The sequence below is a fragment of the Halichoeres trimaculatus genome, unplaced genomic scaffold (genome assembly GCF_033239565.1).
Source record: "Halichoeres trimaculatus isolate MK-OKI-2021-1 unplaced genomic scaffold, fHalTri1.1 fHalTri1_scaffold_23, whole genome shotgun sequence".
In the NCBI taxonomy this organism is placed as follows: domain Eukaryota; kingdom Metazoa; phylum Chordata; class Actinopteri; order Labriformes; family Labridae; genus Halichoeres; species Halichoeres trimaculatus.
This window is the reverse complement of record NW_027437201.1, coordinates 22,557,879-22,662,402: the sequence shown is the minus strand read 5'-3', so window position 1 is coordinate 22,662,402 and position 104,524 is coordinate 22,557,879. Positions and strand designations below refer to the sequence as shown.

The 104,524-nt window shown below is 39.8% G+C and overlaps 7 protein-coding genes across 8 annotated transcripts; 5 read left to right on the top strand and 2 right to left on the bottom strand.

Moving 5' to 3' along the window:
• Positions 1-4,812: 4,812 nt before the first annotated feature.
• LOC141785486 (somatostatin receptor type 2) lies at positions 4,813-5,849 on the top strand. Its single transcript, XM_074663826.1, has one exon. The coding sequence runs from the start codon at positions 4,813-4,815 to the stop codon at positions 5,815-5,817; it is 1,005 nt and encodes a 334-aa protein (XP_074519927.1). The 3' UTR covers positions 5,818-5,849.
• Positions 5,850-12,762: 6,913 nt separating this feature from the next.
• On the top strand, positions 12,763-19,658 carry LOC141785194 (somatostatin receptor type 2-like). The gene is made up of 3 exons (XM_074663360.1): positions 12,763-13,295; positions 13,381-13,706; positions 16,375-19,658. The coding sequence occupies exons 1-3, from the start codon at positions 12,908-12,910 to the stop codon at positions 16,804-16,806; spliced, it is 1,146 nt and encodes a 381-aa protein (XP_074519461.1). The 5' UTR covers positions 12,763-12,907; the 3' UTR covers positions 16,807-19,658.
• Positions 19,659-19,706: 48 nt separating this feature from the next.
• Positions 19,707-24,286, bottom strand: nt5m (5',3'-nucleotidase, mitochondrial). The gene is made up of 5 exons (XM_074663361.1): positions 23,620-24,286; positions 22,149-22,249; positions 21,713-21,773; positions 21,514-21,628; positions 19,707-20,677 (listed from the first exon to the last, which is right to left on the bottom strand). Exons 1-5 carry the CDS (start codon positions 23,890-23,892, stop codon positions 20,538-20,540), a joined length of 690 nt encoding a protein of 229 aa, XP_074519462.1. The 5' UTR covers positions 23,893-24,286; the 3' UTR covers positions 19,707-20,537.
• Positions 24,287-25,595: 1,309 nt separating this feature from the next.
• On the top strand, positions 25,596-29,878 carry cops3 (COP9 signalosome subunit 3). 2 transcript variants are annotated; one of them, XM_074664111.1, is made up of 12 exons: positions 25,596-25,736; positions 26,426-26,510; positions 26,612-26,724; positions 26,958-27,007; positions 27,106-27,198; positions 27,302-27,481; positions 27,608-27,748; positions 27,862-28,035; positions 28,484-28,570; positions 28,690-28,803; positions 28,929-29,009; positions 29,093-29,878. In XM_074664111.1, exons 1-12 carry the CDS (start codon positions 25,718-25,720, stop codon positions 29,144-29,146), a joined length of 1,191 nt encoding a protein of 396 aa, XP_074520212.1. In that variant the 5' UTR covers positions 25,596-25,717; the 3' UTR covers positions 29,147-29,878. The 2 variants fall into 2 exon arrangements, with proteins under 2 accessions (XP_074520212.1, XP_074520211.1); XM_074664110.1 differs by having other exon boundaries at positions 25,597-25,772; positions 26,381-26,510.
• Positions 29,879-30,910: 1,032 nt separating this feature from the next.
• Positions 30,911-49,801, bottom strand: cpn1 (carboxypeptidase N, polypeptide 1). The gene is made up of 9 exons (XM_074663107.1): positions 49,057-49,801; positions 43,742-43,938; positions 41,960-42,115; positions 36,300-36,476; positions 35,278-35,389; positions 34,070-34,209; positions 33,502-33,601; positions 31,409-31,527; positions 30,911-31,320 (listed from the first exon to the last, which is right to left on the bottom strand). Exons 1-9 carry the CDS (start codon positions 49,298-49,300, stop codon positions 31,210-31,212), a joined length of 1,356 nt encoding a protein of 451 aa, XP_074519208.1. The 5' UTR covers positions 49,301-49,801; the 3' UTR covers positions 30,911-31,209.
• A 3,148-nt stretch (positions 49,802-52,949) lies between these two features.
• On the top strand, positions 52,950-86,589 carry LOC141785033 (integrin beta-3-like). Its single transcript, XM_074663106.1, has 15 exons — positions 52,950-53,042; positions 53,758-53,843; positions 55,679-55,874; positions 55,952-56,204; positions 58,778-58,940; positions 59,020-59,181; positions 59,277-59,372; positions 62,195-62,284; positions 62,584-62,718; positions 64,928-65,372; positions 72,060-72,282; positions 72,354-72,454; positions 72,530-72,649; positions 85,441-85,607; positions 86,022-86,589. The coding sequence occupies exons 1-15, from the start codon at positions 52,985-52,987 to the stop codon at positions 86,088-86,090; spliced, it is 2,364 nt and encodes a 787-aa protein (XP_074519207.1). The 5' UTR covers positions 52,950-52,984; the 3' UTR covers positions 86,091-86,589.
• A 2,732-nt stretch (positions 86,590-89,321) lies between these two features.
• On the top strand, positions 89,322-104,205 carry LOC141785206 (serine/threonine-protein kinase tousled-like 2). The gene is made up of 21 exons (XM_074663380.1): positions 89,322-89,835; positions 92,119-92,213; positions 95,220-95,291; positions 95,391-95,463; positions 95,543-95,580; positions 95,763-95,855; positions 96,205-96,312; positions 97,166-97,258; positions 97,602-97,712; positions 98,856-98,992; positions 99,083-99,235; positions 99,335-99,401; positions 99,488-99,585; positions 99,662-99,743; positions 99,819-99,910; positions 100,046-100,135; positions 100,218-100,387; positions 100,476-100,614; positions 100,703-100,814; positions 103,092-103,199; positions 103,281-104,205. Exons 2-21 carry the CDS (start codon positions 92,121-92,123, stop codon positions 103,455-103,457), a joined length of 2,106 nt encoding a protein of 701 aa, XP_074519481.1. The 5' UTR covers positions 89,322-89,835; positions 92,119-92,120; the 3' UTR covers positions 103,458-104,205.
• The last annotated feature ends 319 nt before the right edge of the window (positions 104,206-104,524 follow it).

The following is a 104,524-nucleotide window of genomic DNA, read 5'->3' as shown; positions in this document are numbered from 1 at the left end:
AAAAATATATATAATATAAATGTAAATAATAAAATAATAAAGGTATAAATGATATAATATTAAAAAAATCAAATAAAAAAAATACATATAAATATTCAAAAAGTAAGAATAAGATAAACAACCAAAATAGTTTATGGTTGTTAAATTTAAGGGCTGATACGTCACTATTTTCCACGGTTTTCTTGATAATAACTAAAATCACAGAGGTTTTTACAATGATAGCTATAGCGTTGTACTTTCAAAATTGGAGCTTCTCCATTTTTCTCCATTTGGAGTTTGATGATGTTCCACAGGTTTTCACTTGGATTAAGATCTGGTGATTGAGCTGGACAAGGCAGGGTTTGAATGTCCAGGTTTTAACCAACCTTGTCGAGAGGCAGGGAAAAATCCAGTCCTTTGAGTCAGGAACGAGTTTTCCTGCTCAGAGCTGCCCCATCACCTGGGTCCTTAAATATCCAGTTAGTGCTCCAAAGACTATCATTTAGAGAAAAAGTGTCCCCTCTAGGCGTCGGTCTAACTTGTTTCTGTGCTGGTTTTATCAGTTTTACTCCAGGTCTGTTTTCAGCCATTAGCTGGAGATGAGGCCTCTTAAAAGCCAGAGTAGGTTGATTCCAGTGGGAATGACAGATACAAACTAACCCTATTCACTTTTCTCTGACTCTAACAAAAAATACAAACTGGTACGAAGACAAATGCATCATATATCAGAAAAGTGTCCAACCAAACTGAAGAGGGAATGAGGGATGGTTACAAGATCAACCAGGGTTTGGAAACAGAGAGAGAGAGGAGAAAGTTTGATGTGTGTGTTCGTTTATCAGTGTGTACAGTGTGCCCGTGTGTCCCCTGCACTAAGTGATAAAGCCGCTCTTCAGAAACTCTCCAATCAGGATTAGATTCACTGTCAATGCTCACACTTCAGTGATGGTGTACGGAGCACAGAGGTGTAAAAATGTGCCGTGCTGCTCACGTTAACCTCCACATTGACCTCTCTGCAGTAACTCCTCGGTATGCCGACCTTTGACCTGTGGATCAATCACGAAGTATTCAACTTTTCCACTCAGCCACGAATTTCCTCTTTTAAACTGTTTCATAATCTCAAAGCCAAAAAGTTTCCTACTCATAACATTTTAATACTGATAACCATATGTTTTTATAATATTATTATCGTCATCATGCAAATATTACTTTGCTAGAATTACTCATACTTTTCTGAGAGGTTTTTTAAAAATTATTACCTGTACTTCTGTATTCTGTAGGGAATATTTTAATGTTGCACTGCAATAATAATGATTAAAACAAACAAACAGTGAATTAAAAAGACGGTTTGAGCAAGGTGACTGTCTGACGTCCACAGTCTGGTGATCAGGAGTGATCAGGAGAGGAGGTAGGCGAGGAGAGGGTCACATCACAATGAATGTGTTCCTTCATTGTCCTTTCAAGGTCAATATCCTGTCACAGTAAAGTGAGTCGCAAGATATAAGCTGATAGTTTGCAGCAGAAAAGCTCACGGTGTTCTGAAAGTGTCACAAAAAAAAGAGAAGCAATGAGAATATTATTTTTTTGTTTGTTTGTTTAAAGTTTTTTTGGGGGCTTGTTATGCTTTTAATTGGAGTAGACAGGACAGACTGGATAGAGCAGGAAACTGGCATTCAGCATTTTAAACCTTAATAGGTTGTTTTAAAGCTGCTGTGAGGAGGATGTGTTTTACTGTGACTGCAGCGCCACCTTCTGTCCCGGAGTCTCACACACACTGTCATAAAGATATGACTTTTAACCAGGCGTGTGTTCGTTTTAAAACAAATTTTCTTTGTTCAAGTCAACTCTTTACCAAATACAACGCCACGAGGTAAGGTGTTGTTTGAAACATGACATCAAGCAAACGTTGTGTTTTTTACTGTACATCAGTAGCTGGCTACATGTAGTGCTATCGGCAGCCCAGTGCTATGACCATAGACTGTGTAAAACATGGACGCAGTCACCCTGACATCACCCGTCTGTTTCTGAAACGGAAAATAAAGCTATCACGGCCATATTGGTAGTCCAAAGCCCTTGGGCTTTGAGTACAGCTATAGCGCGGCTGTCGGTCATGTGACCCTGAGCTGTGCCTCTGATTGGGTGAGCTGGTGAGATCAATATCCTCTGAACTTCCGAGTAAGAAAAAATTCACCCTCCATACAGTGTGTGCCGATAGCAGAGTCCTGCTTGGGTCCAATTTTCAAGATCCACCCGCCCCGATACACAAACCCGTGTATCAGCCCGATTAGTACCGCAACCCGATCCGACCCGTTGAAACACAACCCGCAGCCCGACCCTTAACCTTATTCAAAGTAATCATTTTGGGTCATATTGTCAGAAAATTGAACGGTATATCGCCATAGTTCAGGTGCCAGTGAGTAAACAACGCACCAGAATGAAGCAACTCTTCCAATAAAAGCCTGACTTCAGCTCCATCATCAACCGTCTGTGATCTTCTCACATACAACTGTAAAATCACTCGTTTTTTACCTTTAATGCTTTTAAACTTTTAATCTCTTAAAGGACCTTTACATGTGTAATAGTAGACTTACTTTCAGTCCAGACTTAAGCGACGGTCAGCAGGTACGAGCCGTGATCGTGTCACAACCATGGACGTATTATAAGAACTGGATAGCGTGGCAGGGCGCTGCCATTGTGCAGCCAGTAGAGAATCTGGGCCATAATCTGGATGCAGCTGTCCGGATTATTTATATTAATTTTGCTGTGTCAAACTAAAACCTGCGACCTGACCCACGTTATTTTTTCCACCCAGATCCGAACTCAGGGAAAAAAAAAAAAAAAATGTAAACCAATAGCAAATCAGCTGTTTTTGCGGGTACCCGACCCAGTGCAGGACTATAGTGATAGTGAAATTAGCAACTCAGACTGGAGACGTGTTTGTGACTTCAGGTACTTCCGGAGCCAGCCCCCAAGTGGACACTCAGAGAAACAGCAGATTTTAGCACTTCAGCATTGTCTCATATTCTTAGACCGGAACTTGCCGCTTGGCTAGAACGTATCCGTAGGCTAACGTGACAACAAGCTAGCTGTCAGTTTGTACAGTAGTTTAGTAGCCGTCCATATGTAGCGCTATCGGCAGCCCCGTGGTGTAATTTTATGACCTGCCAGTCATCTTCCAATCAGAGCTAACGTAACCTCACTCTTCATTTTATTCATAAATAAACAGATTAGCCCTTTTATCCTTTAGCTCGTGCTCTATCTCTCTCCTGTTTCTCTTTCTTCTGCTCTTCTGTCCACCATCACTACTAAATTAATCACAGAAATCAAAAAGAAATCGAAACTTCATCAGCCAAAAAGGTGTCAATCCAGTCGGGAAGCTGAGAATGAGTAGGATTTCAAAATAACCTTTAATATTGGTGCTGATGATCTCATTTTAAAGTGTGGATTCACATACATACTTTCAAACAACATACCACAGTTAAGTGTCCAGAAGAAATACCTGAGGACTAATGAAACCACGGTTAGTGGAGGAATCTCTTTATTATCACAGAGGAGTGAGTGTGTGGGATGGAGAGGATTAAGAGCCGAGAACAGACCTGTTTAAGCCTGAAGCGTATGAAAACCTGTTTAACCTTGAGTGTCGCTGTGTAAAGGATGAATATCTCTTCTCTTCTAGAAAGCTTTTTCTGTTATGCGTTGCAGGATGTAACTGTGGGTGTGTTTTTCCCAACGCCACGGTGAAATACTGCCCGTGAAATATGAGGCCGTCACAAAGTAACGCGTCTTTAGTTCTGTTTTTACTGGGGGCTCAGTGTGGAAAGATTCACTTTATCATCCAAAGTGTCAGGCTCCAGGAGGGCGTTGAGGAGTTTGGGTTAAAAAGGCATTTTATCCATCCGTCTCAGAAAGAAATCCAAGCAGGATCATCCGACAGAGGAGGAAAAATAAGCAACTGTGACACAATGAGCGGACAATCACTCAGGATGAGCTGTGCCTGTGTTGTTGATGGATGGAGGGAGGCATGCTGGGAGTTCCTGGGGTATTCCAGCAATGCGTGTCCAAGCTCATTCAGGGGCTTTCATCTTCCCTGACCCCTTCCCCCTCTTTCCAATCAACCTGATTTTTTCCCCCTTAACAAATCTCTTCTTGCTCATCAAAACAAAACAAAAAACAAAAGATGAAGATGAGTGAAGGAGGTGAAGATGCCAAACAAAAAGGTGTCGGAGTAAAAAGGAAGTGTGCTGCTCTTCTCTTGCGGTTGGGTCGTAAAAGTGGGTGGTCCACGAGAGGAGATAGTGGTTTTGTGTGTGTTCATGTATGACCCCCATTGGAGTGTGTGGACTCACAGGGAGTAAACAGAGGGAGGAGAAGGAGAAGCCCGAGGGAGAAGTTATAAAAACAGTATCGTAGCAGATGGGACCGGCGTTTACCTTGGCACTGGAACGCTAAGGGGGCGTTAAGGGGGGCGCTGAGCAAAGATGGAGATGATCTAAATCTCTGGAGACCAACAAAGTCAGAGTGTTATGTGGAGGGGAGGTGCACAGGCAGCCGCGGACGACTCCTCAGGACTCAGAGGTGATATAAAGGAGGAGCGAGCAGGAGCAGGAGCGTCTTTCTGACACCGCCGGGTTTGTTTACGCCTGAGAGAAGACTCTTTTCCCAACTTTAGGTCGTTTTCTCTCGAGATAAAACGGAGCTACAGCTGAAGAGGGAAGCTGGAGCCTGGAAATGCTGATTGAGCTGAAGTTTCTCGCTGACTTCTTGACCCCTCTCCTCTTGAAAAGCTTGAGGAGGAATCTGAACGAGGTAGAGACTCTTTCCTCCTGACTCAGCAGCATGGCGTTTTTATCAGACGCTGAATTCAACCAGACCGAGCATTTCTCCTCAGGAGACGCCACCAGCTGCTTTAAAGTCTCCATGGTCCTCCTCTACCTGGCGGTGTGCACCCTGGGATTGGCGGGGAACTCCCTCGTCATCGTTGCTATCTTAAAGTTGGATAAAATGTCGACTTCCACCACGGTGTACATCCTGAATTTAGCGGTAGCAGACGGTCTCTTCATGGTTGGTCTCCCCTTCATCGCGAGCCAGAACTTCCAGAACCGCTGGATGTTTGGAGACGCGGCGTGCAAAGTCGTGATGGTGCTGGACGGCATCAACCAGTTCACCAGCGTCTTCTGCCTTACCGTGATGAGCGTCGATCGTTTCATGGCTCTGGTTGATCCGCTTCGGTTCGCTCGTTGGAGGACGCCACGCCGCGCCAAGGTCGTCTCAGGGATCCTGTGGCTGTGCTCGCTCGTAACCATCCTCCCGATGGCGCTCCACTTCACGGCGGAGCAAGGCCTCTGCATGCCCATCCCCGCGTCGGACTCCTGGTGGCTCGGGATCCTCTCCTACACCTTCGTCTTGGGGTTTGCTTTGCCTTTCATGATCATGAGCGCAGCCTACACGGCTCTGCTGCTGACGCTGAAGTCCAAACAGCTCCGAGCCGCCGCGCCGCACAAAGAGAGCCAGCGTCTGGAGCGGCAGGTCACCAAGATGGTGGTGGCGGTCGTGGTGGTGTTTGGGGTGTGCTGGCTGCCGTTCTACACCTTAAACTTCTGCTCGCTGTATCAGGACGGGCTGGGTTTGAGCTTCGCCAGAGCTTTTGAGTTTGCCGTTCTGGTTTCTTACTCATGGAGCTGCGCTAACCCCATCCTGTACGCCTGCTTCTCTGAAACCTTTAAAGGGCACTTCCGTAACCTCCTTTGCCCGGCCGATAAATTATCTCCAAGTGTGCAAAACAACAGCGGACAATACGACCTAAACTCCACAGGTGTGCTGGATGTGACAGTTTTAGCATAGAGAAAAGAAACTGACTCTGTTTGTTATCACTGCATGACGCTTTAACTTCACCATTTTCATCTTATTTACCTCATTAATGGTTCGTTAATTTACGATCAATCCATATTTAATCTCCCTAAACTTATTCAGAGCGCTTTTCTCAGTCCATACTGAATTTTGTGTTCAAAAGGTTTTTGTTGTTGTTGACATTTTCTACTGAAAATAAGACAAAAATACCTGATAACACTTCATTTTCCCAGTGCAGCCATGTTTAAGTAGTAGTGAGTTGATTTTAGGCTTTGGATCGAAACATAAGACTGAGAATCACTTCCTGTTAAATCATATTCTGTTATTTTCTTATGCACAGTTTCTGCAGACTGTAAATTAAAACATTCATTTTTCTAGTTATTTGTTGTTGTGTTAAATCCTTGGTTCCCTACAGGGCATCAGAGGGGCCAAAAATAAGAGTTTTCCTAAGGTTTTGCTTGATGAATGACTTGTTTTTCTGCATGTTTCTTTAATATTTGACAAAAAAACCTTCTATTACCTGTCCAAAAATGAAGAAAAATGTGAGATATACATTGTGAAATATGAATGAAGTTGCATTAAAGTTAGCTGTACCATCCAGGAGCGTTGTTATGGGTGGGCCCAAAGGTCCCAGGCCCCTTTCCAACAGGCCTATCTTAAACTTTTCTTTGAAAGATTTTGTTGTTTTTTAAAATTATCTTTCTGAAAGTGGTATAATTTTGTCACTTCACAATTGTTTAGTTACCAGTTACCTTAAAAAAAAAAAACGAAGTAATGAAATAAGCTAATTCAACTCAACATCTTAAGTAGTTACAAGTAGTAGAAAATCATTCTACTGAATGTCTTTGATAAAACCAACCTGATGCTTATTTTTTACAAATTAAAATATTCAGTAATGTTAAAAAAATGTTGCATATCACTGTAAAAGATAATAAGTTGACCTTACTCAAAACTGAAAAATGTGACATCAAAAAATTTGCCTTTTGAGTTAGATAAATGTAATAATAAAAAATTGAAGCAGATCTGAAAAACTAAATCAAATAATGTTTCAAAGTTCAGCTGGGTCTCATATCCACAGCGTTCCCTCCTCACTCACGGTTACAAACGCAGTCACAACAAAAATCAGCTCTAATTTCATAACTTTAGAAACCGTGAGTGAGGAGGGAAAGCAATAGATATGAGACCCTGCTGTAAATTGAAACATTGTTTTCCAGGGGGCACAGGTTGTCTGTGCACCACGGCACTGACTGGTGGTCTGTGCTCCATGGCACAGGATCTGGTACCTACTGACTTTGCAGTGTGCTCCTAATGGTTAATACAATGATAAATGAAATTTTTGATTGGACTATCACCAGAGGAGGATTAAGGTAGTCCCCTAGGGGCTCCTAGGCTATTCTTATTGTGGGCCCTCCTCTTTATAGTTCAATCTATCCTACAGACACACGCTCCAGGTAATGCTGCCATATCTCAGGATAGAAATCAGCAACCAGCTCACATTGTGTAAACATCAGACCCCTTGGTAACAGTATAAATATTTATTTTTGTTTGCAGTAAATTGTCAGTAAACATCGTCAACATGAGAACATTGAAAAACACATTTTTAAAACTTTGAGTGAAAAAAAAAACACATACGCATCATGCATGAATAACAGAAAATCTACAATAAAAAGTTTTTATGACAAATTTAAATGACATATTTTTTCTTTAATTAAAAAAATTGATAAAATAGAAATAAGTAAAATAATTAAATTGAATAAAGGATGATAAATGTTTCTTGTTGTTTTGAAGAGCTGAGAGAATCAGGCGGGGATCAATTCGGATACAAATTAAGCCCCTGAAGCCTTGGGGCCCTGCATAAGTGGGGCCCCTAGGCGAGCCTGTGCATTGATCCGCCCCTGACTATCATGTTATTTAGGCCAGTTTTGAAATTAGGTGTAAAAAGATGTATTAAAAAAAAAATTATGCAGACAGTCCACGCCACGTAGAGTACAGACAGCTGATTGATGCCATGTTGGGCACAGACAGCTGGTCCGTGCTGTGGTGCACAGACAACCTGTGCCACAGCTGAACGTTTAGAAGTACAGCAGGGTCTTATATCCACTGCGTCCCCTCCTCACTCACGTTTTCAAAACAGTCACGAACTAAAAATTTTAAGTCGTACTAACTTAAACAGTAACAAAAGTTAAATCTACTCAGAAATCATCAGTTTAACCCTGAAACTCAGACATTTGAGTAAATCGAACTTACTAAAAATGTAAGTTTTCACAGCTTAGTCCAATGGAGAAATTTGAACTTTGGGGTTTGCAGAGTGTAGATTTTAAACTTTTATTTAACTGTGGTTAATGTCGCTGCACTGGTCGACTAAAATGCTACTCTTTGGTCAGTACCATGGAGAGCAATCGTAGGTAGATCCGTCTGATTAAATGCAATAAAAAACAATTAAATAATGATAATAATTAAGGAGGAAAATAAACAATCACAAATAGAAAAAGTAGTATATCAGTCTTTTTATCATTTTGAATAATGACTGACTAACTTTTGTAATGTAAAGCCCACATAAAAATGAAATCCTGTTTCTGCCTTGGTACCATCTTTCTGTTGTAATAAACCAGAAAAAGAAAAAACGCAAACTAACACGCATGACTCAAAATCAGCCACTGGCAGGAGACCAGCGCGCAGGTTGACGCACTCCCCCCTCTCTCTCTCTGTGTCGTGCGTCCTGCTGCTCTGAGTCTGGTCCCTGTCACTGGTTCCCCGTCAGTCTGAGCCGTTCCGCCCTGCGCTCTGAGCCACAGACACATCGACATTTAACGTGTCGCTCCGAACCTTCTGGAGGGAAACTGATGACCTGACAGACGCGCAGCGACCACCTCCAGTCACGGTGGGCGAGTGTGCCGTGCGTAACGTCCACCCTCTGAGAGCTGCAGCTGCTGCTGCTGGATGGATGGATGGAGAGCTGGCGAGATGCAGCTTTCCGGCTGGTTAGCACCGTTTTGGCACGCCTGGAGCCTGTTCCACGGGGGACACTTGAGCACGTTGGAGTTTATATGAGGATGACTTTAACTGATTAAATGTAAGTAATGTTTTAGGTAAAATACACATTAATGGATGTGTTTTGTTTGTTTTTTATTTGGTCTGTTGCTCTTCATCTTTGTCTCAGCTCTCTGGCACATCTGTGTGATCTCTCTGCGCGTAAATCCCCAACCTCAATCTCAACATAGATGTTTCTCTATTATGTTTAATTAAAAAATATGGAATATAGATTTTTTTTTTTGCTGATTTTGCACCAAAATCACCGAATATTTTTGAAGCTCTTAATGGAATAAATCCTTTTTACGCTTCGTAAAAACACCACCCCTCTTCTCTTCAGACTGCAATCACCCAGACTGTTAATTTTGGACAAATCTTCACAGATTTTCAAATCATCCATGTCATATTAGTGAGATCCCTTTTAGGAGTAACTCAACCTTTGCTCTGTTACTCACTAAAACACACACAGACATGCGCAGCTTTGTGTAACTGAGCTTTAACCTGTTTGCAGAGATCAGTGATGGTCTTTTTCAGCATGTGAGCTTTGGAATCACTAATCTGTTATGTTCTGAAATTCTTGCATTATCTAATTTTTTAATCATATATATATATATATATATATATATATATATATATATATATATATATATATATATATATATATATATATATATATATATATATGTTCTGATTTTTTCTGCAATCACTGATCATTTATAGTACGAATGAAAACCAGAAGATATGTCGTATTACTATACAGCAGTAGATATGCAGCAAATAACTTGGAAAAGAGTGAAACAATCAAAAAAAAATCTTTTTTTTCCTTTTTTAAAAAAGTTGAGGCCAAATGAGGTTTGTGACTCTCAGATTTTTTTTATATATTTTTTAATTTTTTATTTTATTAAAATCAGCAAATCATGCTATGACAGGTTACTTTGCAAGATGAGAGCAGAGATGAGAAAACTGTCTGACCTCCATGTTATATGGGAGATGGCTCATTAACAAAGACATTAAATTGGACACCAGTGCACTGTAAAAAATAATTTGTTGATTCAACGTAACTCACTTAAGTTAACTTGTTGTTTTGACTGAGTTAAGTTGATTTAACATGAAGTTTTAAAAAGTTTGAACTAGAAAAAAAAAAGGTCTGAAGAACTAAAAAAAGATGTTGGTTGAATTTAATTCATCAACTTTTTACAGCAAAGTCGTTTTTGCTGTGATGGTGTTTTGTAACCGTGCGTGAGGAGCAATCACAGAGGATATAAAAATACTGTACATTGAGATGTTACACTAAGGTACAGACTGTCTGTGCTCCACATGGCACAGACCAGCTTTTTATGCTCCATGGCAACATCCTGCTGTCTTTTCTGTCCCCACATACCCAGGTATCTTGGAAACTGCACATATTTTTGTTCATCTGAATGAAACCACAGCTTTATGTCGCTAAAAACGATGCTTTCTGAAAACTTCAACCGGAGTGAAGATTTTATTAAAAACTATAGTTTGATGTAGATGCCAGAAAACTGAGTTTTTGGTTCTCAAACTTAACAGATGTCCGTTATGGTTGGCTGCCACGGGTTTTATATCTAGAAAACAAGGACAAATATGGGTTTGTCAAAGTGGCGACCCCACAGCGCAATGTGACGTTAAAATGACGTATATTCAGCGTAATTTTTGACGTCCAAATCAGGTCTTCTGAAGGCGCAGGATAAAAGTTATTATTACGTCTTTGTCAGACGCCGTACGGAGGTCAGGTCAACGTCTAAGAAAAGGTCTACAAATGACGTCTGAAAGTCTGGATCCATTTTGAACATCTCATTTACGTCTAGATTTGGTCTCTAAGGACGCGGTCACACTGGCCAATCGTGCCGTGCCTAAGCACGCTTCAGCCATAAAGCACGTTTGGAAAGGCCAGTGTGACCGCAACTGTACCGTGCTCAAGCACGATTCCCTTCCGTGCTTCGGCACGCTTCGAAGAGGTGGGCTTCGGCACGGTTTACTTCATGCTCGAGCACAAGCACGCGGACAGCGTGTGCGACCCATTACGTATAATCACCGCGAGCGCATCTCTCGACAATCATTTCAAACAAAGCGGGGGTGTTAGAGGGCTGTGTCGGGCGAAAACAACTTAATATAAGTCCAAAAGTCTCTAAAGTTGTAGCAGTGCTCTCTGTGTCTCATTGTGCTGACTCTAATGAGATCGCGCTTCATGTAAACAAATGCTTCACGATGACGTAGTCGGGCTGTGCACGTCTGTGGTCCCCGCGTAACTCTGGTTCATATTGGGGTATTGTGACCGTCGGCCGTACTCTCCAGCTGGGGAACAGCGCTGCAGGGAGGCAATCATGCTTATGCACGGTACGTTTTGGATGGCCAGTGTGACCGCGTCCTAAATGACGTCCAAAAGCTGACATCATTACAACACAAAAAAAAGTCAGATTTAGACGTCAAAATTTATATCCATTTTGGACGTTGCTCTGACGTCTAGATATGGTCTTTGACGGACTGACATGATCTGCATGTCTCTCCGACGTCCAATGTTTGGTGGGACTTATCAACAGGTTTGGACCACTTAGTGTGGACGAAAGTATTTTCAAAAACCAATAAGGGGGGGGGGGCATTTGTTTTTGAAAATACCCGGCTACTTGTGTACAAAATGCACTGTGAAAATCTCTGAGTACATGGGCCCATGCTGTGTGGAGCACAGATAGCTGTCTGTGCAGTAGAGCACAGATCACCTGTAGTCCGTGCAGTGTAACATATCATTGTAGAGCAGGATGTGTTTCCTCCTCACTCACGGTTACCAAACACCATCAAAACCAAACGTTTTTTTGATGTCAAACAACAGTAAGGTACTAGCAGCAGGTTTTCCAGTATTTAACTGTTATGTTACGGTGTAATATTTTACAGTGCTGTTTTTAAACCTAACAGAAAAGTGATGGCGTAGGTGTTTTTTATTCCCACTCCCATTCAAATATCTTCATTGTCAGGTTGACTTGCATTTCTGATTCATGTGGACATAGATTTTATCCTTAAAAATATATATTTTGTTGTTGAGATGATGCCAACTTATAATTATGTGTTTTTCACAACAACTTCAGTAATCTTTGTCATACTGTCTTACAACAATATGTTGAGATGATTAATGTGCAAAGTCACTTTTTACAGTGTGCTGGTTATTGAATCAGTGATAAATGTGATAAAGGATTGTCTTAGTTAATAGTTCTTTGACAAATGGACGGATAAAGTTTTAACAGTCGTACTGACAAACTTCAGCTCTGGTTAAATGAAAAGTTGACGATCGCTGAGCAGACTCCAGGAGCAGATCGAGTGATCCTGCCACAGTGCACAGGCTGTTTGTCACCTGGATCAATTGAATAAACATTTGCCGTCAGTGGCGCAGTGCCCTTGTTGTTCTCCAGCTCAGGCACTTTTTTTTTTTTTTTGCATGAATGCAGGCATGAAAAACACACACACACGCACACACACACGGGCTCATGTATGCACAGTCCTGACCCACACCACAGGGGTCAGGGGAACATTTGGAGGACCCAGAGCGTACAATCAGATAAGATATCTCTGAAACGAAAACAGAAATAGTTCTTAAGTGGAGATCCTAATGAGAAGATCCAGCTTCATTAATTTTGATATCTGTCTCAGGATTTTGGGATCTTTCTCAGACAATTTTAGGGACGATGGAAAAATGTTATATTTAAAAAGCTATCAATATACTTGTCAACTGAATGTTTGCTGTGAGAAAAAAAGATTTAGGTAAAAATAAAGCAAGAAAAAACATGTATAGAGTGTTATAACCACTGTCTTCACTGTCTCACTTTTTCCACAGATCATCTTGCTCTCAGTCACGACTTTTGTTGTTCCACATTGGAGGAAATTCCCAGATTTCCCAGTTCTCTTTTCCCAGTCCAAAATTTGAAGTTCAAAGTACAAAGACCCATTTTGAATTGGATCATTTAGATTCAGTCACAGTCGTTGGACTCTTCCATGACGGTACGTTCAGCCCTCAGCCCATCTTAGCGCTTGGAGTACCCTAATCATGGCCTTGGACCAGTGGTCTTTCCTTCTGCCGCCCCCTAACCTCTCCCTCCCTGAGCCCCTCCTGTACGACAGCCTCACCAAGGAGAACGAGTCCGACCTGGGCCCGAATGTAACCGAGGCCAAGGAGCCCACCCAGGACAAGACCAGCTCGGTGGTCATGACCTTCATCTACTTCACCGTGTGCGCGGTCGGCCTGTGCGGCAACTCCTTGGTGATATACGTCATCTTGCGGTACGCCAAAATGAAGACGGTGACCAACATCTACATCCTGAACCTGGCCGTGGCAGACGTTCTGTGCATGATGAGCCTGCCGTTCATCGCCCTGCAGCTGGCGCTGGTGCACTGGCCGTTCGGAGAGGTGCTGTGCAAGGTCATCTGGCCTATAGGTGGGTATGGGACTGAGGTATCTCAGAAGCATTGGACGTTTCTGTGACTCTTCTACATCCTCACCACGCTGTTCCCTTTTTCCAGACTCCCTCAGCCAGTTCACCAGCATCTTCTGCCTCATGGTGATGAGCATCGATCGCTACCTGGCCGTGGTCCACCCCATTAAGTCCACAAAGTGGCGGAAGCCTCGAGTAGCCAAGTTGATCAACCTGACAGTTTGGGTCGTGTCGCTGTTGGTCAACCTGCCGACGATGATCTTCAGCGGCCTGAACCAGCTCCCTGTGTGTGGGATCATGTGGCCGGAGCCCCAGGACGTCTACTACAAAACCTTCATGTTCTACACATTCTTAGTGGGGTTCCTTCTGCCTCTGACCGTCATATGCATGTGTTACCTGCTCATCATAGTCAAGGTGAGGGCGTCCACCATGTCACACCATTCTGTAATATTATAGTTCATCAATGTTCAATATTTCCTGCGTACATGAGAAGAAAACTGAGCAAATATTCAACTGAAGCGGTAGCATAATGTTGAGTTTTAGGCTACATTGTTCATTTTTCAAAAATACATCATATCATAACCACATTACTGATAAATAACCAGGTCTTGTTGAGTGTCCAAACCATAAACCGTATAAAACATAGACGTAGTCTCCTCAAAGTGATTTGTCTGTTCCTGGTACCATGAAATGAAGCCAATGCTTTGACGCAGCCACATTGGTTATGACGCCACCTTTGGGCTTCCAGGCGCCCGCAACATGAGCTGAGCCATGACGATTCCAATATCTTCTAAACCGCCATGTTAGAAAATAAGTTAACCCCCGTACAGTGTGTGCCAAATATATCTTTAATGTTGTAAAAGTCTGTTTTTCTGGCTGGGATTTTCAATCAACAGCAACTTTTAGCATTTCTGTATAGGCTTCTCTTTTCTAAACCAGATGTTGCTCCTTGGTCTGAACCAAACTTCCCTTAAAAACTTTATTTTTTTCAGTTGTTACATTCAAATGTTGAAACAGGGAAATTTACATGTTTTGAAAAAGGGGTTAGCATAGCCTCAGGAAAACAGGGTCACACAAACCCCCTCCGTCACGTCAAGGTGAGAGGGTTTGTGTGTACAGAGTGTTTTTATATGATGTAATCAACTCAAGGTCAGCCATGTTGGAGGCACTATCACAACAGAACAGAATTGAGTTTACAGGTATACAGGACTACTGTCGCACAAAATGTTGAATTATCGCTACATGTTTTTGCTGCACTAATCGGTTGGACAGAGAAAAACATGTCATTTGTTTTTGAGCACAAAAAAATTACTGTAAATCTGGATGAGGAGAGCAAAAAATTGCCCAAATAACGGAGAACACTTAGGTTAGCTAAACTCCATCTGGATTTCCAAGGCAATAATCTGTTTTTAATCTCAACATTCAAGTCTGTTCACAGCATTTCCTGTCAGGTAGGTCATGTTCTCATCTCAAAACCATACTTTACACTGCAAAAAACTGATACCTTATCAAGTGTTTTTGTCTTATTTTCAGTAGAAAATGTCTTTTGAGACTTAAGATGAGCCAAATTCACCTGACTAGTCCAGAAAAATGTCTGATTCCAAGTTATTCAAAGACAAAATGAGGTCTTAATTGCTGTATCAAGTTGAAAAATAAAAAATATTTTTCCAGAAATTTTCTCTGGTTCCATTGGTAGATTTTTTTCACTTGCAACAAGCAACTCGGACCTCATTTTCTGGCTCATATCGAGTATAACAAGACAATTTTTACTTAAAATAAGACAAAAACACTTGATAAGATTTCAATTTTTTTTGCAGTGTACTTAAAGTGAATACATTATGATAAAGTATAACTTTGATTTAGAGGTTATAAATAGTTCACAAGTTAAACTCAGCGTCTTTTAGGGCCTTTTTCAATATGTGCATCTCCCAGAAAATGTCATTAATTTCATGGACCCCCTCTTCAGTGAAAGTTAAAGCAGTAACATCTAGGTTTTTGTACCTTTGGGTAGATAATGGATGCTAATTACCCGTACGGGTCTCTTTGGCGTACTTTGTCAAAACCTCTCTTTGTTTTTAGTGTGCTCTGTGCGTTTCTCCCAAAGTCTGTAAAAAAGAAAAATGGATGTCATCTTGCTTGGCTCGAGGTGAGTTCGCCTCAAAAACTGCTCCCCCTGGTGGCTGGCTGCAGTACAGCTCAAAAATTCCATCTCCCCAGTCATTACAGATGGGCTGTGGTCAAACTTTAAAAAATTAATACACCTGGTAAAATGTTTCTCACGTGGTTTGAAGATATTATTTGGCTGCCTTGTATTCAGGTCCATTTTTTTTGAAGAGTTTTGTTTTCATTAGTTAAAAGTAGGGATGCACCAATCACAATTTTCTGGCCAATCAAGGATCTTTAAAAAGCCTGACCTGCCGATGCTGATTTTTATTTTTTATTCTTTATAACAGATAGCATATGTCTTCAGTGTTCCAATCTTATTTTATTGAAAATCATTAAAAAATACCTGTGAAACAATGAAATCTTTGCGTTTTAACTTAAACAACCAATAAAGTGTGTTTCTACCGTCTATTCAGTACGTATGTCCATGAACCTCCAACGTGGCCGCACATCCGGGTGATAACAAGGATAGTGACGTCAGTGCAAACACTCTGTTGGATTTTTGAAATTGAAACTTAAGTCTCTCAACGATGAATTGGCAAAAAATAATCTGGAAATTCCTCTGTTGACTGAAGAGGCGAGGGACGGTCCAGCTTCTTATCAGGACAGTTCAAAAGTCCGTATCCTCAGTGGTACGTGAGGGCAGAGCAGCACGTCTCATTATGATAGACGTTCATTCAGTTGGAGATAAACTACAGCACAACTTACTTGGTAAAAGAGCAAGGCACTGTGTCAGGAGTCTGCTGCGTATGTTGAACGTACTTTAACAGAGATTACAAACTCTTCAGCCGCTGTGATCCAGCCGCTGCTGTCACTGAGTAAACCTTACGTAAGAAAAGTTTCCCAACAGTTACTGGCTGAACCCTGTGCTGAAAGAAGAGGTCGTACTTCCTACTCACCGTCAGTTTTTTTTCCACAGGTGAAGTCATCAGGTCTGCGAGTGGGTTCGTCCAAACGTAAGCACTCTGAGCGTAAGGTCACACGAATGGTTTCCATCGTGGTCGTGGTGTTCGTCCTCTGCTGGCTGCCTTTCTACGTCTTCAACGTCGCCTCGGTCACCAGCTGCATCAGCCCCACCTCCGCCCTGAAGAGCACCTTCGACTTTGTGGTCGTGCTCGGCTACACCAACAGCTGCGCCAACCCCATCCTCTACGCCTTCCTGTCGGACAACTTCAAGAAGAGCTTCCAGAACGTGCTGTCCCTGAAGAAGGTGGCGGGCCTGGATGAAATCGAGCGCAGCGACAGCAGAGCGGACCGGAGCAGGGTGGTGAATGACGCGGCGGTCCTCAACGCCAACATGGAGGCTCACAATGCTGCTCTGCTCAACGGGGAGCTACAGACCAGCATCTGAGGGGGGATCGAACCGACAGTGAGGCTGAGGGCGTCCAGACTCAGTGCCGGAGCTGGTGACCTGTGTGAGGTGTGTGCTCGAGGATGAACAAAGCTACATCCAGAGAGGCACACGGATGTTTAAGTTATTGAGCCGACTTGAACTTGTGCGTCCAAGAGAAAAGCGTCACGTCTGAAGTGAAACTAAAACTGTACATACACTACTTTTAAAGTTTATATCGTGTTGTTGGAAGTGCAGATTTCTTTCGTCTTGTGCAACGTGGCACAGCTCTCCAACAGGTCATCAAGTCTCTTCTCAAGCGAGCGTCTCTGCAAAGAGCACCTGAATGGATTTTTAAATTCCTTAATTACATCAAGAATATTGATCAAGTGACTGGATACTAACGCAACCGTCACTGCTCTCCATCTCAAGCAGCTCACTTAACAATTTACATTTTTAAAGATCGATCTTCTGTCAGTCTCTGGAGCAGAGTCCGCCGCTCGAGTCCTGACTAAAAGCCTCTTTAAATGATCGACCGATGTGGGTCTTTTCAAACCGTGAAGCTCCAAGGACGGCTCTGAAACAGCGTCTGGGGAACTCCAGTTATGAGCTCTGTTGGTTCGGTTTACCAGAGGCGCCGTTAAGTGTAGTGTGATGTGCTGTAAAGATGTAAAGTTCACGTTTGTGTTCCGCTTCATTGAAGTGGCAGAACAAAACACACAAAGACCAAAGCTTGAGCTGTGATGTGTGTATCATACAATCGATGTATAACGTTGAATTTCAGTAAACACGTCATGTTTTTTTCATGTTAACCCTTCGATGTTCCATAAAATTTAGGCGAAAGAGATATTTTTGAAGCTAGATATCCCACGTTTGATTCTGGTATCAACTCATTAGCTGCCCCATCTTTCAAGACCCACAGATTATTGTGCTTTAAGACTCCTTTTATCAGGGAAAAAATAGTCTCTTTCTACCTTTTTCCATTCTTTATTCAGCAGGAGAAGGATATAGAATAATTTCACTAAAAACACCTTTTTATTTTAACCAAAAACTAAAGAAAATGAGCTTTTTTTAGTTATTAGCGCATGTCTCCAAAGCTACTTCGTCTTCGTTGTCCTTTCTCGCGATGGCAACAAAAAATCTGTTCAGGTGTGAGCTGCCTGTTTTGCCATTATCTTCCCATCATCTCATGTCTTCTTCTCATAATTTATGTTAATCTCTCATTCGAAGAGAGCACCACTGCCACCTATAGGAGTCACTTCGTTACTACTCTAGCTAACAAGCCCGATGGACAATCTCCGCCAGGCTGTCCCAATGAAAAACTGAATTGACATCAATGGCAGCCAATGAGTTAACTCAAACTGGTTAGCATCTTTAATCTGGTTTTCCTTGTCATGCGTGCGCTCCAAAATACACGTACATGAGGCCATGTCCACACGTAGCCAGGTATCTGGGAAACCACAGATATTTTATACGTTACTTCACCAAAAACAATGTTCTCTGAAAACTCTGGGCAAAGTGAAGATTTTTGAAACCTCTGGGATGAATGATGGGGTTCATTCTGATTGGCTGCCACAGGTTTTAGGCGACAGATATGGGTTTAGCAAGCCTTGAGCCCAGGGATGGGTACGGTTCACATAAGAAATGATACGGTACAGATGCCTGGTACCTGGCAATTGGTACCAATTTTCAGTGTACTTTTGTGTGGTTTTATGTAGAGATAGACCGATATGGATTTTTCTGGGCTGATACTGATATTCGAAGCTGATATTAATTTGCAGTCAAAGTGAAAATATTGAACAATACAAACTCCAACACTTAACTTCATTCAAATCCTTTTAAGCATGAGTTTATTAAACAGCTCCCAGGCTCAGCAGCATGTTTTATAAAGTCAAATTGAAACTTAAAAAAAAAACAAATAGTTAAAGTTTTCTACAGTAAATAAAGTTTTCCAAAATTTTAATGTAACTGCAATAACTGAAATAACTGCACTGCTGATTGGCTGTTTCCCAAGCCATGGCTCTGCTTGTAACCAATCAGATAGTGCTGTGGGAGGGACAGAGATTGAGTAGTGACTGCAGACAGAGGAGCTGCAACAACACAGTTTTACATTTGTTTCTTATCGGCGGTTGGATTAAGTAAAAAGGCCGATATGCTTCAAAAAACCAAATATCGGCCTGATAATCAGTCTATCCCTAGTTTTATGTGGTGTTAAATGTCAATTCGTGTAATAACAAATTCTCAATGTTTTTCAATTTAATATATTTATGTCTCAAGATATAACCTTATAATGCTATGTTTATGTCCAGCGTGGAAAATCTCCTTCTCTTCCACTCCCTCACAGTTACAAGGATGTGTTTAGGGACCTAAACATGGTACCTTTTGATTTTACGTGAATCGATACTCGGTACTACAGACAAAATTCAGTTTGTACCTAGAAAAAGAACCTAATTTGAAAAGTATTAAAAACTAATGAGGGGTTGTTTTTTTAAATATGCTCGGTCACGTGTGGACAAGGCCTGAGACTCTTTGAGGAAAGAAAGAAAGAAAATCCTTTTAATTTTAATTTACTTTAGCGCAAGCTGAACCAATCCCGCTTACATGATTGTGATGTATTTGTCATGATCATTTTTTTAATATTTCAACATTTGAAAGAGAGCTCCTGCTGATTGATGCATTAACTGTGAATCTGATTAATCTAAAACAGATATTTTCATCAAGTTTGAGGGAAAAAATGTGCATTAAAAGCGCTCCCTATGATAAAATCACTCAGCACCACTTACAATATAGATGTAAACCCTGTGTGTTGTATCTAAAATGTTAAGCAGTGAATTTATGACAAATGAGTCCGATATTGAAATGTTTTCAGGTCTGAGATCTATTTAAACTTCTTTGAATCAGAGGACAGTAAAGGAGATGTTTGAGCTGTGGTTCGGCCGTTTATTCACACATATTTGTGCTTTTTGTTTTTATTTCTTAAAAGTTTCAGCAGAAGATGAATAATGAATCTGCAGTCAGCTGCTCTACGTCAACCGAAGCACCGTTTTTATCACATAAGAACTTTAAAACCTTTCTGTATCACATGCAAGTCCACGTTTTCATCACAGTGACACGTTGTGAACACGTTGTGAACATGTTGTGAACACGTTTAGAGACATGGTTAACAGTACAGGTAGAATAATGTTTGACTTTACTGTCACAGTGTTTGTTGTGCGCGTCACTCCTCCGTGTGCCCAGTGTTCACAGGTGGAGGAGGCTGTTTTTGTACACGTTAGTGTGTTGTGGAGTGCCATGCTGTTGTAAATGAAATACAGTTCACTGAATAATTAATACTGTCCAATGTGTCTTTAGTGAAGAGGAGCACATACGTGACTCCATGAGTTTCACATGGATCTCTAAGACGTACAGTACTCAGAGACATATGAGCCATCGAGGTCAACTCCTAAACCGGAGCAAATCTGAAACCATCTTCTCCTTGAGGTCAACTGTTTGAGTGAAATGCTGAAGTTTCGACTTCACTTTAAGTCATAAAGTGCTCCCTTGACACGCTTCCTTGCAGAGTCCATTAAAAGTTTTGTGTTTGTGTGAAATATCTCTCCTCTAGAGAACTTTTATGTTTCTGTTCATTTCTTCCCGAGCGTTCAGACTCGCATCTCTTTGGAAATGAATTCAGGTATTGCATCTGTGAGATAATTGTCCCTCTGAGCCGTGACGCTCCCTGGTGTCGCCGAGCTTGTGGTTGAAAGAGTTTCTCACTTCCTTTTGCTGTTGAGGATCGACCTCCAGTCGTCGTGCCAAGACAGGAGTCGTCTCTGCGAGGAGCTGGTGGCGTGATGCTTGTTGTGGCAGGCGGTGAAGAGGACGTGTTCCCAGGTTGGTTTGGGCTCCACTCCTGATCAGGAGACGAATTCAGTTCAAATTCAAAATAAGTTTGATTTGAATTAAATATATAAAATAGGTTTATTAGCATTAAATCTAAAAAATAAGTTTAATAAGCATAAAATTAAAAAGATAAGTTTTTTTAGTATAAAATTAAAAAATAAGTTTTATTAGCATCAAATAAAGAAAAAAATATCAGCATTGGATATAAAAAAATAGGTTTCAGTAGCATTAAATATAAAAAATTATCAGCAATAAATATAAAAAATAAGTCTTATCAGCAATAAATTTAAAATTTAAGATAAAGTTTGTTTAGCATTAAATATAAAGAATCAGTTAAATTAGCATTAAATAAAAAAAACAAATTTTATAAGGACTAAATTTTTAAAATAAGTTTTATTAGCATAAAGTAAAATATACATTTATTAGCATTAAAAATAAAATTAAAAATAACTATTCTCAGTATTACATTAAAAAAATAAGTTTTATTAGCATTAAATTTTGAAACAAAATTATTAGCATTAAATATCAAAAATAAGTTTTATTAGCATTTAATTTAAAATATGAGTTTTATAAGCATTACATTTAATAAGTTTGATATGCATTAAATTTAAAAATAAGTTTTATTAGCATTAAATTAAAAAATATGTTCTATTAGCATTTAATTAAAATAAATAAATAAATAAATTTGCCAAAGCCAATGTTCAAATAAAAGGATTGAAAAAATATTAACAAGCAAACACATATTAAGAGCAAAACATTGATAATATCGATTAAAAAATTACATAAAATAAAATAAATAAACTAAACTCAAAATCAAAAATCTTTATTTTTAATAAAATCCCTCACCCAGAATGTCAGGCTTGTCATCTATCAGGATGTCTCCAGAGATCAACGTCTTGTCTCGAGTCAGGATCACCTGCTCCAGGAAGTCGTGTCCCAAATGCTTCTCTACCCAGGCGTACTGGAAGCAAACACAGACACACAGGCATAATATGGATCCAAATGAAAGCGTTATACTAATAGTAGTTGATCAGCAGCATTTTACCTTCTCATACGGGCAGTGTTTGTAATGTTTTATTGGGCTTGTACATATAAAGACATCTGTACTGTGAAGAAACAGAGACATAACGTGAAGCATTGTAAAAATCAAAACAGCAGCTTACACCTGACTGACGCACTGGCTCTTTCTAATCACAGTGAATGACTGTGTAGGAGAATCAGGGGTGGTTTTTGAGAGCAAGAAGAAGAGAGATGACTAATACTGAATCATAAATCCTGGCAAGAATCCCTGGTGAGAAAACTGGTTCAACAGGTGCTAAAAAAAAAAAGGTTTGTGTAGGATACGGGCAAAGCACTAGGTGAACCGTAGACTTCCATTTATAAACAGATAAATGGAATAAATAGGAACAAGCATTCATCTGTCAGATCAGCAGATGATGCATCAACCTGCCAAACAGATGGAGGAGCTGCATCAGACTTACTTCTCCATCTTGGCCATCTCCTTAACGGCCTCCACTCCTCCTGGGAGCGGGTCCAGCTCGATGAAGAAGTCCTTGGACTCCCAGATACTGATGGCTTTTTCCTGGAGTTAGTGAAAGAGTACAAAAACTTCATTGTTGCTTTGATAGACTCGTAACCTCAGTTTGAAAAGTAAAGACACAACATAGATAAGGTTATATCACTGCAAAAACTGAAATTTAATCACGTTTTTCTGTCTTGCTTAAAGTAAAAACTGTATTATCCTTGATATGAGCCACGTTCAACTGGTAAGTCCAGAAAAATGTCTTTTTCAAAGTTATTTAAAGACAAAATTTCTGCCAATTGAAAAAAATATTCGTTAAAAAATTTGCTTGCAACTAGAATAATATCTTAATACAATAATTTTTGGCCTCAAACAACTTGAAATAAGACATTTTTCCGGACTGGTCAGGTGAATGTGGCTCATATTTAGTCTAAAAAGACATTTGATAAGACTAAAGTTTTTACCGGTGTGTAATCTTTCGGATACTAGAGCTGAAAGTTGGAAATTTTACATAAATTTTTCTCAAATGTAGTGTGGTAATGTTGCTTTTGTTTGTTTCATGGATTTGCCCTTAAAAAAATAAAAAAGTAAAAAAAACAAGTTATAAATTAACAAATAAATAAATAGATAAAAAAATATTAATTAGAAAAAATATAAATAAAATAAAAAATTCCTTAGCATATATCAGGGGTCTGCAACCTGCGGCTCTCTGACACCTTTCCTGTGGCTCCCTGAAGATTTGTAAATTGTTTTTAATGAAATAAATATTTTTTATTTAAATTTTATTATTAAGAAATTATTGTTTTTATTATTTATTTATTTTTTAAACGTTTTGTAATTTTTTTAAAATTATTTTTTCGTTAACTTTTTGCAAATTTAGAAATAAAAATTCCAATTTTTTTTAAGATTTTGCAAATTTTTAGATTTTTTTTTTTAAATTTCTGCATTTTCCCCCAAATTTTTGAAATAATTTAAAATTGAGCAAGTTTGTGAAAAAAACATTTATTTTTTTTTTTTAATGTATGAAATTTAAAAACAGTTTTAACGTTTAAAATATTTTGCATTTTCAGCCATTTTGTGTATTATTTTTTTTAATCATAAACTTACTGAAATATCTTATTATCTATTTATGAACTTTATGATATTACATAGTTTTCTAAATTTTTGATATTTGCAAATTTGTTGAAAATAAAAAACTGAGACATAGCATGTACAATTTTATAAACACAAAATCTTCTCGTTCAGCTAATTATTCACTAGATTTTTAATATGTTTCAAATTCATACACTTTTTGTCTTTATTTTGGAGATAAAGTAGATTTTGTGGCTCCTGAATAACTTTTATCCAGGTGAGCTGAGGAAAAATGGCTCCTTTAAAAGTAAAGGTTGCAGACCCCTGGCTTATATGAAACCAATGCATTGCTCACTCACACAGAGGTCACTCCTCAGCTGCCCGTACTGCGTTGACACCCAGAACCCCCTCCTGTCATCCAGGGTGATGTAGGGCTCGTCCGGGTACCTGGTCCGGTATTTCTTCAAGAACCCTCCCTCGAAATCCGCCAGAACCCCGTCCATGTCCACCAACACCCTCACTTTCTTACTTGAAGCAGATGAGGACATTTTCAGACAAATCCTCTTGATGGGTTGACGGAGCGAAGTTTCACCTCTTCCGATTTGTCGTGAAGCGCTGTACAGTAAAAACATTATCGACTGTTTCCTTCAGCGCTGTGGAAACAAAAACTAAGTTTTAGAGTGTGTAATCTGTGCAGCTGTGGCTTTCTGTTATGAGACCTGTTCTCATAGTTAGCTCCTGTTTGACAGTAGAAGTTGAGTTAACGGCTGGTAGCAAACTTTAGGTCAGACTAGCCGTGCAGATGCTAGCAGCAGGTCAGATGCGAAAGGCCCTAAACCTCAGAGTCCTGGAGGTGTTTGCACCGTTTATTTGGTATCATTAGCTCGACAATGATCCACGGCTTTTCCAGAAAACACTGGATCAGTTTCAGGGGATTTTTGTAGCAGCCACGACTGAGACCACTTCGATGTTTTACCAAAGTACAGCAGGACCTTCTTAGAAAATAAGTACAGTCTGTACTGAGAGCATGTCCGCAACAAAGATGTTATATGTACACAAGATGTTTCACTCCGCCAATATTTTTAAATTTAGTTTGTAACCGTGTCTTGAATTCTTAAGTTATTTTCGTAGATCATAGTCAAAAATAACAGTACTGTTATTATTAAATATAAAAGGGATTATGGTCGTACTTCATTTACTAAAATCAATCAAAATACATTTTGACTAGCATAGCTAGCTACTGCAATGGTGCAATTACGATACATCATAGCATGAATACATTTACAACATAACAGTTTAAGTTTTGAATGAAAAAAAAAAGGAAATGACATTTTTTTCCTAAAACAAAGAGATAAATTACATTTGTGTGATTCCTCAACAGTGACCCTAAAAGTGGCAACAATGCTGCATCTGAAGAAGCATTGAAACCATTGTTAAGCAATCCATGATTGTAAAACAGAGCATATAACCCTCAAGAGAGCACAGCCTTAGGTGGTATAATCATAGACTGTGTCATATGATTTTTTTTTAAAATATATATTGTTATTTCTAATCTATGTGGTGAGCCATAAGCGTGCAATGTGGCTCAAGTCCCTGGACTCTGTAGAGACTTTTAAAATGCATTTAAAGACTTTCTTTTTTAAGCAGGCTTTCAGAGCCAGTAGTATTGATGTTAATTTCTATTGTATTTAAATCAAATTGTTTTTAATGTGAAGCACTTTGTGACGCTTGTCTGTGAAAAATTTCACAGAAATAAGTGCTATACAAATAAAGGTTACTTACTTACTTACTAAGAAATAAATGTATAAACGCAGTACTTAAATAATACGCCCAAACAAAAAGTTGATACTTATAATGTAAGTCAGTGACACTACGTGAAAATGATATCTAACTGCATTATGTTATTATTGTTAAGCTGTAGTCAATTAGCAAAAACTACAGGAAAACAACAATTAGATTAACAAAAGAAATAAGAAAGAAAGAAAGAAAGAAAGAAAGAAAGAAAGAAAGAAAGAAAGAAAGAAAGAAAGAAAGAAAGAAAGAAATAGACAGGAGCTCTTACAACTGCCAACATCTTTGTTGAGCACTAACGTCAGTTCCTGTTTACATCTTAAAGGCAAAATGCCAACACATCAGTATGGGAAAAGACAACCACCGTGGTTTATGATAAAATAAAAACACAATTGGTGTGAAAATATCCTGTCCCCGCTAAAGAAAAACAGTTTCGTATCTTTATAAGTTAGTCTCCAAATATTTTCATCCAACCGTGTGTCTGTCTCTTTAAGAACCTCATGGTTGGTTTGTAAATCTCGTTGCAGTTTTCTCTTGTATTATAATCTCGCGGTAGTTTCCCATCAGTGGCGGCTGTGTGGCCCCCTGTCTCTGTCCGGACTGAGTTGCTGGTGACGTTTGAATGAAAAACAGTGTAAATTACCCGCTCTCCGGAACCGAGAAATAATGGCTTCAGCCCTGGAGCAGTTTGTCAACAATGTGCGGCAGCTCTCCGCTCAAGGTAAGGCTGCTCCACACTCTGGGAGGGGAGGACTTAGCTCGTTAGCTATCATATGCTATCCAGCAGCCACACAGAGCCTTCTTTTTGCTTTATCATGTAAACACACCGCAAGAGATGACTGTTTGTTGATAGAATTCTAGAAAGTACCATCGAAAGAAACGCCATTACTTGTTAACACCGAGGATGACTGGCTAGCGCAACAGATATTTGGTTAGATTAAAATACTTTTTGTTTTTGAAGTAGGAAAATAAATTCTAGGGACTGACTGCCGATAGTTCCGCCTTGGCCTCCTGTGATTGGCTGGAGGGCTGAGAGCGAGGGTCTGATTGGTTGGAGTCATCTGTCAGTCTTAGTTGCATTTCCTCCATCAGAAGGCCTCAAAAGGAGCAGTTGACCGGCCGAGTCGCATTTCTCTGCTTTTTCAGAGTGCTAGAAGTTAAACATTTAGGAACTGTAGTCTTTTTCTTAACGTGTAATAAAATAGCTGTTGGTTGCCGTAAACAATAAGATATTTAGCTTTGTTAATTTAATGATTTTACCTTTATGTTCAGACACATACACCACCACTTTACTATTTAATGTTTTGCCTTTGCCCCTGAACCCCTCAGGTCAGATGACTCAGCTGTGCGAGTTGATCAACAAGAGTGGGGAGCTGCTTGCCAAAAACCTTTCCCACCTGGACACAGTGCTGGGGGCACTGGACATCCAGGAGCACTCTCTGGGAGTGCTGGCTGTGCTGTGAGTACCTTTTCCAACCTGATTGTTTGTCAAATCATTCAGCATTAGGTAGTCTGAACATTGAACTCCCTGTATTTGACTTTATTTCCCTTCTTCTTCAGATTTGTGAAGTTCTCCATGCCAAACATCCCTGACTTTGAGACGCTCTTCTCCCAAGTTCAGCTCTTCATCAGTACTTGCAATGGGGAGCATATTAGATATGCAACAGACACTTGTAAGTTCAGATTTTTAACAATCTTCAAATGTGCGGGAGGCTTTTTTCTTTTCTTCTTGTTATTGTACAAGTTTCTGGTTTGGTAGTGTTGTCTAAATCAGAAGGGAATGTTCCCAGAGTTATACTATTCATGATCTGTGGGATAGACGCTTTACATTTAAACTTAGCTCTAAATGAGACATTCATCATTTTGTTTTTAAAACCCTTACCTTCTCTGTGATCCCCTCCCACAGTTGCTGGGCTCTGTCACCAGCTGACAAATGCCCTTGTGGAGCGTAAACAGGTAAGACCGCTGATGCTAACTCCTGTGTGCTGACAGTTAAAATGTTTTCTCTGAAGCAGCGGCTGAAGATTCACTGTGTTTATTTCCTTTTCTTACAGCCATTGAGGGGCGTCGTTGTCCTAAAACAGGCAATAGACAAAATGCAGATGAACACAAACCAACTTACCTCAGTTCATGCAGACCTGTGTCAGGTTTGTGACACTAAACAACTCTGTTAAAGCTTTGATGAGTGATTAAAACCCTGTGTTATCAGCCTGTAAGTTGTTTTCACATCATACCTTTTTGTCCTTGCAGCTTTGCTTGTTAGCAAAGTGCTTTAAACCTGTCCTGCCGTTCCTGGAACTGGACATGATGGACATCTGCAAAGAGAACGGAGCCTACGACGCAAAGCACTTTTTATGTTACTACTACTACGGTGGAATGATCTACACAGGACTCAAAAACTTCGAAAGAGCACTGTATTTTTATGAACAGGTACTTTCCTGTGCTCACACACACGTAGAAGAGTTTCAGACTTTCTTTGAGAGTTGGTCGCATGTTTGACTGATAAAGGATTTGTTGTATTTCATAATCCGCTTCTTGTTATTTCTTTTCTGTCAGGCAATAACTACTCCAGCCATGGCTGTGAGCCACATCATGTTGGAAGCCTACAAGAAATACATCTTGGTGTCTCTCATTCTCCACGGCAAAGTGCAGCCTCTGCCCAAATACACCTCACAAATTGTAGGGAGGTTCATCAAGGTATGGATCAAGACTGACAGAGCCTCACAGCAGCTTTAAACCAGCAAATCATCATTTATTGACCATTTGTTTTTGTTTTTATTCCTCTTTGTTTTCTCTTTCTACTGCTTTAGCCCCTGAGCAACCCGTACCACGAGTTAGCTCAGGTTTACACCACCAACAACCCGGCTGAGCTGCGTAACCTGGTCAATAAACACAGCGAGACCTACACGCGAGACAACAACACAGGCCTAGTCAAACAATGCCTCTCCTCCCTGTACAAGAAAAACATCCAGAGGCTAACAAAAGTGGGTTTTTGAGTGTCTGTTTCTTTAAATTTACCATTTCAGTCTAGTGATTCTTCTTTTTTGAACAATATTTGTATTAGTTTTCAAGTTTTATAAACCAAAGGTGAATAAATAAAGTAAATTATATTACATACAAACAATGTACATCAAAATACAGACATCCATACTCACCCAAAATATATATCCACTTGTATGTGATGTGAATGTGATGTCTCTATGTTCCAGGAGTTATAATGTACACAAACGGTTTCCATAATAGTACAATTTCCTCCAGTTTTCCTTTGGTGTTGTAAATCAGTCTTTCCAATCTGATGAGGCTTGTGACTCTAAAGAAACTGTTTGCATGACTTGTTTCTTAAGTAATTGTATAGTGTTTTTAAATTATCATCCAAGGATCTTGATTGAAAAATGTTATATTTATGATGCAATTTCCACCTGACTCTTGCAGACATTTCTGACGCTGTCTTTGCAAGACATGGCGAGTCGAGTGCAGCTTTCAGGCCCCCAAGAAGCCGAGAAGTACGTCTTACATATGGTGAGTAGATTCAGAAAAAAGAAGGTGTGATATACTTGGTTGAGTTGATTTAATGGATATGGAGACATAATGTGACAAACATCATGCTACATTTGTCTCCTCATGTTGCTTCTGCACAGATTGAAGATGGCGAGATTTATGCCAGTATTAACCAAAAGGACGGCATGGTCTGCTTCCACGACAACCCCGAAAAATACAACAACCCAGCAATGCTCCACAAAATAGACCAAGAGGTAGGAAGTTTTCTTTTCTGTGCTGCCTTTCTTAACTTTAGAGCTGAATTTACTCATCTTCATTTGATGCAAAATTTTGATAAATGTGCTTTACTTTGTGTACGATTCGTGTCATTCTCTTGTAGATGCTGAAATGTATAGAGCTGGATGAGAAACTTAAGTCTATGGATCAAGAAATCACAGTAAACCCTCAATTTGTGCAAAAGGTAAGCTAATAGAAACAAGATGTCAAATGAGCAATTATCCATGTTACAGAGGATTGTTCAGTGATGGCTCTTTCTCCTTTCAGAGTATGGGATCACAGGAGGATGATGTTGGTAGCAAAACATCCAGTTATTCCTGAAGGGCCTTGAGCAGGGACAGAACGTCGCAGCCATCCACCGCGTTCTTCCCAGGATGAGTAGGATTTTTTTTAAAGAGGAAAAAACATTCTATTGCAAAAGGACATTGGTCAAGGAAAAGCTTTGTATGGAATGATCACACTTTTGTTTCATCCTTCTTCACAGTGTTGAAAGGAGAACAAAAGATCCTTGCAGAAAAGGAAAATAAGATAAACAATTTTCTGTGTTTTATTTATCAATGTTCAGGTTGGAGCGCCACTGCTACGTTAACACAAAATTTCAAAATAAAAGCTGTACTTATTCGTTCCAATCATTTGTGTGGAGATGCTCACTGTTTGTTTTGGTTCTGCTGCATGATGGCAATAAAAAGTGGGCATTACACCAGAAAAAATGACTGGCAAGGAAAAAAAACATTCACAATAGTTTCCCCTCTCACACCTTTTGGTTAAAATGTAGATAACATTAGAGAATCTGTACTAATCTGTCTGTGGACCCGCCCCCGATCAATCACAACACAGTGGAGGAGTAGCTGCAAACTGGTGCACTGTTTTGTTTTTTCCTTTTTTCTTCAGTTCTTTTTCTTTTTGTTTGTTTTAGGAAAGATCCGCTTGAGGCTTCTGGAGCATTGTATGAAACGTACTGATAGAAACAGATAGAACCAAACTGTCATGTCAAATGGGAGCTTAAGCTTTTCAACTGTGGATCTGTTTGTTAATAAATTGTTTACCAATATAGTTGTGGGTCTTTGTGAACGATTACTCGAGTTTGAGACAGAAAAAAAAACTGTTGCCTGGTCAGATGAGCAGCAGATGTTTGCAGGGAAATTTGCACCCAGGATACAGGAGATTGAAGTGATGAGTTCCACATGGTGGGAAGGTAAAGTTGGTAATGACACTAAATCAAATCCTGCGTTAACATTTAGTTGAACTAAATCTTCATCCCATCTGTCAATAAAGCCTGCCACCGCTCTACTTCACCTCCTACAACATCAACAGCCCACCAACTTTCCATGCACCTGTGGCTAACCTCAAGTTTTACAGCCCTGGGAAGATAACTACATCTACAAAAAGACTCATCTGGAAGAAAATACAGATTTTAATTCTGTGTGGATGGATTCATTGAACTGACAACGTGCCGGTTTAATATACATGCTTGATATGTGGCAAGACATAAGCAAACAACATAAAATGATGAGTTAAGCAATATTTTCAATATATGAAATCAATTTAGAGTATGTTTTCAAAACTTTTAAAATTTTTGCTATGTGTTATTTTTTCCTTTTTTTTATTATTTTAAATTTCCATTTTTGGGGGATTTTTTTTTTTTAATTTAATTAATTATTTATTTTCTATTTTTTATTTTTTTTTTTGGGGGGGGGGGGGGGGGGTTCTAATTTTTTGGGGGGAATTTTTGAAAATATATTTAAAAAAAAGAAAACAAATACATCACATGTACAGTTTCATCCAATTAAAAAACTTAGGGTGCAGATGGCCTTGTGGTTTAGATTGCCTCCCGTGAAGTTCGCCCTGAAGCATGTGGTCTGCATCACACGTGTCCTCCCCAGTCTCGCCACCTTTCCTACTCTATCCACTGTCTTATCCTCTCGGGTTAAAGACAAAACAAGATCCCCATTAATATTCTGAAGAGAAACTTTACAAACACCATCTTTGTGTTATCACACATGAGCTAGAGTCAGCGTTGTACATAAAACCAAAACAACAACTAAAATGAAGCAGAAACAAAGCTACAGAGACAAACGTCACACCCCTTTATTTCAGTTTTAATTTTCATCAGATTTTAAAAACCAGATCAGAAAAGTCCTTTACAAATACAGTATAGCTGTGTCCATATAAATCAACACTGTTACATAAATACATTACACCAGACACAATGTTTATATTTACCAACAAACAACAAACTTAAATGGTTGAAATACATAATCATAAGGCTACACAGATAACATTACAAACATATTTCATGTTCAGTTATCAATCCCATAATCTGCATGTGTCTGTTTAACATGGAAGTCTCTGAGTGTGTGTGTGTAAAAAATTCAGTCCATGTCTCATCTGGGGCCCAGTTTCAGAGGGGCCTTGTGAGACGAGAGGTTCTTCCTGCCGTGGTGGGACTTCCCTTTCAGGTTTTGTTTTGGTACAGGTTTCAAGTAAAAATGAAGCTGTGGAGGAAGAGAAGAACAAAACAGTAAAAACATTAAACCAGCCTTCAGATACACGTTTGTTCTACACGGTGTAGTTAAAACCCACCTGTATGGCCTCAGCTGGTCCCACTGTGACGGTGCTGGTGGAGGAGACGTAGCCCGGGGCAGATGCTGTCACAGTGTAGGTACCAGGTAACAGGAGTCTGAAGTAGTCCCCATCCACTCCTGTTAATTAGCGCATGGAGAATTATTTGACAGTTGGTAACTAGATTGTTTATTTTTTGATAGAAGTAGCCAGAACTTTTACAATGTATTTGTCTGTAAATGGTATTAATATAACAAATGTGTATCTATGATTGCAAGCACGAGAACTCTTTTTTTTTTTTTTTTTTACAAACCCTCTTTAAAGGTAGAGTCTGTGGGATTTTCCTAAAAATAAAACTTTCAACTTTTCAGAAATAATCCTGCTCAATCGTCACTTTCGGGCCGCTATGTTCGTGCTTTTTTATTTATTTTTTTTATTTTATGTTATTTTTTTATTTATTTCGAACATTCCACAATATACAAACTCTCATTGAGGATAATAAAAACAAGATACTTTCTGTTTCATTGCATAACCCAACAAAAAACAGTGAAAGTAAAAAAAAAACAAAACACAAGAACAATCATAGAACACAGAGGATTACGTAATTATAAAGGCATCCACAAATAAAGTGAGAAATCAAGCAGAGTTAGAGACAAAACAAGGTTCAGTATGAAAAACTTAAAAATTAATAACAAAAAATACTCTGAAACTCTAATGTAAATAAATACATATGTGGTGGGGGACAAAAGTTTTAATTTAAATTAAATAGCGCAACGTTTGGAGAATAAATGAAAATACATGTTTGCCCATCTGTAAAGTACAAATTAAATACTTATTGTAAAATTGTAAATGCAACCATACATTTACCTATACATTGTAATCAAAAGCATTAAGCTATGTTCGTGCTTCTGCCTGGATGTTGATGTTTTGGTTGTGTCGGGACGTTTCCGGGCGGAGACCGAGCGTGGCTGCATCAGCCAATCACAGAGCGCCCAGTGCGCAGGTGACTTTGCTTGTTCATTAGTGGAATATGCTAATCAGAGCAGCTAATTCGAGCAGCTACGATAGCGAACGTAGCACAGAGGAAGTTAAACACAACCAAAGTGAAACGGGACTCTAAACAGATAAAGGTTTGTTTATTTTTATTTTTTTTTCCAAAACGAGGATGAAGCTTGGCTCAACTTTCAGGAACTTGGAGAGGAGCACGGGAAGAAGAGCGACGCGAGTTAGCTTTCTGCTAACAAGGTATGTGACGAATACCCGCGACTAGCTTGTGCTAATATGCTGAGTCAGGAGCAGGCTCTCAAGCGTATTCTACGTAGAAACCAAACGCGTTGCTACAGACGGTTGTAGGCTGTGGGTGTTCACTGCCGCTGGGGCTGAGAAGGAGAAGCCATCTTTTTAATTTATATTTACTAACAAATAATGAAAACTCCTGCAGACTTTACCTTGAATAAATAAAATTGTAAAAAAAAAAATTGATACCTCTGTAATTATTTAGAAAATAAAAAATTCCAAACAGGGCTCATAAAAACAGAAATAATTATAACAAAGAACAAACCAACAAAAAAAATATTAATCAGAAAAACTTATTTACCACATAAACTTACTCATAAAAACAGAAATCATTAAAACAAAAAACAAATCAATATAATAATTATAACAAAAAACAAACCAATAAAAAATATTAATATTAATAATAATAATAATAATAATTACCACAAAAAACAAAGAATAAATTTCTCTGAAAAACCTGAGTTTTGTTTTTTTTTCTTCAAGTGAATGCAATACGCTTCTGTAGTAAATAGTGCAAATGTATATTCCATCATTTTCAAAGTGCATTCTTGTAATCATACACTAGAGGGCAACATTGTCCTTTCTAGAGTGAATATAGGCTTGCACATTTACAATAATCACAAAAAAGTGAACACCTTTTCCTCTCAAGGTGTTGAAAGACTTAAATAAAGATGAAGAAACTCATTATACAGGCTCTTCTTCCTGTTTTTGCTCCAAATGTTTTACAGTTTTTTGTTATTTACAGGTTTGGTTGAGTTAGAGAGAACTTCAGTGAGACTTTCAGAAAAAAAGAAACCTAAAAACAAAAATATCCTCACCAGAAGTCACGTCATGGTTGATTCCAGCCACTGAGATCTCCGCATTCCCAATAGGGTTGTTGTTTTCATCATACACCATGCCTTTTATCCCATGATGCACCTGAAAAATGAAAACACATGCAGCTTGTTTACACATTGAGCTTCTTATGAACTTCAGTTTTACAGGAATCATGTGAAATATGTGTCCCTACATGCAAAGTGAACAAAAAACAGCACAGAGTAGACCTGCAGACCTTTTCAGTTTGGTTTTTTAATCAGCTCTGCCTCTGTCAGGGGAAATGCATCTCTGGCATGCTGAGGGTTTAGGATAAAGGAGATCTTGTTCTTAAACCAAGACCTCTTTTTCATGCTTGGCAGAAGGTTTAAAAGTCACTTTACTACTATTACACTGAATTTCACGCAGATTGTTATAGGTTTCCTTATCCAGGGGGAGTCCAGCCAACAATAACAAGACGCCAGAAGAGAGAACTTACAAATCGAGGGGGCTGGTTTTTGTTAATTGTACTGTAAATTGAAATGGATATGACTGTAGTTTTGTCAAAAACAAGGGTGTGTTTGTGTTTTTGACCTGTTCAAGGTATGAGACCAGTGCCTCCCGGTTGCCGAGCCACTCTCTGGGCAGAGCCGACGCTGGAGGGAACTTGTCGCAGCTCAGCTCCAGGGTGATCTCAAAACAGTTGCTGTAAAGGTAGTTGAAGTCCTGCATTCCTGAAACACACAGAAACAGACTCATACGTTTGGATTTTTATGCTTTGACCTTTAAAACTGGACACATTTCTCATTCCAGTAATATCATAAACACTGCACTGCACATGAATATCATATCATAAAGACGCAGCTCATATTTCTGATACATCAATCCAGTTTCAGTCCGGAGCTTTTACTATAATTTGACACATGGCTAGGAAATTTTTATTGCTTTCCAATGCAACAATAAAACATAAGAGACCAAACCATGGAGAGAAAGTTTAAAGTAACCTCATGAAATAACACTTGGAGCAAAAAGAGGTTGTTAAACAAACACGGCATGCTCCTACTAAACGCAACTGTGGGTGTTTTCATCCAAAATCAAAAGCTTCATGACTCAACCGAAAAGCTTAACAGATCCACATTCCAAAATATAATCCAGACCAGCCCTGACCAGGATTTACAGATCAGAGTGGTGGGTATTGTTACTGCTTATAGATCGACTGGGCTGGAGCTGAAAACAAGCCCAGACGCTTTTCAAGGACTTGGTGTAGCATCAAAGTGTTATGGTAAAACCTTCCAGTACGGATTAATCAGATATTAAAACAAAGCATGAGTTTTGTTTCTGGTAAATCAGCTGAGGGTGGGCGAGGACCTAAATTTGACGTATCTTAGCTTGTAGAAAGCCAACACCAGTAAATAATTTACTCCATCTAGATCTTATTAACAGATTCACTGTGCGCTCTGAGGTCGTAGAGCAAACATTTAATCAGCACCAGCACAAACTGGAAAACTACACGACTGAGAACTTAGAGTTGGGGACGACTGTGACCAGATTTAAGATGAAGTTTGTGAAGCTAAACATTCAAACCTGCAAGAAATTTTCCTGAACAATGGAAGTAGTGTTAAGAGGAGGATCTGTATCCCATTCTTTGCCTCCACAACAAGCCCCATCTTCATGACAGAGGATGATGGTGCTCATTAAAATCCTCAGCACAGAAAAAAAACAACCAGTTTTGTCTGAAAGAGCCACTAGAATCAGCCCAACATGAAAACTCCAAAACACTGAGGAGACGAGGGCTCACTTACCTTTGGACAGGGAGTACCAGCTGGCCCCGTTGGTGATCCCCTCGTCAAAGAAGTCCCCACAGTTCCAGCCTTTGTGCATCCAGCTATGAGCGTACGAATACGTCCTCGCCAACTGTCATCACACACAAATCCTCAATTTAACTTCAACACATAAGAAAAGTGGTGCACTGCAAAAAAAAACTGCAATTTTATCAAGTGTTTTTGTTTTATTTTCAGTAGAAATGTCTTTTTAGGCTTAATTTGAGCCACATCCACATTTTCATATTGCTAAAAAAAAAGGTAAAAAACAAAGAAAAATCTAAAATATGGTTATATTTAAAAAAGATGTTTAAAATTAAAATGAAAAAAATGTATAAAAAATGTATTTATTTATTTTTAAATTGAAATTTTAAAATTTTGCAAAATTATCAAATGTATTAAACTAAAAAAAACAATGAAAATCAAAAAATTGGAAACATTTTTAGGGGGGAAAATTAAAAAAATGGAAACATAAAAAATTTGGAATGCAGATATTTCAAAAGTTTTTGAACAAAAAAAAAGAGAAAATTCTAAAATATGGTTATATTTTAAAAAACATAAAATTAAATTGCAAAAAAAAAAAAAAAATTAAATTATTCTATTTTCAAATTAAAATTTAAAAAATCCACAAAATTATCAAAAAAAAAAAATTAAAGAAAAAAAAAACAGAAAAAATGACAATCAAAAAATTTGAAAAATTAAAAAAGGGAAATTTAGACATTTGCAAATATTTCAAAAATATTTGAAAAAAAATTGCAGATATATATCAAGCCTTTGAAATTTGAAAAGAAAAGCCACTATATCGGCCAATAATTTATCTAGTGTCAATGTCCTTTTCTTTATCAATCTCCTGTGTTAGAAAAAATAAATAGAGGAGTCAAAGAGCTGCATGAGGCCCCAGAGCCGTAGGTTGCAAGAATAAATTTTTTTACCTAAAATAGACAAAAATACTTGATAAGACTTAATTTTTTCACTGTGAAAACAGTTGTTAACCTGCAGCTCACCTTTCTGAAGATTTTGTCATCTGGAGTGGCGGCGTAAGTGGTCCTCCCTCGGATCCGAGGATCTCTTGACTTGTCAAAGGGGTAGTTGGCGACCACAGCTCCTCCATGAAGGTTGGCTGACAGGATGAAGTTGTAGTTTTGCATCCATTTAATGACCGCCAAAGTCTCCGGTTCAACCTGGAGTCAGTGAGAAAGTCACAGATGATTGCAGTGTTCGACGCGTTCAGTTTCACAGACTCGTTAAAGGATGTGTTGATCAAAAATATGTGATGTTAAACTCAGTGCCTGTGTGTGCTGTACTATTGTCTGGTTACTGGTATTCTCATACATGACCTCCCCTCATCCCAGACATTCCCCAAACACCATCAGAAGACTTGCCACATCTGGTTTTCCTTTCACCCAGAACCCCTCGCTTCTCTGCTTGGCCTGTTATCAGGACGGCTCCTCATTTCTGCTGCTTTGTGCGTGCTCTCTGCAAAATTTAGAGTGATTTTACCTCCACACTGTAAGTGCTGGGTCTCTGTTTGAGACACTTTTTCCTTCAACACTTATTTATCTGGACTCTTCCCTTTGTTTCTGCTTCTTTCTGATCTGGATCATCTTCACTAGGAGGGACACGCTTCACATATGACGTAATTCAGAGTCTTCTAGGTCAAACTTTTTGGCATCTCCTTTGAGAGCTTTGTAAATCTTCGATCTTGCAGTTCCAGTTTAGTCTGCCTTTTATTGCCTCTGTCAGAGCCGTTTATCCCCCCACGCTCTGAGCTGTACATCACACATGGAGACAAGAAGTAAGACCTCTCCTTGAATGAGGTATGTGGGACAATAAACACACTGGCGTCCAGCTGGAGGATAATCTGGGACAACTACCGGCCTTGAACGCCGCATTCGGTAACCAAGAAGCTGGCCTTCTGTTTTGGGGGCTGGCAGGTGTTTATTGTCTGGCTATCTTTATATACACTTGTGCGAGCTTTGAGGTCAGAGCTGTCACTGTGGTGTAGGGTTACACATGAGGCATGCTCACACAACTCACACACCAACATGGATAATCATACACAAGGGTCTGCAACCTGCAGCTCTGGAGCCTCATGCGACTCTTTGACTTTTTGAGCAGTGGCTCCTTGTAAATTTAGAAATAAAAGTGATTTTTTTTTTTTTTCCTTACAAAGGGTATTGATGGGAGAAGACACTGTCACAAGATAATCTAACTGCATACACTCTGGCTTTTCTTTTGTAACTTTTTTTTTCTTGGCAATATTTGCAAATTTTAGAATTTAAGAATTTTTGTAATCGTTCCATATTTTTATTTTCTTTATATCTGTTTTTTTTCTTTTTTTTTTTTTTTTTTTACTTTTCAATCTTTAATAATTTAGCGAAAATTGTTTAATTTCCTTTTTTAAAAATACTTTGCAAATCTTTATTTTTTTTAATATATGCATTTTTTTTTCAAATTATTTTAATACTATTAAATTTTAAAATAATCAAGTTTCTATTTTAAACTTTTGCTGTTTCTTAATTTCAATTTGTCTTTTTTTAATTTTTTTGCATATTTTTGCCAATTTTTTAAGTTTCTTTTTTATAAAGAAATAATAGTTTCTCTCATATTTTTTGCAAATGCTTTAAATTTCCTTTTTAAAAAATATTTTGCATATCTTTGAAATTCAAAATTTTGATAATGCATTTTTATTTTTCAAATGATTATTAAATACTATTAAATTTTTAAAATTATTTAATTTCTGTCTTAAACTTTTGCTGATTTTTTTTTAATTTAAATTTTTTATTTTTTTTAATTTCCCAAATTTCTGCCAATTTTTTTTTTTGCGTTTTTTTAATAAGAAAATAAGTTTTTCATTTATTTTTTACCTTTTTTTTTTTCAAAGTAAAAAATCCAGTTTATATGAAAAATAGTTTTATAAATTCAAAAAACATCTCTTTCAAATAATAATTCATTGCATGTCAACTGTATAGAATTTTACACACTATTAAGCTTTTATTGTGAAGATAAAGTCGATTTTGTGGCTCCAGGTGACTTTAATCCAGGTGAGCCAAGGAAAAGTGGCTCCTATGAAAGTTAAGGTTGCAGAACTGTAATCGTATATTAGTGTTACAAAACTTATATAGCAGAGAGCTCCGTTACATCTTGAACACAAACACACATATCTGTATTATTGACGGATAATCTGAGGTCATTTTTTACACTTTTAGAGGACAAACTAATGTCAGCCTGTTCCTCACGAGAAAAAAACAGCATGCAGAGCTCATAACAGATCCTACGATGTGGAAACTCCTTTCAACACTCTTCGCTCTGACTAATTAAAATGTAGCACAGTTTTCACGTGCTGCCTCACGTAGCCTGTGAGAATTCAACCCTGAGTGGCGTGAATGAAGTATCTGTAACAGCGGCACAGACGCTCTTTTGTGTCTGCCTCTCTGGGAGCAGTGATGTGGGGACACAGCCGGCCTGTGACTGAGAGGAACAGAGATAAGGTTCCTGAACGCAACAGGAACCAAGATATGGCTGCTCTTCAAACCTCATCATTATACAATTTCCAGAGAATATTATCTGTGTAACAGAAACAGGGTCGATGCGGCATCAAGCTAGCTGTCAGTTTGTCCACCATCACTACAAAATTAGTCATAGAAATATTAGATAATCTTTTTTTAAAGTGTGGATTAGGATCAGGCAGATATCTAGGGGGCAGACTTTTTTACCATCACTCAGAAACTCCTCACATAGACTTTAACCTTTAGAGCTGAGACTTCTTCACCGTCTGCAGATGAGACGTCTCCGTGGACCTGACCTTAATACTCAAACTGTTCTCTTCTCTTTCATTCGCTTTCATCCTGCCCTTATTCTTTAAAAACACACCCCAATGATCTAAAATAACAGGAGCACTGTGAAATATATCAGCAGGCGCAGTCCAAACTGAGCGACGTAGCCTGACTTTAACACACAGATCAGCTCACGTCCTTAAATAACTGATACATTTCTCCTCCCTGCGTGTTGTTGAGGTTTCTGCTTCTGTAACGGACATGCCGTCACACGTACGCTACCTGACGGTTTGTTTTTGCCAAGTGAAAAATGTTTCATTAATAACAGTGTGTTATGAGTGTGTCAGTCATCTGGAGCAGAGGAAAATGTCCCTGGGCGTAACTCACGTATTAAATACAGAAGAGGTTAGAAGATTGATCATTAAAGGAAGTGTTTGGCTCTAAAGCAGTGTTTGTGGAGTGTAACTAATTAGATTTGTTCATGTTCTGTAATCAAACAAGTTTTGAGAACAGTTATTACCTGTGGGGGTGAAATATTTGATTCTGATCCACAAAACCACGTTAAAGTGTTGAATTACGCTGAGTGAGGAAAACCTGATCAGACAGATGAGACATCAGTGAGTTCTGCACTTTTTTATTTTCCCGTTCACACTTCCTGTCCGTCAGTCCCCTTTCCTTTCAAAACTGCTTCAACTGATAAATTTCATTAAAGCTCATAAATCTGGTATTTTTATCAGACTAATATTCTTAAAAGCAAACTTAAAATTTACCTTTTTAGTCAAACTTTTAACTTTAATTTACTAATTCTTCCATTTATCGACACAAGTTCTGCACTTATTCTGTTCAAAGGCATATAACTTTAATTTTTAGAGTTCAATATAAATCTTTATCTGTTTTAACTGAATAATTTATCTTATTTACGTCACTGTTTCCATCAGCTTTTTAATTTTGTACTTTTAAGTCTTAGTTTTTTAGTCTTTTATTATTTAATTCAACCCATTTTTATTCTTTGGCTTTTAACCCCAGCGAGACTAAGTTTCTTTGCCTGGTCTTTTATTTTCTTTTATTCCCTTTAATTTGTTTTTATTTGCTTTTAGTTGTTTTTACCATGTTTTCTTTTATGTGTCTGTTTTTCCTTATCTGTTTTTATCAATTTATTTTGATCTACCCGTACAGCACTTTGCTTACAGCTGTGATTGTTTTTAAAAGTGCTCTATAAATAAAGTTGGTATGGTATGATTTGTCTTATTTGTTTCTTTATTTTCTTATCTTGAGTTTTAACATCTTATTTTTACTTTTAGTGTTTCCTCATTAGAGTCTCCAGATAGCGTTTCCATCATAGACTGTATAAAACATTGACGTAGTCTCGCTGACGTCACCCGTCTGTTTCTGAAACGGAAATTGAAGCAGATCGGCTATTGCGGCCATATTGGTAGTGGCAAGGGCTTCACGTACAGCTATAGGACGCCTGTTGGTCAGGTGACCCTGAGCTGTGCCTCTGATTGGGCGAGTTAGAAAAAAATTCACCCCCGTACAGTGTGTGCTGATAGTAGTTTTTGAACCAGGCTGTAAATAGGTTAATTTCTGCTTTTTTGGCTTGGTGTGTATGTGACTTCTGGTACCTCTGGAGCCAGCCTAAAGTGGACAATTTAACATATTTATTCTTCATTATTTAACCTTGCAATGCTGTGCTTATGTCCAGCACGGAAAATCACCTACTCCTCCACTCCCTCACAGTCACAAGGATGCTTTTAGGTACCTAAACATGGAACCTTTTGGTTTTACATGACTCAATACCTGGTACTTTTGACAGAATTCGGTCGGTGCCTACAAAAGTACCTAATTCACTACCCATCCCTAATGAAAAGTGCTTTGAAACTAAAGTTTGATAGAGCCTGACTGATATCTTAAGGATCCAAACACTGAGAAGGAGGATAAAAATCTGTTTGAATCAAAAATATTTTTTAAGGATATTTCAATAAATTGTTTTAGGGGCTCTAATCCTCTTAAGTTTAACCAGTGTTTCCAAATCATGACCGACATCATCAACCATTCTGTATTCTACACCTATAAAATCCCTCCATGACATTTTTTAAGCATTTTGTTTACAGTCTTTGGGTAAATCTTTCTGAAAATGCAGTGACACACAGAATCCTGAAGTGAAATCATAAACTTTCACTTTGAAGAAGACTTAAGGTTAGTAATCCAGGTCTGTGTGGCTCCTCTGAGCTCCTCTCAGGTCTGTGAGCCGTGTGGAATCTGACATGAGACCAGCAGATAACATCCACACTCTGAGAGCGTGGACGAGGCCAGTTCAGATTCTCATGGTCGTGACGAAAAGACGTAAATGTTTCCCTAAAGTCTGAACGCACATCCCCTATAGCACAGCAGACTCTCCAGTGACCAACGCGTCTCAGTGATGGATCTCTTCCTCCACCCCTGGAACCAGGGAGGCCGCCTTGCCCTTTTGCCCCCACGTTTCATAATGCAAAGACAAAGCAGAGGGGCCCTGGTCTGACCCAGACGAGCCAGAGTTTATACGAGGAGGTAATGGTTTTTACTGTAAGACAAGCAAACACACCCACCCACCCAGAGAGGTCAGACTGTACAGGCACACACAAACACACACGGCATGGATCAGACTGCCCACCGAGACGCGGAGCTGCTCGGCTGAATGTTTAATTTCATGGGCAGTTTCTTCTTCTCCTTCAGTAAATATCTGATCCAGTACAACAAACTCCCCGTCAACAGAGTCAGAGCCGGATCCCCTGGATTTATTTGGAAACGAGTGGAAGCTCAAACGCTCTCACTCAGGGATAAGACGCTGAGGGGATGGGTCTTCATTCCTCTGACACACACACACACACAGATCTCCCAGCAGCCCTCACCTGTTGCTCCCAGTTGTCAGGCAGCGGCAGGTGGTGGTTTCGCCCGTTGGTCTTCTCGTAGTAGTACATGAGGGCGTTCAGGTCTGGGAAGTTCCGGTTCAGATCGATTTCTCTGGCGTTCCCTCGACCCACCAGGTAACCGTTGAACTCTGGACCCTGCAGACCCAAAAAAGAGCGGACGCTGTCAGAGTTTCCTGACGTTGAAAACCTGTCGCCCTGAGCTGAACCAGCCCTCCAGGATCCTGGGACTCCAGACTCTGCGACATCCCAACATCTGTTGATGTGAGAAATTACAGTGTTTCGTGCTCGTGTCGTCTGAGCAGCGCGGAGAGGCACCGTTATGTGCGCCTGGCCTCTATGAGATGTATAATTAGCCTGGAGAAGATTGTGTGCATGTGTTTGTGAAGACGTTGCATGTGTGTCTGTTGTTCCAGGATCTGTATCATTACCTGCAGGTAAAACCAGGGGCTCCCTCAGCAGGTGATAGATGGGATTATTACAGACATAACAAACACCAGAGGATATACTTTAAAAATGAAACTGTTGGTTTTGAGCTGCTGCTAAATCAGGGGTCTTCAACCTGCGGCCCTGGAGCCTCATGCGGCTCTTTGACTCCTTTGCAGTGGCTCTAAAAATATTACTGAAATAAAGAGTTTCATTTTTCTCACAGAGGGTATTGATGAATAAAAAATGCTGGCTTTTCTTTTTTAAAATTTCAAACATTTTTGAAAAAAATTAACATTTTTTTTTTTTATTTCAATTTTTTTTTTAAATATTTACAAATTTAAGAATTTGTATATATTTTTTTGTTTTCAAAATTAATGTCTGAAACACAGGCTTTCATCTTATTCACACCAAGTCAATTTTTTTGTGATTTTTTTTAATTAAGATTTTTTTTCCTTGTAATTTTCATACTTTTTGCAATTTTTTTGATAATTTTGCAAATTTTTAAAATATCACCTTGGAAAAAACTTTAGCAAATTTTTATCAAAAATCCTCTTTTTTATTCCTATTGTTTTTTTTATTTTAATAAAATTGAGAGTTTTCACTTTTTTAAAACTTGCTAATATTTTTAAAAAAAAATAATTAGCAAATATTTAAACATTTTGCAAATTTTTAGTTTTATATTTAAAAATAAAAAAATAAATGAAAATTGAGATTTTAGTTTATTTTTAAATCGTTGCATATTTATCAAAAACAAACTGAAATATTTTTGAAAATATGTAATTTTTTTCCAATATTAAGTTTCAAATTTTTTGGGAAAAAGTGAAAATTTATACATTTTTTTATATTTCTTTCTCCTTGTTTTGGAGAATTTTGAAACTTATTAAAAATTGATACCAGGACATCACATGTACAGTTTTTCTTAATTAAAAAAATCTCTTTTGGATGATCATATATAACATTTAAACTGTATAGAACTTTACACACTATAAAGCTTTTATTGTGAAGATAAAGTTGATTTTGTGGCTTCGGACCGACTTCAGTCCATGTAAGCTGAGGCAAACTGGCTCCTATCAAAGTGAAACTTGCAGCCTCTGTTAAATGAACTCAAATATGCCTGGACGCCGTTTGGTGAGAGGAGGTAGACGTCTTGGCGGGGATTTAACTCGTAGGTGTTCTCCTGAGGGACTCTACATTTAACATTTCCACTGGCAGAGGACTTTTTACTGCTCAAGTATCGACTGATTGCCAAAGAAAGAAAAAAACGAACATTTGGCTTTGCCCTCAGCCTTCAGCTGGCACCTGGAAGCCTGCGTGTATCATCAGGGGCCACGTTACCTGTCTGGCAGCCACCTCGTAGCCGTCAGGGTTCATGGAGGGCAGGATGTGGATGCGTGTGTCGTGGATCAGCCTCATGATCCGATGGTTTCCGGCTCGGTACTCCTCACACAGGAACTGGGAGAACTTAATGAGCAGCTCACGGCCGAGCACTTCGTTGCCGTGCATGTTGCCCACGTACTTAAACTCCGGCTCCACTGAGGGGGAAGTGGAGAGGTCAAAGGTCACTGAGTAAGCAGGCGACTTCACTCTTCAGATTCTCATCGTTACAGGATTTAAATTAATCACACAACCAATGTTTTGACATTTGGTCAACAGTGTATATGACATTTAAAGGACCATTGCTGGTATTTTCCTTAATCAATCCTTGTGTTTTCTACTTGTAAAACTTAAATAACAGGTAATAATGCTGAAATATCAACTTTTTTGTCTTATTTTGCAACATGCACCAGATTTCTTTAGTGCACCTTAGGTTTTCAGCCTCTAGCTTCTACATTGGGCTACAAAACTCCACAAGCATGTGGCTAAGGTTCTACAAAACACCCAACACAGACTTATTTTCCTTAAACAACCTTCAAATGACCTTGACTTCTAGCTGACAACAACTCTAGTTAACATCTAGACAAAGCAACAGATAGGGTAAATATGCATCTGAAACACATACTCTCATCTTATTCACACCAAGTCTGTGGTTTTGTAAAGTTTGTAGTGCAGTCTGAGTTGATTTTTGGCACATTTATGAACGAGGATGTAAAATTAGTAGATCTAATCAGTCAGGAAGTTGCATAAAAATTCAAGCAACACATTTAATCTGGTTGGTTTGGTGTTTTTAAAAACTGTTGAGCAAGGTGCTGCCTTTGAATAACTCAATTCTAAAGATGCTGTGAGCAGGATCTGTTTTAATGTGACTGCAGCGCCCCCTGCTGGCCTGGAGTCTCATGCACAGTCGAAAAGATGTGACTTTTAACCAGGTGTGTGTTTGTTTTGGAAGGTATAAATCAGGACATTGTGACAACAAGCTCCTTGTAGGTTTATACATTACTTTAGTAGCCATCCATATGTAGCGCTATCGGCAGCTCGGTGCTGTGCGACGTGTCTGTAATGTGTAACATTAGCTAGCGTAACCTCACTCTTCATTTTATTGATAGACTCTCAAGTTTGAACAGACCACTGCAGAATAACTGCTGACTGTGGGTTGGAATCAACATTAGCACAAACAGATTAGCCCTTTCAGCCTTTAGCTTGTGCCTAAGCTTTAGCTTGTGTTTTTGGCCCATGTTTTATTCCTAGGCTCTTCGTTTGTTCTGTAGCTTGTGTTTTAGCCCTTAGCTCGTGTTTTAGCTTTTAGCTCGCATTTCAGCCTTAAGCACTTGTTTTAGCCTTTTGCTTGTGTCTAAGCCTTTAGCTTGTGTTTTTGGCCAATGTTTTAGTCTTTAGCTCTTCTTTAGTCCTTTAGCATGTCTTTAAGCCTTTAGCTCGTGTTTTAGCCTTTAGCTCGTATTTCAGCCTTAAGCTCTTATTTCAGCCTTTAGCTTGTGTTTTTGGCCCATGTTTTAGCCCTTAGCTGTTCTTTAATCCTTTAGCTTGTGTGTTAGCCGTTAGCTCGTGTTTTAGCTTCTAGGTAGTATTTCACCCTTTAACTCATGTTTCAGCCTTTATGTTGTGTTTTTGGCCCATGTTTTAGCCCTTAGCTCTTTTATAGTCCTTTGGCTTGTATTTTAGCCTTTAGCTTGTAGTTCACCCTTTAGCTTGTATTTTAGCCTTTAGCTCGCTTTTTTTGGTCCATGTCTTAGTCCTTAGGTCTTTTTTAGCCTTTAGCTCGTGCTCTATCTCTCTCCTGTTTCTCTTTCTTCTGCTCCTCTGTCCTTTTTCTGTCTGACAGTTAGGCTCCAGTGTCCACCATCACCACAAAATTAATCACAGGAATCAAAAAGAAATCGAAACTTCATCAGCTTCACCACAGCTCCTTTAAAGCAGAGGTTGTTCTTCTTCTTTCACTGGAGTAAAATCTCTCGATTCGTTATCTTGAGGTTACGTCGAAGGTGAACTCTGTCTGATTACATCTGATTGAATTATTTGGATAAGGCCATCTTGCATTCCTGCGACTGTCTGTCACTGATTGGCTGAGCCACCTATCCAAACAGTCTGCGTCTGTCTGTATAAGGTTCCCTCCTCCCCAGGGTCCCTCCATTAATCACTGCTGCAGTGTTGATTTAACCAAGAGCCTCTAAACACGGCTGCTGACAGAGCTACTGCTCCACTTTCAGTGATTTTAAGTGGAAACGTGCTGATAACACACGTCCTGGTGTTTCTTCACACTTGTGTTGTTCATTAGGAGGTTTTTGGGGGAGTTTCAGTTTGTGGGGGGAGCAGATACTCTTGAATTTATGAACACCCTTCACTAATTGCTTCAGGAACCCAAATGGCAGCTTGAACACTACAATTCACCTCCTTTCCTTTAAGAAGGAGCCAACTGGCCCCAGGTTCAGAAAACAGCGCTGGCTCCAGCACGCAGCTCTGAAAACACACACACACACACACTCAGCAGCATGTGAATGGCATGAACTTCCTACAGGGTTGCCCCCAGACGAGACCTGAGGTCACTCCCCTCCGTGAAGTGCACAGTTCCTGTTTTTCAGCCTCGGCCATCATGCTACAGAAAAAGCGCACATCCTTCCATTCTCCTGAAGGAAGCCCCTACGTGTGCGAATGCAGATAAAAATGCAACCTCAGCCGCAGCCAAAAAAGCCTTCCCAACAGTCGTGAAGCCGTTTTCTTCTCCCCCAAAGAGCTGCCATGGAAAATGAAAGAATGGAAAAATCTTTAAAATAAATGTGACCTTTTCACCGGCTTTGAATACAAACACCGTGACACGGTTGTGGATTTTAATATGTGACTGATACGCAGAATAAACACCTGGGAGCCAGATTTGGTGGTGGCAAAGGGAGGGAAAACAAGCAAAGCTTCTGCAGGGCGGGTTCAGGGTTAAAGTCGTGTTGACTCAAAGTGAACTTCTGTGTCATCTGCTCGCTTTGAACAGCACCCCACATGTCGTCCGGGGCTGGATGGTAGAAAATGAAATGAATCACAGATGTTTTGTAATTCTTTCACGTTGGCGTTTTCCACAGATTGCCGTCCCTGATGTTTATCAAAGAAGCCAGCTGGGGACAGCTCCTCTTTTTCCCCTCTCACTATGAAGCCGCACAGTAATTCAGCGTCTGAAAGCTACATGGAAAGCTTGTGTTTCATCTCCTGTGGGAAAAGAGGCAGAGCCCCCACAGACTGCTGTGTCTGCTGCCAGCTATGCTGTCAGTCCCTGCAGCAAAAAGTGCAAAACAAATGGGCCTCCAGTGACACGGGCTGTGAACGCCATGCTTAATTTAAAGCTGCGCTAGGGAGTTTTTAGCTGGTTGGGGAGTAGACCCAAATTAACACTGTGCTCTTTTTGAGCTGCAAAACAAATAAAACCACCATCCTGACAAAATGCTTTTGATATTGTAATGCTCAATACCTCTACTTTGTTTTGTTTTGTTTTTTTCCAAGACAAAGATAGTGAATCATGTGACTGTGGAAGGAGGTTCATCAAGTTTGTTGTGTGTATGATTTAAAGGGGCTGTGAGGAGTTTCAGAGTGATTTTGAAAAAGTCTCTCCTCTAGATATTAGCTTCCTTGATCATGTCGAGTCAGACCAGATTGATTCTATGACTATGATTGTCTCTGTGACAGCACCACGTCGGCTGATGAAGTTTCGATTTCTTTATGATTTCCGTGATTAATTTTGTAGTGATGGTGGACACTGGAGCCTAACTGTCAGACAGAAAAAGGACAGAAGAGAAGAAGAAAGAGAAACAGGAGAGAGAGAGAGTATGAGCTAAACGCTGACACACAAGCTTAAGGACTAAAGAGGAGCTAAGGGCTAAAACATGGGCCAAAACACAAGCTAAAGGCTAATACATAAGCTAAAGAACGAACAAAAAGCTAAGATCTAAAACATGGGTCAAAAATACAAGCTAAAGGCTTAGAAACAAGCTAAAGGCTAAAACACACGCTCAAGGCTGAAATACGAGCTAAAGGCTAAAACACGAGCTAAAGGCTAAAACACGAGCCAAAGGCTTTAAAACAAGCTTAAGGACTAAAGAAGAGCTAATGGCTAAAACATGGACCAAAAAACACAAGCAAAAGGCTAAAACAGCAGCTAAAGGCTAATACACAAGCTAAAGAACGAACGAAGAGCTAAGGTTCAAAACATGTGCCAAAAACACAAGCTAAAAGCTTAGACACAGGCGCATGGCTAAAACACAAGCTTAAGGCTAAGATACAAGCTAAAGGCTAAGATACGTGCTAAAGGCTAAAATTCAAGCTAAAGGACTATAGAAGAGCTAAAGACTAAAACATTGGCCAAAAACACAAGCTTAATGCTTAGACACAAGCTAAAGGTTGAGACACTAGCTAAAGGCTGAAACAAGAGCTTAAGGCTGAAATACGAGCTAAAAGCTAAAACATGAGTTAAAGGCTTAAAGACAAGCTAAAGGACTTAAGACAAGCTTAAGACTAAAACATTGGCCAAAAACACAAGCTTAATGCTTAGACACAAGCTTAAGGCTGAAAAACAACACAAGCTATAGGCTACAACACAAGCTAAAGGCTAAAAGACAAGCTAAGGGACTAAAGAAGAGCTAAGGGCAAAAAAAATGAGCCAAAAACACAAGCTTAATATTAGACACAAGCTAAAGGCTGAAACATGAGCTAAAGGCTAAAAGGGCTAATCTGTTTGTGCTAATGTGATTCCAACCCACAGTCAGCAGTTATTCTGCAGTGGTCTGTTCAAACTTGAGAGTCTATCAATAAAATGAAGAGATACCTTAGATACCTTACCTCGTGGCGTTGCAACTAGTAAAAAATTGACTCGAACACAGAAAATTTGTTCCAAAACAAACACGCCTGGTTAAAAGTCACAACTTTACGACAGTGTGCCTGAGACTCCTGGCCAGAAGGTGGCGCTCCAAAAATGTACATAAAAACGGAGTGCAAATCTTATGTAATTTTTTGAAACCACTTTGGCAAATTATTTTGACATATTTCAAGGGACAGATAAGAAAAAGACGAATTGATACAAGACAGGGGGCGCCAAAAAGAAAGGGGCTTTAAATCCAGTCTCCCTCACATGTTTGATCTGTGAATTTTTCAGGAAGGTTGAATGATTTTGCAGCAGCTGCAGATGAAACTAACCCTAAAGTGACTTTGATGAATGTTGCATGCTGTTAACTTCCTGTGCGTCCCCTGACCTGTCAGACGGCGGCTCAGGTGTTACTCACATGCTTCGTGGATGCCCGGGTTGTCACTGAACTCCAGCACGTAGAGGTGGCGCCCCTCCACGCTGCGCCCGATGCTGTAAATGCGCGTGATGTAGGGACACTCGCTCTGCACTGCAAACATCGCCCTCACCATCTCCTCGTAACGGTGATGCTGGAAGTCCGAGCCGCTCACCAGGAGCCCCATCAGCCCCAGGAGGAGCGCCCGGAGCCAGAGAAGGAGCGTCCAGCCCTGCTGCTGCTGCATGGTCCCCCTGGGCTCCACGTTCTGGCTGAGAGGAGACGACACGGCCAAACTCTTTCACACTTCACAGGAAAACTCTCCTCACACACCAAACATGCTGCCTACTCCCTCTTTGCTCTTTCTCTTGCGCTCCCCCGTCTCCTCGCTCCTTGTGCCTCCTCCCACATCCACTCCTCACACTGAAGAGCAACTAAGGACAGCCCCCTGCTCCTTCTTTGTCTCACTCTCCTCCTCCAACAGCTGCTTCTCTCCCTCTTTTCCCTTTTGGGTCCTTGTCAAGTACATGCTACTTGCTTTATTGGCTCTTTCAATGCTCCTGCTTCGAGGAGTTTGAGCCCCCCTCAGCTCGCCGCAGCCCCCCTCAGCTCGCCGCTCGCACAACCTGAGTTTCCTTCTGTCGCTGAGACGCTCGTTTTCTGTCCCCCTCTTTGTCTCCGGCTCTTGTTCTTCACTCCCTTCCTGGGAAAGAGGGCTTGTTTCCACGGCGCTGCTCTCCCCAACCCCTGCAGCCCTCAATCATCCATTCATTAACTCCTAAGTCAACACACAACCCCTATGTGTGTGTGTGTGTGTGAGTGTGTGTGTGTGAGAAGAGTGCACAGACGTGTGCTTGAACTCCTCGGATGAATCAGTGTGAGAGCTCTTTCGCAACCTTTGGACTGATTTGGTTGCTCTGTTTTCTCAAAGAAGCATTCACACACTCACACACACACACACACACAGAGGAAAAGTGTGTGTGAGAGGGAAAAGAGAGCACACACACACACACACACACACACACACACATGCCTCTGGCCCAGAGAAGAAAGACCAAATGCTGCAATTAGACTTCTAAAAGACACAGGTTGATGCCAAAACACATGCACCCCTCCCACAAACACACACACACACACACTCTCACTGGTGTGTGTGTGTGTGTGTGTGTGTGTGTGTGTGTGTGTGCAAGGGGTGCTGTCAATCAAACCTGCTGGAGCAAAATAAGAAAAAAAGGAGCTTTCTTCCTCGCAGAGTGTTGTGCAACGGCTCGTGGAAGTTTTTCAGAGAAGAGGAAAGAAATCGTGAAGCAAGAGGAAAAGCAGCAGATGGAAAATTGAGCAACATGGAGCGTCAAGAGGAGGAGAAATGTCAAGAGGAGGAACAAAGAGGAGAATCAACCCAGAGGGATGCAGAGACGGCAGGAGGAAAAGAGAGAAACAGAGCTCCAGCTGCTCCTCTTTCATCAAACGTCTTCACTGTCGTCTTATTCTGAAGCTGAAGTAACTCACGGTGCTTTTCATTCGACTGTTAGTAAACGTTTGTTGTGGGTTCTGCTCCTTATTCTTCTGTTTTAATAAAATGCACGTTCAAAAGACAAAGCTGCTTTCAAACTGAAGCTTTAAAACTTTATTATCACTGGCCCTGAGTTCATGAAAACATCAGACACTCAAGGTCTGAGTCACAGAGCTGTGGGAGTTAATCTCACAGACGAGTGAGTGTCTGTCACTTCTTGAAAAATCACCTTCAGCTTGTGTTGGTGATGTTTGTTCATCTTGGTTGCATCACTGGAAAAAACAACAATCAAAAGAAAACTCAACAACTAACATTGTTTTTATCAGTTAAAAGGTATTTTGAAGCATATTGGCGATCCTTCTTAAATTTTCATGTTTTTTTATAAGTAGCATCATTTTTTAATAAACAGAAAAAGTTTAAGGCAGATAAACTGAGAAGAGACAAACAGAAGAGCTGTGTGAGCCACATATGCACAAAGGTCATTTGTCTGCTTTCAAAGCCTGATCAGGCCACATGTTGTAGGAAAACGACACCTAGTGGAAGGACAGGGTACTACAGAGGACATCCACCAGTGGATTTTTATTTATTTATTTATTTATTATTTGAGTTTCTTATCTTTAAACCTACAAACAGATCTCTCTGTCATCCCGCTCTTTTGATTGGATAAAAATGAATCAAAAAAACAGAAAAAGTTACAAATGCTGCAAACTGAGGTGTGAGAGATTGGTGAAGCTTTCAAAACTTTATCAGGAACAAATTTTCGATTACCCCTCTCCCCAGAGCCTATATAGATAAGAAATTTGTTTACCTGTACCATGTCATACTGATGTGTCCATTGTTGCCAAGCTCTGATTTTAACCTTTGTTAAATAACTTCAAATATAATTGTTTTGTTCTTTTTCCTTTTTGTTTAAGTTTTATTTTTTTCTTCCTCCCTTTCCCTTTTCTTACTAACTTTTGGTATAAATATAATTATTTTCTTCTATTTGGTGTAAAATTGCCAAAGAAAGAAAGAAAAAGTTCCTTAAATGATTCAGTCATTAGACTCATACACGTCACAATGGGTCAGATGGATGAGTATTGTAACAGAAAGAAGCAAAAAAGCTACATGTCAACAACAAAAAATAAAATAAAATAAAAATTACCCTTCAATATTTAATTGAAAGTGAAAGAATTAAATCAACTGGCAATGTAAAAAAAAAAAATTAGCCAAAGACGACATTTAATTGAAGCAACTTCCTAAATAATTCTTGACAGTGGTTTCAGTAGCGTTTTTTCTTACTTTTTTTGTTGTTGCATTTTTTTTTTTTTTTGCAAATTTTTTGCATTTTTTTTAGTTATATTTTTGTACTTTTTTGCAACTTTTTTTCATGTTATTTTTCAAATTTTGCACATCTAATTGCACTGAATATCTGGAACACAGGACTTCCAGACATATAATAATAATAATAATAATAATAATAATACATAAATAGATAGATAATTATAATAATAATAATAATAATAATAATAATTATTATTATTATTATTATTATTATTATTATTATTATTATTATTATTATTATAACAGTCATAATAATAATAATAATAATACATTTTATTTATAGAGCGCTTAACTAGATGCTCAGACACTTTACACAGGTTAATAAAAAAGTATATTAAAAACAACACAGAAAACAAACAGGAATTTGAAAGAAGCAAGACAAGAAAAAGGGAAAAAACAACAAAGCACATTCAGAGGCAATCAAACATAAGCATTTCTAAAAAGTGGGTTTTGATGAGTTTTTTGGAAGTGGAGAGGTGCGGACAGGTACAGCTGTGTAGTGGCAAAGCAGTTACCTTTTGTCCACTAGTGGGCAGTGTTACGATACAATAATGACAACCATAACTGTGCGTCTTTTGTGGACTCCATGAACTTGGTGTATATTTTACAACACATTTCTTTGCTCGTCACTTTAAATCCTTTACATCAGAAACAGTAAACAGGCTTAAGCTGCTTTTTCTTCTTTCTTTGTTTATTTCTTTCATTCCCTCCTGAGATCTGATCCGTCTTATTGTGAAAGGTCAGAATCATTATTTTTCTATATTATGCTACATAAACAAACCTGCACATCAAACACAAACTACACTTTAAAACTGACTCCAGCGTGTACAGAGTAACCACTTGTATCTGTGAATAATGTTTCAGCTGCTGCCCTCCTCCAAAATAAAAGCTCCTTCCTCTGAATCCCCACAGCTCCCTCCTCCCGCCCCCTCCATGTCAGAGTATGCTAATGAGAGCTGTAGAAGTGAAGTGCGGGGCGGTGTGGAGACGTTTGACTCTATTTGGAGTTGTGTCTTTTGCAGAACAAACTTTTTTCTGGTTCTTTCCTGGTTGTAGCTTCTGGAGCAGAGCTCGCTGCAGGCTCCGTCCACCAGGATGGGTGCCACAAGGATCCTCTGGACTCTCTTATTCACTGGATTTACTGTGATTTACGGTAATAAAACCTTATTACACCTTTTCACATTTTCATGTTTTGCACATGTAGCAGAAAACTGTGATAATATTTCATCCATGGTTTTACTGAAACTTACTTAAACTGCTTCTTCTTGTATGGTGTCTGCATGTTTGCTGACTTTGAACCCAGATGTTTCTCTTGCATTAACAAATATGAAAATCTAGGGCAGTTGGAGGATAGATAAAGAGTTTTTTTGTGTCTCTTTGAACTTTTTTGATTCAATAATAGCATAATTTTAGAAAAAAAAGACACATTTTCTTAATCTCAGAGTGTCTGCTGAGATCAGTGGGTGAATTTCAGGATTAAAATTAAAATAAAATTAAAGACTGTATTAAAAACAAAAATATCATGGCACATTGACCATTTTTCATTAGAAAACAGTCATATGAGACATGAAGACATGTTGTGAACTGATAAAAAAGCCTCCACAAGGAGTCATGGGTCAAAACTTTTTATATTCTGGCCATTATTTTCAAACATGTTGCACCAGACAAAGCTTACATCTGAATTTATTTTTCTGGACTTGTCAGGTGAATATGGCTCAGATTAAGTCTAAAAATACATTTTCTAATGAAAATGAGACAAAAACACTTGATTGTTCTGCTCTTTTTATGCATAATTCACATGTTTTCCTAACACAGTGAGTAGAGAAAGACTCTTATTTTGTAGGAGTAACTCCCTGTCTTGGTTGCAGGTTCCAACGTCTGCACCTCCAGAGGAGCCAGCACATGTAAGCAGTGTCTGGCAGTTCACCCCAGCTGCGCCTGGTGTTTCCAGGAGGTGGGTTTCTTTTCTGCTTCACTTCTTTCAGGGCCGGTGTTTGGGTGGTACCGAGCTCCTCGTCAGACGCGTAATCTGGCTCAGAAGATTTCACACACACGGACGGTTTGAGTGAATGAGTTCAGGTGGAAACACATTTTTCAGAGTGTCTGAACCTTTTTTTTCTGTTTGTACACAGTGAGCAAACTTGTGTGACTTTATGAGGGTGTTGTCATGTTTCCTGGATCTCACTAACGTGTGATGATTTAATAGTGTTAGAGTCATCCTGGGCGTACACAGACGTTCACTGGAGTGTGACATTTTCTCATGATGGCTAAACCAGGAGCTTGTGTTGGACTTGATTTGCAAAAAACTGAAATCTTATCAAGTGTTTTTGTCTCATTTTCAGTAAAAGGTCTTCAACCTGTGGCTCTTTGACTCCTTTGAAGTGGCTCCTTGTAGCTTTAAAAAATTTGTGTTAATACGGAATTTTTATTTTTCTTACAGGGGGTAAATTTTTGATTTTTTTTAATATTTAGAATTTTTCAAATTTCAAACATTTTGGGAATTTTAGATTTTTGATTCAATTTCCAAAATTTTTTGAAAATTTTGGAGAATTTTTATTTATTTATTTTTTTTTACAATTGACTGCTTTTTTTAAACTGTGAACATTTTTTTTTAGATTTTTTGCTAAATAAATAAAAAAGTAAGACATCGCTTGTACAATTTTAGTAAAATACAGAATTTTTCTTTTTCTTACAGGGGGTAAATTTATGAATTTTTTGAATATTTTCTAATTTTTCAAATTTCAAACATTCTGGGAATTATTTATTTTTATTTAAATTTCCAAAAAAAATTAAAAATTTTGGAGAATTTTTATTTTTATTTTTTTAAAATAATTTTATTTTTATTTTTTAACTTTAAACATTTTTAAAATTTCAATTCTTTTTTAGATTTTTACTAAATAAATTTAAGATAAAAAAAATGAAGACATCACTTGTACAATTTAATAAAATACCGATTTTTTTTCTTTTAGTGGGTACATTTTTGAATTTTTCAAATTTCAAACATTCTGGGATTTTTGGATTTTTTTTTAAATTTTCCAAATTTTGTGAAAATTTTGGATTTTTTTTTTAAACTTTAAACATTTTTCAAATTTCAAAAAATGTTTTAGATTTTTGCTTAATAAATTAGAAATAAAAAACTAAGACATCAAATGCATAATTTAATAGATTCGAAAAACTTCTCATTTAGAAAAATATTCACTTGATTTAAACTATGTATGGTATTTTATTCACTGTATAATCTTAATTGGGAAGATAAAATTGATTTTGTGGTTGAGGAATAACTTAAATCCAAGTGAGCTTTAAAATTAATCTGAGACACATTCACCTGACCAGTCTAGAAAATGTCTCGTTTTAAGTTATTTAAAGACAAAATTTAAAAAAAAATCTGCCAATGGAACAAGAGAAAAGTTTCTTTAGACCTCATTTTAGGCTTTAAATAACTCAAAACAAGACATTTTCTGGACTGATCAGCTGAATGTGGTGTACATCGAGGAGAAAAAGACGATTTTTTTACTTAAAATGAGACAAAAACACTTGATAAGGTTTCAGTTTTTGCAGTGCATGTGAAGGATTTGTTGTAGATATTGTATTTCAGGGTGTTTTTTGGTCAGAGGCAGAACTTCCTGCCTGTAAATGAATCCATCATGGCCTCACTCCTCACACAGCTTTATCACAGATGGTCGTTGTGTAAATACAGACGCTCTGATTACATTTTAACCGTTAAAGTGCAGATCCTGTGCGTGTAGCTTGAATCAGATCCTGTTTTAAATAAATGAGCTCTCCTCTCAGGATTTTGGACAAAGCGCTTCACGCTGTGACCTGAGGAGTAACCTGGTGGCGGCGGGTTGTGCCCCGTCAGCCCTGGAGTCCCCGAACAGCAGACTGCAGGTGCTGGAGGATCGTCCACTCAGCAACAAGGCGGCGGGGGCCACGCAGGACGTCACCCAGATCAAACCGCAGAGGCTCAGCATCACTCTCAGACCAGGTGGGGTTATTAATCCACAGGGATGGAGGGGCTGGTCATGCCTTACTGAGGTAACATCACTTCCTGTTTTCCGTCAGATGATGCAAAGCGCTTCACGGTGAAAGTCCGACAGGTGGAGGACTACCCGGTGGATCTCTACTACCTCATGGATCTCTCCTACTCCATGAACGACGACCTCTTCCGCCTGAGGACTCTGGGTAAAGGTCTCGCTGAGGCCATGAACCGCACCACCAGCAACCTGCGTATGGGCTTTGGCGCCTTCGTGGACAAGCCGCTGTCGCCTTACATGTACATCTCCCCGAAGGAGGCTGTGAAGAACCCCTGCTACAGGTGAGATGCTCTTTAACAAACACCTCCTCGGTGGTGTTTGCTCATGTCTGATTGTGGGAAGCCGTCTCGTTATCCAGGTGATGTCATGATTGTGTGGACGGCTTTAAACACAGTGTAAGACGGGGAAAAGTCGTGCCGTCTCAGAGTCACAGCACTTGTTAAAGGCTTACAAAGTGCTGGGTCAGCTGCTCTGAATCAGCTCCAGGTAATCCACCCAGAGGTATCACAACGCAAACCAGCATCACTCCACCCACAGGCTCCTCTGTGCGCCGCTTTGGTTGTTTAAAGTCATTTATTTTCCTGCTAACTCGCAGCTCGCTGAGGTCCGGCCTCCAGGGCTGTTTGGAGAAAAGATAAGAGAGGAGGAGAGTTCAGGGCGAGGGGAGCAGGGGAGTGGAGGGAAAGGGAGACGAATTCTTCAGAATTTCCATAATTCAGACGTTCATCGTCCCCAGAGGAGAAACCCGCTATCTTTGAAAAGTTTCCGAAAGTTTCTTAAACTGTTGGATGAATTCTCAGGATATTTAACTCACATAATCATGTTTCTTTGAGGATGATGAAGTTTGCTACTTCTGGTGACTCTCTGACCTTGGGTTTTGCGCCAACAAACACAGTTCGAGCAAAAACAAAGACACAGTTTAATGGAGGATTTTAACAAGCAAAAGGTTAAAGAATCACACTGCAAAAAACTGAAATCTTATCAAGTGTTTTTGTCTTATCTTCAGTAGAAAATGTCTTTTTAGACCTAATATGAGCCACATTCACCTGAGCAGTCCAGACGAATGTCTTATTTCACGTTATTCAAAGACAAAATGAGGTCTAAGACATTAATCTAGTTCCAAGCTAATTTTTGAGCAAATTTCTCTTGTTCCATTGACAGATTTTTTTTTTACTTTTTGTCTTTAAATAACTTGAAATAAGACATTTTTTCTGGACTGCTCAGGAGAATGTGGCTCTGATAAATTTTTAAAGCAGGGTTCTGCAACTTTTACTTTAATAAAGACTATATAGTGAATAAAATACCATACATAGTTTAAATCAAGTGAATATTTTTCTAAATAAGAAGTTTTTTTGATTTTATTAAATTCTACATGTGTTGTCTTAGTTTTGTTTTTAATCAGTCAGCAAAAATCTAAAAAAAAAAATTAAATTTAAAAAATGTGCAGGGTTAAAAAAAGTAGAAATTTCAAAATTTTAGAAAAGTTTCAAAAAATTGTGGATTTAAAAAAAAAAAAAAATTCCCTAAATGTTCAAAATTGGAAAAATGTGAAAAATATTTAAAAAAATAAAAATGTACCCCCTGTACGAAAAATAAAAATTTTGTATTTTGCTTTTTTTGTGTAAAAATATTTTTTTTCTTTTAAATAAGACAAAAATAGTTGATTAGATTTAAGTTTTTTGCAGTGAGCTGATCAGTCTGAGTTCGAACATTTTAGAAAATTCTGGCAATGGAACAAGAGAAAAATTAAGCTAATTTCTGAGGACATTTTTCTTGTTGGCGCCATTGGCAGATTTTTTTTACTTGTTACAGCAATTCAGACCTCATTTTTGTCTTTAAATCACTTGAAATCAGACACTTTTCTGGACTGGTCAGGTGAATGTGGCTCAGATTGAGTCTAAAAAGACATTTTTTACTGAAAATAAGACAAAACACTTGATAAGTTGCTTAGAGCACTGCAAAAAACAAAAATCTTATGAAGTGTTTTTGTCTTATCTTTAGTAGAAAATGTCTTTTTAGACTTTATATGAGCCACATTCACCTGAGCAGTCCAGAAAAATGTCTTATTTCAAGTTATTTAAAGACAAATAGGGTCTGAATTGTTTGGAAGAAAAAAGTTTCTTATATTAAGACATCAATCAATATCAAGCTAGTTTTTGAGCAATATTTTTCTAACTCCATTGGCAGATTTTTATTTACTTGTAACAAACAATTCAGACCTCATTTTTGTTTTCAAATTACTTGACAGTCTAAAAAGTGGAGATGGACTGATAAGGTTTTTTCAGGGCCGATACCGATACCAATTATGAGGAGTGAAGGAAGCTGATAACCGATATTAATTTGGAGTAAAAGTGAAAATACTGGCGTCAAAACTCCAACACTTAACTGTGTTTAAAGCCTTTAAGTTCATTAAACAGCTCCCAGGCTCAGCAGCTAGACTATAAAGTAAAATAAAAACTTAAAAAAACAAATAGCTCCCTAAAGTTTTTTACAGTAAATCAAGTTTTCCAAAAAATGTCTTAAAACACAGTCTAAAGTTTAATTTCTTATCGGCCACAGGGTTAAAAAAACGCAAATGCTGATATGCTTCAAAATACTAAATATCGGCCCGGTCAAAAATCGATCTATCTCTACTAAAAAGTCTATTTCTACTGAAAATAAGAGAAAAACACTCGATAAGATTTCAGTTTTTTGCAGACTGACGTTGCTCAGAGATCTGGGCGCAGGCAGACACAACGGGGAACTGTTGCTGATTAGCATGCGCTGGTTTCGACCTCCACTGTCACACGTGTTGTAAATAAAAAAAGTAACATCTCTAGCATCTCTCACATCATGATCTGTGTCTGACTGACAGCATCAACACCACCTGCCTGCCCCAGTTTGGCTACAAACACGTCCTGACTCTGACGGAGGAGGTGAGCCGCTTCACGGAGGAGGTGAAGAAGCAGATGGTGTCCAGGAACCGAGACGCTCCAGAGGGAGGCTTTGACGCCATCATCCAGGCCGCGGTCTGCAACGTGCGTATGGATTCCTGATCGACACAGATCGATCAAAGACGATTAAGACGCTGATTCTGATTTGTTTAATGTGACTCAGGAGCAGATCGGTTGGCGTCCCGGAGCGTCCCACCTTCTGATCTTCACCTCTGATGCTAAGACTCACGTGGCTCTGGACGGACGTCTCTCTGGGATCGTGCAGCCACATGACGGGAAGTGCCACCTGAACTCAGACAACATGTACGACATGTCCACCACCATGGTTAGTGTGTGCTGGGAGTGTGTGTGCTGAGTGTGTGTGTTTGATGCAGACAGGAGAGGAAGTCCAGTCTCTAACCACGCCTCCTGTCTCCGCAGGATTACCCGTCCCTGGCTCTGATCACAGAGAAGATGTCCGAGAACAACATCAACCTCATCTTCGCCGTCACCAACCCCGTGGTTCCTCTCTACCAGGTCAGCCGAGTCCACACAGACCACGTTTTACTTTGAGGTTCCTGGATCCTGCTCTGGAAACTGAATCACCTTTTTATGTTGTTCAGAATCAGCAGGATACAAACTCACTTTTTCCAAAACTGGAGCACAATGAAAACTAACTGCTCTCTAAAAGGAAAATAATCATTCATTAAACAATTGATGCACAAAAATACTGAGCAGACAGACGTCAGGAGAAGGCTGACTCTGAGTTTTCCAGGATGCTGAAATAAAAATCTCTGTCAGCCGTGAAACAGCAGAGGATTGGTACAAGAAATTTTGAGAAACAAATGCAAAACAATGATTTTAAGTTACCACAAAATGGCCTTTTTTTTGCTAATTCTCTCCTTACAAAGATATTATAAAAAAAACCTTTACACTTATAGCACATAAATCATCTCAAACTGATGTCACAGCATGTTGTTAAAATTAAATTTAAGACCATACGTTCATAATGATTGTAGTAAAATACTAGTTTTAAATGGTAAACATAGAAAAAAAACATATTTTCATTTATCATAAGTCCTAAATAAGATAATACCTAGGAGGCCGTTTACACAACAACGGTTTAAGGGTGAAACACAACAGTTTTGATGAGTTTCAGCCTCTTGTTTACACTAATACAGCATGTTACCTGACCTAAACACAAACTTTTGAAAACGGCCTCCAGAGTGGGATTTTTCTGAAACGCTGCCGACACCGTTGCCGTGTGAACAGTAAGCCCCAAACAACCGTGTTGAGCTTGTGCTGCTCAATCTCCTGAATCTGTGACTGTCTTTAACAAAACGAGCATCTGTTGCTCCACTTCTGCTCTTAGCATTCACCAACACACAATACATGATCGGCTCAACTCTACTTCAGAGGAGATCTCCCAAAAGCTGATTCTGGACAAGACAGTTATAGCACCACCTACAGGCCTGGCATGCTTACTACAGCATTTTCAGTCCCTTAGCGTTTCTGTGTAAACGCAGATGTTTTTTTCGCTGCATTTCAGCATTTTCAGATGAAACGTTCGGCCCAATTCTGATTCACATAAATCAAACGGTTCCATGTTTAGGTACCTGAACCCATCCTTGTGACTTTGAGGGAGTGAAAGAGTAGGAGGTTTCCCATGCTGGACATGAACACGGCATTGCAAATTTATATATTGAAGAATAGATATGTTATGCTACGGCAAAACCGGACGTAAGTTGGGGAATTTAAACGCGCGTCACGCCCAAGTCTGGACACTGGACTATTTTGACAAACCGGGGAGATCACCATCAAGGCCTGCTGCCTCTCCCTGGTAATCCACCTCCACTGGCCCTGCCTGGCTGTTCCCTGAGACCTCATCCTCCACCCCCGACCCATGTTCCCGGAGGTCTCCCTGGGGATAATGAAGGGGTGGAGGAAAGAGAGGAGCACAGAGAACTTCCATCTTTTCCCTGGCTCTGCCCCTGCCCCGCTCCTCCCTCCTCTCTATCAGGCTCAAAACTCCACTGAGGAAAACACAGTCGGACTCAGTGATGACCCGTGCAGCAAATCCAGCTGGGAACCAATATTTACAGAACTTACCTTCAAAACCTGTCTCCTCAGAGACTTTTTTTCTGCTCTCTGTAGAGTACACACGTCGTATGGTATAACTCTGGATTATGACACACCGCACAGATTATTTTTATAATCTGTGCGGTGTGTCATAATCTAGATTATTATTTTCTCCTCCATCTTTCAGCAGGGTTGGAGTTGGAGCAGGTGGTGGTTCCCCCCCAACGTCGACAAATCAGTGACGTCGTGGGGGAATGTTATCTCTGATTGGCTGCCGCGGCACAGCCTCAGGCAAATTTGCGTAGAAAGTTTTATTTTTTTAACTCGAGTGTAGAGGCGTCTGACGCCCAAACACATCAACGCACCAAACGCGTCAAACTCGCTGTCTGGGGTGAATTGGCGTCCAAACTCGTCTTTGAATTGACTTTGTATGTAACCTCGACGCAAATTCACATCCGGTGTGGCTGTACCATTAAACTTTGAAAACTTTGAGATTTTATTAAAAAACATATTAATATTTTTTTCCACATAAACACACGAAAGAATTGAAAATTGGTATCACTGGGTACTAATACCGCGCATCGGTACCGCATTTCAAATATGAAATGTGTTACTTCATTTTTACTGCTTCTCTTTTGCGTTTTCTCTTTCTTATTTTACTCTTTCTTCTTTTCAGTCGTTTGTATTTGTCTCCCTTGTTCCTGTTTGTCTTCCCTTCTTTCCTCTTCATTATTGAAACTTCTTCTGTCTGATTTTCTTTGTCCTCTTCTTCCTCTTTAAATATTAACATTATATTTCTTTTATTATCACTGAAGTAACAGTTTGTTCACTTGTTGTTTGTGTAGCTGTTAATTTTGCTCTTTGGCAGATTGTTTAAAGCCTGGCCTTTTACAGTCCATTTTAAAGTTCTTTTATTTGTTTTTTACATTTTTTTTGCTTTCAAATTGTTTTTAAGACCAATGAAACAGTTGTTTTCGATGGTTTATTTGTTTTATTCATTTGCTTATTTGTGCCTGCACTATCTCTTACATGCAGCACTTAGTTTCAGCTGTGGTTGTTTTTAAAGTGCTTTATAAATAAAGTTGAGTTGAGTTACTTTCTTCTCTGAATATGAAGGACATTTTCGTAACCCTGTGTCTGACTGATCAGAGTTTTTTTTACAGTTTTTTATCAATTTAAAGTCTTTTTGAAGTCGTTATCTGTAACTTACTTGAAGTTAAACTCAATATTTCAGGGTTTTGATCGTTCTCATAATGAAAACATGTTTTTGTGTCTGGTAGAACTACAGCGAGCTGATTCCTGGCACCACCGTAGGAATTCTGTCCAACGACTCGGGGAATGTTATTCAGCTCATACTGAAGGCCTATGCTGTAAGTGTTACACACACACACACACACACACACAGAGCTCGGAGCAGACAGTGTTTCAGGAGATGACATGTGTTTGCTGACACACACCCACAGCGTCTGAGTCACACACACACAGCTGAGCCACAGTCTCAGAGGACCAAACGAGCAGACTGAGTGTTTGAGTGGAAACGCTCGGAGCAGGTGTTAAATCTGTGACGAGATTAAAATCAGGAAACACTGACACCGATGTGTGTCGTCATAAATCTACATGCTCATACTCTCATGTGTTTTTGCTGTTTTTACTTCTTCCCTGTTTCCAGAAAATCCGTTCCAAGGTGGAGCTGGAGCTTCAGGACGTCCCTGAGGAGCTGTCCTTGTCCTTTAACGCCACCTGTCTGAACGGGGAGCTCATCCCTGGACTCAAATCCTGCTCTGGTCTGAAGATCGGAGACACGGTCAGTCTCACTTACGCCATGTGCACTGCAAAAAACGGAATTCTTATCAAGTGTTTTGTCTTATTTTTAGTAGATAACGCCCTTTTACACTTGCATTCACCTGATTAGTCCAGAAAAATGTCTGATTTAAAGTTATTTCAAGATAAAAATGAGCTCTGAATTGCTTGTAACAATTTAAAAAAAGGTAAAGGAAAGAAAAGTTACTTTTACTAAGACATTGTTCAAGTTTCAAGCAAATTTTCAGGCAAATTCCTTAAGTTTCAACACATTAGGCTAAATCAGCCTCTAGGAAGAAAACGTACCAAGTGCCATGATGGTGCTGTGGTAGATCCTGTGGCCTAGGTTGACTTTCTCAAAATCCTGCTTGGCTAAGCTAAACTAAATGTTTAGAAACATAGCCAAATATTTAGAATCAGGACATTTAAATGTAACAATAAACATTTAGATAAAACTAGGGGTGGTTGTATCAATCCAAATATCGATACCAACGTTGGTATTGATATCGAATGATACCAGCGTAAAAAGATTGATACTCTAGTTTAATTTTTTTCTCCTGCATGCACCGACTGCTGCAGTATCATGAAATGGGGTGGAGCTCCCCCTTCCCCTCCTGCGTTTTGATGTGCAACCATCACGTGGCTTAGCGGCGCCAGGGAAACAAGAAAACATGGTGCAAACAAAATGAAAATAAGGATACATTAAGATATAATAAGATAGGTGTTACCGTAAAGATTATGAACACAACAAATGATCTCCAAGAAATATTTAAATATATTTAAAATGAAACTGAAACGTAAAGGTAAAAAAAAAAAAAAAAAAAAAAAATCTGCGAAATCGAAACAAATATTCTGAATATCATACGGCTCAAGCTTGGTTAAATATAAATTTTTTATGTTTGTTTTGGTGTAAAAATTCTTTATACTTTATTATTAAAAAATCAGCACAATAATGGGAGAACTTTATTATTCTTTTTGGGTTGTAGCCTTCAACTCTGTTCCTCAAAAAGGATTTTGTTTTAATTTTACCTTAAAGTGATATTTTTTTGCTGTTTATTTTCTTAAGAGCAGAATTTAACACAAAACAATGTTAAGGGGAAAATTTATGTTGTTACTGTCCTGTTGTTTCTGAACAACCAAATTTTGTAATCACCTTTAAACTTTGCCCAAATTCTGTCCTAGATTTTAACAACTTAATCAAAAGAAAAAAAAATCACAAAACTCCTAAAGTTCAGCAGTTTGATGATACATCAACCTTAAATATTAAAAAGTATCAGTATCAGTATTAGTATCAGCGATCCTGGCCCTGTATTTACTTGGTATCGAATTGATACCAAAATTCCCAGTATCGCTCACCTCTAGATAAAACATTCAATATTTATACATATTTGACAGATATTTCTCTAAATCTACAGAAAAGGTGATGTTTGGAGCTAAATGTGGAGAAATCGGCGTCCCATAGAAGCTTGTTAACTCAAACTAAAACATCTCAAAGTTTTTAGACTTAAACTTCAGACACAAACTGTCTCTAAATCAAAAACCATGGCGCTGATGACCAGAATCATGTGAAGTCGCTCATGTCTCTTTCCATTTCCCTTTTTGATGCTATTCACATCTTTAAAGACTGATTTTCCCTCAAAGTGCCACCGAGCAGAAACTGAAAAGAGTTTGTCTCTCGGCTTCTTCTTTAAAGTGTGAAACGTAAAACGCTCTTTCCTCTTCGGCTTTAATCACAACAAAGTGTCGGCTTTGAGATCTTCTTTTTTCTGTTTTGCATATTTTCTTTATCACAGCTTTCTTGGCTCCTTTCCCTCTCCTCTCCTCACTCCAGGTGACATTTTTTGGCCTCCACACATTTCTTTCCCTCTGCCTCAGCTCCTCTTATTTTCACCATATATGGATTTCTTTCCACATGTGGCAACTTCCCCCTTTTTGGATGTAAACCAGATTGATGTGTAATGCCAAATGAAAAATTACTTTTACTAAACACACATGGAGGCCTGCCCTCGCTGATACCTTCCTGCTTCGCCAACCGCTGGCGATTAGACAACGCTGAGAGTGTTACACGACATCCAAACGTGTGGTAGTTTGTTACATCATTTACTCTGAGAGGATACACAAAAAGACAAACAACACAAAGGATCTTTTTGCCTTAAAGAGAGTAAACACCAAACATTTCAGTCTTCACAGTCTCACTCCCCTCTCCCATCCAGGTCTCCTTCAGCGTGGAAGCCCGAGCTCGCGGCTGCCCCAAGCAGAAGAAGAAAACCTTCATCATCAAACCCGTGGGCTTCAAAGACTCCCTCTCCATCACCGTCACTTTTGAATGTGACTGCAAATGTCAGAGCAAAGCCCAGCCCAACAGCCCCAAGTGTAACCACGGCAACGGCACCTACGAGTGCGGCATCTGCCAGTGCCACCCGGGCCGCCTGGGGCCGCACTGCGAGTGTGCAGAGGGGGATTACAACCCCTCGGAGCAGGACCGCTGCAGTGGACCCTCGGGCTCCGGAGGACTTCAGTCTGCCATCTGCAGCGGGCGAGGGGACTGTGTGTGTGGGCAGTGTGTGTGCCACAACAGTGACTTTGGGAAAGTGTGGGGGAAGCTGTGCGAGTGTGACGACTTCAACTGTCTGCGCTACAAGGGGGAGCTGTGCTCAGGTAAGAGCTGACGAGAAATACGGTACGGTACGGTACGGTACGGTACGGTACCGTACATCAACATCTAGACCAGGGGTCTGCAACCTTTACTTTCATAGGGGCCATTTTACCTCAGCTCACCTGGATTAAAGTCATTCAGGAGCAACAAAATCTACTTTAGCTTCACAATAAAAACTTTAAAGTGAATAATATTCATAAACATAGTTAAAATCTAATAAATAATTAACTAAACAAAAAGTTTGTTGTTATAAATAAAATTGTACATATGATGTCTTAGTATTTTATTCTAAATTAATTTGAAAAAATGTCAAGAAATTTTGAAATTTCGAAATATTTACATTTGCAAAAATTTGTAAAAATTTCCAAAACGTTTTAAGGTTCTAACATTTTACAAAGACTTAAAAAATTTGAAATGTAACAAATTTGCAAAAGTTAAAATAATTTTGATATTGAAAAATTTTGCAAAATTTTCCCCAAAACTTTGAATTTTCAGCACTTTGCAAAAAAAGGAAAAAAAAATATTAAAAGAGATAAAAAGTTTTTAAAAAGTTTTTAAGTTCCATTTTTTTTTAGAATTTTAAAAAAACTGGAAATGTAACAAATTTGCAAAAATTAATATGAATTTGGGGGTTTTGAAAAAAATGCAAAATTTCCCCCAAAGAACTTGAAATGTTTGAAAATGTTCAAACATTTAAAAAAAAATCCCAAAAATTGTTTATTTTATTTTATTTTTTTTTACAATTTGCAGAAATCTTTAAAAAATAAAATTGATAAAATGCCAATTTTTGGGAAGAAATTTTTATAAATAAAATAAAAAAAAATAATTTCTAAAAATGTAAAAAAAAGGGAAAATTTTAAAATTTGCAAAACCCACTTAATTATTGAAAAAGTACACGAATTTGATTGATAATGACGGTCAACTCATCATTTTTTGTTGTATGCTAATGTTTTGCTGCATATTAATTATTTATATAACCTGGCACATTGTCAGTCAAATGAATCCATCCACACAGAATTAAAATCAGTATTTTCTTCCAGATGAGTCTTTTTGTAGATGTAGTTATCTTCCCAGGGCTGTAAAACTTGAGGTTAGCCACAGGTGCATGGAAAGTTGGTGGGCTGTTGATGTTGTAGGAGGTGAAGTAGAGCGGTGGCAGGCCCCCTGATCTAGACAAAAAAAAGCAAACTGTCCCTTTAAAGTTGCCATCACACATTATGAAATATCGACTCAACAGAAAGATGTAGGATGTTAAAATAGTCCCGTCACCATGAACCCATTGTGTGTGGACCTGTGGTACAGGAACAGGGAATGTGTGCCTCTTTGCCACTGGGGTTTGTGGTCCTCTCACCACTCTGACTTGCCACCCACTCCATCTGGGAAGAGTTACTTACAACAACAACCTCCCCTCTGCCCGGGACATGAGCTCCATTCACAATAAACACGTGGGGCCGGCAATGTGTGCACGCGTGTTCATGTAAGCTCAGGTTGTATGTTTATATCAGCCAGGCCAAGCTTTTGTACTGGATCTCTGCTGTGTTCGTGCACGGGGACGTCCTTCTGGGTCAGACCAGGCTTTGAGCTTCCTGAAAGTCTCCCCCTCTGTGGTTTGAGGTTTTTAAATAGCAGGGATGAGTTTGTTTCTGGTCATTTTGAAGAGCTTAAACTCTGAGCTTTGTGATCCTTTGTTGTTCTGGTGGTTCAAAGGAGACAGTATGTCATCAGGACGAAAACTCAGGATGTTGACCTCAGGATGTTCATCATAACCTTTAAATGGAGGATAGGTACTCTACCAAGCTGATAACAATATTTCATATTGATAATAATAACTTTATTTTTTTTAGCTTTTTTAAAAACAGAAGTTTACAAAGTGCTTTGACAAACAGTCAGGACATAAAATCACAAAGGAAGGAATTAAAACAAAGTTTTGTTCAGCCGAGACAAGTCTATAAATAATAAAAACTGGGCAAATACCAGCAGCCGATACTCAAGGCAAAAAAAAATTACATGGAGTAAGTCCTCCTTACCAGTAGTTGGCGCTATGTTGTCGCGGTTTGACACTACGGCAAATGTGCGTCAGGCCCTGTTCAGAAAACATGAATGAACCAGGGATAGTTAACAGTGAAACTGTTTTATTTTGGGCTTCAGTTTATTTTAAAAAAAAATACTAAAATTCTGACAGTTGTTAGTTTTATTTCGCGCTTTTGTTGTCGTAAAACGAGAACTTAGAGAGAGTTGTTTGGGTTTTATTTCGGACGTCAGAGTGACTGTGCTGTCTTTGTTCAAAATGATCTGTCACTGTGAAATGAAATTTAGAATTAGAATAGAATAGAACTTTATTGTCATTGCAACCAGTACAACGAAATTGAAGTCACAGCAGCAATCAAGAAAACCAAAGTAAGAAAGTGTTTAGAAAGTGTAAAAAGCTCCATAAGAAAATCGATGCTGACAGCTTGTCCATCATTGTCCTGTCAGCCAGCCTCCACCTCCACAGGGTCCAGGACTGAGCTTCTCTGTTAGCCATGTCTGTGAATAGCATGATGCTACTCTGCCTTCTGGTATTCCCTCTGTTGCTGGGTTAGCACAGCTAGCTCGTCCATCTTATTGGAGATAGATCTTACGTTCCCAATAACGATGGATGGAAAGACAGGTCCATGTCGTCACTTCTTAGCTCACACCTGAGAACCAGCACGTCGTCCTCACCTCCTTCTCCTCACCTTGTGGGGAAACATCCGGCCTAGCACCAGTTAGCATTGACATGCTACAGGCTGCTAACAGCTGATTTCACATGTAAACAATGCAGCCATGGTTACATGTAGGATCTCCAGACAAACACAGGAGAAAAAGTAGAAAAATATCACTGAAGACACAAAAAGTTTGGTGTCTATGACCAACAAATGAGCCACTCCAAATGCAAGAATGACGGAAAAGAGACGAAAAAATTACAAGTAACGGACAAAGAAGACAGAGCCACTGCAAAAGGCAGCCAAAGCCAACAGGGCGGCGCCTAGCAAAAGTATGTATATGTGTATGTATCAAAAGTAAAAGTGGTATTAGTGAGTACTCAAGAGGAAGTACTCGTACTGGTATCGAACATCTGAAGAAAAGGCAATAAAAAGGGGTTGAGAGTGGAAAAAAGGACAGCAAATATAAAAAGACAATATCAGAAGTGTTTTTAGAATAATAAGATAAAATAATAATAATAAGGATGATAAAGTAGAATAACGAAAATGAGAAAGAGAGAACAATTAAAAATAGTTAACAAGACAGTAAAATTGAAGTAAGATAGAAATTAAAGAGGTGAAAGATGAAAAACAAGATAAAAGACAAAAAGATGGTATCACATCAAAGCGAGTCTTTAAAAGTGACTTAAAGGAAACAACTGTCTCTTTATGTCTTTATTTTCTTTCCGATTTGTTTCTTGAGCATCCTCAGGGATCTCATGTCCTCTTTACGACTTTGCATGTCAGTTTAAAACCATCCACCGACTCAGATCAAGACGAGATTTAACTCAGACATTGTTGATTGCATAATGACAAGTTCCTCATACTTAGCTCCCGCCCGTAGCTTCACCGCACCATTAGATCTCATCTATCATTCATTCCCCCCTCGGCTCCCCTCACAGAGAAATGTTTCCCTGTATCCCCCAGAGCCCATAGATTAACATGAGAAATACCTTTCTGCTTACACACAGGCCTGCCTGGTGTAATGAGTCTAAAAATAAACCATTTTTGGTCGGGAAAAGAGGCCAAGCTGGAGTAAAGTGGGGTACGTTCTACATGTTCTGCTCCAGTCTGGAAATACCTTGTTCAGGATCAGGACCACAGTCTGGATCCGTCCTCTGCAGTGAGGTGTAATTAAAGCAGCGTCCCTGTGGGAGAGTGGGATGATAGTTTGGTCACGGTCCATTTTTATTCTGTCAGCCTGGTTAGAGGCAGCTTCCTGTCTTATTGTTTACACCGTGTTGTGGATTGTGTGGATTGTGAGCCACATTGTTTTTTGCTTTGTCATTTTTTTATTGGCGTGCTCATACACACATCACACAGAGACGCTAAATGGATCAGCAACAAACAAATGTGGGCAAATTTACCCTCACACACACACACACACACACACTGAATCATGCATCTGTTTTAATGTGACTGCAGCGCCACCTTCTGGCGTGGAGTCTCACACTCACTGTTGTAAAGATGTGACTTTTAACCAGGTGTGTGTTTGTTTTGGAACAAGTTTTCTTTGTTTAAGTCAACTTTCTACCAGATACAACACGATAAAGTAAGGTATTTATCTGTACAGTTACGTAGTGCTATCGGCAGCCGGTGCTACCATGTATCCGTAGGCTAACGTGACAACAAGCTAACTGTTTTTGTCCTACCAGTCATCTTCCAATCAGAGCTAACGTAACCTCACTTTTCATTTTATTGATAGACTCTCAAGTTTGAACAAACAGTTTAGCCCTTTTAGCCTTTAGCTCGTGCTCTATCTCTCTCCTGTTTATCTTTCTTCTGCTCTTCTGTCCTTTTTCTGTCTGACAGTTAGGCTCCAGTGTCCACCATCACTACAAAATTAATCACAGAAATCAAAAAGAAATCGAAACTTCATCAGCCGACATGGCGTTGTCATAGAGACAGACGTGGCGTCAATCAGGAAGCTACATATTAGTAGCATATTGAAATAACCTTAATTAGTACTGATAATCTCATTTTAAAGTGTGGATAAGGATCAGGCAGATAACTAGAAGGGAGACTTTTTCAACTCCTCACAGCCTCTTTAAGCAAAGTAACAGATACTCCTCCATCATAGGTGTAAAACCTTAAAGGAGACATATCATGCTGATCTCTGATTTAATACTTACATATAATATAATAAATTTGAAAACACGACCTTACACCCCCTGAATTTTCAAAAAATGAGATATTGTATTTTTTCTGATTTCCTACAACGAGATTTGATGCCTCTGAAAATAGGTCATTGACATTTGGCCGCGAGATTTCGACCTTCGTGACGACACGAGGATCCTTTCTTTTTATTGGAGTAATCTGATAAAGCAGCTCCTCCTCTGTGATGTCAGTTAGTCACACAACCGCCACCGAGGGAAACACCCACCAAGAGCCGACTGACTGAGTGCTGGATGCAGGGACTCTGCTCTGCTGAGCAGCTCGGCTTTACATGGTGAATTAGCAGTTAAAACACTGTAGTTTTAGCAGACGTGGTAATACTTGTGAGACTGTGATATTTGCATGCTTGTTCTGACATGCACTGTGAACCTGGACCACAATAATGCTGCGGTAATAACATAGTGAGGAACTGACGGTAGAGGCGATCTTTAGACTACACTTTCAGCATGATGGATAAAACAGACAGAGAAAAGTGAAGGAGCAGGATGGAGCCCTGTTATAGAAATAGTTTATTGGTGAAGTCTGCCTATATTTCCACGTATAAACTATACATGTTACAGTACCGCTTTGACTCACCACACTGAAGCGTCCTGAGATGATCTGTGTCCAGGTGGATTTTCTTCCTCCTGAGCTGCAGAACCGTCCGGGTCTGACTTGGGATCCAATACAAAAGGACGTATCCTACACTCTGCCATTTTATTAGTGCTATCAATGCCTTACGGTGAAGTTTTGGCAAACAGCAAACTCGCTCGGTCTGCCCCATCCAATATGGCGATTTTGTAAATACTGCCATGCTGCAAAAACCGCCCCCTGGCTCTACCCCCTCCGCCCCTCTGATAGAACTGACCAATCAGAGCACAAAGGGCTGTGACGTTGCGAGGTTACTGGAGGTCATTCTCCAAACGGAGCGTTTCAACGAGATCTTCAGAATGGCCTAAAATGAGGATATTGAGAACGCTATTGTGGGGCAATGAAGGAACTAAATGACTTGTACTGAGGGCAGAAATGCTTTACAGGCACCCTAGTCTGGCATAGTGAAAAGGAGAAACAAGCATGATATGTCCCCTTTAATAAAGTTGACCCTGAATCACAACAGGAAAGTACACAGAAGCGTGACACAGACCTGTGGTAATGACCTCAGAAACCACTTAACAAGCTGTGGCAGCTCAACGTGCTGACGTTACAAACTGTGATGAAACATAGGACTTTTATGTAATCCTAGATGAGTTCCCATTTTTGTTCAGGAAATCTGTTTCAGGGTTGCTCAATGCATTTGTTATAAGGTCAAAAACATAGCTTGTAAATTAAAAACATCATGTGGGTTTTTTGTTGAGATGGTTCAAGATGGTTTGAAAAGGGTTAAAAGCTACATTTAAGCTTCTTTGGGGAGGATCACTCATTACCAGGGTCTGCGAACTTGCTTATATGGTTGTTAATAACAAAATTAGCTAATGTTAGCGCATCAAAGTGATATTCCTCAGAACAAATAATCCACAGGAGTTTAAATCACAGTCTTGTGAAGCACTAGCTGTCCTTTCTCTTTGTTTCCCAATTCCTGCCACACCCTCCCTCCCCACAGGATTTCACTTGCTGCTCTGTCCTCGTCTTCATCGTCTATTTGCTTCCTCTCTGCAGAGACCGTCTAACCAGTAAACAGCGTCAGAGCAGATCTGACAAACCTTTAATGCTCACAGATATCTGAGGTTTTGTTATGATAAACTCATGTTGTGCAGAAATAAGTCGTTGAAATGTGATTTTTTTTTAATATTTCTGTTTTTTTTCCTCTTCCAGGCCATGGCGTCTGCAACTGTGGCTTCTGCCAGTGTGCACCGGACTGGCAGGGGGAGAACTGCAACTGCTCCAGGCGCACCGACACCTGCATGTCCAACTTGGGTCTGCTGTGCAGTGGGAGGGGCCAGTGTGTGTGTGGAGCCTGTGAGTGCACACAACCTGGGGCCTACGGGGCCACGTGTGACAAGTGCCCCACCTGTCCTGATGCCTGCACCATGAAGAAGTGAGCTCACTCACCTTTTTTCACCACACACCTATTCATCACATACCTAACGTGTGTTTTTCTTTTTGAAGGGAGTGTGTGGAGTGTAAGCACTTCAAGCGAGGGAAGCTGTTCGAGGATAACACCTGCTCTCTGATCTGCAAGGATGAAATTGTGCTTGTGGATGAGATCGGTGAGCTCCGCCTGAACAAACCTCGACATCCTGAAACAAACCATTTGGCTAACTAATGTACCGTTTCTCGTGTAGTGCTTCATGATACAAACGCTGTGAACTGCACCTACAAGGATGAGGATGACTGCCTGGAGCGGTTCCAGTACTACGAGGACACCAGTGGGAAGTCCATACTGTTTGTCGTCAAAGAGCCAGGTATGAAGATCCATCCTTCTTAGACATTTGACGGAAAAAAATAAAAAAAACAAATGTTCAAAATATTCAATAACTGTATAATTTTTAAGGTGCTGCTTTTGGTGAGACATGGTAATTTTTGTTACTTGTTCACAACATTCAAACTAGGCTCCTCCCCCTTGGCTCAGTGCCAGCGGCAGCACACACCTGCAGACTCTGACCATGTCGACATCATGTACTGTAAAATTAACAGACCTAGTCTCCCTGATGTCACCTGTCTGTTACTGAAACTGATTTTTTAATTTTTAATTTTTTTGAGCTAATAGGCTATCGTGGCCATATTGGAAGTAGTGACGGGGGTTTCGAGTACAGCTATAGGGTGTCCGTCAGTCACGTGAGCTGAGCTGTGTCTCTGATTGTACGAGCTCACAATCTTCTCATCCTCCAATCTACCGAGTTAGAAAAAAAAAATCACCCCTATACATTGGTGCTGAGAGCAGAATTAGCGATTCAGACGGGAGACGTTTTTGAACCAGAAGCTAGCCTCAAGTGGAGAAACAGCAGAATTTAGCATATTTAACCAGGCGTGTGTTTGTTTTTGGAACAAATTTTCTTTGTTCAAGTCAATTTTTTACCAGATACATCAGGATAAGGTGAGGTATTTGTTAGTACAGTTATGTAGTGCTATCGGCAGCTATCGGTGCTACAATGCATCTGTAGGCTAGTGTGACAACAAGCTAACTGTCAGTTTGTACCGTAGTTTAGTAGCCGTCCATATGTAGCTCTACTGACAGCCAGGTGCTGTGAGATGTGTCTATAATGTGTAACGTTAGTGAATCCTGTCCTGTCAGTCATCTACCAAGCAGAGCTAACGCTAACGTCAGCAGTGTCTGAAATTCTTAGATCAGTGGTTGCTGCTTGGTGAACACACTTGCTAACCCAGCAACCACCTGTAGCATCACATTTCTACATGGGAGAGTCTGAAGAGCTGTGCACCTGACTTAGCATATTAGCACAAGCTAATCACAGGTATCTGACACATACCTGGTTAGCAGAAAGCTAACTCGTGCTGCTCTTTATCTCACTCGAAAGTGAGTGAAAGTCGAGCCAAGCTTCACCCTCGTTTAGGAAAATGTTTTATCCGTCTATCCTTTTTCTATCTGACAGTTAGGCTCCAGTATCCACCATCACTACAAAATTAATCACAGAAATCAGAAAGAAATCGAAACTTCATCAGCTAAAGTGGTGTTGTCATAGAGACTGACTTCCAATCAGGAAGCTATGAAGTAGCATGTTGAAATAACCTAAATCGGTGCTGATAATCTCATTTTAAAGTGAGACTTCTTTGGCATTTCATTTCACTTTGGTTGTGTTTTTTTTTTCGTCATGCTACATCTGCTAATGTAGCTGCTCTGATTAGCTTCTTTCACTGGCTATTATCAACATGCAAAGTCACTTGCGCACTAGGCACTCTGTGATGGCAGATGTAACTACAATTAAAGGCAGAATATTCAGAAACGTCCTAACACAACTTTAACATCAACATCCAGGCAGAGGAGGGGTTGGGGCAGATACAGACACTTACCTTACAAAGTGAGTTTCATCTTCTTTTGGCGTACTTTTCATACTACATGTAGAGACTTTAACGCCCTGTGTTTTCTCCTCACTCTAGTACAAGTTGTCACTTCCCTGTGCGTGCCCTTCATCTGCTCGTTAAGTGTCCAAAAAGAATGAGTGTTGGGCGGTAAAACAGCCTTTAATGACCAGCAGTGCCCGCAGAGAAAGTCTGTCCCTGGGTCTGCCTTTAATGAATGTGTGTGTTTAATTAAAGCACGACTGGGTAGCAGAGGAGTAAACCATAATTTGCCTTGAACACGAAGCACCCCGTGGAGTCAAAACGGGTCGTAAAGAGCTGCCCAGGTCCTCCTGGAAGTCGCTGACTGCACAGATCCTCCGAGGGAGTGAGAGGAGACAGAAAGAAGCTTTGTTACCAAAAATAAAGAAAAAGGATTGTTTGTCTCAGTCAGTCGCTGTTATGAAGGTTGCATAGATCAGTTGATAGTCTCAGCCTGACTTTGTTTATGCCATACTGTGGTCAGTTAAAGAGCAGGAAACACAGGAAGTAAGGTATGGAAAGAGGAGAAAGCTTTGAAGTCTGCCGTAAAACTTCGCCCTCTTCATGTCACCCAGCTCTCCTCTATCCTCTCCTTTAGTGAGCACAGATGTGTGTGAAAGCGAGCACACACTCGCTTCGACAAAGGGTTAGATATGCAGAGATCCAGCTGTAAGAAACAAACAAGCTCACACATCTACAAACCAGATGGTTCTTAACAATAGTGGCTAAAAGTGTTAACGTCGGACATTTTTGCTATAAAGAGAAAAATCGGTACCAGATTTCCCATCATGCCTCCTGAAACAAGCAGAGAGTGAAATCAAACCAAGTCGTGAGCTTTCTTTGTAACTTTCCTGCAACAAATGAAAGCAAAAATGCTGATGATAAATATTTTGATTTTTTCTGAATTTTGTGGATTCTGGTCCTAGTGCTTCAATAACATAAAAAATATATATTTTTATTTATCATGGCTTTTATTTTTTACTTGGATGGGATATAGACTTCATATCCCTTGCATTTAAAACGTGAAAGTTAAAAGAAGAGGTAATTAAAGGGTTAATAGCCACAGTCAGCTAATGGTTTTGGTTTTCCGCTCTAGATTTTACAGTTTCGGTTCACTCTCACTAACTTTGTGTTTTATTCATCCGCAGCAGGCAGTTATGCTCTAAGATCTTCTCTGTCAGCCCCACTGCTGCGAAGTTAGCAGCTAAGGGTTGAGCACAATGAAGCGTTTAAAAGTTAGCATGCTATCATGTTTTTGAGATGTCAACTTAGAGGGGCTGTGAGGAGTTTGAAAGTGATCTTGAAAAAGTCTCCCTTCTAGATATATGTCTGATTGTAATCCACACTTTAAAATGAGATTATCAGCATCACTGTAGGTTATTAGGGTCCTCGGCCAACGGAAGAGGGCACCTTCTAGCAAGCTAGAAGGTGCCCTCGGCCGAAGGCCGAGGGCACTATTGTATTCCGTCCGTTTCTTTTTAGGGTCCTCGGCCTGAGCAGAGGGCACCTTCTAGCAGGGCTAGAAGGTGTCCTCCGCCGAAGGCGGAGGACACTATTGTTCCTGCTGCGTTTCTTTCTTATTATTGTTCCCTCCTACGCGAGAACGCTAATTAGACCCCCTAAACGTGCTCAAAAACTCACCAAAATCGGAACACACATTCTGTGACTCCGAAAATTTGATAAAATAAATAAATTGTCCCCCGACATCCCATAATAAGCTCAATAGCGCCACCTAGGCACACGCTAAGGGCCCTAGCTCGGGCTAGGAATGTCGTAGAGAGATGAAACCAACACCAAAACGCTCGTGTCATCGAGACGCAAAAATCATACGCTGCTACCCTGGACCTATCTCCAACAGGAAGCCGGCTATTTGCCTCACAAAATTAAAAAAAAATTTTTTTAACCCTTTCTGCAAAAATTAAACCCACTGAAACCAAAAATGGTACATGCTTGAAAATACCATCACATGACCGATTAGACCCTGCTCTCCAAAAGTTGTTCAGGAAGTTGTTATTTCGGGCCCGGTTTTCGAATGGCGAGCCCTCAAAGTCGCCCACCGCTTTTGGCCGTTTTTGGATTTCTCCATGTTAGCAGATGAGGAGAACCGATTTCAGGTCAAAACACACATTCTACTAGTGCCGCATTTGGGCCTCTAGACAAAAAACTAAAAGTCATAGAGCTTTAAAAATGACATTGTTGGATTCCTGACAAAATTGTCTACAACCATATGATATTTTTACACACATTAAGCCAACATTGTGGCCTACAGGACAAGTAGTTCGGCCATTTCTCTAAAGTAAAAAATCCATTTCTAGCACTTTTCCACCGCTTTTCCAGCGTTTTTGTGACGCATTTGGGCTTCTAGACAAAAAAGTATAACTCGTACAGCTTTAAAAATGCCAAAAATGGATTCCTCACAAGCTCTACTATCAAATATGATATTTTTGACACAGATTGGGGTAAAATTGTGGACTCTGTGAGGATTTCTTTACATTACATGCCTGATCAACTCTCAGTCGCCACTCTGTTTGGGGTTCTGTCACGCTAATTAGAGTTCCAAGCATGCAGCAGGTGATGTCATTCAGCACAGCAGAGGATACGTTGCCATGGTATCAACTGACTCCCAGACATCCCATAATATTCTCTCAGAGCCATCAGGCTCACTTTCACCCTATGCACACCAAAACAGCCCTAACTGGGGCTAGGAATGTCGTAGAGAGATGAAACAAACACCGAAATGTTCCTCTTATTTTGATGGACACATTGGAGGGAAAACCGGCAGGAGCCCGAGGACCCGTCTAATGCTGCTTGCAGCTTTAATTAGGGTCCTCGGCCAACGGAAGAGGGCACCTTCTAGCAAGCTAGAAGGTGCCCTCGGCCGAAGGCCGAGGGCACTATTGTATTTCGTCCGTTTCTTTTTTTTAGGGTCCTCGGCCTGAGCAGAGGGCACCTTCTAGCAGGGCTAGAAGGTGTCCTCCGCCGAAGGCGGAGGACACTATTGTTCCTGCTGCGTTTCTTTTTTCTTATTATTATTCCGCACCGTCTTTGATCGCAAATTAGACCCCCTAAACATATTCAAAAACTCACCAAAATTGGCACGCATCCCAGAATTGCGAAAAATTGCGAGTTAATACCAAACATGACCCCCGACATCCCATAATAATCTCCATAGAGCCAAAAAACCCAAAAAACACACTTAAACGGCCCTATCTCAGGCCAGGAATGTCGCAGAGAGATGAAACCAACACCAAAACGTTCCTCTCATTGAGACGCACAAAAAATATAGGAGGTATTTTCGTGTAGCTCCAACAGGAAGCCGGCAATTTGCCCGCCAAAATAAGAGATTTCGGCATTTTTAGCCTTTCTACAAACATTAACTTGTCAATAACCAAAAATGGTACCGCCATGAAAATTGCCTCACATGACAGACCAGAGTCTGTTCTACAAAAGTTGTTCATGAAGTTGTTGTTTCTGGCCCGGTTTTCGAATGGCGAGCCCTCAAAGTCGCCGACCACGCAATGTTAACAGATGGGAGAGGAGCTTCAGTGAAGCAGTTGGGCCTCTAGACAAAAAAGTAAAAGTCGCACAGCTTTAAAAATGACATGGTTGGATTCCTCACAAAACGCTCTTCAAGAAAATCATATTTTTACACAGATTAGGTCAACATTCTGGCCTACAGGATGAGAAGTTTGTCCCCTTTAGGAATCTCATCCTCCTGCACTTCTGTGATGATGTCACACACTGATTAGGAGCTCCACACAGCTGGTCACATGACTCAGCAGAGGAAACAATGACTCTCTCCTCCATTAAAGTGCTTATTAGACCCCCTGAACATGCTCAAAAACTCACCAAAATCAGCACACACATTTCAAGCATCAAACTCTTCAATATAATACCAAACATCCCATAATATTCCCTCTGTCCACATTCTGACACATTAAAACAGCCATAGCAGCCAGTAGGAATGTCCTAGAGAGATCAAACCAACATCAAAATGTTCATCTCATTAAGACGAACAAATTACTTGCTGACACCCTGACCTTTCCCAGACAGGAAGTTAGCTATTTCTCTTCAGCATAGCAGAGGATATGTTGCCATGGTATCAACTGACTCCCTGACATCCCATAATATTCTCTCAGAGCCATTAGGCTCACTTCCACCTATGCACAGCAAAATAGCCCTAACTGGGGCTAGGAGTGTCCTAGAGAGATGAAACCACCACCAAAATGTTCGTCTTATTCTGTTGGACACAGTGGGGCCAATACCATGATAGTAGGGCAAAACCGGCATGAGCCCCGAGGACCCGTCTAACGCTGCTTGCAGCTTTAATTAGGGTCCTCGGCCAACGGAAGAGGGCACCTTCTAGCAAGCTAGAAGGTGCCCTCGGCCGAAGGCCGAGGGCACTATTGTATTCCGTCCGTTTCTTTTTTCTTATTATTATTCCCTCCTCCAGTAAATCGCTTATTAGGTCCTCTTAACATATTCAAAAACTCACCAAAATTGGCACACACATTATGGATGCCGAAAATTTTTGTTTGATACTAAACATGACCCCCAACATCCCATAATAAGCTCAATAGCGCCACCTAGGCACACGCTAAGGGCCCTAGCTCGGGCTAGGAATGTCGTAGAGAGATGAAACCAACATCAAAATGTTCGTGTCATTGAGACGCAAAAATCATACGCTGCTACCCTGGACCTATCTCCAACAGGAAGCCGGCTATTTCCCTCCCAAAAAAAAAAAAAAAATTTTTTTACCCTTTCTTTAGAAATTATACCCTCTGAAACCAAAAATGGTACAGGTTTGAGACTACCATCACATGACAGACTAGACCCTGCTCTCCAAAAGTTGTTCAGATAGTTGTTATTTCTGGCCCGGTTTTCGAATGGCGAGCCCTCAAAGCCGCCGACCGCTTTTGGCCAATTTAGGATTTCTCCATGTTAGCAGATGAGGAGAACAGATTTCAGGTCAAAACACACATTCTACTAGTGCCGCATTTGGGCCTCTAGACAAAAAACTACAAGTCATAGAGGTTTAAAAATTACATGGTTGGATTCCTGACAAAATTCCCTACAACCATATGATATTTTTACACAGATTAAGCCAACATTGTGACCTACAGGACAAGTACTTCGGACGTTTCTCATAAATAAAAAATCCATTTTCAGCACTCTTCCATCTGTTTTGTGACGCATTTGTGCTTCTAGAGAAAAAAAGTAAAACTCGTACAGCTTTAAAAATGCCAAAAATGGATTCCTCACAAGCCCTTCTATCAAATATGATATTTTTGACCCAGATTGGGGTAAAATTGTGGACTCTGTGAGGATTTCTTTACATTAGGTGCCTGATAAAAACTCCCTCCAGCTCTAGTCACACTAGTGTCACGCTAATTAGAATTCCAAGCATGCAGCTGGTGATGTCATTCAGCATAGCAGAGGATACGTTGCCATGGTATCAACTGACTCCCCAACATCCCATAATATTCTCTCAGAGCCACAAGGCTCACTTCCACCCTATGCACAGCAAAACAGCCCTAACTGGGGCTAGGAATGTCGTAGACAGATGAAACAAACGCCGAAATGTTCATCTCGTTTTGATGGACACATTGGAGGGAAAACCGGCAGGAGCCCGAGGACCCGTCTAACGCTGCTTGCAGCTTTAATTAGGGTCCTCGGCCAACGGAAGAGGGCACCTTCTAGCAAGCTAGAAGGTGCCCTCGGCCGAAGGCCGAGGGCACTATTGTATTCCGTCCGTTTCTTTTTTCTTATTATTATTCCCTCCTCCAGTAAATCGCTTATTAGGTCCTCTTAACATATTCGAAAACTCACCAAAATTGGCACACACATTATGGATGCCGAAAATTTTCGTTTGATACTAAACATGACCCCCAACATCCCATAATAAGCTCAATAGCGCCACCTAGGCACACGCTAAGGGCCCTAGCTCGGGCTAGGAATGTCGTAGAGAGATTAAACAAACATCAAAATGTTCGTGTCATTGAGACGCAAAAATCATACGCTGCTACCCTGGACCTATCTCCAACAGGAAGCCGGCTATTTCCCTCCCCCAAAAAAAAAAAATTTTTTTTACCCTTTCTTTAGAAATTATACCCTCTGAAACCAAAAATGGTACAGGTTTGAGACTACCATCACATGACAGACTAGACCCTGCTCTCCAAAAGTTGTTCAGATAGTTGTTATTTCTGGCCCGGTTTTCGAATGGCGAGCCCTCAAAGCCGCCGACCGCTTTTGGCCAATTTAGGATTTCTCCATGTTAGCAGATGAGGAGAACCGATTTCAGGTCAAAACACACATTCTACTAGTGCCGCATTTGGGCCTCTAGACAAAAAACTAAAAGTCATAGAGCTTTAAAAATGACATTGTTGGATTCCTGACAAAATTGTCTACAACCATGTGATATTTTTACACAGATTAAGCCAACATTGTGACCTACAGGACAAGTAGTTCAGACGTTTCTCATAAATAAAAAATCCATTTCCAGCACTCTTCCATCTGTCTTGTGACGCATTTGTGCTTCTAGAGAAAAAAGTATAACTCATACAGCTTTAAAAATGCCAAAAATGGATTCCTCACAAGCCCTTCTATCAAATAAGATATTTTTGACACAGATTGGGGTAAAATTGTGGACTCTGTGAGGATTTCTTTACATTAGATGGCTGATAAACTCTCCCTCCAGCCTGTAGTCACACTCGTGTCACGCTAATTAGAATTCCACGCATGCAGGTGGTGATGTCATTCAGCATAGCAGAGGATACATTGCCTTGGTATCAACTGACTTCCTGACATCCCATAATATTCTCTCAGAGCCATTAGGCTCACTTCCACCTATGCACAGCAAAACAGCCCTTACTGAGGCCAGGAATGTCGTAGACAGATGAAACCAACGCCGAAATGTTCGTCTTATTCTGTTGGACACAGTGGGGCCAACAGCATGATAGTAGGGCAAAACCGGCATGAGCCCCGAGGACCCGTCTAACGCTGCTTGCAGCTTTAATTTCTTATTATTATTCCCTCCTCCAGTAAATCGCTTATTAGGTCCTCTTAACATATTCGAAAACTCACCAAAATTGGCACACACATTATGGATGCCGAAAATTTTCGTTTGGTACTAAACATGACCCCCGACATCCCATAATAAGCTCTATAGCGCCACCTAGGCACACGCTAAGGGCCCTAGCTCGGGCTAGGAATGTCGTAGAGAGATGAAACCAACATCAAAATGTTCGTGTCATCGAGACACAAAAATCATACGCTGCTACCCTGGACCTATCTCCAACAGGAAGTTGGCTATTTCCCTCCCAAAATAAAAAATTTTTTTTTTTTACCCTTTCTTTAGAAATTATACCATCTGAAACCAAAAATGGTACATGCTTGAAAATACCATCACATGACAGATGAGACCCTGCTCTACAAAAGTTGTTCAGGAAGTTGTTATTTCAGGCCCGGTTTTCGAATGGTGAGCCCTCAAAGTCGCCGACCGCTTTGGTCAATTTAGGATTTCTCCATGTTAGCAGATGAGGAGAACAGATTTCAGGTCAAAACACACATTCTACTAGTGCCTCATTTAGGCCTCTAGACAAAAAACTACAACTCATAGAGCTTTAAAAATTACATGGTTGGATTCCTGACAAAATCCCCTACAACAACATGATATTTTTACACAGATTAAGCCAACATTGTGACCTACAGGACAAGTAGTGCGGACGTTTCTCATAAATAAAAAATCCATTTCCAGCACTCTTCCATCTGTCTTGTGACGCATTTGTGCTTCTAGAGAAAAAAGTATAACTTGTACAGCTTTAAAAATGCCAAAAATGGATTCCTGACAAGCTCTACTATTAAATATGATATTTTTGACACAGATTGGGATAAAATTGTGGACTCTGTGAGGATTTCTTTACATTAGATGGCTGATAAACTCTCAGTCTCCACTCTGTTTGGGGTTCTGTCACGCTAATTAGAATTCCAAGCATGCAGGTGGTGATGTCATTCAGCATAGCAGAGGATACGTTGCCATGGTATCAACTGACTCCCTGACATCCCATAATATACTCTCAGAGCCATTAGGCTCACTAAAGCCTATTCACACCAATCCAGCCCTAACTGGGGCTAGGAATGTCGTAGAGAGATGAAACCAACACCGAAACGTTCATCTCATTTTGTTGGACACATTGGAGGGAAAACCGGCAGGAGCCCGAGGACCCGTCTAACGCTGCTTGCAGCTTTAATTTCTTATTATTATTCCCTCCTCCAGTAAATCGCTTATTAGGTCCTCTTAACATATTCGAAAACTCACCAAAATTGGCACACACATTATGGATGCCGAAAATTTTCGTTTGATACTAAACATGACCCCCAACATCCCATAATAAGCTCAATAGCGCCACCTAGGCACACGCTAAGGGCCCTAGCTCGGGCTAGGAATGTCGTAGAGAGATGAAACCAACATCAAAATGTTCGTGTCATCGAGACGCAAAAATCATACGCTGCTACCCTGGACCTATCTCCAACAGGAAGCCGGCTATTTCCCTCCCAAAAAAAAAAAAAAAATTTTTTTACCCTTTCTTTAGAAATTATACCCTCTGAAACCAAAAATGGTACAGGTTTGAGACTACCATCACATGACAGACCAGACCCTGCTCTCCAAAAGTTGTTCAGATAGTTGTTATTTCTGTCCCGGTTTTCGAATGGCAAGCCCTCAAAGTCGCTGACCGCTTTTGGCCGATTTAGGATTTCTCCATGTTAGCAGATGAGGAGAACCGATTTCACCTCAAAACACACATTCTACTAGTGCCGCATTTGGGCCTCTAGACAAAAAACTAAAAGTCATAGAGCTTTAAAAAATACATGGTTGGATTCCTGACAAAATCCCCTACAACAACATAATATTTTTACACAGATTAAGCCAACATTGTGGCCTACAGGACAAGTAGTTTGGCTTTTTCTCTAAAATACAAAATCCATTTTCAGCACTCTTCCATCTGTTTTGTGACGCATTTGTGCTTCTAGAGAAAAAAGTATAACTCGTACAGCTTTAAAAATACCAAAAATGGATTCCTCACAAGCTCTTCTATCAAACATGATATTTTTTGACACAGATTGGGATAAAATTGTGGACTCTGTGAGGACTTCTTTACATTACATGCCTGATAAACTCTCAGTCTCCACTCTGTTTGGGGTTCTGTCACGCTAATTAGAATTCCAAGCATGCAGCAGGTGATGTCATTCAGCACAGCAGAGGATACGTTGCCATGGTATCAACTGACTCCCAGACATCCCATAATATTCTCTCAGAGCCATAAGGCTCACTTTCACCCTATGCACACCAAAACAGCCCTAACTGGGGCTAGGAATGTCGTAGAGAGATGAAACCAACGCCGAAATGTTCGTCTTATTTTGATGGACACATTGGAGGGAAAACCGGCAGGAGCCCGAGGACCCGTCTAATGCTGCTTGCAGCTTTAATTTGAAAATGCTACTTCTTAGCGTCTTCATAGCTTCTTGATCTGTGTTTTTCTCAGCTGAAAATGATTTCTGTGATTAATTTTGTAGTGATGGTGGGCACAGGAGCCTAACTGTCAGACAGAAAAAGGACAGAAGAGAAGAAGAAAGATAAACAGGAGAGAGATAGAAAGGCTAGCACACAAGCTAAAGGACTAAAGAAGAGCTAAGGGCTAAAACATGGGCCAAAAACACAAGCTAAAGGCTGAAACATGAGCTAAGGCCTAGACACCACCTAAAAGCTAAAACACAAGCTAAAGGCTAAGAGACAAGCTAAAGGATAAGAGACAACCTTAAGTACTAAAGAAGAGCTAAGGGCTAAAACATGGGCCAAAAACACAAGCTAAAGACTTAGACACAAGCTCAAGGCTGAAACATGGGCTTGAGTATGAAATAGGTGCTAAAGGCTAAAACACAAGCTAACGGCTAAAACACAAGCTAAAGGACTAAAGAAGAGCTAAGGGCTAAAACATGGGCCAAAAACACCACCTTAAGGCTAAAACACAAACTAGAGGCTTAAACACCAACTAAAGGCCAAAACGCAAGCTAAAGGCTAAAACACAAGCTACAGGACTAAAGAAGAGCTAAAGGCTAAAACATGGGCCAAAAACACCACCTAAAGGCTAAAACAAAAGCTAAAGGCTAAAACACAAGCTAAGGCCTAGACACCACCTAAAGGCTAAAACACATGCTAAAGGCTAAAACACAAGCTAAAGGCTAAGAGACAAGCTAAAGGACTAAAGAAGAGCTAAAGGCTAAAACATGGGCCAAAAACACAAGCTAAAGGCTGAAACACCACCTAAAGGCTAAAACACCTACTAAAGGCTAAAACACATGCTAAAGGATAAAAGACAAGCTAAAGGCCTAAAGGGCTTAACTGTTTATGCTAATGTTAACTCCAACCCACAGTCAGCAGTTATTCTGCAGTGGTCTGTTCAAACTTGAGAGTCTATCAATAAAATGAAGAGTGAGGTTACGCTAGCTAACGTTACACATTACCGACACGTCGCAAAGCACTGATAGCGCTACATGTGGACAGCTACTAAACTACTGTACTTGTAGCACCGGGCTGCCAATAGCGCTACGTAACTGTACTGATAAATACCTTACCCTGTGGCGTTGTATCTGGTAAAAAGTTGTCTTGAACAAACAAACAAATGCCTGGTTAAAAGTCGCAGCTTTATCAACCTGCCATTGAGATTTTATTCATCCTGTAACCAGAAGCTGAAACTCATCCGTGGACGACTGTGAGTGTTTACATGTGGAGTGTTTTGAAACATGAAATGAAGAGTGCTTCTTCTGGCCTGTTTCTCCCCTCCAGGGCCTTCAGAAACATATTTGGTGGTTAAGTTGAAACATAGTTCTCCGTGTCGGCTAATGATGGGAAAAAATGATCAAGGAGGGAAACACGTGATATAACATGCCAGTTTGATGAAGAGGAACAGCTTCATGCCTCCTCAATGATTCTGTAAAGGAACGGACTGTCAGTCATGGCTGTTTCTCTTTCTTCAAACTGTACAAATAAAATTCCTCTCCACTTCTGCCAGACCACATTGGGGGACGGGAGATTTGTGGCCTGGCTGTGAGAGGTTACTATTTTTCCACTTCAACCCACCCTCCTCTGCTGCCCGTGTGGCTCAGTTCTTCATCACTTCTCCTCCTCTTCCTCTTCCAGACTGTCCTAAGGGTCCAGATATCCTGGTGGTGCTTCTGTCTGTAGCTGGAGCCATCCTCTTCCTCGGCCTTGCTGCTCTGCTGATCTGGAAACTTCTGGTCACCATTCACGATAGACGGGAGTTCGCCAAGTTTGAGGAAGAACGCGCTCAGGCTAAATGGGACACGGTCAGTAAACCAGACACATGATGGCGCACACATGTAGCCTTAAATAAAAAAAACATACGAGGCTTTGATGCTTCCAGATCCTCTTTCTTGGTGTGGTCTGCAAACACCTTCATTCACACACCGAGGCCACACACACAGCCCCTCACTCTCATTGGATGAAGATGTTTTTTATTACTTTTGTGGCCTTCTGTAACTCCCAGCAGAACAGAAGAAAGGGCTGGGTTTAAAGTAGCTTAAGCTAATTAGCCGTTTACTGGTAACAGACGTCTTTGTGGTATCAAAAAACACCAAGATCCCATAAACCTGAAAGCTTTCCTGATGCTCGTTTGGTTAAGAAAATAAAATTCATAAGCCGTACTCTTCCATGCTCCTCTGCGTCACCTTCACTGATCTCTTCCTGTGTTTCTTCAACAGGGGCACAATCCTCTCTACGTAGGAGCCACATCCACCTTCACAAACATCACATACAGAGGAAAAGTCTGACACTGCTGAACACGTGGACTGATGGAGAAGTCACCCAAACATGTGCAGGGCTCTACTGTCACAAGGCGATGATGAGTAATTATTTGTATTTGTAAATATGTAGAAATAACTTTGAGGAAACATGTTGTCAAGGATCTGAAATCCACGTGCTTCACTGAAAAATGAGATGTTCTGATATTTTTTTTGATGGACCAAGACTTGATCCAGCCATGTTTGTAGTTTGTTTGTCCTGTTTGTATTCAGCCCCTGAAGTCTGTAGATGATGCTGTTTTTAAAGTCAGCTGTAAAGTGTGTTTCCAGTGGCCAGTGTTGAACCTTGACGTGGAAAATCCTCATCCAAGTGGAAAAACGAACCCATGACTTGATATCACTTGAGACTGAGTGGAAGCTGTATTTTTAAAAAAGGGATGTTGGTGATTTTGTCCTTTTTCACAATTTTCCCAATATTTTTTTCATTTCAATCAGTGTTTAATTTGTTTAATGATTTCAAAATGATGTGCTGGAGATTCTGTGTGGTTTGGAGTAAAGATGTTTATTTCCTAAAAAAACAACAACAACAACAGTGTGGTGTTCTGTGTGGTCCATGGCGTGCTTTTCTATAAATGGATGATAAAGATTTTAGGGCTCAAGAAAACATGATGATTAATTAACAACACTTCAGGATTTTATTTTTCCATGAGAGAGTGTTTGATGAACAAAGCCTTAATTAATATCAAGGGAATCACTCATTACATTTAACCTGGTGATCAAAGTTTAACTCCAAAACAGATATATGATGTATAAATACTTATTTTGTACAATATGGAAACCCATTCCAGCCAGTTAAAGAAGATAAAAGATAATTAATTTGAAAAAAATTTCAAAAAATCATGAGACAAAAAGTTAAGTAAATGAGATTTAAGTCATAATTTTGAGATAAAAAGTCAGAACAAAGGATAAAAGTCAAAATTATGAGATTAAAAAAATCAATATTCTGAAATACAAAAAAAAATCACAATTATGAGACTAAAAAGTCAAAATTATGCTTTTAGAAATTTGTAATTATGGGATTTAAAAAATTAAAATTAAAAAATAATCGTGAAAACTGAGAAAATAAGTAAAAACTATAAGAATAAAGAATTTAAATTATGACATTAAAAAATATATAATTATGAGATTAAATGTCAAAAGTATGAGATAAAAAGTCAAAATTATGACATTTAAAAAATCAAAATGTAAGATTTGAAAAATATAAAATTTTGCGATTAAAAGTCATAATTATGAAATGAAAAATAATAATTATGAGATTTTAAGTCATAATTATGAGATTAAATGTCAAAAGTATGAGATAAATAGCCAAAATTATAAGAATAAAAAAATGAAGTTATGAGATTAAAACATTTCATAAATATGAGATAAAAAGAATAATTTTTAAAAATTAAAGAGTCAAAACTTTAAGAAAAATTGTCAAAATTATGGGATTAAAAAAAATCAAATAAGATTTTAAAAAACAATCATTATAAGATTAAAAGTCCAAACTTTGAGATAAATAGTCAAAATTGTAAGAATAAAAAAATGAAATTATGAGATTAAAAAATCATGACATTTAAAGAGTCAAAATTATGAGATAAAAGTTGAAACTTTGGGGAAAAAAACCAAAATTATGTGATTAAAATTCATAACATTGAAATAAAAAGTTGAATCTATAACATTACAACGTATAATCTCATAAGATTCTATCAAAGTTAATATATCATTTGTGCCATAACCACATTTGAAGTATGTCTCTGTACCCACAATCCTTTTTTCTGTCATATTAAACAGCAGCTGGAGCAAACCTCATGGTAAAGCTCCTGAAACCTTAGGAAGGTTTCTTTCTGTCTTCTACCTCATAGTTATGACTTTAATTTCTTGTTATTTTAACTAAATTTTGTATTATATTTTTAACTGGCGGCAATGGGCTCCCATACCTTCCCCTACAGTCTAACCACAGTGGTGAGGGGTTTTTATCAACAACACTCTGCCTCCATCTCCTGGACTCAAATTGCAACCGTGCTTCACAAGGCTGGAGCTGGAGCTGGAGGGGAAAAACCCTGTGGTTCAGATTTCCTCCTGCCTGTAGAGGAAATACATAAACTTACATCTGTTCTTCACATCTATGGGTGGTTGCTTCCTCTTCCTCTGCTCTCTTAGGTAAACCAAACCATTATTCTTACAATACAGAATAGTTTTTTTTATTGCTAGAATACGTCCTAAACATTGTTATGAAAATGTCACTGACACCAGGACCATCATGTGGTTAAGGAAAATGCAGCAAATTCTGGAGTTATCTTTATTTCAAACAGGTGCCTCAGTGCTTTTCATTAAGGCTTGAGTGTTTTTCAGACAGTATGTTACTGTGTAAATAAAGAATTACTCACTCAGTCATGCCTTATGCACATTTCAAGGGCAGTTTTCTTAACACTGCACGAAGACTAGGATTCATCATAAAACTAACAAAAAAAAAACATCTTCTAAAAAAAATACACAGGATTTTTTGTTTAAACTTGTGTGTGAGAATATTCAATGATTTAGGAATTGAAAAGTTTTGCTTCTGATGTTGAATATCGATGTGATTAAAATGGGATTAATTTATATCCAGAAAAACATAATTTTACTAAGGCAGAATCTTGTTTTATCGATTTTAGCTCATTGATAGCAAAAAGATGTATAGCTCTGAACTGGGACTTTGACTTTTCAGATGACTTGACTGACTTGAATCCCTGCACTACTAAACTGACTACTTAAACTGGATACTTCTAAAATTCCCAAAGTGAAGCATTGTTCTTGGTAGGCCCTGTTCTATTGTATTGTTCTTTTTTTGTGTTTTTTTTTAATTAATTTTTTTTTGTTATTATTAAAAAAACTGTCATGTTGAAGAGTGAAATAAGTGATTGCTTGTATAACTGATTGAAGCTGTACAACATTGAAAAAAATCTTCTATAAAAAATGTTTATGGCAAAAAAAGCGATTAATTACGATTAATTAATTACAAATGGCATAATTAATTCGATTTATTTTTTAATCAAGTCCCACCACTAAAAATTAATAATAATCTAGGATAATATTTATATTTCAAATCAAATGATCAACTTAACACGGAAAAGCAGCAGATAATGAAATTGACTTGAGACTCTTAAGGGCCCCTCAAGTCAAGGGCCCCTGCCTGCCCCACAGTGCCTGTTATCGGGGACATTGTGACCCGAGCAGCGCTCATTTTATCTGTTTAACAGGCGCATGGGAAGCATCACATCAAGCCGTCCCTGGAGACCTGTCCGGCCTTTCTGCAGGGGGCAATGATCCGCTATGTACAGCTAAAGGATGGACACTAACGAGGTGGCTGAACTTCTCCTCCCGGTGTGAACCTTACATCGCTCCATAATGGCATCACAAAGACCAAGTGATGCAGATATGTAACAACACTTGTTAGGAAGCTTCAGAGCACTGACAGCTCCAGGTTAGCCCGTGCGGGGGCTCCAAGACGGACGAGGAAACCCCGAGGATCAGGGCCTCCTGTCCGGATGACACCAGCCACAATGCCCTCCTGAGCTAGCACTCGCTAAGCTAACAGATGTCTTCCCTTCATTCGACATAAATATAGATGGATAACTTTTTATCAGCAGATTTATTTAAAGTGGTTTGGACTGGGAGTTGTTAAAGAGGTCACTGTCAGCGTATGGACGGACGACGCTCGCTACAGGAGTAAAAACTGCGGAAGGTTCTTCAGGTGAGACTTGTAGCTTTAACGCAGCGAGTGTGGACGTTAGCCGTTAGCTTCATTCTCAACGCTAGGTAGTTAAGGTAAATAAACCTTTGGTGGATAAAAAATAACACCTTCAGCTCTGTTAACGATTAATTATGTTCACATTTTAACTTAAAAATACTGACGAGGTGTTGATAAGCTTTACAGCATCTGACAACATTAGCTAGCCAGTTAGCTTTAGCTGGGTTTGGCATCTTTATGTTGGTCATTTCGGTTATTTTACCAAACATGACGCATGTTTAACCTAAAATTAAAACAGCAGAAGCCAGAGATGAAGCTGTTACGCTTTCTTATCATCAGCTTTCACTGTTTTCATAAAACTGTCGAGCTAAATTAAATGAAATGTTTGCAGCCACACCAACAAATATCAGTTTATTATTTACTTGGATGTATTTTTGTTTTGGGACGACTGTCATCAACGTTGGAGAGCTGTTTCTCCCAGTAAAACCAGTTACTAGTTGATGGATACTCTGACAGTCAGGATTCCTCATTGAGCCATGCTTTAAAAATAGTTTTAACAATATTATATGTATAGAGATCACTATCAGTCCTGTTTTCTGATTGTCTCTTTGATTTGAAGTGATAATATAATGATGACAGTGGCAAATATTTACTCACTACTCAGCTTTGTCTAGATCTAGTAACCCACTGTCTACTCATTAAGTTATCTGATTTGATTATTTAGAAATCTGATTTTACTGAACAGTTTAAGACGGCAGTCTGATTTGTAAATATCACTGCTACCACTCATAAAATGATAGACTTCTCTAGACTTAACTGACATTTCCTCTGTGTCCAATCTCTGTGTTTTATGAGTGTAAGAAAAGAAAGTTAGATTTATGCAAATGCTGCTATCAAAGGTAAATATTGGATGTTTCTTAAATCACAAGTGTTTAGGCTGTTTTTAAGAAGTTTGGATGTCATTCAGAACAAACAGTATTTTTTCGCGGTGTCCTCCATAATAGACAAAGGGACTTGCTAGATCTATTTTATCGTATGAAATGCAGGACACTTCAGGAGACAGAGGATTGATGTACTGACAAATTGGCCTTCAAGAACCCATCAATATGCCCACATAAACACACATATGTACATAGATACATGGCAATCAAAGTTTAAATTTAAGTTTTCGATGGTTTTTCCAGGTTTAGTGACGTATATACACCTGGAAAAGGGAGGGCAAGCAAGCTTCAACTGTTACAAACTAACTTTTAGTTAGTACATTTTTTTTCTTTCGTTTTAATCACAAAAAAACTCCTGATTCCCCCTTTAAAACTGTAGAAAAGACAACAGAATACAGACCGTTTTTCTTCGAGATACGGAAGTCCTGCTGTCCTCTGTACAGGGATGGGTACCGAATCAGGTACTTTTATAGGTACCGACCCAATTCTGTCATAAGTACTGTGTACCGATTCATGTAAAATCAAAAGATACCATGTTTAGGTACCTAGATGCATCTTTGTGACTGTGAGGGCGTGGATGAGAAGACAATTTTCCATGGTGGACATTAGAGATGGGTACCTTTCACATATGAAACGATACGGTACCGATGCCCGGTACCTGGCAATCGGTGCCGGTACTCAACGGTACCAATTTTCGGTACTTTTTTGTGCTTATTTGGTAAAAAATATAAATTTGTTTAGTAATATTTTTTTTCTGTTTTTCAATTTAACATATTTGTTCTTGAATATATAACCTTGTAATGCTGTGTTCATGTCCAGCATGGAAAATCGCCCACTCTTCCACTCCCTCATAGTCACAAAGCTGCATTTAGGTACCTAGACATGGAACCTTTTGATATTTCGTGAATCAGTACCCGGTACTTTTGGCAGATTTTGGTCGGTACCTATAAAAGTACCTAATTCTGTACCCATCCCTAGTGGACATGAACACAGCATTCTAAGGTTATATACTGAAGAATAAATAAGTTAAGCTGATTTTTTTAAATATTTTATTGTTAGACAAATTGACTTTTTTTTTTTACCACATAAGCACAAAAAAGTACCGAAAATTGGTACCGTTGGGTACCAATACCAATTGCCAGGTACCGGGCATCTGTACTGTATTGTTTCAAATGTGAAAGGTACCCATCCCTACCCCTGCAAAGGACATTTGATTAAAAAAAATGAAACTACTATGCTACTTTCAAATAAGACAATTATACAATGTAGAAAAATCAGATTTTTAACACTCTTTTCTTCCAGGTAAAGTCAGCCAGTAAACCTTTTCATGGTTGTTTTTCTCTAGGCATGATGGAAGGACTTCACAGCCAGGCTATAAGCCTGGACCCACGCAGACAGGAGCTGCTTGAAGCTCGCTTCACTGGAGTTGGTGTGACCAAGGTTTGCATCTCTAAATGACTTTCTGAATATTTATTTTTCCCTAAGATGAGCTTTCTTTAAACTGATGCACGTTAGATTGGAGTAACAGGTAAAATCAGTGCATCTGCGTCTCTGAGCTTCTTTGGAAAGACAATATGAGCCTCTTTTGGTGGATTATTAAAAGAAATTTAGAAATAAATGTGAGAAGCTCACAGTTTTTTGCAGTGAACCACCATTCAGTACCACAGTTGTCTGTGTGTGAATCTTAAACCTGAGCATCCTGTCAGCTCTGGTGTATGATGGTCCTTCAGCTGGGGGAGTATTCTCTATTTCCAGCACTGACTGATGCTCTATGTGTGGACTTTCCCCTGTGGAATGACAGTGTCTCCCTGATCTAAAGCTAAACAAGACGAGCTCTGTCTCGGGTGACATGAGAGCTGGCCAGCAGCTCTTTGTTTCAGCTGAGACGAGTGACTCTGAAATGGCACCGAGGCTGAAGCTCACAGCGCAGGCTGCGCGCGATGCTGCAACCCTGCCGGTGAACTGAGCATTAGAAAATGGCAACCCCTGAGAAAGCAATCACTCTTCATGCTCTGGCCTATAGCTTGCTGCTCTGAAATGAAGTGTCAGGCCTGCTCACTGGTGTATTGCAGTGGGAAGGATGGAGGGGCAGGGGGAGTGTTGAACACGGTGAATGTTTTATGAAAGAACCACCAATGTGAAGTGCACATGCTCAGGAAAAAAAGAGCATTTCTCTCTCTGCGTGTGACCTTGATCAGCAGAATGCCAGCAGGCCTTACAGCATTAGCCTCCTGCTCCAATTAGCCTGCTGTTTCTTCTTAGTCTCATCAGGCTGTGCAGCTGGCCGTGAACGTATGCATGACACCGACTGATTCCACCGGCTGGATGTGGAGACTAACAGGGCTGTCATACTTCAACTGTAGCTCCTTTGCCTTTTTCAAGAATAGTTACTGTAATTAAAGAAAAATAACTGTTAGATCTCCTTAAATCTGTTAAAAGAATAAAACACAAAAGATGTTCAGTTCATGCAGACTCTTCGATCTATTCATAAAAAATATATATTATATATTGTTATGAGTAGTGGTGTGCAGATCAATCTAAAATATTGATATAATGATGCCAACGTTGGGATCAGTATTGATCAATACTTGGGTGATGAGATTGATACTTAAGTTTCAGTTTCTTTTCTCTACATGTGCTCATTGCTATCTAGATAGATAGATGGATGGAACTTTGTCTCTTCTGCAGTAAAAACAAAAACTTGTCTTAGACACGGCTCCAAGTACGAATTTAAACACACTTACAAACACAGTAAATGTCGCTTTAAGACTTGGAAATCTGTTGATTTTCATCTTATGTCCTTTCATGACAGAGGAAGTGTGTGTGTGGTTCAGCTCTTTGTAGTACCACAGTATTTTTTTGTGACTCTTGGTCTCTGACTTGTTGGCCACCCCTGTTATAGAGATAGACCGATAAGTTGTTATCAGGGCCGATGCTGATACCAATAATTAGTAGTCGATGAAGCCGATATTTGGGGCTGGTATTCATTTGCAGTAAAAGTGGAAATATCGGCTTAAAGTGATCCTCAGGGATGGAGCAAGTTGGGTCCTATCACAAGGTTTATGGCAGAAATTACCCCTACAGCAGTGTTTTTGTGCAGCAGAAGCCCAGAGCGCTCACACCAAACACCCCCTCCCTGCTCCTCTGCCGGTTTCCTCTGCACTCAGACGGGGCCATATTTTACTTGACCAAAAACACAAATAAACGGACTCCCACAGAAAAAATCTGATATCGGTCTGCATTCATGCTTTATTTAGAGAATTTTCAGTGCGTTACTTTCACACAAAAGCACTTCCGACGAGGCAGGTAAATATGCGAGTCAGGACTTCCTCATCAGGATAGAGCCTTAGGGGCTCTTCTGATTGGTCAAAGATACCTGGAGCAGTCCAGAATCCTTGTCAGCTCATAACAGAGACAGATGGAAGTGCTGCAACCTCGCAGTAATGCAATTATACTAAATTCATAAAGGGTTATCAATGGATACTCTAACATTTAATCCAAAGAAAACGCAAAAAATTAGCATTGACGAGCTAAATCCTGCCTACGGCACCTTTAAATGAAAACTTGAAGAAAAAATAAACCTCCCTAAAGCTTTCCAGAGTAAGTCAAGCTTTCCAAAAGAAATGGCCCTGCAGATGGTACAATGCAAGAGACAGTCTCAAAGTTAATTACTTATCGGCTGCCGGATTTAAAAAAAGGCGGATGCCGATATGCTTCAAAATGCTAATTATTGGCGCTAGTAATCAGTCTATTCCTCCATGCTGAAATAAAAGTGTTTAATAGTCTGAGGAAACTATAGACTGTATATAAAGTGGGCAGAGTAGCTCCGCCATTTATCATTGTTCAGTTTTGAAGCCAAAATTCCCTGTCACAGGCGCCGCCATTGGCAGCAACAGCAGCCAGAGTCTGTGCAGTAGAGACTGTGAGGGATGCTGGGAGAATCTGAGTGGAGCTGGGTGACAAAAGTAATCTTTTTTTCTTTTCTTTCGAGAGTCCAGTCACTCCCTGACTCTACCTCCTGACACATTTTACAATCCCCGAAAAATACACGAGAACGTCAGCTATCAATCATTGTTAAACATGTCGTAAAGCCTTGTTTTTAACCTCGTATAACAAATGAAAACAAAACTTTTCAGAAAAAAGAGGACTTGGATACAAGACAGCCAAATGATATCTTCAAATCACCACAACAATCAGGCGTGAGAAACATTTCTACCAGATGTATTGATTTTTTAAAGTTTGACCACAGCCCATCTGGAATGACTGGGGAGATTGATTTTTAAACCTATACTGCAGCCAGCCACCAGGGGGAGCAGTTTTTGTGAAAAGAAAAGAAAACTAATTTCCTCCTGGAGTTGTTGAGCTTAATGACTTCTAACCAGAATCTACTTGAAAGAGAGAAGACGAGCTTTGAATCAGATCTAATTCGTCTGTTTTGTTTTGTAGAGCTCAGCCAACAGTGAATCATCAAACCAGTCTCTGTGCAGCGCTGGATCACTCAGTGACAAAGAACTGGAGGTTGGTTTGTGAAGAAAAACTTGATTAAAAAAAATGTAAGAGGCTTTGGTTTCGCCTCAGCTCCTCTTGACTGTGAGCTCACCGCTCTGCTCGTTACAGACACCGGAGAAAAAGGGCAACGACCAGAGAAGCAGGAAGAGGAAAGGAGACGTTTATGACAGCAACAGCCAGGGTAAGTTTGTACGAGCAGAAACATCTGATCCAGCTCTCACCTGAGTGAAGGTTTTTGAGTCACCTGTTCTGTTTTGTAGGAAAGCTGAGAGGACACAAAATCAGTGATTATTTCGAGGTGAGTAAAACTTCACTCAGCTCTTTTCTGACTCCATCACGTGAAGGAGATTCTCACTCCTGCCTCTTTGCTTTGCCTCTCACACCTGAGTGTTTTACCTTCACCTTTTCATCTTCCTCTCTAACAAACCCTCTCTCCTCCTTCTCTCTGTCTTCTTTGCGCTCGTGTCGCTCTGTGGCCAGTTCGCTGGTAGCAGTGGCTCTGGCACCAGTCCTGCACGGGGCATTTCCATGCTGGTGCGCTCCTCTCCACAGCACTCACTGTCTAATCCTCTGGTGAGAACCAGCATCCATCCCCATTGCTCTTTTCCACTTTGTCTGTCTTTGCTGCCGTTTACGGTTCTTATTTACCAGCTGCTTAATCTTCATGCATATTTAATGTTTGGTCTCTGTGTGTTTATAGCTGCTCAGTGTCGTCTCGTTTTCATAATAAAAGAGAAGCTGTGTCATCAGGAGTTTTGTGTTTTGATGGATCTTTGCAGTTAGAGTTGAAGATTCAAGGAGAGTTTGACACTTTTCTCTTCACATGAGCCTCAAAGCAAAAACATTTTATTGTTTTCCTGCATCTTAAGAATTGTTCATCCTTAAAGCTGTGTTTCCTGTCTTTCTCCTTTCATCTCTGCAGTTTCAGCAGTGCAGTCCTTCGTCCACAGGCTCCGCCCACACAGACTCTTCCTCTTGCAGCTCCGTCAAAACAGCCCCCACACACCCCTGCTCCCATAAGTCCACCCAGGTAATGGACTCCTTACCTGATGTATCTCCAGTTTATTTTCACAGTTTTGCTCAGGTGAAGTCAAAGCGCGTCTTTCTCACTCATTTAATAAAGTTGCTCTCGGTTTCTGAGTTGTTGGTGCAACAGCTAAAGGTCAGCATTTAAAGGGCCAGTCCGCCCACACTGAAGTTGATATGACACGCAGCAAACATCCTGCTGTCCTTGCATATTGCTCTAATTGGCTTAATTAAAGGTCAGCTGTTTGAGTTTCCAGGTGATACATTTTTAGATTTTATGTGATGGTGCAGTTTGATTTTGCCAAAACCAAAAGTTCTCCACGTCAGCTATCGACATGAAAAAAAGAAGAGAATAGAAACCAATGTTACAAAGTGCTTTTTGTAATAAAAACAAACATTAAAAAAGAAATAAAAGGGAAGAAATGAAAGAGGTAAAAGATATATGTGAAGAAAAATAAAGAAATATATAAAAAAGCTTAGAACCAGCACCAGATAAAGGAAAGGAAAATATCTGTAAAATAAAAAATTAAAGATAAAAAAATAAAACATTAAGAATTTAAGATCCTGCCCAAGAAAGAAAGAAAAAATTGAAATTAAAATAAAAATAAAAATAAAAGCATCATTTTGAGGATGAAAACATGCTAAACTAAAATCTCCAATAAAAGCAAATTTATATAAAAATTTTATAAAAGAGGACAAAAAGAAAAGAGCTCACAATGTGCAAAAAATCAATAACAAAAAAACAATATTAAATAGATAAATAATAATTGTAATAAGAATATGAAATTTGAAAGTTGAAGAAATATAAAAAGTAGAAAAATATCACTTTTGACACAGTTTTTGGCTTTCGTCCACAGTCTGAACTGACGCTGCTGAAGCTGAGCGCTCTGGAAAAGGACAAGAACTCGGACCTGGAGAAGAAGGAGGGAAGGATAGACGACCTGCTGAGGGTGAGAAGAAGAGAAACGTGAATTCAGGGATGAAACTGAAAACAGTATTTCAGTCTTTCGAGCCATTCACTGTTACATCCATAAATCGTTGTAATGAATCAGTTCAGAAACGCCCTGATTGTAGAGAGATTTGTTCCCACTCGTCTCCGCAGCCTCGGTAATTAACCCCGGCTCGTCTGCTGGCAGCTCATCATGGACGTCCTTGTTATTTTTCAAATACCAGCGTTGCTTAAATTAGAAACCATGTAAATGTCAGCAAACTGAGCCAACACTGATTGTTGTCAGCCGGGGATCCTCTCTGCAATCAGTGGGAGATGTCACAGTGGTTATTTTGTTTTGGCAGGCAAACTGCGACCTGAGGCGGCAGGTAGACGAGCAGCAGAAGATGCTGGAGCGCTACAAAGAGCGGCTCAACAAGTGTGTGACCATGAGCAAGAAGCTGCTCGTCGAGAAGGTTGGTGTCCCTGCGTGTTCGCACGAAGCGTGTGTGTAACTGTGAGTGTTGGTTGTGTGAAAAAAAAGGTAAGGAAGACAGGAAAAGAAAAAAGGGAGAAAAGGGTGAGAGGGAGAAAAATGAAAGGAAAAAGAAAAGACAGAAATTAAAGAAATGGGAAAAGGAAAAAAAAGAAAAAGACAGAAAAATAGAAAAATAAGTAAAAAGGAAGAAAGGAAATGGAAAAATAAGAATAGAAAAATAAAAAGAAGAAAAAAATTGAAAAATAAGAAAAAAGGCAAAGAAAAAGAGACAAAAAGAAGAAAGAAAAAAAGGGAAAAATAGGAAAAAAGACAAATTCAGAAAAAGGAATGAGAAGCAAAGAAAAAGAAAACAAAAAAGGAGAAAAAGAAAGAATCAGAAAAAGGGAGAAAATGCAAAACTCAGAGAAAAAGGTGAAAGGAAGAGAAAAGAAAAATGAAAGAAAAAAGAAAAAGGGAGAAAAGGAAGAAAAGACAGAAATGAAAAAAGGAGAAAAGGAAGAAAAAAGGAAAAAAGAAAAAAATGGATAAATCAGAAAAAGAGAAGTAGAAATAAAAATGGATAAATTAGAAAAAAAGAAAGACAAAAGAAGAAAAGAAAGAGACGAAAAGAAAAGAGAAAAAAGGAAAAAATAGGATAGAGGAAAAATGCAGAAAAGGGAAAAAAAGGGGAGAGAAAAGAAAAAAAGACAGAAAAAAGGAAGAAGAAAACAGAAAAAAAGACAAAAGGAAAAAAGAAAAAAGGGTAACAGGAGGAAAAAAAGATGAAAGAAAAAATAGGAAAAAGAAAAGAGAAATGATAGGAAAGGGGAAATAAGAAAAAAAGGAAAAAGACAAAAAATGGAAAAATAAGAAAAAGGAAGAAAGAAAAAAGAAAAAATGGAAAATAAGAAAGAAAAAAGAAGAAAATAAAAATGGAAAATTGGGGGAAAAAAAGAAAAATGCGGAAAAAGAAAGGAAAAGAAAACAAGAAATAAACAAAAGGAAAAAATCTTTAGCACTTCAGTGCACCAACTAAGGTTTCCCCTTTATGCTTGTTTTGTACTTTGCGTTGGACAAAAGCATCAGCTTAATAAAACTGTTGAACTTTGTGCATCATTTTTGATTTTTCTTTTATCTGCAGTCGAAGCAGGAGAAGATGGCGTGCAGGGACAAGAGCATGCAGGACCGCCTGCGTCTCGGCCACTTCACGACCGTTCGGCACGGAGCCTCCTTCACCGAGCAGTGGACAGATGGATTCGCCTTCCAGAACCTCATCAAGTCAGCACGCCATCCGGCTCAAACATCTGTGCATGTTACGTCCACGTAGAGCGCGTCCATGTTCACGCAACATTTCTCTCCACGTTCCAGGCAGCAGGAGAGGATCAACTCGCAGCGAGAGGACATCGAGAGGCAGAGGAAGCTGCTGGGGAAGAGGAAACCTCCATCCATGGCCTCAACGCCTCCACCCAGCCTGGAGCAGAACAAGAGGAAGAGCCGGAGCAACGGGCAGGAGAACGAAGCGTAAGATCTCCTCTGATACCTCCATCACACACACACACACACACACACACACACACAGCAGGGCCTGCGTCAGTAACTGTGGCTGCTTCGCCCTCACAGGTTGTCTCTGGCTGAATACCACGAGCAGGAGGAGATTTTCAAACTTCGAATCGGACATTTAAAAAAGGTAACAGTCACAGCTTAAAGCATCCGTTCTTTGGTTTGAGGTTTGTTCTTGTTCAGTGAGGCTCAGATCGGTTTGGCTGTTTGTAGGAGGAGGCTGAGATCCAATCAGAGCTGGAGCATCTGGAGCGAGTCCGAAACCTGCACATCCGAGAGCTGAAGAGAATCCATAATGAAGACACCTCACAGTGCGTACAAACGCTTTCATCTCTAGTGTCCTAAAGTTACGTTCGACAAAATCACTGAAGAAAGTTTCTCCTGTAGATTCAAAGACCATCCCACGCTCAACGAGAGATACCTGCTCTTATATTTACTGGGCCGAGGAGGTTTCAGTGAAGTTTTCAAGGTAAGCCTGGGTCTATTAGCTGACCTCCAGTTTGTGCTTTTTAGAGCTGTTATTGATCATTTAATGGGTTTTCAGGCTTTTGATTTGACAGAGCAGAGATATGTGGCCATTAAAATCCATCAGCTCAACAAAAACTGGAGAGAGGAGAAGAAACAAAACTACCACAAGTGAGTCTTTGGACTTCTTTTCACCTCTCCCACTCCTCTGTATCTGATTGTTCTGCTTTTTTAAACATTTAAATCTGACATGTTTAAGCTCAAATCTCTTTAAAAAGTTTGGATTGAAACGTCCTGTTATTTCAGACATGCCTGTAGAGAATATAGAATCCACAAAGAGCTCGACCACCCGAGGATAGTCAAACTGTACGACTATTTCTCACTGGAAACAGACTCGTAAGTGAATCGTCAAACATCAGTCTCAGAGATTTGTGTCCGTTCAGCTTTTAACGACCGTCTGATGTGATGTTCCTCTCAGGTTCTGCACAGTGCTGGAGTACTGCGAAGGCAACGATCTGGACTTCTACCTGAAGCAGAACAAGCTGATGAGCGAGAAGGAGGGTCGCTCCATCGTCATGCAGATTGTCAACGCCCTCAAGTACCTCAACCAGATCCGCCCTCCCATCATCCACTACGACCTCAAACCAGGTCTGTCTCACTGTTTCAGTTCACTCTGTGCTCCTCCCTCGGTCACACCCTCATGTTTTTACTCTGCGTATCCATTCCTCGTGTTCAGGGAACATCCTGCTGGTGAACGGCACCGCCTGCGGAGAGATTAAGATCACAGACTTCGGCCTGTCCAAGATCATGGATGACGACAGCTACAGCTCAGCAGAGGGCATCGAGCTGACGTCACAGGGAGCAGGGACCTACTGGTACACAGCCTGAGTCTTCATGTGACAGACACAGAACATTCTGGAGGAAAACCTCTGAAAAGTCACGCTCTGATCCATGTGTTTACAGGTATCTTCCCCCTGAGTGCTTCGTGGTGGGAAAAGAGCCTCCGAAAATCTCCAACAAGGTGGACGTTTGGTCCGTGGGCGTCATCTTCTACCAGTGTTTGTACGGACGCAAGGTAAGACGCAGCCTGCGCAACAAATCCAAATGAGTCACTTTTCAGGAGTTTAAGATCTTTGAAACGTTTAGGAAGCCAGGACTGCAAAAAACAGAAAGCTTATTGAGTGTTTTCTTCATTTTTGTCTTTAAATGTCATGTTTCTTTGAGGATGATGAAGTTTGCAACTTCTGGTGACTTCCTGACCTTAGGTTTTGCGCCCACAGCCACAGACCTCATTTTTGTCCTCAAATAACATGAAATCAGACATTTTTTCTGGACTGCTCAGGTGAATGTGGATCATATTAAGTCTAAAAAAGACATTTTCTACTGAAAGTAAAACAAAAGCACTTGAAAAGATTTCAGTTTTTTGCAGTGAAGTTGCTGAGATTTCCAGGGTCCCACTGCAAAAAACTGAAATTGGAAAGACAGAATTAGGTCTGAATTACTTGGAACAAGACAAAGGTTTCTTGTATGAAGATTATTCAATTTCAAGCTAGTTTTTGAGCAGTTTTTTCTTGTGCCATTGGCTGATTTTTTTGTTACAAACAATTCAAACCTCATTTTTGCTTTTAAATAACTTGAAATAAGACATTTTTTCTGGACTTCTCAAGTGAATGTGGCTCATATTGAGTCTAAAAAGACATTTTCTACTGAAAGTAAAACAAAAACACTTGATAAGGTTTCAGTTTTTTGCAGTGTGCTGATCATTAAAGATAATACTCTGATTGTTTCTCGATTTAGACAGTGAAGAAATTTACATCAGTTTTTCTCAGAACAGCCCACTCAGACAGAATTTGGTCGGTACCTATAAAAGTATCTAATTCGGTACCCATCCCTTAACGTACCTGCTACAGGGGCAGCACCAGACTTCTTAGGGCGTATTCAGACCTGGACTGTTTGGTCCACTTTACACGGACCAGGGTTCGTTTCCCACGCTGGTGCAGACTTTTCATGCAGGTGTGAATAGACACAAACGAACCCTGGTGCGGACCAAACAACCGGACCCAGACCCACTTTTTGAGGTGGTCTCGGTCCGCTTCCAGACAAACTCTGGTGCGGTTCGTGGTTCTCCGGTGCAGGTCTGAATACAAACCAAGGTCCATCCGAACTAACTACAGGATACATGCACCTTTTGGGCCTATAGAGCCACCGTAACCTAACCGTCTTTGGTTCATTCCTGATCCTCCGTCTTCTGTTTAGCCACACTGTTGCTAGCATGTTGTGGGTCAGGACACGCAGAGCATAGCGCCTCCTTGCTGCGATCATTGGTCTTCCTGTTCCTAAATTGTAAACGGTGTTGTTAAGCTGCTTTGAAGGAGCTGCTCTTGAAACTGAAAATGATTTAGCAGCTCTAATAAGAGCACAAACACACATGTTTACCTCCATTTCCAGGTCTGTACTCTGTGTGCCGCCCTTTGTCAGTGCTGTCCAATGAGAGCACTGATCCTCACACACCTGGATGTGTTTACAGAATATAGTCCACTGCAAAAAGTACAATCTGAATACGAACCGCACCAAACAAAAAAAATAAAATCCAGACCAAAGGACTTTTCTGGTCTGAATACAGCCTAAGACTGGGGTGCCCCAACTTAGAGCCCGCACTAGAATAAATATCTTTTTTTTTCACTTATTTGTTTGTATGAAAATTACAGGATTATCAGACTATAGCCTCAACAATAAATAAAAATAGACTAAACAAAGTGTTTTTCTTTTTTTATCATTTAAAAGTAAAATATAACTGAACAGCGCTGTAGTGCACTTTAAACAGTACTGCACAACTTTTTTTAGCTGTTTTTAAATTCAAAGTGTTTACAATTTTGCAGATTTCATTGTGAATGTAAACAAGTCTGCTCCCTTGAAGCCTAGAAACTGAAGTGTTTGAAACAAAAGAGCTGAAACTTCAGTTCCAGGAAACAAAGGACACTTTTATTACGTTTTAAAAAAGTTAAAACAAAACTGGTTTGGAGTTTATGCTGTCACTTCTGCTCATTATTTTCTTTAAAGGTGGGAAATAATTGTAGATTTTTTTAGGCCATATTTCCCAGCTTTACTAGGCCTGTTTACACGACAAAATTTCGAACGCTAAAACAGTGAAAAATTCTGCGTTTACACGGAAACGCTGTAGTGAGCATGCCAGGCCTGTAGGTGGCAGTATGACTGTCTTGTCCAGAAGCAGCTTTTAATAGTAGGCCTTTAAGGTCGTCTGAAACGCAACAAAACTTTTGCATTTCACCCTAAAACCGTCGTTGTGTAAACGGCCCCTAAAGCCTGTCTTCTGTCTCTTTTTCTCCTGCAGCCGTTTGGTCATAACCAGTCGCAGCAGGACATCCTCCAAGAGAACACCATCTTAAAAGCTACTGACGTGCAGTTTCCCCCCAAACCTGTGGTCAGCACAGAAGCAAAGGTGGGTCGCTCGTTTCACACAAACACCAGAGGAGCAGAATTTTCTGAGCGTCAGATCAGATAACGAATGTTTCCTCTCCAGGCCTTCATCCGACGCTGCCTGGCGTACCACAAAGAGGACCGCGTGGACGTGCTGCAGCTCTCCAGCGACCCCTTCCTCCTGCCACACATTCGTAAAGCGCTGGGCAGCAGCAGCACTCAGCTGGCTCCTCCTCTCCCCTCCACCTCCAGCGTCTACAGCAGCAGTGCCTCAGACTGACCCAGCGAAGAAACTCAAAGTGAGGACGAAGCCACGCGGAGACTTTACACACTCGATGAAACTCCTCCTTTGCTCCCTGCAGCGTGAAAGAGCAGAGAGCACAACGGGATGAAGGATCCTGTGACCAAACGAAGGGGTCCGTGGGGGTGTGGTGAAGACCGCCGTCGTCCACGTGGCGGGAACAAAAGGCCAGTCTGTGGCTGCGGGCTCCGTGGAACCCAAAGATCTGCCCATATGCATGCACTAACACCAAACTCTGCTCTGACACGGGGCTTCTTTATGTGATTAATAGTTAAAGCACCTGAGAAATTGCACAAACGTGGGGCGAAGAAGTCACCGTGTGTGGAAGACGTGTCTGCGCTCTGGAAGAGGCGGAGAAGATTAACGAAACGTCATCGCATCCTGCTTGAGATAAATCATCCTCCAACTATTTTTCAGAACTGAAGAAACATTTCCCTCGTGAGTTTGGAAGGGCTGGAAGGAGAAGAGGACAGACTGATGACCAAAGTTCAAGGCCGGCCTTGTCCACGTGAAACGTTTAACGGTTCGTAAATGACTTGAAACAGAAGAGAGCTGATTCTGGAAAGCGTTACTGCTTTGACCTATTTTAGAGATTTTATTGGAAAACTGGAAGTTGGCTTATTATTTTAATTGTTGAGTCCATATTTTTCCATGAAATGTAATCCCTGTAATGTTTTTAACATTCAAAGAGGGGGATGGCTATGAGTGAGTGTTGTGATGAGACTGAAATAATGAAATCATTAAAAAAAAACATTTGTTTAATTAACGACGGCGTCTCTCTTCATTTCATGTTCCAGACCAAAGGTCTTCAACCTGCTGCTCTGGGGCCTTTATTATCTCATTCTTATTTTTCTTCCAGAGGGTATTGATGATTAAAAACACTGACACTAAATAAAATCCTGTGTTAACATTTAGTTGAACTAAATCTCCATCCCATCTGTCAATAAAGCCTGCCACCGCTCTACTTCACCTCCTACAACATCAACAGCCCACCAACTTTCCATGCACCTGTGGCTTCTTTCTTCTTTCTTTCTTCTTCTTTTTTG

Bases quoted from the DNA above. Each gene is read 5' to 3' on its own strand.
- LOC141785206 (XM_074663380.1), top strand. From the start codon at position 92,121: ATGATGGAAGGACTTCACAGCCAGGCTATAAGCCTGGACCCACGCAGA. The intron at 96,313-97,165 runs GTAATGGACTCC...TTTCGTCCACAG, and splicing joins GCTCCCATAAGTCCACCCAG to TCTGAACTGACGCTGCTGAA. The intron at 98,993-99,082 runs GTCAGCACGCCA...TCCACGTTCCAG, and splicing joins GCCTTCCAGAACCTCATCAA to GCAGCAGGAGAGGATCAACT.
- cops3 (XM_074664110.1), top strand. From the start codon at position 25,718: ATGGCTTCAGCCCTGGAGCAGTTTGTCAACAATGTGCGGCAGCTCTCC. The intron at 25,773-26,380 runs GTAAGGCTGCTC...TGAACCCCTCAG, and splicing joins GCGGCAGCTCTCCGCTCAAG to GTCAGATGACTCAGCTGTGC. The intron at 27,008-27,105 runs GTAAGACCGCTG...CTTTTCTTACAG, and splicing joins CCCTTGTGGAGCGTAAACAG to CCATTGAGGGGCGTCGTTGT.
- LOC141785486 (XM_074663826.1), top strand. From the start codon at position 4,813: ATGGCGTTTTTATCAGACGCTGAATTCAACCAGACCGAGCATTTCTCC.
- LOC141785194 (XM_074663360.1), top strand. From the start codon at position 12,908: ATGGCCTTGGACCAGTGGTCTTTCCTTCTGCCGCCCCCTAACCTCTCC. The intron at 13,296-13,380 runs GTGGGTATGGGA...CCCTTTTTCCAG, and splicing joins CAAGGTCATCTGGCCTATAG to ACTCCCTCAGCCAGTTCACC. The intron at 13,707-16,374 runs GTGAGGGCGTCC...TTTTTTCCACAG, and splicing joins ACCTGCTCATCATAGTCAAG to GTGAAGTCATCAGGTCTGCG.
- LOC141785033 (XM_074663106.1), top strand. From the start codon at position 52,985: ATGGGTGCCACAAGGATCCTCTGGACTCTCTTATTCACTGGATTTACT. The intron at 55,875-55,951 runs GTGGGGTTATTA...GTTTTCCGTCAG, and splicing joins CAGCATCACTCTCAGACCAG to ATGATGCAAAGCGCTTCACG. The intron at 72,650-85,440 runs GTATGAAGATCC...TTCCTCTTCCAG, and splicing joins GTTTGTCGTCAAAGAGCCAG to ACTGTCCTAAGGGTCCAGAT.
- cpn1 (XM_074663107.1), bottom strand. From the start codon at position 49,300: ATGCAGCAGCAGCAGGGCTGGACGCTCCTTCTCTGGCTCCGGGCGCTC. The intron at 36,477-41,959 runs GTGAGGGCTGCT...CACTGACTCCAG, and splicing joins CTGACAACTGGGAGCAACAG to GTTGAACCGGAGACTTTGGC. The intron at 35,390-36,299 runs GTGAGCTGCAGG...GTGTGATGACAG, and splicing joins ATGACAAAATCTTCAGAAAG to TTGGCGAGGACGTATTCGTA.
- nt5m (XM_074663361.1), bottom strand. From the start codon at position 23,892: ATGTTTTTACTGTACAGCGCTTCACGACAAATCGGAAGAGGTGAAACT. The intron at 21,774-22,148 runs GTAAGTCTGATG...GTTTCTTCACAG, and splicing joins GAGATGGCCAAGATGGAGAA to TACAGATGTCTTTATATGTA. The intron at 21,629-21,712 runs GTAAAATGCTGC...GTTTGCTTCCAG, and splicing joins AACACTGCCCGTATGAGAAG to TACGCCTGGGTAGAGAAGCA.